At 46.6% G+C, this 143,010-nt stretch overlaps 3 protein-coding genes, 7 long non-coding RNA genes and 1 pseudogene across 10 annotated transcripts; 6 read left to right on the forward strand and 5 right to left on the reverse strand.

The window, feature by feature from the left end:
• Nucleotides 1-3,986: 3,986 nt before the first annotated feature.
• On the reverse strand, nucleotides 3,987-6,108 carry LOC115395849 (uncharacterized). Its single transcript, XR_003932331.1, has 3 exons — nucleotides 5,991-6,108; nucleotides 4,636-4,668; nucleotides 3,987-4,563 (listed from the first exon to the last, which is right to left on the reverse strand). It is a non-coding gene; the product is annotated as an uncharacterized LOC115395849 (long non-coding RNA).
• Nucleotides 6,109-18,065: 11,957 nt separating this feature from the next.
• LOC115395779 (polyadenylate-binding protein 1-like) lies at nucleotides 18,066-20,483 on the reverse strand. Its single transcript, XM_030101422.1, has 10 exons — nucleotides 20,261-20,483; nucleotides 19,920-20,113; nucleotides 19,710-19,828; nucleotides 19,463-19,602; nucleotides 19,280-19,374; nucleotides 19,045-19,182; nucleotides 18,789-18,884; nucleotides 18,445-18,578; nucleotides 18,275-18,389; nucleotides 18,066-18,227 (listed from the first exon to the last, which is right to left on the reverse strand). Exons 1-10 carry the CDS (start codon nucleotides 20,481-20,483, stop codon nucleotides 18,066-18,068), a joined length of 1,416 nt encoding a protein of 471 aa, XP_029957282.1.
• A 12,771-nt stretch (nucleotides 20,484-33,254) lies between these two features.
• On the reverse strand, nucleotides 33,255-46,501 carry LOC115395832 (complement C3-like; annotated as a pseudogene).
• A 994-nt stretch (nucleotides 46,502-47,495) lies between these two features.
• On the forward strand, nucleotides 47,496-51,620 carry LOC115395838 (uncharacterized). Its single transcript, XR_003932321.1, has 3 exons — nucleotides 47,496-48,026; nucleotides 48,219-48,349; nucleotides 51,298-51,620. It is a non-coding gene; the product is annotated as an uncharacterized LOC115395838 (long non-coding RNA).
• A 6,635-nt stretch (nucleotides 51,621-58,255) lies between these two features.
• On the reverse strand, nucleotides 58,256-62,415 carry LOC115395842 (uncharacterized). Its single transcript, XR_003932325.1, has 4 exons — nucleotides 62,285-62,415; nucleotides 61,780-61,977; nucleotides 58,754-58,916; nucleotides 58,256-58,668 (listed from the first exon to the last, which is right to left on the reverse strand). It is a non-coding gene; the product is annotated as an uncharacterized LOC115395842 (long non-coding RNA).
• On the forward strand, nucleotides 61,656-65,281 carry LOC115395846 (uncharacterized). Its single transcript, XR_003932328.1, has 4 exons — nucleotides 61,656-61,996; nucleotides 62,594-62,656; nucleotides 64,792-64,844; nucleotides 65,207-65,281. It is a non-coding gene; the product is annotated as an uncharacterized LOC115395846 (long non-coding RNA).
• A 220-nt stretch (nucleotides 65,282-65,501) lies between these two features.
• LOC115395780 (NLR family CARD domain-containing protein 3-like) lies at nucleotides 65,502-68,387 on the forward strand. Its single transcript, XM_030101423.1, has 4 exons — nucleotides 65,502-65,538; nucleotides 65,902-65,918; nucleotides 66,874-67,385; nucleotides 68,128-68,387. Exons 1-4 carry the CDS (start codon nucleotides 65,502-65,504, stop codon nucleotides 68,156-68,158), a joined length of 597 nt encoding a protein of 198 aa, XP_029957283.1. The 3' UTR covers nucleotides 68,159-68,387.
• A 9,276-nt stretch (nucleotides 68,388-77,663) lies between these two features.
• Nucleotides 77,664-98,878, forward strand: LOC115395847 (uncharacterized). The gene is made up of 4 exons (XR_003932329.1): nucleotides 77,664-77,730; nucleotides 79,873-79,925; nucleotides 80,288-80,362; nucleotides 98,759-98,878. It is a non-coding gene; the product is annotated as an uncharacterized LOC115395847 (long non-coding RNA).
• LOC115395843 (uncharacterized) lies at nucleotides 88,442-92,649 on the reverse strand. The gene is made up of 4 exons (XR_003932326.1): nucleotides 92,484-92,649; nucleotides 91,979-92,176; nucleotides 88,942-89,104; nucleotides 88,442-88,856 (listed from the first exon to the last, which is right to left on the reverse strand). It is a non-coding gene; the product is annotated as an uncharacterized LOC115395843 (long non-coding RNA).
• Nucleotides 91,855-98,562, forward strand: LOC115395848 (uncharacterized). The gene is made up of 3 exons (XR_003932330.1): nucleotides 91,855-92,195; nucleotides 98,105-98,157; nucleotides 98,521-98,562. It is a non-coding gene; the product is annotated as an uncharacterized LOC115395848 (long non-coding RNA).
• Nucleotides 98,879-98,920: 42 nt separating the features above from the next.
• Nucleotides 98,921-117,312, forward strand: LOC115395781 (NLR family CARD domain-containing protein 3-like; the record flags this gene model as incomplete). Its single annotated transcript, XM_030101424.1, has 6 exons — nucleotides 98,921-100,701; nucleotides 102,030-102,203; nucleotides 103,122-103,304; nucleotides 106,919-107,101; nucleotides 117,208-117,263; nucleotides 117,311-117,312. Coding segments are annotated over 6 exons (2,379 nt in total), but the record flags the coding sequence as incomplete, so codon positions are not given.
• Nucleotides 117,313-143,010: the final 25,698 nt, after the last annotated feature.

Below are 143,010 nucleotides of genomic sequence, written 5' to 3' on the forward strand. Positions count from 1 at the left end.
AACGCTTGGCCGCCACAGGCGAGTCGTCTTTCACCATTTGATGAAACTAAATTTCAACTTTTAAAAAGCTGTCAAGGTTTGTGTGGCTCAAGATGTAGGTGAATCATTTTGCTTCCAAATTGAAGCTAATGAAGTAAAACAATCCACCAAAAATCTTAATTTTTAAATTTCACACCGATTCTAACTAACTTTTCCATGAATGTGTCAAACAACTGTTTTTAGTACAATAATGATGAACTGCAGACATTTCACACATGTCAGGATCATTGTATTGAGATTTCTTTGTGAGGCAATATCGCCAATACAATTTATGAAGTTTACAGGGACTGGCAAAGAGAATTGAAATGAAAAACACCACATTTTAAGGACAACATACTTTAATCTCCCATGCAATGTTGCATAGAAAACACATTAGATGGATGAAAAATAAAGGTTACAGTTCCTTGGACTTTGTCATTGTCGACATGAAAAGACTTGAAACTGATCCACCATGTGTTTCAAGCCCAAACAGGACGGTCGGTGTTCATCTGTTTTACACTCCTCTGTTGTGGGCCAGTACTCAACCCAGGTCTTCTCATCAAGCATGTACCAAAACCTGAAGAGTGGAAAACAACGAGCCAGATACACAGGAGCTCATGATGAACTGATGTGAGAATAGATGATATGTAGCGGAAAAGTCTTACTGTACGTACGTCTGCTCTTGGTCGTCTCTTCGGATGTCTTGGGAGGAGCCCATGATGAGATATGTTTTACCCTTTTGAAGACCTACAGCCCCTCTGCAGTGCTGATGGCTGAGCGCAGTTTACCCATAGGACCAACATCAGTGTTTCCTACCATGATGACAGCACAGACCACTTCTTTTAATTCCATTTTAGAGACACGTAATGCCTTCCTGTTGGCATTACGGAGTGTGCCGAGTGAGGAACACACCACTGATGACTTTACCTGAGCAGGTGAGATTATTGCTATTTTTTTCTTCAATGAAAAATGAACACTTCATGAAATCTGATCCAGACTGAAAGCAGTCATCCTTAACTATCATTGTAAGTGTGGAGTTGGCTGAATATGTCTCATTTGCAGACACGGCAGAGCCGCAGTGAAGATGTGAACAAAAAAAAGCTGCTTTCTCCAAAGACCATTCTTCAATATATGTTGGTCTCCAAACTCCAGAGCTTCTGATTTGCAGAGAACCTGCACAGCGACTGTTTTCTCCCACCAACCTGGTTTCAGGAAACCCTGAACAAACCAAATCAGACCCTGACAGGTCTGGTCAGATGGGTTAGTCTTCACCTGCAGTCTGCCTGAACAACGACTGGACCCATTCAGCAGCCGCACCGAGTCTGAACACCAGGGTTGGGGAGGAACGGATTACATGTAACAGAGTATGTAAATAGGATACAAAAGAGATGTAACTGTAATCCTTTATAGTGCATTAAGGAAGTGTAATCTGGTTTCAGGTATATCTGATACAAACAGGACTACTGAGCAGGATTACACTTGAAAATCAGATTGAATATTCCAGACATATGAACTGTCCACAGACTTTATGACCCAAACCATGACACTACCATAGATATATAAAGTGAAGATGCAACAGATGTATGCAAGCAGTGATGGGAGTAACCGTGTTAGTTTGTCTCCACTGGTTTGCCTCATTTCTTTACACAGAAATGACCTTTTCAAAACTCCAAGATCATTTGGCAAAGCAGTCTTACCCCATGTTTCCACCGGACGCGACGCAAATTTTTCGCGCGATGAGATTACATACAAAGTGAATGTAATTCCATGATTGTCGCTCAATCTTGAGCGGCGAGCGGTGAAGCGGCGATTGATTTTAGCGAAAATTCGCTCGCCGCTTGCCACTCAAGTTGAAATAATTGAACTTTTCAAGCAAAATTGCTTGTTGATGCGCCAGGACAGTCTATGAGTGTCCTCTTGATACCCCCCTCCAGAGCTTGGAGTGTGGTGATGCCGCAGCGAGCTGTGAGGGTTTTTTGCATTTATACCAGTGACAAAACTCAAGCGGGGTTCGGCGGTTGCCACCATGGCAGGCACCGGAGACCTGACGACCACAGCTCCGAGCAGCTGCTTTGATAATGGAGGTGGAAAACATGGTTCACTCGGACTCAATGTCTCTAGCCTCCCTCGGTATATGACAGAAGCTCTCCTGGAGGTGGGAGTTGAAAACCATGCTGACAGAGGTTTCCACCAGATGTTCCCAGCAGACGCTCACAACACATTTGGGTCTGCCAAGTCTGTCTGGTTTCCTCCTCCGCCAGCGAATCCATCTCACCGCCAGGTGGTGATCGGTCGACAGCTCTGCCCCTCTCTTCACCCGAGTATCCAAGACACGCAACCAGAAGTCAGATGACACGACAACAAAGTCAATCATCGACCTCCGACCTCGGGTGTCCTGGTGCCAAGTGCACTTAGGGACACTCCTGTGCTCAAACATGGTGTTCGTTGTGGACACACTGTGTCTAGCACAGAAGTCCAATACCAGAACACCACTCGGGTTCAGATCAGAGTTATAGTTAAATCTGATCTGCTCTAACTATAACCAATTACTTTTTAAAAGTGTCTTGCCCAACACTGATTAGAGTGGACTCTTGGTGCGCACTGCATTTGAATTAACTGTTCTTCCTTGTGTCCACCAGGGGGCACAGGAAACCAAAGGAGCCCCAATAGTGAATCTATGAAGACCAGCCTGCTTCCAGCTGATCAAGCTCCTGTACAGTTCACCTCCATGGAGCACAGCTCCTCCTTCAGTGATTGCTTCCTGAACGCTTGTCCACATTGGCTACAGCAACAACCGTTGTTGGTATTAACTGAGGCTGAGCACAGAGTTCAGCAGGTATTCACAACGCTGAGAGCATTTTGTGTTTGTGGTGTGTGAGAATTGTCAGTACACTGACTGGATGAGGCATTACATTTGTCCTCGTCTTTTTTTCTGTTTACTGGTATAAAATTAAAACTGCTCTGGTACGTAACCTTTATATTTTATTTCAGCAGTTAGAGTAAGTCAGTGGTAAGAGGTCAACCAGAGGAAACATTGGAATCTCAGCAGAAACAATGAAAATCAGAGGAAAATTAGAATCTCAAGAGAGACAGTAAAAATAGAGGAAATACAAAATCTGAGGAAACAGCAGAAGCTCAGTGCAACTCCAGCAGTTGTCTATTTTTATCTATTTTATCCTCAGATTTTAGGTTTTTTTCTGACATCATTTTGTTGGAGACCAATCAGCTGATCTCTAGTTTGAATAGCAAACTGAAGGAGCAGAGAAGCAGCAAAAAATTAATCTGCTGTAAAACCAGGAAGAAAATATTGATTTTTTTTTTAAGTCTGCAAAACATACCTGAGCAGGTGAGTTTCAGGATGAGAGAGGAGAAGAATGATGTCACACAGTTCGACAGATCAGATCCAGATTGAAAACATTCTGAGTTGATTCTCCACATAGATTGTCCTGACACAACAGTTGGTTGTACAGAAACAGCAGAGCCTGCAGTTCAGATGTTCACAGATGAGAGGTGCTGTCTTCAGGTTGAATCGATTATTCATCACAGGTCTCTGTTCACCAAGATGTTTCAGCTCCAGACTTCCTGCACAGCGACTGGCTCCTCCCACCAACATGAACTCATCAACCCCTGAACCCAGAGCAGAGAGAGAAGAGTGAGAGGATGAAGTGAGTGTGAAGAGAAGAGGAGTGAAAGCTGCAGCTCCTCTTCTACCTGAGCAGGTGAGTCCAGCAGCTTTACCAGGTGAGCAGCTGCTTCTAGCTGAGCCTGAGCTTCTACAGTCCAGCAGAGCAGACTCATGGCCTCCACACTGGAACTCTGGGCTCCACCTGGGAGTCTGCATGTCTCCATAGAGCGCCCCCTGCAGGACTGAAGGAGCCCCACAGCCCAGCTCCCGACACACCACCTGTGCATCCTGCAGGTCCAGGTCTGCTTCACACACTGAGGACCAGGTCTGGTCAGACGGGTTAGTCTTCACCTGCAGTCTGCCTGAACAACGACTGGGTCCATTCAGCAGCCGCACCGAGTCTGAACACAGGACAGGAGGTCACTGCAACTACAACCCCATCACAAACACTACAGCTACAACCTCAAAAAACATTGTACCTACAACCAGAAATGGTTTATGTGAACAAATGGAAAATAAAAAACCTTGAATTTTTAATGCTTCATCAACTGTGATGTTATGTTGAAAGCTTTCTGTCTGAACTCACCATGTTGAGAACATGGAGTTAATTGAAACCACATTGGTCTTACCTGAGCATGTGAGATTAATGAAAGAGGAAGCATAAGAGGACCTGAAGCAATTCTTCAAATCTGATGGAGACTTGAAACATTCATATTCAAAACTCCACGCAGATCTGTATGATGACTCAGATGTTTTCACGGAAACAGCAGAGCCACAGTCCAGACGTTCACAGACTGCAGTTGATAACTTCAGGTTCGAGTAGAGGTCGTCCACTGGTCTCCATTCTCCGAGGTGTTTCAGCTCCACTCCACCTGAACAGCCAGAGCTTCCTCCCACCAACCTGAACTCAACATCAGCCTCTGAGCAAAGAGCACAAAGTCAGCAAGAACAAAGATTCTCTTTCTTTCTTCATCTTTGAGGACTTTCTTTACCGGCTGGACGGTTTCTGTCTTCCAGATGGACTCCTGTGGGGAAACAGAGAGTGTTCAGTGTTCATCAGGTTTTAGTGATTCTCACTTCTGATCATGCAGTTTGAGTTCAGTGTCAACATTCCAGTGAAATATGTTTGATCTGAAGATGAACTGAATGTACGAAGAGTCCAGCTCAGGTCAAGAGCATCCAGACTGGGATAAAAGAGTTCAAAGGTCAAGATTAACTGTAAAAGCAAATCTAACAGAGTGTGACGTGAAGTCTTAAAGTCTGGGACAGAAAATCCATTGTCAGTTTTTAATTGACACCAAGGCTCCGTTTCCACCACTTCTCAAGAGAAAACTCGTGTTTGTTGTCGTCCATCTACTGAGCATGAGCAGAAGAACTGTTGGCCCGGCCGTGCTGTGCATGTGCAGCGGCAGTGTTTCCCCAGTCGACCAGGAGACGCCCCGAGCGTTTCCAAAAAGTGTCCTTTTCTCTCCTCGGCAAGGAGACGGAGCGTGAGTGGTTTCAAAAACTTCCACCTTGGAAGCCATTTCCAAAAACGTGTTTTCAGTGACTCCAAGCATCGTTGTGTAAGCAGAAACCCCAAAACATAACAAAAGTTTTGTTCTATTGATAGATGCAAAACTTTTCCAAAACAAAAACTCAAGAACAATTTCTTTCCACTTGAAACATTGTTGTGTAATCTGGACCAGAGAAACAAAATCTGGGAATACGTCTGAAAACTATGATGTGGTTCAGGCAGATTTTGGAGTCACAGTAGGTTAGTTCTGTGCTGGTTTGGGGTTTTTCTCTGGACTGGGATGGTATCAATACGACGATCAGCTGTCTGTCACTGCAAACTGATAAATTCCCAAAAGAAATGAAAACAGTTTAAGTCATTCCACTGGACAAACCTGGAGAAAAACACCAGATCAATAAAAACAGGCCTGTTTCTTTACTCTCACAGTTTTCCAGGATCATATAAAACATTTTCATTTGATGAATTTATTGACAAACACAAACTGCTGCCTGAGAGTCAACATGGATTCAGACGGAGTTTTAACTCTGGTTGTTTGTCCAGGTTGAGAAACTTTTTTTTAACTATGTTGAGCAAGAAGTGATTTGATGAGAAGTGGATTTATATCATTAGATCTGATAGGAGGCTGCTGTTACATGTCAGGATGTGGTTGTGTTTCCATGAATTAAAGATATCCTCTCCGATTAAAGCAGTCTGATTTGACATAATGTATCTTCTGCAGGATGAAAAATAATATTCACAACACCTAAACATGTTTGTGTTTCTTCATTCTTCATGTTCTTAAACAGGATTTCAATCAGTAAATTCCAATCAGGCCAGATCAATAAGTAATACCTTTATGCAGCTAGAAGATCCAAAAGCTCACAGCTTAATGCCGAAACACACTGCAGGATGAATTTTGTCCTGATCTCTGATGATCAACGTCAGCAAAGGATTGATGGATGTGTGAAAACGCCATGGTGTCTGATGGTCCTGTGGAGGGAGGTGTGATCAGAGTGATTGATCCGGTGGTGAAAACGGAGTAAAAAAACCTGCAAAAATGTGTCACTGGCTCAAAATGGATAGTTCATTATTCAAAAGCAAATTTTCCTTTCAGCGTCATTAAAATGAAGCCCTGTCACCACAACTTGTTACAACTAATAAGATCAGTTCAGAAACTGCTTCACACACTCATCAGTGAAAGCTGAAGTTCACCTGAGAATAATCCTTCAATTTAGGACATATTTTCAGGAAAAACATTGAAAATGTCTCAAATCTGCTTGACGCATGTTGACAGCTAGTCAGTGGTTTCAGTGGTCCGGTACGTTCCGGTACGGAGTTCCAGGACTTCTAAAAATGTCCACTGAGCGTCCTGGAACTTCTCAAAGCTCCAACAACGTAGCGGTACGCTCACCAGCCCGTCTCTTTGAATCCTTAAAACAGGTGCTTATCAGAGCACATCAGCCTTCACAGAGCAGAGCGTACGTGTACTCCCCCATCCTGCACAGACTTCATTACCCATACTGCCCTGGGCTTCACCACAGAAGTGCGCATGCCTCGTTCAAGCTCCCTGCAGTAAACACGTCAGTCCAGCCAAAGGGTGTGTGGAACCAAAGCTCTTCAGTTAAGAAAATAAAAGGAAAACTCTGCCATGCTCCCCTGGCTCAAAGCTTCAACAAGAAGAGAATGACGATTCAGCATCACAAGGAGAGTTCATCTGGACTGACGGGACATGAGCAAACGATATTGTTATCAAATGAGAAACTGCTGCTATGATGAGAACAAATGACTGAATGTTGAGGAGGCTGAACTGACTGCTGAGCAAAAGGAAAAAGTCATGTGACAAATGCACCAAAGCCACTGAAAAAAACTGTCATGAAGGATGTAAAATCTGTAAAATACAACAATTTATCTTGTTTTCTGATGACACCAACATTTTCTGTCCAGGGTGAATTCAGAGCAGCTCTCAGAGGAAATCAACTCAGAACTGAACACATTCAAAAACTGCTTTGATTCAAATAAACTGTAGTGACTCTAGTGAAACATCAAACATGCTGAATCCAAAATATCCACAAATCTTTCAGTCCTCAGCAAAGCAGAATCCTTCCTAAACAGCAAAGCTCTCCAGATGAGACGTTGTTCACTGATGCTGTTGTACTGGAACGACTGCCTGGAAGTTTGGAGCAACAGCTCCAAATCCTCACTGTGACTGCTGTGCTCACTCCAGAAAAGAGCCATCAGGATGATCCATGAAGCAGCTTTCAGGACCACACTAATGTCTTCTTTCTGGTGTGTGGAGCACTGAAACTCCCAGATGGAGAATTCCCAGCAGAGAGAAGCAGCAGTGAGCAGCAGAGTCCTACCTGAGCTCCACAGCAGCAGCAGCAGCAGCAGCAGCAGCAGCTTCAGCTCCATGTTCCAGGTCGACCACGTCTCTCTGAGTGTCTCATCATCAACTGTCCCCAACATTTATCAGCCATCAGGTGGAGCTGGAGGTGGAGCTTCCACACACACCCACATCCTGTCTGCATGTTTTTCACCAAACGCTAAAGACTCTTGTTGTCACAGACTCACATGGGAAACTTTTTCTGTCTGGATTCAAATGAAGCAGTTTTCCTCCTGGTGTCCAGGCTAACATCATCTCTCATATTGGTGGATTTACACACCTGAGGATTGACTTTACATGTCTTTATTGCACCTTTACACCTGCTTTTTGGCTTCCATCACTTTCTGGAGGTTTTTCATGTATTTGTTGTCATTTGCATCAGTTTTTTTTTTTTTTTTGACTTTTAACTCTGGATATTTGTGCACGTTATGAAACTTTTGTAACCATGTTGAGCAAGAAGCGATTTCCTGAGAAACGGACTTGTATAATTAGATCTGATAGGAGGCTGCTGTCATATGTCAGGATGTGGTTGTGTTTTCATGACAGAATTACAGATATCCTCTCAGATTAAAGCAGTCCGACTTGTCTGAATGTGCCGGTGCTCTCTTATGCATAAGTCAATCTTTAAAGAAAAAAAAAATTTATGAAGTGCAGGCATGGCTCATCCCAAAACAAACTTGCCTCTTGATACGATCACTCGTTCAAAACACTGCTACAAACTAATTTTTCCCCCAGCAGTTAGCAGACACCGTACACAGCAAAAGATATTCTATGTGAGTTACAGAGCAGCTGGATGGAGTCAGACAGTCACTCTGTCAACAGCGCATGCTTACTTCTCTCATAAAGCTCAGTGCAGTATGGGTAATGACGTCTCTGCAGGATGAAATAGTGAACGTGCGCTAGGCACTGTGAAGGTTGATAAGTGGCAGGAAGAGCTATTTGAAGGATTCAAATTAAACTGGCCAGATCCTGACTCCCCAGATGAGAATAAGACTGTTTGTGTGGGACAAAGTGGGACACCAACGCATTCTTGATGCATCGAGTCCAAAATAACAGTAAAGAAAAAAAAAGCTGCCCCTAATCTTATAACGTTCCAAAGCTTTGCTGTGACGGGGAGTGTTGCCAGTGGCAGCTGGTGGTGAATTTATTTGGTTGGGCACCTCATCGTTCTTCAGTTTCAGTCTTCAGTGAGCGTTAACTTAAATACAGTACGTTTATACACCATATAGTGAAGGGGAATCTAAAAGGAGCCTCAAGCTGCAGCCATCAAACAGCTGGTTGGTTTAATTTCATGTCCTTCATTTAAATTATTCAGTAATTGGTGGAATCACTACTAAAATGTATTCATTTATTTTACCTTTATTTAACCAGGAAAGTCCCAATGAGATTAAAAACCCCTTTTTCAAGGGAGTCCTGGGGGTTACAAAGTTACACTTTCAAATAAAAAAGCGCCCCAAACTGTTTATCTGCTCTTTTGTGGCAGATTATTTCTAGAAAATGAAGCAAACGCATTGTTAGTTTATTATTTAGAATTTATTCCCCCTTTGCCCCCGGCCACCTCTCTTCTACAGCCACCACTGCGTGTTGCACAGTGTGGTAAACAATGCTTATTTCAGCTACTATTCCCTTGTCTGCATTTGAATTTTCTTTGGGTTCTTTCACTTGGCGAAGTGCCAGGATGCTCAATTGATGTTTTTAAAACTCTCGGAACTCTGTACCGGCAGCTCCCACCTCTCCCTGTTTCACCGTCTCCAGAACACACTGAGCGCTGAGGAGGAGTTTAACAGCAGCTCCAGCAACGCCTTGTTGAGTCGGAGCCGTCCAGCCAATCAGGGAGTGAATACCAGGCTGATGATGAGGGAGTGGACAGACTGGACTCACACTACAGGAGTTCGAGTCACAAAGACTGAACATGTTCATTACCGACCATCCCTCCTTCTTCCTCAGTTTTCCAAAACACTGGAGAAATTCTTTTTGAAACAATTAGATTCATTCCTCTGGAAGCTTAAAGGGGCTGTATCATGCTTCTTTAGCTAGTCCAAACCCTAGAAAAGGCATTAACATGGTATTTATTTTTGGCGCTAAGGAAAAGTAATTTTGTGTGAAATAAAAGATTTTCTGGGGCTAATTCTGAAACCCGGAAGAGAAAACGCTCTGTTTCACTGAAAATCCCGCCTCTCCCCCTGTGGACTTTGACTGACAGCGTACTTTAGCTTCAGCTTCTCCACATGCAAACACACGCAAAAACGTCTTTTCCTGTTAGAAACTCACCAAGCGCAGACCCTTCAGACTCTTGCTCTTGCTTGACTGTTGCTCTCAGACGATGGTCAAAGTTTATTTCCGTAATCGGAGATACAAAAAGCAACAAGGCTGATTGCCGAGGGCCTGCGGGAGGGGGGCTCAGGGGAGCCATCTTCACCCTGTGACGTAAACATGGGGAACAGAGCGTTTTCATGGGTGCGGGAGGGGCTGCCTCTCTGAGCAGCATAAACACGAAGAAAGCTCAAACGCACAGGCACGAAGAGGAAAAAAAACGCTTTGGGGGTGTTTTTGGTGAGTACATAACTATATAACAAGGTTAAAACCCTTTTAGCTCGGGGCCATTTTCGCCTTAAAGTTCAACTAAAGACGTACCCAAAGTAAACTGAATGCTGTTCTTGAACTGCTTGGAGTACATGCATGGTTGGGGTCTCATTTGAAAGCTGACAACCTGTATTTTCACCCAGTGCAGTCAGAATTACTCTAGGTGCTACTGGCACAGATTTATCTATGTTGCAGCACACTGAATTAGGATGAATTTCATTCTCGCCTGAATTTTTTCCCTCATAAAACACCTGGAAATAAGTCTGGAAGCACTGTGCGAGCTTGAAAACACAATTTTGCTAAAGCCTGGGGTCTTACATAGTTCAGGTCAAAATGTCAGTTTCACACATGTATTTGTACTGTCATGCCCCGGCAGGGTCAATTTTGGACATCCTCTGTATACCCCCTGCATGCCCTCTGTACAATGGTATATGTTGGTTTTTGGCCCGTTTTAACATTATTTTCACTCCAAAAACTCATAAAGTACTCAAAAAAATCACTTCAGAGAGGCTTCAGTGTGGGATAAGGCCCTCAGATTGAGAGGAGCAGGGATAGACAGCAGGTGCATCCCTCAGCAGATGTCTGAGAAGTCACAAAACCCCGCCAGCGGGCCAGCCAGCCATTCAGCAAGCTCATTGGCTACCAGCCCTGTCAGTCAAACGTTTCCACCGACGTGATTGGCTCAGAATACGTTGATTACGAGTGATGACGACCGATGACGTGGGCCCATCAGTTTCGGCAGCGGTTGGCTGGTTAGCCATCGGAGGGCGGGATGAGTCACTTGATTGGTTGAAATATGATGAATAAGCAGCGGAAACCGATCAGTCGCCATATTGGATATCCTCAGCGTGAGTGAGAGAGGTCTGGATGTTTTTATCTGATAAAAAAATGGATTATTATCGGACGCGCACGCGGAGAGACGTGCCACGTGCGTGCACGGTGGCGCGTCTAATTCTGGATTATTTGCTTATTTCAAGACATTTTTTGGACAAAAGGCTATACTTTCTAGCTTTGCCTGGATGCATACGTTTGTACTGTGGCAGTTTTTGCTGGATTATCTGGATTATGGATCATCTGAGATTAGTTATGAGCCTCCAAAGGTGAGTTGCGCTGTTTACTTAATTTGCTGTATGTTGGACAAATGTGTTTATATTACCCGCTGTGGTAATCACATCTGAAAGTGGTTTATACCAGCGGATTCATGAGAATATCAGCTTTCTAACGGTACATAGTGCGTCTGTGGAATTTGCAAAATGGGTCTGGATATTTGATTAATGCATCAGGAGAAGTTGACCGGCCCGCCAGCGGGCCGGTCTGAGCTGAAGGGGTTAAAACATACAAAAAGTGAATTTTGCATGATACAGCCCCTTTAAAATATTAACTGAAAATTAATTTGGATTCAGAGAAAACAGAACTACTCATGTCATAACGCAGATGGCAGAAGAAACTGCTAAGGCATCTGAAAATGACAGATATCCCATTGGTATTGATGCTGACCTGCGGAAAGCCTTTGACATTATAGACAATAAAATACTACAGAGGAAACTGGAGGAATCTGCTCTGAGGCACAGCGGACTCTTGGCTAGAAGGCTGTCTACAAACAGATTGTACATCACCACAGATGAGTCAGAACAGAAGAAACTTGAACACAGACTACTTTAACAATGTAAAACATTGAAACTCATTGACCTTTTGTAAACTACATCTATCAAGGACAGATTCTACATCATTTGTTTGATGCATTTAAATGTTTATTTTATTAACATGTTTGTAAGAGAGATATCAATCGATTCTTTCAGAGGATTTTTCCTTTTCAACGTTTCCTTTCCTTTTTCTCTTTCCCTCCTCCCTTCCTTTCCTCTGTGTTCGGAATGATATCAGTTTTTCAATGTTCTCAGAGGTTTGTTTTGCTTTTTCAATGCTTCCATCTTTCCTTCCATCCTTCCCTCTGTGATGGGTAATGATGATATCCCTTATTTCAGAATTATTCAGTATGTCGGCATTTAACTTCCACAAGAGGTTTCTAACCCTTTTTCTCTAAGTTGATTGACACTTAACTAGGGCTGTGGTCCGATAGTCCGAATTGTCTTTATTTTACATTCTCTTACTCTGAAACGTTCACTACTGAACATAAAAAATAGTCTATTCTTGAATAGATTCTGTGTGGGCATGAGTCGAATGTGTAATCTCTGCTTTTGGGATGTAGTTCTCTCCAGACATCGACGATTCCAACTTCTTTTATAAATGAATTAACTTTGTTCGATAATGAATTTTCTTGATTAATGGATTTTGATACATCTAATTGGTGGTTTACTCGAATATTAAAGTCTCCACAGATTACTACTCCTTGAGAGTTTACCATTACGTCAAATACCTGTCTATAAATGTTCCAATCGCGTACGGGTGGAATGTAAGTATCTAGAAGTGTTACATCTAGTCCTTCAATTCTTGCCGTAATTTTAATAAACCTTCCATCACCATCCTGAATTTTGGATTTTTTCAAACTTTTTTATTGAACTTTTCAGATAGATCAACATACGATATGTTGATCTTGATGTTACCCCTTTTAACAACAATAAAAACACACAACAATGAAATAATTACAACAAACACACAAACAGTCATGGACATTGAACAAGGTCCAGACTTGGACCTCGTTCAATGTCCATGACTTTACTTACATGTAAGATTTACTCCCATTTCCTGACCCGATGCTGACTTGAGGGATAGCCTCGATTCCACCGATGTGTTTGAGGGCCCTCCAATATGATGTCAGCCATATAGTCAGTGTAAATCCACTTTGTGCAAGAAAGAATGAGGCATTTCTTACATAAAGTAGAAAACCATTACTCATCTGCCTCTGCTGGTGTAAATCTGAATGCTTGTCGTTTTTTGTAGTCCCTTGAGGATTGTCTTATTCGATACTTCTTCAGGCTCATTTTGCTCATCTCCGGGTTAGCCGCGCGAGCATCTGCGGGGCTGTCATTAGCGTCTCCGGCGTGTAGCAGCAACACTTCTTTCGTAGTCAAGTTTGTTGGCTTGATTATCCGAGCTCCGCATTATCCCCCTTTCTTCAGAACTCGTAACAAATGAGTTTGTCTGTTTCACTTGACTTTCTGGGGTAGATTTCTCCTTTTTGGTTGGGAGACCTCTCTCTAAGCTGTCAACCCCTGAGACCCAGAAACCATCTTTCTTTGCTTCCATCCTTCCCTCTGTGGTCATAATGATATCATTCACTTTTTTCAGCGGTTTTCCTTCTTCAATGCTTTATTTTTTTTTTCTTTCTTTGCTTCCATCATTCCCTCTGTGGTCCGGGGCCAGGTCGCGGGGGCAGCAGTCTCAGCAGAGATGCCCAGACTTCCCTGTCCCCAGACACCTCCTCCAGCTCCTCTGGGAGGTTCCCAAGGCGTTCCCAGGCCAGCCGAGAGACATAGTCTCTCCAGCGTGTCCTGGGTCTTCCCCGGGGTCTCCTCCCAGTGGCAGATGGCTGGAACACCTCCCGAGGGAGGCATCCAGGAGGCGTCCTGAACAGATGCCCAGATCAGATGCACCTCAGCCGGTCTGTCTCGATGTGGAGGAGAAGCGGCTCTACTCCGAGCTCCTCTCTAGTGACTGAGCTCCTCACCCTATCTCTAATGAAGCGCCCAGCCACCATACAGACGATGCTCATTTTAGCCGCTTGTATCCAGGATCTTGTTCTTTCGATCATGACCCAAAGCTCATGACCATAGATGAGGGTGGGAACGTAGATTGACCAGTAAATCGAGAGCTTCACCTTTCGGCTCAGCTCCCTCTTCACCACAACGGACCGATGCAACGACTGCATCACGGCAGCCGCTGCACCGATCCGCCTGTCAATCTCACGCTCCATCCGTGCCCCACTCGTGAACAAGACCCCAGGATACTTAAACTCCTCCACTTGGGCCAGAGTCTCTCCACCGACCTGGAGAGGGCAAGCCACCTTCTTCCGGTTGAGAACCATTGCCTCAGATTTGGAGGTGCTGATCCTTATCCCTGTCGCTTCACACTTGGCTGCGAACCGCCCCAGTGCATGCTGTAGGTCCATGTTCGATGAAGCCAACAGGACAACATCATCTGCAAAAAGCAGAGATGAAATCCTGTGGTTCACGGACCGGACCCCCTCCAGCCCCTGGCTGCACCTAGAAATTCTGTCCATAAAGATTATGAACAGAACCGGTGACAAAGGGCAGCACTGCCGGAGTCCAACACGCACCGGGAACAGGTCCGACTTACTGCCGGCAATGCGGACCAGACTCCTACTCCGGTCATACAGAGACCGGACAGCCCTGAACAAGGGGCCCCGGACTCCGTATTCCCGGAGCACCCCCCATAAGACACCACGCGGTCAAACGCCTTCTCCAAGTCCACAAAACACATGTGGACTGGTTGGGCGAACTCCCACGAGCCTTCGAGCACCCTATGGAGGGTATAGAGCTGGTCCACTGTTCCACGACCAGGACGAAAACCGCATCAGTCCTCCTGAATCCGAGGTTTGACTATCGGTCAAATCTTCCTCTCCAGTACCCTGGAATAGACTTTCCCGGGGAGGCTGAGGAGTGTGATCCCCCTATAGTTGGGCACACCCTCCGGTCCCCCTGGACTGCCAATCCAGAGACACCATGGATTGGGTGGCAGCCAATGACAGGGTGCCCGGAGACCGGATCCTCAGACACAGAGATGTAATGATGATATCAATCATTTTTTTCCAGCGGTTTTCCTTCTTCAATGCTTAATTTCTTTTTCTTTCTTTGCTTCCATCATTCCCTCTTTTGTTGTGATGATGATATTACTTCTTTCAGTGGTTTTGCTTCCATAATGCTTAATTTTTTTTTTCTTTCTCTGCTTCCATCATTCCCTCTGTGGTCCGGGGCCAGGTCGCGGGGGCAGCAGTCTCAGCAGAGATGCCCAGACTTCCCTGTCCCCAGACACCTCCTCCAGCTCCTCTGGGAGGTTCCCAAGGCGTTCCCAGGCCAGCCGAGAGACATAGTCTCTCCAGCGTGTCCTGGGTCTTCCCCGGGGTCTCCTCCCAGTGGGAGATGGCCGGAACACCTCCCCAGGGAGGCGTCCAGGAGGCATCCTAAACAGAAGCCCGAGCAAACTCAGCTGGCCCCTCTCGATGTGGAGGAGAAGCGGCTCGACTCCGTGCTCCTCTCTGGTGACTGAGCTCCTCACCCTGTCTCTAATGAAGCGCCCAGCCACCATACAGAGGAAGCTTGTTTCAGCCGCTTGTATCCAGGATCTTGTCCTTTCGATCATGACCCAAAGCTCATGACCATAGATGAGGGTGGGAACGTAGACTGACCGGTAAATCAAGAGCTTCACCTTTCGGCTCAGCTCCCTCTTCACCACAACGGACCGATGCAACGACTGCATCACTGCAGCCGCTGCACCGATCCGCCTGTCAATCTCACCTCCATCCGTGCCCCACTCGTGAACAAGACCCCAGGATATTTAAACTCCTCCACTTGGGCCAGAGTCTCTCCACCGACCTGTAGAGGGCAAGCCACCTTCTTCCGGTTGAGAAATATTGCCTCAGATTTGGAGCTGCTGATCCTCATCCCTGTCGCTTCACACTTGGCTGCGAACCGCCCCAGTGCATGCTGTAGGTCCATGTTCGATGAAGCCAACAGGACAACATCATCTGCAAAAAGCAGAGATGAAATCCTGTGGTTCACGGACCGGACCCCCTCCAGCCCCTGGCTGCACCTAGAAATTCTGTCCATAAAGATTATGAACAGAACCGGTGACAAAGGGCAGCACTGCCGGAGTCCAACACGCACCGGGAACAGGTCCGACTTACTGCCGGCAATGCGGACCAGACTCCTACTCCGGTCATACAGAGACCGGACAGCCCTGAACAAGGGGCCCCGGACTCCGTATTCCCGGAGCACCCCCCATAAGACACCACGCGGTCAAACGCCTTCTCCAAGTCCACAAAACACATGTGGACTGGTTGGGCGAACTCCCACGAGCCTTCGAGCACCCTATGGAGGGTATAGAGCTGGTCCACTGTTCCACGACCAGGACGAAAACCGCATCAGTCCTCCTGAATCCGAGGTTCAACTATCGGTCAAATCTTCCTCTCCAGTACCCTGGAATAGACTTTCCCGGGGAGGCTGAGGAGTGTGATCCCCCTATAGTTGGGCACACCCTCCGGTCCCCCTGGACTGCCAATCCAGAGACACCATGGATTGGGTGGCAGCCAATGACAGGGTGCCCGGAGACCGGATCCTCAGACACAGAGATGTAATGATGATATCAATCATTTTTTTCCAGCGGTTTTCCTTCTTCAATGCTTAATTTCTTTTTTCTTTCTTTGCTTCCATCATTCCCTCTTTTGTTGTGATGATGATATTACTTCTTTCAGTGGTTTTGCTTCCATAATGCTTAATTTTTTTTTTCTTTCTCTGCTTCCATCATTCCCTCTGTGGTCCGGGGCCAGGTCGCGGGGGCAGCAGTCTCAGCAGAGATGCCCAGACTTCCCTGTCCCCAGACACCTCCTCCAGCTCCTCTGGGAGGATCCCAAGGCGTTCCCAGGCCAGCCGAGAGACATAGTCTCTCCAGCGTGTCCTGGGTCTTCCCCGGGGTCTCCTCCCAGTGGGAGATGGCCGGAACACCTCCCGAGGGAGGCATCCAGGAGGCGTCCTGAACAGATGCCCGAGTCACCTCAGCCGGTCTGTCTCGATGTGGAGGAGAAGCGGCTCGACTCCGTGCTCCTCTCTGGTGACTGAGCTCCTCACCCTATCTCTAATGAAGCGCCCAGCCACCATACAGACGATGCTCATTTCAGCCGCTTGTATCCAGGATCTTGTTCTTTCGATCATGACCCAAAGCTCATGACCATAGATGAGGGTGGGAACGTAGATTGACCAGTAAATCGAGAGCTTCACCTTTCGGCTCAGCTCCCTCTTCACCACAACGGACCGATGCAACGACTGCATCACGGCAGCCGCTGCACCGATCCGCCTGTCAATCTCACGCTCCATCCGTGCCCCACTCGTGAACAAGACCCCAGGATACTTAAACTCCTCCACTTGGGCCAGAGTCTCTCCACCGACCTGGAGAGGGCAAGCCACCTTCTTCCGGTTGAGAACCATTTCCTCAGATTTGGAGGTGCTGATCCTTATCCCTGTCGCTTCACACTTGGCTGCGAACCGCCCCAGTGCATGCTGTAGGTCCATGTTCGATGAAGCCAACAGGACAACATCATCTGCAAAAAGCAGAGATGAAATCCTGTGGTTCACGGACCGGACCCCCTCCAGCCCCTGGCTGCACCTAGAAATTCTGTCCATAAAGATTATGAACAGAACCGGTGACAAAGGGCAGCACTGCCGGAGTCCAACACGCACCGGGAACAGGTCCGACTTACTGCCGGCAATGCGGACCAGACTCCTACTCCGGTCATACAGAGACCGGACAGCCCTGAACAAGGGGCCCCGGACTCCGTATTCCCGGAGCACCCCCCATAAGACACCACGCGGTCAAACGCCTTCTCCAAGTCCACAAAACACATGTGGACTGGTTGGGCGAACTCCCACGAGCCTTCGAGCACCCTATGGAGGGTATAGAGCTGGTCCACTGTTCCACGACCAGGACGAAAACCGCAACCGAGGCTGAGGAGTGTGATCCCCCTATCGTTGGAGCACACCCTCCGGTCCCCCTGGTCTGCCAATCCAGACACACCGTGGATTGGGTGACAGCTGATGGCAGGGTGCCTGGAGACCCGATCCTCAGACACAGAGATGTAATGATGATATCACTTTTTTTCCTTCTTCAATGCTTAATTTGTCTTTTCTTTCCTTCCATCCTTCCCTCTGAGTTTGGAAAGTTGATATCAATCGTTTTTTTCCTGAGTTTTTGTTTCTTCAATGCTTCCTTCTACGCCCCCCCCCCCCCAATTCTTTCATTTAGTTATCTTTTTATAAATCTATTCCACCTTTTCACACATAGGGTCGATACTGGGGGTGCATGTGAAGATTTTGCTGGGACCACACATAGGGCTCATAATGGGGCAGTATGTTGGCCCCCCACTGAGGGTTTGAGGGGGTCCCCTCCTGAGGGAGCATGTGGGGCCCGTGATGGAAGTGTGCGTTCGGCTCCCACTGAGGGCACACGTAGGACTGAAATTGTGGAAGCAGGTAGGTCCCACACTGGGGGCATCTGAGGAGAAGCTGCTGCTGTTGGAGTGGGAGAGGCTGCTGTTGGAGTGGGAGAGGCTGCTGCTGGGGGTGTACCTGTGTCTCTCGCTGGGGTTGCATGTAGGCCTCATGTCGGGGTTGGACAAAGGGTTCGCGCTGAGGACGCGCGTCAGGACGAGACCGGGCCAGCACCACGTAGAGCGCCTGGGTGCCCAAGACGTGGCCGTTCATCCCAGTCATGGCCCGGCTGGCCTCCTCAGGGGACGAAAAGCAGACAAACCCAAATCCTTTGCAGCGTTCCCCCTCCGTCATCACCTGCGGAAGAGACACAAATTAAACTCATTCAGTACAGGTGTGAAAACATTGAATTAAACATGCTCTTTCTCAGAGTTCCTACTTATATCTTTAACTATACCTATACCTGTCACCTCAATTTACACAAGACTCATTGTGATATGACAGGAATTACCATAAGGAATAAGAAATCCATTAAAATTTGTAATTCACTGCTAGTTGACTGCTCACCTTGACACTTGTGATGGTTCCAAAGGGACTGAAAGCTCGGTGCAGACGCTCCTCATCCATGTCGGAGTCCAGGTTGTGGACGTACAGATTGACCCCCTAGTTTATTCAAGGACAAAGGAGAAGTTAGTGCCACCCCAAATAACAGTCTTTAAACAGTACAGCCTGGGCTCAAAGGTCCTTTGCCACTTTCATTTTGAGCATGACGGATCTGCTCCTCAAAAAGTGACTGGACGCTGGAGTTAAGTGACTTACTGACCTGATACCTGGATCCGCGATCCAAACTCTCAGGCTCAAACCTGCGCGTGAGCTCCGTCTGCCGCTCCGCCTTCCTTTGGGCACGAGACACGTACAACCGCCGGCCGTTCAACACTTTACCGTTCAAGTCGTCCACCGCCTGAGAGGAAATAAACATGGGTATTGTGATTTGAAGCAAGCAGAAATGCAGAGAATATGTGATCTACCCATCAGTCTTCCTCAGAAGTGGTTCTTACCTTCTTGGCGTTCTCGTGGTTCTCAAAGCGGGCGAATCCAAATCCTTTCGAATTTCCATTGTCGTCTGTCATCACACGAACGCTGGATGTGGGTCCTGTCCAAAAAAAAAAAAGCAGCTGGTCAACATCGGTTCACATCCTCAGCTGTGAATGCTGAGTGGACATTAAATCTGACTCTCTTACCATATTTGCTGAACAGCTCCGTCAGCCTGTTGTCATCCATGTCCTCGCCGAAGTTCTTTATATAAACGTTGGTGAACTCCTCTGCACTTTTGGCGAGCTCCGCCTCCCTGTCTTCAAACGATCGGAACGGCTCAATAGTTCTGTTGAAGAAAACATCATGAAACATTAAGTCAAATGTGTCAAAACCTGACTTCGGAACTTGCAGTAAGCAGGTTGGAAAAGTTTAAAGAACGGAAATCACACTTACACTATCTGGTCATTGAGCAGCATGCCATTCAGCCTCTCAGTGGCGCGCTCAGCCGCCTCCACGGTCTCAAAGTGCACGTATCCGTATCCCTTTGAGACGTTGTTGTCGTCACAAACCACCTGAAAAGAGGAAGAGTTATGAGTCAAACACATCCACAAGCATCATGAATTTTCCTAAAAAGTTTTAACACTGTTATGACCCCATACTCACTTTACAGGACAGCACAGTCCCGAAGACTGAAAACGTGTTCAGCAAGGACAGGCTGTCGATGGATTTGTCCAGGTTCTTAATCAGGATGTTCCCCGCTGCATTGGTTCTCTGGGAGGGGTCGCGTCGACACCACATGATCCGCACAGGCCGGCCGTTGACGACAGTGAAGGCCAGGTCATCCAGGGCTCGCTCAGCTACACGAAGACCACAAGAAAAGAAAAAAAACATAAGCGTATTCACAGGTTCGCCCCTCAAAATGCAGCATCAGACATGAATTGAAGAACATTAAGATAGACTGGAGGCACAGCGCCTCCTTCAGAGGTTGTTCAGACAAAACTCACCATCTTCACGTTTCGCGTAGTTGACGAAGCCATAGCCGAGGGAGCGGCGGGTGATCCGGTGTCTGCAAACCCTGACAGAGATGACCTGCCCCACCTGGCTGAACTTCTCATAAAGCATCACCTCTGTGGTGGTGGGAAGCAGGTCCCCCACATACAGAGAAGCTGATGGGTTGATGGGCGCAAACTGGTCCAGAATTGGCTTTGTCTTCCTGTAACCTGACATCTGTAAATGCAATGGTTCAGAAGGTCATTATTTTCATAAATGCCCAGTATCACATCAATGACAAATACTATTTCCAGTTTTAGTGGAGACTCTCACTTAAAAAACACATGTTCTTACATTTGTCGGTGAACAATGCTCTTGAGGTTTCCTCGTCTGGTCAAACATACTCAAATATCGTCTGTCAAAATGAAATCTGAAGAGATCTAGCAAACACAAGCTAACTCAGTGATGGATAACTTGGTGGGCGGGTGATTCTTCTCCAAAGCGCAAAGCTACGACTGATTCGGACGTCTGAATAGTTCAGAGTGGTGGACTGCAGGCTGAAGACACAGGCTGTCAACTCTGGTGATGACATCACAGCTTTGATTCAAAGTTGCCAGGCAACTCAGGCGACGATGTCATCAAATTCCCCCGGGGTAACTTGGACACACTGTTACTATGGAAACCAGGTTAGACATTACATGCAGTATTAATGCAGTACAGTTTTCTGGTCCCCACGCCACATTTCTGGCTCAATCTGAACATATTATACATCAAAATGTAGCTGGAGTCCTTGTGATAATGGCAGTGCTTTTATTTTTTCTGTATCTCAAATGTTTCTCTCGCCAGACGCGTTTGTTTGAGGAGACGGCAGAATTTCCTCCCATCCGCTCCAATGCATTCTGGAAAGAGATTTTCTAGCTGAAAACCAAAAGTTTACGCATTTTTACAAACTCATTCCTGCAACATGGATGATCCTACAGAAATAAAAATGTCAGTTTAATCCTATGAAATGCTTCTGATGCTCACAGTAAATAAAAATCGTTTTCATTTTCACCTCTCGGTTATCGACGCACGACATTTCTTCAACGATACAAACTGGATGAAAAAAAATGGATGTGTCACACTTCCTGCAGGTAGGTGGGGGCGTTTCTGCAAACGCACTGATGAGTGACGAGGCAGACCTTGTCATCAATCCGAGCAGAGATGGGGCGCCAGTCTTTGGAGGATCCATCCGTCCGTCCACCCGGTTCATATCCAGGACTAAACTATCGCTGTTGATTGGAAAATCGGTTCTCTTTCAGTCTGTGTGGTTTTTGAAGAAGTCGTCTGTGATAAAACTGAGATTTTCTTGAAGCCAGCTTGATTAAAACTGACAGAAAATATCGGGGACACGCCTTTTCTCTGTCGCGAATACGGACATACATCATCAAATTATCCCTACATATGTCACATCATCTTGTTCGGAAGGACCTTGTGACGCTCCACACGTGCTCGGTTTGTTGATGGGAGACAAAGTTTAGCCACACTCGCCACTTGCTTGGGGCGATTTTGACGCAGAGAACGTTTACGACAGTGAGCTTTCACAGGGGACCAGTAGGGGGAGCGCAAGAGCAAAAGTTGCATGGTTTTGCTTTCAAAATAACTGTAATAAACAGGTATACAAGGTGATGAGAATGTGTGTTTACCCGACTGTTAGATGAGGTAGTTGTGCTGTGAGGAAGAGGATCCTGGCTCCAGGGTGGGAGTGGGCAGCCTTCATCTCTCCTCCTCAGTTCAGGTTGGTCCTGGCATCGTGCAGGCCCTTCAGGAACGCCAAATAAAAAAAACACAAGCAGCCCATCAGCAGATGACATGCTGCAGTCTCATCTTGTTCAAGAAATATGTTGCCAATAAAAGGAACATTACTGTACTGACATGTTTTCATGTTCATAGTTCTTGAAACCAGCAGGCTTACCAGATCAGTGTGAGCTGTGGGCTTGCTTCTGACTGGAGAGGAGATCCACGTCAGGTTCCATTCCAGTTTCAGAAAGTCTCAGAGACTGACGCAGGTGTCGATCTGACTGATGACACATCCTGGGTTTGAAGGGTTGTTCGAAACAGAACATTCTCCTGCTCCTCAAAGCTGCATCCAAGCCATCAATGGGGTCTGGGCCTAACAGAACTGCAGCTGAAGAGAGGAGACAGAATGACAATGGAAGAGATTACTTTTTTTTAAGTCAGGAGTGAATTAAGCAATCACATTTGCACATACAGCAATTAAATTACCGCTACCTTCCTGAATGCAGGCTGTGTTACTCAACCATGCATTTCTTTCATGAACATTATCGCATGACAATTCGGTATTGGTGGTGGACAACCATAGACTTATATGAAATAGACATACTAGCCGCATTTCAGCTGTGCAGCTAGGGCCGGTGTAAACAATAGACATATGTACTGATGAACAGACAGGGCAGGATCATTTCGATGTTTAAAAATACCAACAACATTTTGATATGATTCAGTGAAAGGTTGGAATATGCAGAGCACACCAAAGAACATTTTCATCCACAGTGAAAAATTCCACGTGAGCAAAGGAAACTCAGTGAGGAGCCCACGGATAAAACCACTGACACGCCTGCTGTGGAGACCACACCCCCACTAGGAGAACCTCCGAGGATGCATTGTACATAAAGTTGAAAAATTGAAACTAATAAGTTTCAACACTTTATATTTTCAGGCAAGTCTTAGGTTGAATGCAATCCTCTTGTCTGCAGCTACAAACACTCAATATTAAACCTATCAAATATTTAATACTTGCGTCTTTGTTCTGTTCTTTCTTTCAAGACAACACTGATTGTAACATTTTTGTTAAGTTTAAACCAACAACTTTTGGCTGAGAATTTGTCAGACATTCATGATGCTCTCGTTTCAGTGTCTGTCTGCATTTTTATGGAATTTCTTTCCAACATAACTTGGGAACAGACGCAATTTGAACTACCCCCCCCCCCCCCCCCCCCCCCCCCCCAGTCATTTCTCTTCGTGTTTTCACTGAAGGAGACACGTCTCGCTCTGAAGAATCACTGTTACTCTCTTTTTCCACCACTGACTGTGTGAATGTGTCTCTTTTTTTTAACGGCAATCCATGTCTTTGCACGAGCCTGCAGATAAAGGATGGCCAGACCCGCCACGGCCAAAGCGTGGCCCATGAACATTTCCATTTTCCTTGTGCCTGCAGCTATTGGGCCTCTTCAGATGCTATTTCCATGGACACACTTATTTAAATTGCTTTCTTGAGAGTCAAGTCAGTTTCTGTCAGTCATTTCTTTTGAGCTGCTTCATTTTTCAGTCCACATACAAGCCTGTCCCTTTGTGCATCACTTCATGTATCCTCAAACCCACCATTGCTCTATACTTTCATCAAAGTGTAACAGAGTGGTGTGTGAGGTCAATTTGGATGATATCTCCTCAGCTTCCCCAGTCACACAGAAGGACACAGGTTCACTGGCTGACAAAAGGAGTACAGTGGTTCCTTTTTGAAAATAATTTATTCTTTTAAATTCGGTTAAATTATCTTTACACAACAAAAAAAGAACTTAATTTACAGACGAGCGCCTCATTCCAGTGAAAAGTCCCGTGCGCGGTTGGGCTGGCCCACACCAACACGCCACTGTACTGAGGACATGACGCAGGATCAACATTTAACATGACAGCAGCTCAGGATGAAACAAAAGACAAAAAGAAAGAAACACAAAGAACAAAGACAGCCGTGGTGTGTCTGCGCTGGAAACGGGGCTCGAACAGGGCAGAACCTGATAGGAAGAGGATTTGTTACAGCCTGCACACCTGTTGATTACCAGAAAGTTTAACAATAACATACCGTTTCCGACTTCCGTTAGCGGGGCAAATGCTCAGACCAGCACCGGACCATCGGGACCCACGCGCCCGATCTACAGCTGCTGCGGCATGCGCTTGACGCGCTCCCCCCGGAGCCATCGCGACACTGCAAGGCGTAACTTTCGTCAAAACCAATACCATATATTTCATGAGGGGAATTAGCCTTTACCTGTGCGCACGAACCACGGCTACCAGCCAGCACCAACCCGGAAGTGCAAGAACCAGAGGGCGGCTCAGACGTGGGAGGGGTTTTTATAGCGCCCCCAGCCAATAGGCTGAGACCAACCACAAACACACCCATCCTGCCACAAAAGGGATCAATCGAGCCAATAACTCGAGCCATTCTGTGTCACAGCTGTTGATTGTGGCACTACTTGGTTGCATATGATTCCCACAATTTACTCACAGTGTTCGTTGTTGCTGGTGCACCGTTGCCGGTGTTGCCGGTCCACTCCCCCTCTCCTCCTCCTCCTCTCCTCCTTTTTCTGGGAAGAATCCATCACCCGTGCCTCAGTCCATGGTAGCATCCGCGTTAGCTGAAGGGTAACAGTCACAAAGTCCTTCACACTTGGCCAATAATGCCTTGGGTGTAAAGGGTCTTTATTGAAATCTGTGCTGTTAGACGAGTTACATATTGATCTATTTTAACTTAGGGCCAATCCCAATTCTACCCCTTACCCCTACCCCTTACCCCTACCCCTATGATATGCGCGTTCACGAGGCTTAAGGGCTATCCCAATTCTCCTTTTTGAATAGGGGTAGGGGTAAGGGGAAGGGCTATTTCACCCCTTTCAGCGAAGTCTGCATCGATGCTCCCTATTCTCTATAGGGGTAGGCGGAGTTTCACATTGGCCAGAAAAAAACAACATGGCGCCCACCACGGAGTCGCACAAATGTAAGATTGCTTTCTGTACACTATTTAAAAAGCTATAAAAAAGTGTATTTGCTTCACTGAATTTATAGATAAACTAGCGTGACAGTGTCCCAGTCATGGATTAACGTTTAGCGCTGCGCAGCACCGTTTCCAATCGTGAATTTGTAACTTATGAAGAGCACTAATCACTGAATTAACGTCATCCTTTATCATGTTTTTAACGTAATATGTTAGACACAGGGACCCCCGATGAAACCCGACTGCTGATTCAGTTTAGAGCCGGGTTCCTCAATTAGCGGACCGCGGTCCACGACCGGACCGCGGCACACCTCGCTGCGGCCCCAGGGCAAATGTATGAAAAAAAAAAAAGAAAAAAAATCTTTCTTTAAACGCTCCATGTTCCGTGTGAGCACCGTTCTGCACCGCGCCGCTCTGTGCGTGTCCAGCGCACTCCGTCGCACCGCACTGCTCGGCAGTCCTCGGTATCGCCCCCCCCCCCCCCCCCCCCCCCCCCCCACAGGGCGCTGAAGTCCGGACCCATGCTTGTATATAAAAAGCAAATGTGGACCTTCAACATTTGTATTTCAGGACCCCTGGTTTAGGGGTTAAAAAGGAAGAAAAGTTTTTGAAATCAAAATACAGCGCCAAAACACATTGGGAGTAAATTATATTATTCGTCTAAGCTATAATATGTCAGTAATAAAACGTGTTTATATAAATATATCTGTATTACTTTAGGAAATTCATAAAAGAAAATGGCTTGGAAGGGGAAGTTACAGCCCAGCAAGCTTCAAAAAAGTGGGAGAACCTCAAAAAGAAATATAAGGTAAATAATAATACCATTTTTAAAAAAATAAAAGTAATTTCTAATGTAATTTCTATCATTTCTAATATCCATAATTTTTTGTTGTTATAGGAGTGCGGCGGGGCTTAAAGGGCCAAGGGGTATCCCAATTCATAGTGCTGCAAAGATAGCCCTCGCCCTCAGCCCTATTCTAAAAGGGGTAGGAGAGTGATAGGGGTAGGGCCAAGGGCTGAGGGGTAGGGGTAAGGGGTAGAATTGGGATTGGCCCTTAAGGTATGAGTAGCGAGTCACGAACCCTTTTTCATCTGTTGACTAACTTGTAACACCACTTCAAGTGTTTCCTCAGCTCACAGCAGCAGTGAAGCTAAACTTGTTTAAAACCTAATCTGAAAGTATTCAAAGAAAGTGGTTCGTTGTGTTTACTTGTTCTGACAAAAATTAATGTTACTTATGATTGTCTCACTGTTTATCTTCTTTCTAAACCACAAAACTCCACATTTGACCTTTTTAAAGCTTTTTTTTCCAGCATTAAACAGTGGACTGTCTCTGAATTATATCACTGCATGCAAACATATGATTGTTAACAATAAACTCATCGATTCAGATCATTTTAGTTTAACTAGTTTAGTTTGAAAATTATTTTTGCCACGGACAGTGATTATCCATTTTCTAAGCATGTCATTAATGAGACTCAAGTTGAATATCACGACTTTGACCTTTTAAATACAGTGCTGAATACATAAATTTTGTTCATACACACGTCGCTGATGTGCTTAAAATCTCACCCATGGCGTTGACGGCCTGAAACATCTGGTGCTGCTGTGCTCCCGGTCGACGGTCATGAAGTTCAGCTTCCAGTCATTCTGAGTGGTGAATAGCTGTAAGAGTGACAATTAAAGATTTTCATTTAATTGCGATCCATTAAATTTTCCCAATTCCCTGGTCAGAAGAAAGGATCTTGTTTGTGGTCCGGGGCACGATCATTTTCTGAGGGAACCAAACGATGGACAGCAGAGCACACACAAACACAATGTTATGATTAATTCAGCACGATGACCGATGTAAAGCATGGCTAGGGGTTTCGGTGTTGGGCGGGAGATTCCAGCCAGAGAATCCTTTCATCGGCATTAATGTCCTTATATGGGTATAGTGACATGTGTGTGTATGTGTGTTTGGTTGAAAGAGAGAAAAATAGACATAATACAGTCTTATAAACAATAATCAAGTAATAAACAGTTATAAACACAAAAAGTAACAATAAATAAAGTGATAAACTACCGTATTGACCTGAATATAGTACGACTCTGATTATGAGATGACCCCTATTTTTCAAATATCATTTTGTGAAAATAAAAATATGTTGACAACAATAAGGTTACTCATAAAATAACTTTTTTTTGGTACAATTATTCTAAACTCAAAAACTCACAACAGAGATAACATTTCACGTGATTTAAGATAAAATATATATTATTCTAGTATTAAATAAAAATTGTTTCTTTCTCAAAATAAGCAACAATTAAGTAGCCTCAAAGGTTGAATAACTGCAATAATGATGTAAATAACTTTATAACCATCAAATCCAAGTTCAATTCAACTTCATGAACATTAATAATTTTGGCCTCTGTGAATGTTGGATTCAGTTTATCATGTAGGTAACAGTTCTTCAGAAAGAAAGCATGAGATTTCAGCAGGTCTGAGTGTTTATTACTTTCTCCTGAAGGCACTGTGAAACTGAAACAAGATAGTATTTAAAATCAAAGCTGCTTGCTCAATGCTTACTATTAATGGAAACCCTATTATCATGCTAACGGAATTGGCATCTGCGTTGAAACTTCAAAAAAAAAAAAAACGGACAAACTCACAAGAATCAATTTCACCTCTATCCTGAATATCAACTAAGTATATTCGAGTACTTACAAGCAGATATTTTCGATGCGGTGTTTGAAATGAACCTTAAACAAACACCAGCCACCTCAGCCTTCTTCTCACACTGCTGTCGCTTACACTCTGTCCAGCTCACTAGCTCCCCCTAACGGGGCGGCTGAGCCACTGCATGCAAGCAGAGGTAGTACAGGTCACCGGGACTTTGGCTCGTCCTCTATTACAGCACGACCCCATTTTAGTATAAACCCGCCAATAATCGGCTCTTTTGGGCAGTGGCAAAGGATTTAAATGGCATTTCGATCCGGGACGACTGACCCTGCAAGTGACCCGGGTTTCAATCAGCTCGCTTCAGTGGGAAAGGCAGACCTGGGTCGACGCGGTAATTTACGTGATGACGTCGACATAGCGTGCCTTTGTTAGCACGCTTGTTGTTTTTGGACACAGCGTGAGATATCCTTCTTCAAGATGGACCCAGCATTGGCAAGATAGCGAGATCAGAGAGCTTCTCTTGATCTGAGGGGAAGAGGAGATTCGTCAACGGGACTGTGCGCTTCTCCATTGTTTACATCGCTGTGCACTGTCGCGCTGATGATGATGTCATCAACGTGGGACATCATATAAAGCTTTGTAGATATATGAAGGTGCGTTCACGATGGCAAAGCCAGAGGTAGACGGAGCGAGACAAAACAGACGGCGCAGCCGTGGGGCGGAGTTATAAGTCTTCCTCCAACTCTGACAACCCTATGTTCTCCATGTTGGTGTTTCTCATGACTCCCACAGTGGGGGGTGTTTACAGGCCCGGCGTCCGGGGTGTCAATTAGGGGGGCAATGCCCCCCCACCTGTGCCTCCTTGCCCCCCCTGGCTGTCAGAGGGGTATTTTTTTTCTTATTAAAAGCAAAAGAATTCATAATTTCTTTCGTGTGTCACATTATGTTAATTCATATTCAGTTAACTAAAATAAATAAAATTTAAAAAAACAAAATAATTTTAAGTTACGTTTCGGCTTCTTTCATGTGACGCGTGCTGCTGCTGCGGACCAGGCGTCAAGGGGGGGAAGATTGCCTCACCCCCTCAGTCAAAAAAAAAAAAAAAAAAAAACGGAAGTTTTCAGTCTATTATGTGCTTAAAAAACAACTGCAAACTCTGCTGGCTTGGTCAAATCAATATGAAGTGTTGTGCTATTCAAACTTCCAAAAGAAAAAGAGGAGACTGCAGCTCTACTAAAGGTGAGAGCTGGCTATTTTTTATCATTTGTTTTTTTTTTTTTTTACTATTTGTGCTTTTTAGCAATGTGATTAATGATCATATGTTGTTGGACATGGTAGAACAGCACCTCTGATCTGTGGATTCTGTTTTTGTGTTGCTCCTCACCACCGGGACTGGGTGTTTATTCATGCAAATAAAGCGTGTTGTCATCAAACTGATGACGAGTGGGCTCGGGTCCAATCCCCTGCCTGTATGAAACAGAGAGGTGGGCCAGGTAGCCGCGGTGAGTTGCTCTGGAGCAGCTCACAGCGGCTACCTCTGTGACCGATCACGCGAGTTTTCGATGCCCTACGTATCAGTGACGCCGGGCCAAATCTGGGCGGGGCGGCTCAACGTCTTAAAGGTCTGCCTCTGACTTACTCATGTCGAACGCACCTTGAATTTTACTTAAGATTTACACAGTTAAAAAAATGTGTACACGAGCAAAAATGTAACTGGGGATATTCGTTTTAATAATTCTTCCTAAGAATATTGCAATTTTGAATTTATTGTAGAGTTCCAACAACGGAGCAACAGATAGACGTGTTCTTTGAATACGTGTTCAAACGGCCCTACTGGTGGCGATGTTTCCACGACTCCCCTCCTGGAATATTGTCTGAACTTCCCGTGACACTCCAAAAACTCACCTCAGCCCCGTCCTTCTTCCTCCGGTCTGCTCCTTTAGAAAGGCGCGCGCCCACCGCTATTTCACCTGTCTGGCCTCAGACGGCGCAGTCCATAGACCTTTTTCACACTTCCTGGTTTTTTAGCCGGAAATACGCAATCCGTGGGTAACTTTGCTTCCGGTAGCACTGCCACAAGCTAAAAACAAACGATGCTGCAGCGTACCTGGTTGCTTTTCTAATGGGCTGAAGCAGCCTTATCTTAATTTTTACTCGTTTCCAAAGAACGGAGAGGTCAGACAAAAGTGGATTCAGGCGATTAGGCGGGGAGGGGCTCAGATTTGTTATTAAAGAGGGGAGCAGCAAGTCTGCAGCCGACATGTCACTCCGGCGGCTACGTCCAGGAGCTAAGTGTTGGCCGCCGTAAAACTGATGCTGTTCCAAGTCTCTTCAGCTGGAATGAGTTCACACTGCATCCTACCAGGAGTCCGTGTACGGCCGCTGCTCCACACAGCAGTTTGTGGAGCTGTCTGTCCAGGAACTGGAGAGCAAACAGAGAGAAACTGCAGCGATGGAGGCTAAACTGGACCATGACTCTGCGACCCGCCTCCTGCAGGTAAGAAACTCCATCTGTTGTAAACAGATTACATATACATTTTATTTTTCTTATATAAGTGTGTGTGTGTCTGTGTCTGTTCTGTCTGTCTCTGTGTGTGTCTGTCAACAGGGTCTATTATTTTCATTAAGTGTGTGTTTGTGTCTGTGTGTGTGTGTGTGTGTGTGTGTGTGTGTGTGTGTGTGTGTGTGTGTGTGTGTGTCTGTGTCAACAGGGTCTGTTATTTTAATAAATTGTATAAAGACCAGAATTAATCTTTCTTCTGAATCACCACAGGTGTTCTGGATGAGGTGGTAGATCACATCAGAGACCTGGAAGCCAAACTGCAGAGTGTTTCCCTGCCGTCCCCAGCCGTCTTCAGTCGAATTGATGTATAAATAAAGTTCGATTGATTTACATGTAACACATTCTTTTGTTACTGTTCCTTTGTGGGGAGAGGATTTGAATTTAGCCGTGCAACCACATTTGAAAAAGTGAAATCATACACACTGCAACAAGCACAATTAATTCAACTGAGGCTTAAGATATTTTATCAATAAGCAATCCATTCATTTGATTTAAACACATACAGTACAATACAGGCCAAGGCTATGTTCTGAACAATTCATTTAATGAATGAAATATCAAATGAGCTGTGTAACTAATCACCATGTGTGCATTTACAAGTATGTACAATGTTAGATCTCTATGCAAAACTGCAAAATAATCAATGTGATAAAATATCAAAATAATCATGTTACAGCAGTGCAGCAAATATTTACAACAGACAACAGAAGTATAAGTTAGAGAGGGAATCCTGAGACCAAGGAAGAGGAAGAACTGGGAATTCAGGAGCCAAGTGGTGCTGGATGAGATCACTGGATGTTTCAGGTGGACAAAGGTATGATTTGGGGCACCATGTGGGACAGGGCCATGGAAACTGCTCTATTTCAGACAAGCCATCCAACACAGGAGCACTGAGGGGCTGAGGTTGTTCCTCACTCAGCTTGGGTCCAGCTGCCATCAAGTCAGGGTCGGGAAATGGTCCTAAAAAAAGATACATAAAGCCTCTACTTATTTGTGCTTCTATTTTGGGAAAATGTAGTTACAGTAGTTACATCTGGCCATCATTACACAAAGGCATTAGCATTTAGCTGTCACAAAAGTGAAATGTTGAATATTATTACCTGCATATGCCTGGTACAGCGTGGACTGAAGACCGCTCCTGCCGGGTGTTCTTGGCTTTCGCACCACCACATCACTCACAGGTTCTGGATGAATTCCCTGAAACCAAGGGTGAAATATGTCAGTTTTTGCAGAGAATTGTAGTAATACACAGTCTGTGTCTGTGTGTGTTGTTTTTTTTAATAATTTCAGGACACAAACAAAAAAGACAACATACAGTAAACACAAGCACTTAATGAAAACAGAGTAAATAAACTACCTTATTAAACACCCACCTGAGTTCTTGCTCTATGCCATAGCTGTAGATTGCTCATGCAGGCCAGAGATGGAGGACAGTCTGCAGGCCAGACTGTGTATAATGCGCTGTCTGATGAAGCAGGGCCACAGTGTGGTTGAAAAACCCTCTTCCTGCTGCACAGCTACAGGAAAACGCCATCAGACATCCACTGTCAACAGCAAGCGTCATCTGTACAAAAATGGATAAGAATGATGAACATGACATCAAGGAGATACCTCACTGTCAGTGGTAAGAGATGGTAACAGCTGATGGCAAGGGGACTCTGTAGTGCACCCACCACGACCCTTTTTCCCCCCAAAAAAACAAATTTGGTAACACTTTACTTGAAGCCCCTCTTTATAACACATTATAAGTAGTTATAAACACTAATACATGATCAAAATGCTTTATAACTCACTATACAGCAGTATACAGCATAGGATTAAGGTTAGGGTTAGGGTTAGGTCCTGGCATTGTGATCATCTATGAATGTTTATAACTATAGCTACACATGTTATAATGGCATTATAATGCTTTATGAATGTACTTATAATGTGTTATGCAGGGGGGCTTCAAGTAAAGTGTTACCACAAATTTTTACAATATATTTTCACACACACACAGACACGACTTTATTCAGTACAATAGAAATACACCACACAAAGCTGGTTTGGTTGAGTGGGGATGCACTCTTCTGGCCACAGGTCTATTATAGAAGCAGATAACACAGCAGTAGAGACTTATAACCTATGGAATGAATTGAAATAAAATGACAAAGAAAAAGAGCGGAGTCGAGGCTCCTGTATAAGATAAGGCTCGGACGGACAGCATGTCAGCAGAGAGCTGCAGCAGCAGCTGCAACGGCAGGAACTTCTGCTCTCTGTGGTCAAACCTCTAGTTTATGAAGCTCCTGGCTTTTCCTCTGTGACCGGCAGCACCTTGCCCTCACTGTCACCCGGCTTTTTAATGCATTTGATACTATGATGATGATAAGACACGCACAAAAACACTTAGCTGAGAGCTAACGCTGTTAGCTGTTGGGCTAATCAATAATAGCATTCGTCTCATATCATATCTGAAAGACGTTCACTGAAACAGCCAGAAAGAGAACAAACGGTTGTCGTCATGCTGCAAATGAAACTTAAATGTTCGGATACGGTTATCAGGATCTACACATGAAAAAGTATGCCTAAATACAGTCGCTAGGGTTCAGTAGCACTTAGGCTAACATGCTAAATCTCTACTTACATTCGTGTTTTTCTAAGAAGTTTTCGTGGAAAAACTTGTATCCTTTCTTCATCTTTGACTTTTTTGTCACCGATTTCTCTTCCACCATCCTTTCCACATCAGCGAAGGAAATGCTGGGGAAATGTTGGAGACAAGTACTGAAAACGCGACCCATCTCGGAGAAAATGAATGGACTTGGTGCTGGACCGGAAGAAAAGTCACCCACTGATTGCGTATTTCTGGTTTTTGTGAAAAAGGTCTATACAAATTATGAAGTTTACAAGGACTGGCAAAGAGAATTGAAATGAAAAACACCACATTTTAAGGACAACATACTTTATTCTCCCATGCAATGTTGCATAGAAAACACATTAGATGGATGAAAAATAAAGGTTACAGTTCCTTGGACTTCGTCATTGTCGACATGAAAAGACTTGAAACTGATCCACCACGTGTTTCAAGCCCGAATAGGACGGTCGGTGTTCATCTGTTTGACACTCGTCTGTTGTGGGCCAGTACTCAACCCAGGTCTTCTCATCAAGCATGTACCAAAACCTGAAGAGTGGAAAACAACGAGCCAGATACACAGGAGCTCATGATGAACTGATGTGAGAATAGATTATATATATAGCAGAAAAGTCTGACTGCACGTACGTCTGCTCTTGGTCGTCTCTGCGGATGTCTTGGGACGAGCCCATGATGAGATACGTTTTACCCTTTTGAAGACCTACAGCCCCTCTGCAGTGCTGATGGCTGAGGAACGAGCGCAGTTTACCCATAGGACCAACATCAGTGTTTCCTGCCATGATGACAGCACAGATTACTTCTTTTAATTCCATTTTAGAGACACGTAATGCCTTCCTGTTGGCACTACAGTCAATCGTTTGAGGAACTGCAGTTATATCACCATAAGTCAACTGCTTTTAGCTTGACTAACTTAACAAAGGCTCGTGTGATGAGCTGCAAGCAGTGACTAGTGGAGAGATTTTAGGATTACAAACAGGAGATTTATTAAGATCCTCTCTCTTACACATGTAAAATAGATCCGTGGATAAAACTGGAGGTATAAAGACTGTTTGGCCTTTAACGGACTAAAAATGTAAATAAAAAGGTATTGAAAGTTAAAGATACTCACCTTATTTGATGACGTCCAGTATCCTCACAGTGTAAGTGTCTGTGGACAGATCAGCTACTGTCTCCTCCAGCTGTACTTTGTATGCTGTGTAAAAAGTGAGAGACTGATTTATTGTGATATGTCCTTTCCCACATAGAGAGACACTTTCATAATTGGAGAAACATTTTTTTTTTTTTTTGTTTTTTTTACCAAACTCTGTTTTGTTGGTCAGTGTGGCCTCACAAATCTTAGCATTGCGCTCATCATTGCTGATTTTGCCCTTCTTCTGCAGACTGCAGCTCCCTGGAAGCAAAAACATGAAGACGACGTGTGAATGTTCAGGTCTTCTGAGGTCAAGAAAGACAGCGAGACAATGTTTTACTCTTCAGCTCACATCATCCAAACTGCTGAATCTCATTCACCTTCGGCGACGCATGTGCATTCACTACCTCTGCAGAACCACCGAGGCTGTCCGGCTTTCCTCTCTGGATCGTACAACTTCACGCACTGTGTTTCTGCTTCAAGAAAGAAAGCTCATGAGGAACAGCTTTGCGCTACGGAACCATGGCGACTCGTGACCCGGAGACTCACCGTTGTAGTATTCATAGACAGACACAGCCGCCGGCTGTAAGACGCCCACTTTGAGTGTCTGTCTGACCCTAAAACTGATTTCCTCCGGCCGTGTGTGAGAAACCTGAGGAGCGACGGGGGAACCTGACGTGATTAAATCAATACCGTGGTGAGGAGGGGAGATGAGGACGGTGACAAAGATGGCCGCACCTTGTCAAGATAGATGATGAGCGAGCCTCTTTCTGACAGCACGGCGTTCATCTCATATTTTGCAATGGTGTAGGCTCGTCCTTGAGACAACTGTGTGCACACACACACACACACTCACATTGTAAACACGAGGTTGTTTTTCAAGAAAGACGATAAAAAGAGACAATATCTTTTGTTGGAGTTTTAAGACCACATGAAATGAAAACATTTCTGAAGTTTTTATCTTGAATCTATATGATTATACGTCCTACATCCAATAGCGCTCACAAACCTACACAAATCATGATTGCTCTGAATGTAAGCTACAGGAGTGAATCCACATCGTGTTAAAGCAGTGTGATGCAGCCCTGCAGAGGACCTCTTTGAGGACGTGATCACAAATGGGGGTCCAAGAGTTGGTCTGAGATTATAAAAACTTAGCAAGTACAGTCTGGAGTTTGATTTGAGAAACTGGCTGAGAGAGTGGAGGGTCTGCAGTGTTTGGCTTCACTATAAAATTTTGACCATTCCACAGGCAATCTGGGGGGGAAGCAGATACTGACAGATATCTCAACAGTGTTGCACAATACGCCAACTTTTAAACTTTACTCAATGTGGATGTTTTTGAAATTTCTCACCAGGTTCAAGTCATCTGTATCCACAGTGAAGCCAGGCAATAATCCAATGTCCAAGATTGTCGAAGTCGAATCGCGCTCTTTGTCATTGTGCCTGTATAAAATGAAAAATAAGAGAGGAACTACAAAAAGACGCAAACATGGTCAATTTTCCAAAGACTGATTTCAAACAAGCAGGACAAGAGGTGAGCTTCACTTACAAGACTTCTATTCTCAGCCGGAATACCTTCTCCTCAACATCCACTTTCTCTGAGAAAGGAAATTATCGGATTACCAAAAAAGATCATAAACACAGGTAGGTTGACATCAAAATGGTTTGATAAAGAAGAAAAGCAGAAACGGAAAGCAGCAGGTTACCTGGGATGAGCTCCACTGACATGTTGAACCTCTGACAGTCACTCTGTTTTTCTTGAGGCAGAGCGGAGTACACGGACACCATCTGAAACGTAGATGGAAGAATAATGTAAATATTAACAACGTTCACAAAAGCTTGAAATTATACTGAGGAAACACAAAGCTGATGCCTCACTGTTACTGTTGCTGCTCCTGATCCTGTGGCTCTCACTGTCATGTTGTGGTTTATACCATTACTCTGTTGAGAATTTTAGATGCACACACACACACACACACACACACACAAAGAAAGGTTATAAGGGATCACCGGTGTGTTTTCTGAATGTGAATGATGTGAATGGAGGACTGTGGTTCCACCTTCAATGTTCTTGTGAGGCGGTGGTTTTCTCTGTTCACGTTGAACTTGTAAGGCTTCGGCTTGCCCGGCATCAAAATGTCCACGTTCAGGTTGTACTCTGGTTTTTCAGCATTGATCCAGTACTCCGATAGAGCCTGGCACACCATGAGTGTCGCCTGGAGAGAAAACAAGGAGGAAGAAAATGTGAGGCGAAGGCGAGGAGCAAACAAAGAGTGGAGGAAGTTTTGTTGTACCTGTGTTGATCCTAAGCCTCCGCCCACAAGCTGCTGCTGGGTGAACCATCTCACTACAGGCCTGGAATCTTTAAAAGCCTTCATGAACAGAAGAGTAAAATTCAAGTTCCTCAGGTTTGGAACCACTGGTATCGAAGACAAATGAACGAGTGTAGCTTACATCTCTCCTCATCATCATCACCAAGACTGTTCCAGTTTTTCTAGTCCTGTCTGTGGTTGTGGTGTTTCTAATGTGTCCTGTCCCTGTGGTAACCCCCCCGCCCCCACCCCATCTGATTGCTGTTCCCTATCTTGATGTCTTGATTGCGTGATGCCAGATACCCGCTGCACTGAGTGAGCATTTAAGGGGCTGGCTGTCTGTGTCCTGTCGGTTCATGTCCCCGTGTCCTCCTTTGGAGGGAGCTTCAGGTCATGTGTTAGAGCTGTGGCGGGTGTCCCGGCTCTGCTTCTGGCCATGGGGAGAGCAGCAGCACGCGTCTCTGCTCCCCTTCAGTGCTCCAGTGTGCTGCTTCTCCGCCTCATCTCCCAAGTCCGTGGCAGGCTCCATCCTGAGACTGTTTTGGACTTTCTCCCTTTGTTGGATTTCTTTGACACTTTCCGTTGTGGATTTTTGGACTCTCCGTTTAGGACTCTTTGCAGTTTGTTTCCCTTATTGGATAATAAAATGACTTTCATTTTGAACTCCGGCTTTGCCTGGCTCTCTGGGACTTTCTCCCGGTACTCTTCACCCTTGAGCGTGACAAAAACTCCAATATTCCCAAAAGCCATTCACCATCAAACTCTGAGCTTCTCAGCCTATTGGTTTGCTTACCCGGGTCTTGACCAGAGCCAGGAGAGCGTACACTGTGGCCTCCAGTGTGTATTGATGTCCCTTAGGTACAGGCCAGTGAGACAACTCTGAAAGGCAAAAACACTGTAAACACTGTGCTCGACATGAAAGACGCCTCATCCAGCAGACAGATACACACTGTTCATGCATCAGTTTTTAAAAATGTTTTACCAAATTTAGCTATGACTTTAGGTCTAAAGTGGTGCTCTCATGTTTAATGTTTTTATATTTGCTTATTTTTAATACATCTGCAGCACTTACTGTGTTAACCCATTCACTAAATGATACTGTTGAACAATTTCCCTCTGGGATTAACAAAGTATTTCTATTCTATCTGCAATGAGGTAAAATCAGACATGACATGATTTTTCCAAAAAGGTTAAGATATCTGCACCAATTATTGAATCATTGAGAACACATAGAATACTATGACAATGAAATGTTTGCAGGTTGTGTGTGAATATCTGCTTGGTATATTCCACTGCGAACACACCTGGGGAAACAAATCTGTAGAGGACCTCCCGGTTGAGTTTGCCTTCGTTGGGAAGTCATGGCGACGGCGTAAAGATTAGTGAGGCTGTCCAGGCGCCTCTCCAGGTAACTCACTGATTTGTCTATACTGCCTGACAGACCCTGGAAAGATGGAGAAAGCAGTATAGACACGAGGTATTAAACACAAGCATAGGGAAACAGGCAACAGGGTTGCAGGTTTGACCTCTTTCTCTCGCTTTGTCCATCTGAGAAGCGTAGCTGAGATTTATCATGAAATATTTGGGGTGGGGGATTTTATGTGTCTGTTTTCATCATATCTAAAAATGCATAAATAACTACAATTTACACAGTTTAATGGAAATCGATGAAGTAAGTTAATAAAGTAAATATAAGAGAAAAGAGTGCATGCTGGTGGCGTCCTCACATTGACGGTGGCAGCACAAAGCGTCCGTGATTCCTGCATGGCGATCAGTTTGAAGGCTGTCATGGAGGCGTCTGTATCTCTTCCCTTTACGTCTCCCTACGCAGACAGAATCCCACTCACATTACCATGCTCACATCAAAGTGACTTTAAAAGATGAATCTGTTCTAGCTTTGTTATTCATCTCAGAGGGAAAATCTGAAGAATTCACAATAATTTCACTCACAGTCATTTCTGCAAGGATCACGATTCCAACTTCTCTAAACACGCCGTCGGGCTGCTGCGTGTTGAGGATTAAATACTTGATGGCGTCACAGATCACTTCTTCCTGCACCGCCACCAGACTATTGGCCATGGTGATCACCTTAGCAACATAGGCTGTCAGCCTTAAAGAGGAGAAAATGTCTTATTTATTTAATTTGGAATTGCATGTGTATTCAGTATATTTGTGGAATGAAGGTGCACAGGGGAAGGTCTGCACGCTGCAGGTAACAGCACAGCTGGGACCGGCCACTTTCCGCCTGAACGACGGTTCACGCTGGCATGCCAGTGGTCTCCGACGGGTGGCGTCAACATCACCGTCTGATCAGCCGACTGTCTCGGATCCCCTCAACACCGATGAGGTCTGGGACCCTCCACGTGCACAGGTGAAGACTTCAGCGAGGCAATCCTGTGAGTTGGCCGTGCCACCTGAGCCTGTACAGCCAGGACTTCAATAACTACATCACTGACTTTTAAACCTAAGCTCAGTTACATGGCCTGTGACGTTGCAGAATAATCCACAGGGCTATGAAGGTAAACCGGTAGTCCACCCGAATTGTTTTGTTTTCTTTTTTTTTCATGGACCAAATTGCTGTTATTGCACTTTATTGTCCATAGGAGTGTTCAGACATTTTAAAAGGGGTGGGTAAATGTGGTGTGTTTGAGCGTGATCATTATTCTGGATATAATACTCACCAGGAGCTGCTCGGGCGATTCATCCACACGGCAAAAGACCCGTCCCTTTTACGGAAAGCCAACTCCTGATAGTAGCCTGGACAAAAAGAAATGCAGCTTTTTCGATGTCTCCTATCAAATGTGTGTAGTTTCACTTCTATGGCAGCATAGTTGTAGTCGTTTGCATGCTATGTGATTTATAAAGTATGTATGCTCGACTGAGTTACCAGTTGGGATGTATTGGAGTGCTTCATCACGTTTCTGAAAGCCAACAGCCTCCCACTGGTTGGTTCTGTCCAGATATATTGTTGCAATGACAGGATGAGTCATGTGGATCATGTTTGGCTCTCCAGGGCCTGAGGGCTGGTAGATCAGTGCGCCCATTGACTTCCCACTGACGGCGTACTCCACGAGAGCTGAAACATCTTCTCTTCCTGCACAAACACATTGGACGTCTTTTATCAATGTTGTACAGACATGGGAGGAGATCAGACTGCCAATCTCACCGCATGACAGAACACAAGTGGGATTTATAAAACCTTCGTATCTGACCGATATCAGCATACGAATGAGCGGCTATGATAAATACTTCGGCTGAAATCGATCATCATTGACGTGTCAACCCTGATATATTCATGGTTCAGAGGCCCACTGAGGTCAAACAGAGGAGAAGCCTTGGCAAAAATAAAGTTTTTCTGAGCTGGAAATTGATCCCCTCATGTCTGAGGTGGAGATAAATAAGGATGAGCTCTTCAGAATCCTAAAAACTAGAATTAAAGTGGAGTTAATGTTTTCAAATTGGGTGCTTTATATCTTTATTTGCACTCTGAAAATCGACATTTTTGAAAGGATTCCAATGAGACCTAGGCTCTTTTTGAAACCAATTTCATCGCCCCCTGCTGGAATTTCCCCAGTATTACCAAGAGTGTCTAGCTGCAGACCTCCACTCTCAGCCGGCTAACAGCTGCTCCACTGTAACGGAAGCCACCTCCGATGTGTGACAGTCTATTCCTTTTTTTCAGTATTACACGTCTGACTGGCTCGTCCACCTCCAGCTCCTCCCCCTCCTCCTCTGTCATTTAAAGGGAAGGGATGTCGCTGTGCTTCATTCATCAGCTGGACTTCGATTATCACGGTAGGTTACTCATGTTTCTTTCTCGTGAATGTATCGATGGAATTATTAATCCTCGACACTTGCAGTGTACAGATGTTCTCGATCCATTCGGCAGATGACTCTCTCTACCATGAATTACATTAGATCAAAGCACTTTGATTTTTAGAATGCTGTGATAACGTCGGTTAGCTGTAGTAGTTTTTCTCTTAATTTGTTTTCAAATATCACTTTTCAAAAAAGATTTTGTTCTGATTATATTTTGCCCTTGTAACTGTAAGTGAACTGGGGACATATTAAACTACAATGTTCTGCACGTTCTTGCATTGTTCTTTTTTTTGTTGTTGTTGTTGTATTATTGTGCCTGTATTTATTGTTTCTTTCTTTTTTTTTTTTTTTTAATTGCAAACACGAATAAACAATACAGACAGACAGAGACATGCAACACGACAAGCCATACAACAGAAAACAGAGTGGAAGTAAAACAAAACAAAACAAAAAACAAAAAGACAAAAAAACAAAACAAAACAAAAAAAAAACAAAACAAAAAACAAAAAGAAACTAAACAACTAATGAGTAAGCTATTTAGTGTGTATGATATGTGTGTGTTTGTGTGTGTGTGTGTGTGTGTGTGTGTGTGTGTGTGTGTGTGTGCGTGCGTGCGTGCATAACCTGAAAAATATACAGTCCACCCCTTTTTTTTTCACATATAAATATACATAAAGATATACATACACATTCATACCTGCATACATACATACATTCACACATGTGCACAATATATACATACACAAACGATTGTAAGGAAAACAACAGCCAAATAATCAAAACAATAATAACAGCAACAGAACTCTACCACCAAGGAAACCAACAAACAAACAAACAAAAAATAATAAATAATAACAATACAAAAAGTAAATCAACAAGTACATTATACAAAGCAAAAACAAATGAATAGCAAACGCAAGGATATCAACAGTGGGTGGATGCAACAAACTCAAGCATCATGACCATCAGTGACAGCTGCAGCAAAAAATAAATAAATAAAAAATAAATAAATAAACCTCAATATAACAACAACAATCACAACAATAACAACAATGATAACAACAATAGGAACAACAATAACAGTAACAACAATAGGAACAACAATAACAGTAACAACAATAACAACAATAATGACAACAACAATCAATCACCATCACTGCTACCACAACACCGACACCACTGCACCCTCTGCCACCCCCAATAATAATGATGACAACAACAACAAAAACAACAATAACAAAAACAACAATACGTATGTTATGTGAGAGTGGTTTGCTGTGGGTCATGATTGCAGAAAGTTAATGAATGTTTGCCAGATGGTATCAGAGGAGTTTGTATTTTCTAGAGAAGTCAACGGTTTTGTGTATGATCAAGTTTTGATGTGGATAGGTCTCCTAATAAACAGAGGGTGGGGGAAAGTGGGATGTGGCAGCCCATGATTTGTGACAGGATGTCTGTAATGTTTTTCCAGAAGTGGTGGACAGGTGTGCAGTGCCAGGTTGCATGAATGTAAGTATCTGTGCAGTGTGAACAGTTATCGGATGATGAGAAGCCCATTTTTTGCATTTTTTGTCCAGTCAGTTGTGTTCTATGAATGATTTTGTATTGGATGAGTTGTAAGTTGGCATTTGTTGTCATGAAGAAAATGTTCTTGCAGATTTGGGGCCAGAAGTCGGCATCAGGAGCAATTGTGAGATCTGTTTGCCATTTTTCTGAAGGTATAGATGATATTGTATCGGTCTGTGAAATTAACTTGGATATTTTAGATAAGAGTTTTTTTGAAGAGGAGATATTAATGAGGGTAGAAGCTGAAGGGGGGAGTTATAGGTTTATGTTTCTGTTTTTCATTGCTGATTGGATGGATGATGAAACCTGTAAGTATTGTAGAAACTGTTGGCTCCTGATGCCGAACTTCTGGACCAGAAGCGGGAATGGGACCAGGGTGTTATTGTTGAAGATGTGTTTGAGGTGAGTGATCCCTTTATCTGCCCAGGTGCTTAAGTGTAACGGTTGTTTATTGCTGGTGAAGTCCGGGTTGTGCCAGATGGGGGTGAAGAGTGAGGGTGCCAAAGTGGAGTCAGTGATGCTATGAAATTTCCACCAGGCTGTCAGAGCCGATGATATTGTGGGGTTTTTGAAAGAGGGGTGTTTTTTGATAGACTGAGTGAGAAATGGTAAATCTGCTAAATTTATTTCATTACTAACTGTCTGTTCTATGTTTAACCAAGTGTTGTGTGACTGAGTGGGGTGGGTCCATTTGTAAATATACTGAAGTTGATTTGCTAGTGAATAGTGGTGAAAATTTGGTGCATTGAGTCCGCCTCATGTTTTTGTTTTCTGAAGTGTGGTCAGTTTTATTCTTGGGGGTTTATTTTTCCAATAGAATTTATTGATGGATGAATCAAGAGAGTTAAACCAGATGAGAGGTGGGTGAGAGGGAATCATTGAAAGGAGATAGTTAATTTTGGGGAGGATTGTCATCTTTATTGTTGCTATTCTGCCTAATAGTGATAGTGGTATGTTCATCCATCGTTGGAGATCATCGTTTATTGTTTTGAGTAATGAAGTGAAATTTAAAGTAATCAACTCTGACAGTCTGGGTGAAATATGGATTCCTAAGTAAGTGATGTGACTTGTGCAGAAGGGGATGGGTGTGGTGAGGGCTGCCACATCCAGACTGCTGGTGTTTAATGGTAATATGGATGATTTGTTCCAATTTATGCAGTAGTCAGAGAGAGAGGAAAAAGAGTTGATAACTTTTATTACTTCTGACAGTGACGATTGTGGGTTCTGAATGAAGAGTAAAATATCGTCTGCATAGAGGCTGATTTTATGGTGCATGTTGGGAGTTTGGATTCCAGTAATGAGGGGGCTCTGACGGATGGCTGCTGCTAGGGGTTCAATGAAAATGGTAAACAGAGAGGGGGAGAGTGGACATCCTTGCCTGGTCCCCCTGTGAAGAGTGAATTTTTGTGAAGTTTGTCCGTTAGTAATGACTGTGGCTGTAGGTGAAGTGTATAGTGTTCTGACCCAGTTAATAAATGATTCCCCAAAGCCAAATCTGTTGAGGGTATGGATGAGGAATGACCAGTTTACTCTATCGAAGGCTTTTTCAGCATCTAAAATGGTGATGATGGTTGGATGATTGTGTGTGGCCGAATGGTGCATGATATTGAACAGTCTGCGTGTGTTATTGGCTGAATGTCTTCCTTTAATGAATCCTGTTTGGTCTGGATGAATTATGGATGGGATTATTTTTTCTAATCTGTGGGAGAGTGCTTTAGTGATGATCTTTATGTCAACATTGAGGAGTGAAATGGAACTATAACTTGAAGGCAGGGTGGGATCCTTATTTGGTTTGAGGAGGAGTGAGATGGAGGCTGTGTTCATGTTTGGAGGAAATCTGGAGTTCTGTTGTATTTCAGATAACATGTTCTGGAAAAGTGGGGCCAAGACGGACCAGAAGTGTTTGTAGAACTCAGCAGGGAAGCCATCAAGTCCAGGAGCTTTATTGTGGGGCATTTTATTGAGAGCAGAGTGTATTTCTTCATTTGTTAGGGGGGAGTCCAGTGTATTTTTTTGTTCAGGGGAAAGGTGGGGTAAGTTAACGCTGGTGAGAAATGATGTTATGTCCTCATCCTTTGAGTTATTGTCTGAGGAGTAAAGGTTTGCATAAAATTCTTTGAATACTTGATTGATTTCATCTGGTGAGTTAGTTGGCCTCCCTGCTGAGTTCTTGATGGTGGGGATGGTGGATTTTTCCTTATTTCTTTTGATTTGATTTGCGAGGTATTTTCCTGATTTGTTATTGTAGTGGAAGTTTTCTTGCCGGAGTCTGTTGATTAAAAAGCTGATTTTCTTATTCAGTATTTGGTTAATTTCTAGTTTATACTGTCTTAATTTCTTTTCATTTTCTTCCGTTGGGTTAGTTGCATTGGTGATTTCAAGTTGTTTGATTTTTTCTTCTAACTCAGATTCTTTTTGTCTTTCTTTCTTTTTTTTAAAGGCAGAGTATGATATGATGATTCCTCTTAGGACAGCTTTACCTGTTTCCCATAAAAGTGTGGGTGATGGCTTTGAGGAATCATTTATTTCCAGGAAGGATGCCCACTCTTTTTTGATGAGGTTGTTAAATTCATCGTCTTTCAGGAGTGATGTGTTGAAGCGCCATCTGGGGGTTGGTTTGTGTGGTCTTGGGTGATTCCATTTGAATGATACTGGGGCATGGTCACTGATGATAATGGAGTGGATACAGTGTTCAGAAATGTTTGGAACCATTGAATTACTGGTGAGAAAGAAGTCAATACGTGAGTATGAATGATGTACTGGTGAGAAAAATGAGAATTCTTTTGCTGTTGGATGTTGAAGGCGCCAGCTGTCACCAAGACCAAAATCTCTCATGAACTGGATTATTGTTTCTGTAGATTGCCAGGTGCATTTATTTCCGGATGTGTTGGATCTGTCTATTGATGGGTCTAAAACTGTGTTGAAGTCCCTGGCTGTTACTGAAAGGTAAAATGATTCACCATGGCTCTCCTTGGGTGAAACTAAATGTCACTGTGAGTTTGATGGGAGGAAAACTTGGGGGGATTTCCTGAGTTCAGGCTGATTTCTGAGAAATGCCTCTGAATGCCCTGTGAGCAGAAGCACCTACTGGTTAGAGTAGAGAACTGCAGGGCAACGCCTTCCCAGAAGTCACGTGGTTTCATGGAAACAGGTCTCCAGCTCAAAGCAAGTCATTGTGATTCAAAGACCAAGAGAACTCATTAATTTTTTTTCCCATTGGAATTGGAATAGATGTTTCTCTTTTCTTTCAGTTTCGTCTCTGAAAATGTAATAGTTAGATCTGCGATGTGTGGATGCAGAGCCTGCAGCTCTGAACATGTCAGAGTGTCGGCTCTCACAGGAGACCGTTTCAGGTTCAAGCATCCCGTGACATCTGCACTTCTGCATGATGAGGGATACCGTCAAGTCTCTAATGAGGGGACAGCCTGAAATTCAAGCAGTAGTAGTGAGATGTGTGAGGAACCGCAAATACTTGGCTAGAATTTAATTTTTCTGATTATCTTAGCTCGCAGCTGCGGGCGCTCGAGGGAGTCTTCCTGTATCCAGTCTGTGGCTGGGTGCCGTCAAGAGGCCTCATTTGCAGATGTTGCTGCTCTGATAACGGGTCCTGAAAGTGGTGTAAACCACTCCCTACTACACCAATGATGAGATAAACAAAGTGACTTGAACCGAGAATGACAAGTCTAACCTGGAGTATGGTGATTTTGGAAACAGGAGAAGCCGACTGCAGACAGAGAGGTGGAGAATAGAAGTCACATTCATCTTATACATTTCATTTCATCACTTATCATACTTTCAAGCTTTAATACAGCTTTTATAATAATATGGCAGCATTTCTATGTTTAACAGCATCTTTAATTAAGCTGCATTTACAGACATCACACACTACTCATCATGACTTTACTGATCTGTTAGTCTGCAGCTCAGAGTTGGTCAGGATCCGGACACTTCAGGTTCTCCATGTTCTCCAGATACTCTGCTGCAAAGAGCCGTGGAGACAGGATGCAACGTGCCGCTGTTATGATGAAGAAGTTTCTCCGATTCAAAGTCTCTCCTGCTGTGTTTACATATCAGCTTTCTGCCCAAATAAAAGCTTTTGTTCTATCCTGTACATCCATGTTGCTCTAGTTGTATCAATAGAGCTGCCTGACAATGTCTTCTCCTCCTCTTTCTTTTATAAAATGTCAAGTTGCACGGCGATCAGCTGGCTACCCTTATGAAACAAAAATAAACTGCAGTATAATGGAAAATATCATTCAGTATATCAGGCATAATATTCCCCATATAGGAGGTTTAATACAGTATTTAATATTTTCCAATATATTACAGTATTACTGAATCAAAAAATGTTTTTTTTCAATACATTGCAATACACTTACAGAAATATATCAGGAAATGTGTTTTCCTTTCATTTGAACTTTGAACTTTCAACTTTTCTTCGAACATGTCAACACAGTTAAGTAATGAATAATGGTTTAAAGGGGCTGTATCATACTTTTTTAGCTAGTTCAAACCCTAGAAATGGCATTAACATGGTAATAGTTTATTTTTGGCGCTAAGGAAAAGTAATTTTGTGTGAAATAAAAGATTTTCTGGGGCTAATTCTGAAACCCGGAAGAGAAAACGCTCCGTTTCACTGAAAATCCCGCCTCTCCCCCTGTGGACTTTGACTGACAGCTACTTCAACCAATCAGCGCTTCAAAACAAATACGCTGGCTAGCTTTAGCTCTTTAGCTGTAGCATCTTTTCCTGTGAGAAACTCACCAAGCGCAGACCCTTCAGACCCTTCAGACTCTTGCTCTTGCTGGACTGTTGCTTTCAGACGATGGTCAAAGTTTATCCTCGAAATTGGAGTTACAAAAAGCAGCAACGCTGATTGCGGGAGGGGGGCTCAGGGGAGCCATCTTCACAGTGTGACGTGAACGTGGGAAAACAGAGCGTTTTCACTGGTGCGGGAGGGGCTGCCTCTCTGAGCAGCACAAACAGGAGGAAAGCTCAAACACGCAGGCACGGAGGAAAAAAACGCTTTGGGGGTGTTTTAGGTGAGTACATAACTATATCACAAGGTTAAAACATACAAAAAGTGAATTTTGCATGATACAGCCCCTTTAAAAAAGAAAAAGAGAACAAAAGAAATACATTAAAGAAAAGAACATACAAATACTTGATAAGTTTTCTTGTTATCCATGTCTGAAAGGGAGTAGGAAGAAGTCAAAAGCTTATTGAATCCTCCCCCCATTCCATCTTTCTCAATTTGATCATTTCAGTGAATCAATGAGACAAAACTCTCACCCATCACCACACCCATCACGCAGTGACACACCGTAAACAAAACAACCTTCTCATCACAGAATACTGTATCTTGCCAAGATCAGTTCTTTATATGTCAGTTTAAATTCAGTTGCATTTGAGACTTGTCTGGTCTCCACAGATAATTTGTTCCATAGTTTTACTCCCTGTCTGGAGACACAGAAACTCTTCAGGGTGGTTCAGACTTTATGAACTTTAAACTGGAACTCTCCCCTCAGATGATGACTTTTCTTTCTTTCACAGAACACTTTTTTACGGTGGCCCTGAGGTGCAAAACACAACGGCAAAAGAGAAAACACGAATGCAAATAAGAAAACACAACACAAAAAGACAAAACACAACAGCAAAAGAGAAAACACGAATGCAAATAAGAAAACACAACACAAAAAGACAAAACACAACAGCAAAAGAGAAAACACAACGGCAAAAGAGAAAACGGAAATCGGGTGACATCAGTCTTCTTCTTCTAATGATTTCCGGCAGGCTGTACGCTTGTTTAGCGCAATGCTGCCCCTTCAGGTTAAGTAGTGGGTGACATCAGTCGTCGCTGATTGGACGAAAGAACTGGTCCGTCCTTTGAACCGGAAAGAGTCACAATTCGCCACTAAAGCCCCTTTTCCACAGTTTCGGTGCGGTTCAGGTCTGCTCAGTTCGGATCGGATATGCGGCGTTCTGGCCTGCGAAGCAGCGAGCCATCTGTGACGATCTGTTCCACCGGTCTCACTGCGACAACAACGCAAACCTTTCCAAAAAATCTCCAAAAAATCTACAGAACACCGGTCTTCCCCGGAGGAGCAGCGGCTGCTTTCCATCACTGCAGAGGAGGTTCAACGGAACCGAACGGTGCCGTTGGAAATGGAAAAAAGGGGAAAAAATCACCGCAAATGGGAAAAAAGGGGAAAAAAACACCGTCGTCTCCGAGTGGCTGCTCTCTATCGGCTCCAGACCCGGTCAGCACCGCGCAAAATGCCAGAAACTGAGGAGAGGCTGTGTGGACTGTGGCTGAGATGGAGCTGATGGTAAGTTTTAATACTCTGAACTGTACAACCACCAGTGTTACCATGCCGTTATCCACCACTGAAATCTGAGGTTTTTGTCTTAAAAGTGTATCCACGCAGCGCGCTAGCTAGTTAGCATTAGCACGCGGCTAGGCTAGATAGCTTTGCACCCAGCCATGTAGCATTGTGGTGTTACATGTGGTTTGTGTAAAGTTTTCGCAGGAGGACAGGAATCGTCCTCCTCTGGGCCCAGGGGTGGAGGAGAGAGATGTAGCGTCGTCAGGATGGAGCATCCACCTCCAGCCGGACTCTCCTGTGTTATGAAGCTCCAGCAGCTGACTGCGGTAAAGCCATCCCTCTGTGAAAAAAAGTGCTGCGGTGCGCGCTTACACAAGGCATTACGGTAACAGCGCAGGCAGGCACATGTCACTGTACAGCTGGATTTACAAATATAAAAAATCCCTCTGATATCCACAAACCATTTCACCTCAGGATGACAGCAGACCTTCCCACGATGTCACTCACCAAACTTCAGAGCAATCTGATGTTGCATTTCAAAGTAAGAGCCCTCCAAAAACATCAATTCTGCGATTTTTTTCTCACTAACTTCAAAAAATCATATAAAAAGATCCCTCTGATATCCACAAACCATTTCACCGCAGGATCACAGTAGACCTTCCCATGATATCAGTTACCAAACTTTAGAGCAATCTGATGTGGTATTTCAAAATAAGAGCCCTCCAAAACATCAATTCTGCGATTTTTTCCCCCACTACTTTAAAAAAAATCACATAAAAAAATTCTTTTGATATCCACAAACAATTTTACCTCAGGCTGACAGTAGGCCATCCCAGGATGTCACTCAGCTAATTCCAGAGTAATCTGATGTGGCATTTCAAAATAAGAGCCCTCCAAAAACATCATACCTGGGATTAAATTTACCCTCATTTAAAAAAATCACATAAAAAACTCCCTCTGATATCCACAAACCATTTCACCTCAGGATGACAGTAGACCATCCCATGATTTCACTTACCAAACTTCAGAGCAATCTGATGTTGCATTTCAAAGTAAGAGCCCTCCAAAAACATCGATTCTGCGATTTTTTTCTCACTAACTTCAAAAAATCATATAAAAAAAATTCCTCTGATATCCACAAACCATTTCATATCACGCCGACAGTAGACCATCTCACGATGTCACTCAACAAATTTCAGAGCAATCTGATGTGGAATTTCAAAATAAGAGCCCTCCAAAAATAGAACATCTTGGATTAAATTTACCCTAAATTAAAAAATTCATATAAAAAAATCCTTTTGATATCCACAAACCATTTCACCTCAGGATGACAGTAGACCTTCCCAGCATGTCACCCACCTAATATCAGAGTAATCTGATGTGGCATTTCAAAATAAGAGGCCTTCTAAAATAGCTATTCCGGGATTATACTTACCCTCATTTGAAAAATTATGAAAAAAAATCCCTGTGATATCCACAAACCATTTCACTTTCAGTTGATGGCAGGCCAGCCCAGGATGTCACTCACAAATTTTCAGAACAGTCTGATGTGACATTTAAATTAAATAGGAGCCCCATAATAACACAACTTTTCATGTGTTGTCAACACAGCTTTTATTTTTAACATGTGTCAAACACAAAACTGATTTTACAGTACAGGACCACATCCTTTGGAGCTCCTTCAGGCACGTCAAGCAGCAATTACACATAAGATGGAGAGATAGGATGGATGGATGGAGTACCACCACAAAATCTTTTGTACTGCAGCTAATGCTGAGTGTAACTTTATCCGAAACACATAAGATTTCAAAAGTAATTATAAAAATTGTAGCGTTGCCAGGTGATTGTAACAATGCATCCTAATTCAAGAGCACAAGAGGCATTTCCATTGCTGTGTCCTGGCTTTTTGCAGTTGCCCTATGTGCACTGTTCACAGAACCATTTCCCTTTATACATTTTCTTTCTTTTGCCATACAGATCTAATGGGACACCTGTGACAGATGGTTCCGCTACAATTTTTATGATTACTTTTGTAATCGGTTTTGTGTTTGACACATGTTAGAAAAATTGAAGTTGTGTTGAAAACGCATGAAAAGTTGTCTTATTTATGGGGCTCTTATTTTGAAGTGCCACATCAGACTGTTCTGAAAATTTGTGAGTGACATCCTGGGCTGGCCTGCCATCAACTGAAAGTGAAATGGTTTGTGGATATCACAGGGATTTTTTTTCATAATTTTTCAAATGAGGGTAAGTATAATCCCGGAATAGCTATATTAGAAGGCCTCTTATTTTGAAATGCCACATCAGATTACTCTGATATTAGGTGGGTGACATGCTGGGAAGGTCTACTCTCAGCCTGAAGTGAAATGGTTTGTGGATATCAGAGGAATTTTTTGTATATTTTTTTTAATTTAGGGTAAATATAATTCAAGGAATTTTATTTTTGGAGGGCCCTTATTTTGTAATACTACATCGGTTTGCTCTGAGATTAGCTGAGTGACATCCTGGGATGGCCTGCTGTCAGCCTGAGGTGAAATGGTTTGTGAATATCAGAAGAATTTTTTTATATAATTTTTTAATTTAGGGTAAATTTAATCCCAGATATGACACTTTTGGAGGGCTCTTATTTTGAAATTCCACATCAGATTACTCTGAAATTAGGTGAGTGACCTCCTGGGATGGTCTACTGTCAGCATGATGTGAAATGGTTTGTGGATATCAGAGGAACTTTTTTATATGATTTTTTTAAATTGTAAATTTAATCCCAGAAATGACATTTTTGGAGGGCTCTTTTTTTTTAAATGCATTCAGCATCTATACTGGTATTCTATCAAGTAGAATTCTATCAAGTATCACATAGATACGTTCACCACTGCTGCTGCAGCTGGATCCAGGGCCCAGTGTGCAGTACTATTGATGCAGAGTAGTGAAATAAATATATGCTGCTGTTTCTGCAGCTCCAGTTTGCTCTGTGAACTGTGGATGTTTACGCTGAACAGCTGTCTCTCGTCCAGTGTTACAGTGAACACAAACTGGTGAAGTAGCAAAAACTGCTGGACAAACGACAATGGATAATATTTAATCCATTACAGAAGTGCAGAGCAGTCAGCTGATAGGCCACACTCTGCATTTACACCCTGGGAATTACATCCAGCAATGTTACTGTCCAAAATCGTCTCCACCAGCTGCACCACAGGGTCTGATGGGTGGATGCAGGGAGTGGGTGGTAGTGTCTTGCTGAACTGCTCGCTTTCCCCCTTTGCTTTTTACCCAGGAGGAGGCTGGAGCACCAACCAGACCTGACGGAGCCCCTGAGAGAAATTCAGGCTTTAGGTGAGCTGGGAGCTGCAGCGTGACAAACGGCAGGTCCATCAGGAGGAGCAGCAGGAGGAGCGGCGTCTGAACCTGCAGTTCCTTGAAGATGAAGCAGGGCAGTGAGGCTGAATCAGGCTGATTTGGCCTCTCAGCAGCAGCAGAGCCAGGCCTTCAGATGTCCCTGCAGCGGGTCTCTCTGCAGGTCCAGACCCCGAGAACCCAGCGCTACACAGGAGTAACTCAACAACTAGTGGTGTCGATGTCCTTTCCAATAAAAACCGTTTTCACACCCACATGTGTCTGAATTCACTGGTTCTTGCTCAACACAAGCACAGCAGTGTTTTTGCATTTGGCATTTCTTTCGAAGTAGTGGTGCTGAATGGAAATGAAATAACTCCATTTGTAAGGGATGTACATGGTGGCGTTTTGAATATTTTACATGGTGATTATCATGAACTTCAATCCAGACAATTCTGCACTGCGACACGTTACAGTAACGGTGCTTTATGGAAACACACTTCAGACTGCAGTTGAAGAGCGAAAGGTAAGTTGGAGCCAGTATCATCTACATGTAGGGAGAAGCCAGTACTGATTTAATATTACCCTGTTACAGCTTTAAACAACACTGTCACTAAATACAGCCTTTTAAAACAATTCTCCTGTCATCAACCAACTCTTCTGAGCTGGCCTCATGTTGACAAGCATGTAGTCTCTGCACAATTCCTAAGACTGGTTTGAAACTAAACCTTTAACAGCAAACTGTTTTGCCTGTCAGAAAAAAAATTACGAATTTTTCCCAGTTATGAGCAGATCTTTGCCTCATAAAGAACAGAATAGACTGTATTTATCTCACCATGAAGACATTTAGTTCTGGAGGCTCATAAAACAAACTGGTGCAAATAAATGAGGACATTTGCAAATAAAGAATAAGTAATCGAAATCAAAAAGAAGAAAACACTGAACTTGATATACAACAGATCTAAAATATAACACTACTACTACTAAAATATAACTGGAGATATATAGAAATATGTACAGATATGGACTTAATACATTTTGAAAATGTGATGATCAAGGGTTGGTTTGTTTTTTTTGTACTACCCACACGTTTTCAGCACAGCGTTTTCAGCCACGGTGATTATAATTCATGCAAATCGATATTTTAATCCTCTGAATTTCAGTCATTTATTCTAGCAGAGGAGCTGGCAATGTCTTGGATCCATTGTTTTGGCGTCGCTGTGCTCTCTGCCGATTGGCTTCAGAAAAATAAAACTTATTGGCTGTGTTTTTCAGAGGGCAGAGCTTATTAACATCTTATAAAACGCCGTAAAAATCGCGCGACTTGCTGGTTTAAAACGCACGTTTTTTACGGCATTTTATTAAAAAAAAACAGGCGTTTTTTACTGCATCTTAAGGATCCGAAGCATTGGATTAGTGGCGAATTGTGACTCTTTCCGGTTCAAAGGACGGACCAGTTCTTTCGTCCAATCAGCGACGACTGATTTCACCCGATTTCCGTTTTCTCTTTTGCCTTTGTGTTTTCTCTTTTTGTGTTGTGTTTTCTGTTTTTGTGTTGTGTTTTCTGATTTGCCGTTGTGTTTTCGCTTTTGCTGTTGTGTTTCTGATTTGGCGTTGTGTTTTGTCTTTTTATGTTGTGTTTTCTCATTTGCCGTTGTGTTTTGCACCTCAGGGCCACAGTACTTTTTGAATATTATCTGGTAATGAACAGCTGTTTGCTTTGTTTATCATTTGAATAGCTTTAAACTCCACAAGATCCATACGTTTCCCGGAGTTTGAATGTAGAATAGTGGATTAGTGTGTTCATAGAAGTCGACCTTGTGAACAATTCTAATTGCTTTATTGTGCAAGATAAAAATCTTTTTATTGAATTTACAGATGCGTTTCCCCAAATTTATACATAGTGAGTTAAATATGAAAAAAAAATCAGTGAATTGTATAGAATAAAGAGATATTTCTGGTCCAGTATATCTCAGGCTTTGGCCAGAACTGAGATGCTTCTTCATATTTTGTTCTGAATGTGTTTCATGTGAGGCTTCCAGCAAATTTTGTCATCAATTATTACTCCCAGGAATTTGTTTTGATTCCCTCTCTCTATGTTTAACCCCTCTATCTGTACATTCAAATGCCATCCATCCATCCATTTTCCACCGCTTATCCAGGACTGGGTTGCGGGGGCAGCAGTCCCAGAAGAGATGCCCAGACTTCCTGTCCCCAGACACTTCCTCCAGCTCTTACGGGAGGATCCCAAGGCGTTCCCAGGCCAGCCGAGAGACATGGTTTCTCCAGCGTGTCCTAAGTCTTCCCCGGGGTCTCCTCCCAGTGGGACATGCCTGGAACACCTCCCTAGGGAGGCGTCCAGGAGGCATGCTTCGACAACAGAGGTGGAGAACATGGTGCACTGGGACTCAATGCCCCCAGCCTCCCGCGGGACATGAGAGAAGCTCTCCTGGAGGTGGGAGTTGAAAACCCTGCTGACAGAGGGTTCCACCAGATGTTCCCAGCAGACCCTCACAACACGTTTGGGTCTGCCAAGTCTGTCCAGTTTCCTCGTCCGCCAGTGAGTCCAACTGACCACCAGGTGGTGATCAGTCGACAGCTCTGCTCCTCTCTTCACCTGAGTGTCCAAAACCTGCAGCCAGAGGTCAGATGACACGACAACAAAGTGGATCATTGACCTCCGACCTAGGGTGTCCTGGTGCCAAGTGCACTTATGGACACCCCTGTGCTCGAACATGGTGTTCGTTATGGACAAACTGTGACTAGCACAGAAGTTCAATAACAGAACACCACTCGGGTTCAGATCAGAGAGGCCATGCGTCCCAATCTCCCCCCTGACCTGTCACCTTAAAGTGGTGGGGGAGTTTGAGTGCCCGCGTGATCCCAGGAGCTATGTTGTCCTGGACTTTATGCCCCTGGTAGGGTCTCCCGTGACAAACAGGTCCTGGGTGATGGGCCAGACCAAGGGCAGGTCAACAGCCCTTATGAAAACATTAAAATCGAGGTCCGTTATGTCACCCGGGGCCCTACCCTGGAGCTAGGCCTAGGGTTGGGGCTCGCAAGCGAGCGCCTGGTGGCCAGGCCTTTGCCCACGGGGCCCGGCCGGGCTCAGCCCGAAGGGGCGACGTGGGCCGACCCTCCGGTGGACCCACCACCCGCCGAGGGAATCGTAGGGGCCGGGTGCAATGTGGATTGGGTGGCAGCCGACAGCAGGGTGCCCGGCGACCCGATCCTCAGACACGGTGACGAGCTCATTTAAATGATTATTTATATTATATTTTCCAGAAATGACAAACTCTGTTTTACATAGATTTAAAGATAACCTGTTTTTATCAAATCATTTTTTTTCAACTGTACAGTGATTATCTCTAAAAGTTGCTGCAAATTCTCCCCAGTTCTACTTGTGTCATCTGCAAATATTATAAATTTCACAATTTCAGACACTTTGCAAATGTCATTGATGTGTAGTATGAACAGTTTAGGTCCCAACACTGAACCCTGAGGGACTCCACACACAATATCCAGATGTTCAGAGAGACAGTCTCCCAACTTCACAAACTGTTTGCTGTCCTCCAGATAGCTTCTCACTCAGTTCAGTACAGCTCCTCTGATTCCATATTTCTCCAGTTTATTAATTAATATGTCACGATTTATAGTATCGAATGCTTTTTTCAGATGAATGAAAAATCTTTCTGCAAGTTTCCTATTGTCTGTAGAATTTGTAATTCTTCAATGAATTCAGTTAAAGCCAGTGACGTTGACCAGTTAGTCCTGATCTAGTAATTTTGACTGTTTAGTTCTGATCTACTGACATTGATCTGTTAGTTCTGATCTAGTTTTGTTGACTGGTCACCTCGAAATCCATACTGACTGACAGGAAGTTGAATTCTTCCATGAAATGATCTAATCTGGCATTAAGAATTTTTCGAGGATTTTAGAGAATTTTTGGAGAAGAGAAACAGGTCTGTAGTTTGTGAAGTGTTTGTACAGAGGAATAACTTTGGCTGGTTCCTTTTTATTTGGGAATTTCCCTGTTTGAAATGATAGATTGAAGATTTCAGTTAATGGCTTAGAAATACCCAGAATGATTGTTTTTTTGTTACCAACATGTCAATTCCATCACAGTCAGTGGAGGTTTTGTTTCTATATTTCTTAGCAGTTTATATTATTTCTTTTTGATCAGTGGCTTTGAGGAACATTGAATTCGGGCTTCTTTCTATTAATATTTCTTCACTGTCATTTGCTGGAACAGGAATTTTGTCTGCCAGGTTTGGACCGACGTTGAAACAAGAACTCATTAAATGTATTCACCACCAGGCTTGTACCCACATTTCTATTGCGTGTGAGTGGTGAGGAGATCCACACAGGGTGAGTCCTGCTGGTCTTTTTTAACTACTTTCATGAAGTCGGGAGTCGAAAAAAATGAAGTTAAGCATCTAAGAATCGGGACCAAAGAGCTGTAAAACACAGAGTGAGCTTCTATGTGTAATACTAATACAACTATTATGAGTTATTTGCAGAACTGACAGGACGCTGGAGCAGTGATCAGACAGCCACTCATCATTTTAAGATAGACCGTTACTCTGAAGAGGACGGTGCAAACATGAGCCAATCCGAAGCGAGAATGGCGTAAGCCCCGCCTTCTCGTTTTTTCATTTTTGCCCAAAAACAATAAAAGTCAGACTGATCAACATGAGTGGAGAAACTTCCTGCCACTGCTGCAGGAAAGTGTTCTCAGCCAGAAAGACTGAACTCCGAAGAACGATCATCCAGACAGAGAGTGATGAAAGCACATCCTTCCTCCGGGGAAGAGAAGCTCTTCCTGGAGCCTCCATGAGTCGCCTGCAGAGCGGCCGGGAGCAGCATGGCAGACAGCGTCCCTCATTCCTGCAGCCGCTGTTTCAGCCCATCGTACACCTCACGTTTCTTCATCCCCGTCGTGGAGAAATCACTGTGAACAGAGACCCTGGATCTGATGCAGATTGAGCCTCCGTCCTGGCTGGCCCGGCGCGCCGCCTCCATCACCTTCTGAAATGGTAGCGGCGGCAGCCTGGGGCTCCTGGTGTGTCTGGCCTCCGTGGCAGGGTGACTCTTTCTAGCTTCATGCGGCCGACCTTGGTCATCATCTTTAAGACAGCAGGCAGCCATGACTGAAAAAAAATCCAGCAGCTGCCCGGTCTTTGTGTCCTCCAGTAAGCCCACAGTCCGAATGTTGAGGCACCTGTTGTCGTTCTCAGCCATGTCCAAACTCTCAGTCAGGGCGCTGACCTGTTCTTCCAGCTCCACAATCCGTGGCTCTTGTGCTGCGGCGGAGTTTTCCACCAACATCATCCTGGTTTCTGCTTCATCAAGCCGCTGCCTGAAGCTCCGCAGCCTGCTTGTGGATAGTCTGGGTCAGAGAGCTGAGCTTTTCATCAATAACTTTAACAATATCAGGAGTCATTCTGCTCAGGGCTTCAGCAAGGGCTGCTCCAGCCCCGCTGCGGATCCAGACTCGGCCTGGTCGTCACCTTGTGCATGGTTGCTGGGCTCGGACTCCATGTCTCTCTAACATTAATGTCCTGTAGTTCACCCCATGTTATCAAAAGACTGCGGCCAAAACTTTTCCAAGGACACAGCCCATAATATTCGAAAGAAAATGATGCGATGCGCTCAGTTGTTGTCAGGATGAAAAGAAAATTAGCACCGAGTGACACGGAGCTCTGGTAAACGTGTCAGCTCAGCTCACCGCCATCACGCGACCCCGAGAGGGTGTTTTAATATTCCTACAAAGTATTCATCACAAATTCTACTGAGATCATTTCACTGAAAACCACTGTATCAAACAGAACCAAGTCTTAAAGCTCGTGTCCGGAGTTTTGAAAGAGAGAAGTTTTTTTTAATCCAATGTCTCGAGGTTCCGCCCTCCCTCTGCTTTCATGAGCGACCAAGCCACGCCCCTTTAATTGTGCACGCTATTACCTGTAGGGTGAAAATGAGAGCCTCCGAGTCCTACAGCATCCTAAATGTTTAGCTGTTTACCGTGGATGTTCAGCAGACAGTGGATATATCCGAGGTAAGCGCAGCGGCTGCTGTGTTGCTAACTCTCCTCTGCCTGGGCGAGCGGCCGTGCTCTCTGGCTGCTCCACACTTTGATTGATTGACAACAAGAGAATGCGGAAGCTCGAAATCTATTGGCTGACGCTGACCGGCGCTTTTTCAGATAACATGGGGGTCTATGAGACGAAGGCGGGGCTCATAAATAAGTTTTTATATTGCTTTATGCTAATATTATATTGTAGTATCGAACCAGACTGACACATTTAAGCTCTGTTGAAAAATGATACATACATTGGAAACCAACGGAAACTCCAGACACGAGCTTTAAAGGAAACTTCACTTGAATTTTAACATACTTGGAGGACTGCAGCCAGATTGTCATGACTTGGAGTAAAATTCATTTCCTATGTAACTCTGTGCTCTATCTTTGAGATAAATGGTTTAAATCATTTAATATTCCAACTGTTCATATACCTTGTTTTTGATTACAACAAAACACTATCTTTTTAAAAACCGTGTGTGTGTGTGTGTGTGTGTGTGTGTGTGTGTGTGTGTGTGCAGGGCTGAGGCTGCAGCATGATGAGAAATTCCACCAAAATACATGTACTGACAGTTATTTGTGATGTTACTCCTACAGTCATACAAAAATACAAGATAAAAATGAAGACCTTTGTCAGTAAAATTAAAAATTTGTAAATGAATTAAATGATACTTCTATGATTTGACCACTAGGGGGAGCAGGATTGGTGGACAGACAGGGAGCATGCAGGTGATGAGCTGCAGGTGTGTGAGAGAGGGAGTGTCACGTTCAAACTCAGACTCAAGCGCGGACTGAGACTCAGCAGATAAATAGTTCTTCGAACAATTATTTTATTTACTGAGGAATCAATACCAAACCCAAACTAATCCCGCTACTCTTGAAAATCATGGCGGCGCTTCATAAGAACAGAACAGGACTCCAAGCCTTCTGACAAGCCGTGAACAAAACAAGGACTGAGCCGTAACCTAATCAGTCATAACCAAACCGGGACTGAGGAACCAAGGAGCTAACAACTAAACCCAAAGACCCACCCCGGCAATCCAGCGAGGGAAAGAGCTACTGCGGATGAAGCGTGAAGAAGAGGGTTCGTGGATGCTCAGCCAGAGGGGAGATTGTGTGGAAGTCCTGGCGCAGCAGCCCAGAGGGGTGAGGTCCGGGGAACCTTTCCAGCGGAGTCGGAGCGAAGCAGAGGAGGCTCAGAGATGTCATCCAAGGCGGGGCAGCGAGTGGTTCCTGCAGGTTGCAGAAGACAAGCTGATTTAAGAGGAGTGAAGCCGAGCACAGCAGAATGCAGCAGAGCAACCCAGTAAGAACTGACTGTGGTGATATTACGATCCAACGCTGCACTGTGGTCTGAGGGAGCTTTATAGGGTGATGAATTGTTTGGTGAAGACCAGGCCCAATTTCAGGTGGAAGCACTCAAGTAATCAGCAGCTTCCCTGCACCAGTCCACACCCCACTCACCAGAAACATACGCCCACCTACAGAAAAGGAAAGAAGGGAGGGGAGAAACAAAAGCAAGGCCTGCCACTAGCTGGATCCCGAGGTAGGGGGTGTGACAGGGAGTTTGGACCATGTTAGTGTGTGTTGGGGTGTGTTGAGGAACGTGTGGGGAGACTTGAATCTATGTTGAAAGGAAACTGGATCAGTGAGTTCATCTGTTATAACTGTGCTCAACTGGACTCTGTACCTGGAAACAGAGAGTTTAAACACCTGTGGGAAATAAAGGAGTCACTGCACCCAGAGACTCAACATGTGTGGAATATTGGATTATTGTCTCACCGTGAACACGAGTCTGAATAGTTCTCCCTCTCCCCCTCAGGAGAAAAGACAACATGTATTAGTTCCAAGAAGGAAACATCTCAAACATGCTGGACAGGGGCCCTGAGGACCAGAATTATAAAATGCCAAGGCTATCAATCATGTCTTGATTAACTATTTCACCAAATAACAACATCAGTTCTGGGTTTATTTTATACCAAAGCAGAAGCAGTAATATAACCACAATAAAATAAGTTATATTACAAAAAGACACAAAGTCTTATTGTTGTCGATCCTCTGCAGTGAAATAACTCTGATGTGAATATTTGTGGGTCAAGACCTTTATAAACGAACAGCTGAATGAAGAACATGTTGTCATGCTCCATGTTTTCATGGAGAAAGATGAGCACATCGACATGCGCTGGATGAAGGCTTGAGCGCTGTCGGGTGTTCAGGTGAGGGAAAGAATGACCTCTGACTTGTCGACTCCTCCAAATTTACGTCGACTTGTGCGATGGAATTCGACAAGTCGACGAGTCGACGTTTCTGTTAATGCCCTAATTTATATATTCATATCTCAACCACTTCTATTCTCCTTTCACCTGTGCAGACCCTGCATGGTGGTTTTGCTTGTCCATTATGGGAATGGCTAGTGTGACGTCACAAGTCACTTCCGGGTCCAAGGCTTCCAGCGCGCAATGTAAACACAATGGCTGTTGCCAAAGAACCGGTCACTTTTTTTCCACGGTAACAGTGTATTTTGCTGACTTTCTAAAGTCAGTGAAGAGAGGTTTAAATCCTTACAACTCAAACCGAGTTGTAAATATTTCTGTGGTGACAGGTGGAAGTCTGAAATGGAAAGTACAGGCTTCAATGAAAAACAACATTTACGAGGTTGAGGTGAGTGAGTGGCTAGCTAGCATTAACGCTAGGGTGTCAGTCGTCACATCATGCTGTGTAACTTAACTATTAATTAATTAGCTATGTTAGAATTGGGTACTGTCTGTCTGTCTGTGGTTTTTGGACAACTTACAGTTTATTCTGGAAGTGTCATCCAGGGAAATAATTTTAAACCAAACCTCAAACACGCCATAAAGCAGAAGCAGCACACATTCAGTACAGGTTAAAAAGTAAAAGAATAATAATAATAATAAAAAAAAGCCCTTACAGAATATCTAATAATACCACACTCCCCCTCCCCCTCGTGGGATTAATAAAGGATTATTAACTTTGATAACTCCGCTGGTCCATCCTGCCACGGAGAGGAGGCAGTTTTAACAGTGTGCAAAGACGCCCAGCTGCTGAAGAGCAGCTTCAGATCCAGCGGGGGAAACGCTGCTGTTCAGCCCTGAAAAGATGTGGGACTTTATTTTCTCCTGTGCTGTTTTACACAATATTGCATTGGCCGATAGAGTTACTTTTGAAGCGCCGGCACCGTGAGAGGAGCTGATGTGGGAACCGGTATGGACCTGAAGAACCGCGACTGACTGAAACTCTAAAGTTTAGCAAATGATTTATTTAATCAGTGATGTGATGCCAGCAGCCTAGAAAATAATATTAGCTAAAGGGAGATTAAATACAGACAGAGGACGTTTAGCCAAAATTTTTATTTAGACTTCTATAAATTGTCTTTAATTTAAGCAGCGCCGGGAGCGGGGGCCACTCGTCGCCCTCGTGGACTGAGTCCCGGGTCCGCTCCGTCCTGTGTCCCGCTCAGTCCGGGGTCCTATTCAGGACCGGGTTCGGTGCTGGGTGTGCGTGTCTCGGTGGGACCGTCCACGCTGTGAGGAGGAGACCAGGCTGCGGTGCCGCTGCTGTCTGGCTCTGAGACATAATTAAATGAAACAATAAAAATCTGATCTATATAACGTGAGTCCGCCTCATTATTTGTAATATCAGTAAAAATAATATAATGATGTAATATCGGAGGAAAGCAGTAGTAGGAAATGGTTTTGTTGACATCGTTCCTGTTGTTACAACATGGGACACAGCACTGCACCATCGCGCCTTTGGACACGGAAGTGACGTATTCAGCTTCGATGACGTAGCTACTAGCCATCCCCATAATTTTTTAACACTCCACATACTTTTTGTTGGTAATTTAATGAAAAATACAGTATTTTAATGACTCGAAATCACCCTTGAATCATATTACTACAGTGTCCGGTTCAGACACTCCTCTTTTTTTCTCAGTTATTGTTCCTATTGATCATTTTATTAATATTTTTATGAAAAGTGCAGTATTTTAGCTCAATAGCTCCCAGGTTTTGACTCCAAATCAGTTGTTGATCCATTACTACACAGCGTGGTTCAGACACACCTTGTTGGTTAAGCTGTTAATGTTATCAACAGATTATATTTCATATTTAGATGGAAAATGCAGTGTTTTAGCTCAGTTACTGCCAGATTCTTTGAAATATTGACTCAAAATCAGCATTATTAAAGCTTTCCATGATTTATATCGTTGTTCAGTTGTGTTTTTTAGCAACAGTTTTAATATGTCTTGTATTTTTTATAAATTCGGTGAGTTGTTATCTTTGGCACTGGACGGTTGTTTGTTTATACTTTCTGTTTCGCTGTTACCGTAATGAGTAGAATATGTGCGCCCCGCTCAACAACGTGTCGTCTGGCTTGACTGCAGTCAGCAGTCCTCCGGAGCAGCGAGCTGCGTCTCCTTTAAAAAACATTCTGCTCCTCTGGTGGAGAGAAGTTCGCTCCTCCAGCTTGTGGCGCACTTCACTTCACAAGTCTCTGTGTCTCCAGGATCTCTGCTCCATCTGACTGGTCCACCGGAAGAAATGTGAGTTTTAATGAGTCTCACCGTCTCCCTGAGTTTAGCTGCTTTTAGTGTCATTTCAAGCTGAAAACTGGACCCATGGATTGATTTCATTCTTTATCTTCCACATTTGTAAAATAATAGCTCTCTTAGACTCTTTTCAAAGGAGTAAATGCATATTAAATAATGCTCTAAATATGAACTCTTCAGTTGTAAAATCCGCCTTCAACGATATCTTTTATTAACTGTAATAAGATAAATAATAAAAGAGTCTCACAAAATACTAACTTAACAAACAAAAAGGATATATACTTTTCATCTTTAATTGTCTTCTTCATCCTGCTTTTCTTCTACATTCTATTTTTCCTCTCAGCATGTGGGATTTTTTATTAATTTTTTTTGCAGTTCATCTGTGAAGCTGCACTTAACCTTCGACATTTTCCTGCTCCGCTGTCTGAACAGCCCCTCTCTCTCTCTCTCTCTCTCTCTCTCTCTCTCTCTCTCTCTCTCTCTCTCTCTCTCTCTCTCTCTCTCTCTCCTCTCTCCTCTCTCTCTCTCTCTCTCTCTCTCTCTCTCTCTGTGTGTGTGTGTGTGTCTGTGTCTGTGTGTGCACGCGCAAAGGCAGCCTCTGGGTAATTACGTCATGCAACAAAGTATCACCATGGTGTTGTGAGCAAAGCACTGGTCAGTTTACGTTGATGTGTAATTGTGCTATGAGAAACAGTGAACACCAGACATTTTCTTGAATGTATAAAACCTGCCGGACGGCCCGGACAGGACGGATAAAGTGGACATGTCTGGGTAAAAGAGGATGCTTTGGTCACCCTTGGTGAAAGTGACAGTAAAAAACTTCTTCAAGCGCTTCAGTTCTTTCTTTAGTCACTTTGCTCTCAGTAGTTTCCAGTCTCTGGTTTGTTCTTGTCCAGCACCTGAACACATCAGTGGCAGAGCCTGAAACAGAGAATCTTCATTTTCTGATCAAGTAGAGTCAATAATTTGTTTCTGCAGCGCTGGAGACAGCACTGTCAGGACCGCGCTCTGAGGATCATGCTTTAGTGCCCATCCCTCCTGCATGGTGTTCAGTCAGGACGGGGGACTGGTGCATCTCTGGCCTAACCCGGCCTTCCATCCCAAGGTGATCACTTCGGACTCTCGGCCGAGAGTGATCCGGATCAGGGCACTTGGCTCCCTGCCTGGCTCGTCGAGGCACGACCCTCGGCTACGGTTGCTGTGTCCGGTCAGGGCTCTGCGTTGCTACGTTGAGCACACAGCTGGATTTCACACTTCGAATCAGCTGTTTGTGCGGTTCGGGGCCAGGGGGCGTGGAGCCCCGCTGTCCTCCCAGTGTCTCGCCCACTGGGTTGGGGGCGCTATTGTGCCTGCCTACAAGGTAGAATCCCCCGCCGCTGCCGGTGATTCGTGCTCATTCCACGTGGAACATGGCCGCTCCTGCGGCTCTGTGCAGACGTGTCATGGTGGGTGACATCTGCCAGGCTGCCTCATGGGCCTCTGCGTCCGCCTTTGTGCGCTCCTATCTGATGGATATGTGCACAGACTCTGTGGCCATGTCAGTTTTCAGCGAGAACAGGAGTTCTGTGTTGGTTCTGTCCAGACCGGCTACTGCTTCCCTGGGGGGATCCAGGCCATGTGTGGTTCTGCTGCCCGCCGTTGTGACTTGGTGTCTCGGCCGGCGTATGTGTGCTGTTGTTACGGTGCTTGGGCACGTCGGCGGGCGGCGCCTCAGTGTGAGGCTGCCTGCCGCCGGTATCTTGGAGGTTTGGTGTGGCGGTACTGGACGTATGGCCTGCTTACTTCCTTTCCACGCCAATCCTGTCAGCACGCCAGCTGGGAGTACATTTATCCCTACGGCCTCCGCCTTGGTGAGTACCAATAGCGCAGCCCATAGGTGGGTTAAGCATCACACAAAGTAGAATTAGTAGTTACGAAACGGAACTCCAGTTCTACGAGTGTGTGCGTGCCCACCTACCTGCAAGCCCGGCTGACCTGCTTCCATTTCTCCTGGCTGTTCAGAAGAAGGAAGTGGTCCTCTCGCACGCTGATTATATCCCCTTGGTGAGGGGCGTGGCAGTGTGCCAGCGCGCATACAGGATTGCCGCGTCGTTTTCTTTTTTTTTTTTTTTAACTTTTTTTGTCTGCATTCATCTCAAAGTCAAACAACACCTGCTGTCAACTTCCAAGATCTCTTTGCAATTTGGATTCACTCTGTGGACTCATTTCAGCTCTGATCCATGACAGACTCTGCTCTTTTCATCTGACTCTGATTCTTGATCATTTACTGTCTGAACTTGTGTTTGATCAGAAATCTCTTTTTCACTGACGGCTTTGGGGTCCTGTCACACTGGTTGAAGCTCCGCCTCCCTGACGGCGGGTGAGACGGGTCAGTGGTGCTCCCGGGGCCCCGGGGTCCCACCACAGCCCGGCCCTCACTGTCATGGCAGCGCGGGCTTTCACCCTCGCCCTCTGACTCGTGTGTGTTCGACTCCTCGGTCCATGTTTCCAGACGGGTGTGGTGCGCCGCCCACATTGCCGCAGAGCTCTTGGGCTTTCTGGGACGGGGGCTGGTCCCTATGCTGGTGGGGCCGTGTGGCTGGAGGCCACTGAGGACAGTCACACCGGGAGCGAGGGGGCCCCGGGGGCAGTGGGAGGGCCAGGCAAGGGGGGCTGATTGATGTGGTTTTCTGTTCCTCTGAATGGTGATTTTTGATCTGAATATTGATTTGAAGAAATATTGTGTGTGTGTGTGTGTGTGTGTGTGTGTGTGTGTGTGTGTGTGTGTGTGTTGCTGCTCTCTCTCTCAGTGACTGAAGATGTCTGGTGTGGATGAAGAGGAGGACAGACCAGGTGTGGACAGGTAAGAGACGTCAGCTGCTCCAGCAGAGCCTCTCTTCTCTTCAGTCTGTCTCTCAGTGTTTGTTCCTGCCACCACAGAGTGAACTGAACCGTCCAGTGTGTGTGTGTGTAAGGTGTGTGAACCTTCCTCTCCAGGTTTAACATGTACGTCTCACATGTTTAATGAATGTGTGTAAATATCAGAACCTCCCTGATCTGTCGATGAGCCAACAGAACATTTAGACCTGCTGTCAAACTCCTGATTGGGCTGTGTGGGTGTGACCTTTGACCTCGGGCATGGTTCATGTCTTTACAACTGCTGTGTTTCCAGTGAACTGATTGAACCATGAAAGCTGTTTCTGAATCCTCTTATTTCACTCTCAGGTTGTCTCAGAAGAGTAACCAGTCCAATGAACCTCCACTAAACTTCAGTGATGAACCTGGACCTTCAGACTCAAAGTAAGAAAGTGTTTTTCTTTCATTTCCTCCGAAGCAGAGTGAGAGATGTTGAGCTCACTTTCAGATTCAGCTCCAGTAGTTTGAAGCAGTGTGAGAGTTGAAGATCTTTGTCTCTGCTGTGTGTTGTGTTGCTCAGAGTAAATGTTGCTTGTTGTCAACAGAGAGAAGAGGACTGATGTCTGTGAGGAGCAGCCAGAAAGATCCAGAAGTAAGAGTGGACATGTGTCTGCTGAGGAACTGGGACTTGTTGTTGTGTTGTAGAGACATGAAAGCTTGTTGTTTGTGTGCAGTGTGATTGTTGTTGTTGTCTCTGAGCAGGTGTGGGTCTGCAGCAGCTTCTAGAAGAACATCAGAAGAGTGTGAGGAGGAGATGTGAATGTGTGACTGAAGGAAGTGATGAAGCAGGAGGAGGAAGCCTCCTCAACAGGATCTACACTGAGCTCCACATCACAGAGGGACTCAGTGAGGAGCTTCAGAGGGAACCTGAGCTGCAGCAGCTGGAGACAGCTTCCAGGAAGGAGAGCCTCCATCACACTGCCATCAGGGTTCAGGACATCTTCAAAGCCTCGGCCCAGCAGCACACACATCCGAGTGGTTGTGACCAGCGGCGTGGCCGGCAGTGGAAAAAAACTTCTCGGTGCTCAAGTTCAGTCTGGACTGGGCCGAGGGCCTGGAGAACCAGGATGTCAGTGTGCTGGTGGTGCTCTCCTTCAGGGAGCTGAACCTGCTGGGAGAGCGGCCGTACAGCCTCCTCTCGCTGCTGGCTGTTTCCATCCCACGCTCCAGAAGCTGACGGCAGAGCAGCTGGCTGTCTGCAAGCTGCTGTTCATCTTGGACGGCCTGGATGAAAGCAGACTTTCTCTGGACTTCAGCAGCAGCCGGCGGCTGCTTGACGTCTCCCAGCAGTCTTCAGTCGGCGAGCTGCTCACTAACCTCATCCGGGGGGATCTGCTGCCCTCGGCTCGGGTCTGGATCACTTCCCGACCGGCGGCGGCCCATCAGATCCCTCCAACATGTGTGGACAGACTGACAGAAGTGCGAGGCTTCACTGACGCCCAGAAGGAGGAGTACTTCAGGAGGAGGCTGAGTGATGAGGAGCTGAGCAGCAGAATCATCTCCCACATCCAGACCTCCAGGAGCCTCCACATCATGTGTGGAATCCCAGTCTTCTGCTGGATCACTGCTACAGTTCTGGAGCACATGTTGAGCAGCGAGCAGAGAGGAGAGCTGCCCCAGACCCTGACTGACATGTACTCCCACTTTGTGCTGGTTCAGACACACAGGAAGAAGCTCAAGTACCATGAAGGACCTGAGACGGGTCCACGGGAGCTGACGGAGGCTGACAGGGAGCTTCTTCTGAAGCTGGGCAGGATGGCCTTGGAACATCTGGACAAAGGAAACATCCTGTTCTACCAAGAAGACCTGGAGCAGTGTGGTCTGGATGTGACTGAGACCTCGCTGTACTCTGGAATCTGTCCTCAGATCTTCAAGAGAGAGTCTGTGATCTTCCAGAAAGCTGTCTACAGCTTCGTCCATCTGAGTGTTCAGGAGTTTCTGGCTGCAGTCTTCATGTTCCACTGTTTCACCAACAGGAGACAGATGAGCTGAAGACCTTCTTTGGGGAGGAACATGATTTCACATCTCTCGATGTTTTCCTGAAGGTCGTCCTTCATAAATCTCTCAGAAGTCAGAACGGCCACCTGGACCTGTTTGTCCGCTTCCTTCATGGCCTCTCTCTGGAATCCAACCAGACACTCTTACAAGGTCTGCTGGGTCAGACAGAGATCAGTCCAGAAACCATCCAGAAAGTCATCAAGAACCTGAAGAAGATCAATAGTGGAGAAATATCTCCTGACAGAAGCATCAACATCTTCCACTGTCTGATGGAGATGAAGGACCTCTCAGTACATCAGGACATCCAAGAGTTCCTGAAGTCAGAGAACAGATCAGAGAAAGAACTCTCTGAGGTCCACTGCTCAGCTCTGGCCTACATGCTGCAGATGTCAGACCAGGTCCTGGAGGAGTTTTACCTGAGGACGTACAGGGCATCAGATGAGGGACGACGGAGACTGATCCCAGCTGTGAGGAACTGCAGGAAGGCTGAGTGAGTCCACAAGTCTTCATGATCATGTCTCAGTGATGATTGTAGAAAGTAGTTCCTGTCGTTCCTCTGTGGAGATGATCCTCAATGATCTGTCATGAAGAACCCATCAGTCCACTCGTCCCATTATTCTCTACATTTACTGCTGTTACTAAATGTAAACAATCCCCTCCAGAGGTTGGTTCAGTTCTCAGGATCTGTTCAGACTGAGGCTGTCAGTCTTCCTCTGAATTTCAGTCATTTATTCTAGCAGAGGAACTGGCAATGTCTTGGATCCATTGTTTTGGCGTCGCTGTGCTCTCTGCTGATTGGCTTCAGAAAAATAAAACTTATTGGCTGTGTTTTTCAGAGGGCAGAGCTTATTAACATCTTATAAAACGCCGTAAAAATCGCGCGTCTTGCTGGTTTAAAACGCACGTTTTTTACGGCATTTTATTAAAAAAAACAGGCGTTTTTTACTGCATCTTAAGGATCCGAAGCATTGGATTAGCGGCGAATTGTGACTCTTTCCGGTTCAAAGGACGGACCAGTTCTTTCGTCCAATCAGCGACGACTGATTTCACCCGATTTCCGTTTTCTCTTTTGCCTTTGTGTTTTCTCTTTTTGTGTTGTGTTTTCTGTTTTTGTGTTGTGTTTTCTGATTTGCCGTTGTGTTTTCGCTTTTGCTGTTGTGTTTCTGATTTGGCGTTGTGTTTTGTCTTTTTATGTTGTGTTTTCTCATTTGCCGTTGTGTTTTGCACCTCAGGGCCACAGTACTTTTGAATATTATCTGGTAATGAACAGCTGTTTGCTTTGTTTATCATTTGAATAGCTTTAAACTCCACAAGATCCATACGTTTCCCGGAGTTTGAATGTAGAATAGTGGATTAGTGTGTTCATAGAAGTCGACCTTGTGAACAATTCTAATTGCTTTATTGTGCAAGATAAAAATCTTTTTATTGAATTTACAGATGTGTTTCCCCAAATTTATACATAGTGAGTTAAATATGAAAAAAAATCAGTGAATTGTATAGAATAAAGAGATATTTCTGGTCCAGTATATCTCAGGCTTGGCCAGAACTGAGATGCTTCTTCATATTTTGTTCTGAATGTGTTTCATGTGAGGCTTCCAGCAAATTTTGTCATCAATTATTACTCCCAGGAATTTGTTTTGATTCCCTCTCTCTATGTTTAACCCCTCTATCTGTACATTCAAATGCCATCCATCCATCCATTTTCCACCGCTTATCCAGGACTGGGTTGCGGGGGCAGCAGTCCCAGAAGAGATGCCCAGACTTCCTGTCCCCAGACACTTCCTCCAGCTCTTACGGGAGGATCCCAAGGCGTTCCCAGGCCAGCCGAGAGACATGGTTTCTCCTAAGTCTTCCCCGGGGTCTCCTCCCAGTGGGACATGTCTGGAACACCTCCCTAGGGAGGCGTCCAGGAGGCATGCTTCGACAACAGAGGTGGAGAACATGGTGCACTGGGACTCAATGCCCCCAGCCTCCCGCGGGACATGAGAGAAGCTCTCCTGGAGGTGGGAGTTGAAAACCCTGCTGACAGAGGGTTCCACCAGATGTTCCCAGCAGACCCTCACAACACGTTTGGGTCTGCCAAGTCTGTCCAGGTTCCTCGTCCGCCAGTGAGTCCAACTGACCACCAGGTGGTGATCAGTCGACAGCTCTGCTCCTCTCTTCACCTGAGTGTCCAAAACCTGCAGCCAGAGGTCAGATGACACGACAACAAAGTGGATCATTGACCTCCGACCTAGGGTGTCCTGGTGCCAAGTGCACTTATGGACACCCCTGTGCTCGAACATGGTGTTCGTTATGGACAAACTGTGACTAGCACAGAAGTTCAATAACAGAACACCACTCGGGTTCAGATCAGAGAGGCCATGCGTCCCAATCTCCCCCCTGACCTGTCACCTTAAAGTGGTGGGGGAGTTTGAGTGCCCGCGTGATCCCAGGAGCTATGTTGTCCTGGACTTTATGCCCCTGGTAGGGTCTCCCGTGACAAACAGGTCCTGGGTGATGGGCCAGACCAAGGGCAGGTCAACAGCCCTTATGAAAACATTAAAATCGAGGTCCGTTACGACACCCGGGGCCCCACCCTGGAGCTAGGCCTAGGGTTGGGGCTCGCAAGCGAGCGCCTGGTGGCCGGACCTTTGCCCACGGGGCCCGGCCGGGCTCAGCCCGAAGGGGCGACGTGGGCCGACCCTCCGGTGGACCCACCACCCGCCGAGGGAATAGTAGGGGCCGGGTGCAATGTGGATTGGGTGGCAGCCGACGGCAAGGGTGCCCGGCGACCCGATCCTCAGACACGGTGACGAGCTCATTTAAATGATTATTTATATTATATTTTCCAGAAATGACAAACTCTGTTTACATAGATTTAAAGATAACCTGTTTTTATCAAATCATTTTTTTTCAACTGTACAGTGATTATCTCTAAAAGTTGCTGCAAATTCTCCCCAGTTCTACTTGTGTCATCTGCAAATATTATAAATTTCACAATTTCAGACACTTTGCAAATGTCATTGATGTGTAGTATGAACAGTTTAGGTCCCAACACTGAACCCTGAGGGACTCCACACACAATATCCAGATGTTCAGAGAGACAGTCTCCCAACTTCACAAACTGTTTGCTGTCCTCCAGATAGCTTCTCACTCAGTTCAGTACAGCTCCTCTGATTCCATATTTCTCCAGTTTATTAATTAATATGTCACGATTTATAGTATCGAATGCTTTTTTTCAGATGAATGAAAAATCTTTCTGCAAGTTTCCTATTGTCTGTAGAATTTGTAATTCTTCAATGAATTCAGTTAAAGCCAGTGACGTTGACCAGTTAGTCCTGATCTAGTAATTTTGACTGTTTAGTTCTGATCTACTGACATTGATCTGTTAGTTCTGATCTAGTTTTGTTGACTGGTCACCTCGAAATCCATACTGACTGACAGGAAGTTGAATTCTTCCATGAAATGATCTAATCTGGCATTAAGAATTTTTCGAGGATTTTAGAGAATTTTGGAGAAGAGAAACAGGTCTGTAGTTTGTGAAGTGTTTGTACAGAGGAATAACTTTGGCTGGTTCCTTTTTATTTGGGAATTTCCCTGTTTGAAATGATAGATTGAAGATTTCAGTTAATGGCTTAGAAATACCCAGAATGATTGTTTTTTGTTACCAACATGTCAATTCCATCACAGTCAGTGGAGGTTTTGTTTCTATATTTCTTAGCAGTTTATATTATTTCTTTTTGATCAGTGGCTTTGAGGAACATTGAATTCGGGCTTCTTTCTATTAATATTTCTTCACTGTCATTTGCTGGAACAGGAATTTTGTCTGCCAGGTTTGGACCGACGTTGAAACAAGAACTCATTAAATGTATTCACCACCAGGCTTGTACCCACATTTCTATTGCGTGTGAGTGGTGAGGAGATCCACACAGGGTGAGTCCTGCTGGTCTTTTTTAACTACTTTCATGAAGTCGGGAGTCGAAAAAAATGAAGTTAAGCGTCTAAGAATCGGGACCAAAGAGCTGTAAAACACAGAGTGAGCTTCTATGTGTAATACTAATACAACTATTATGAGTTATTTGCAGAAACTGACAGGACGCTGGAGCAGTGATCAGACAGCCACTCATCCTTTTAAGATAGACCGTTACTCTGAAGAGGACGGTGCAAACATGAGCCAATCCGAAGTGAGAACGGCGTAAGCCCCGCCTTCTCGTTTTTTCATTTTTGCCCAAAAACAATAAAAGTCGGACTGATCAACATGAGTGGAGAAACTTCCTGCCACTGCTGCAGGAAAGTGTTCTCAGCCAGAAAGACTGAACTCCGAAGAACGATCATCCAGACAGAGAGTGATGAAAGCACATCCTTCCTCCGGGGAAGAGAAGCTCTTCCTGGAGCCTCCATGAGTCGCCTGCAGAGCGGCCGGGAGCAGCATGGCAGACAGCGTCCCTCATTCCTGCAGCCGCTGTTTCAGCCCATCGTACACCTCACGTTTCTTCATCCCCGTCGTGGAGAAATCGCTGTGAACAGAGACCCTGGATCTGATGCAGATTGAGCCTCCGTCCTGGCTGGCCCGGCGCGCCGCCTCCATCACCTTCTGAAATGGTAGCGGCGGCAGCCTGGGGCTCCTGGTGTGTCTGGCCTCCGTGGCAGGGTGACTCTTCTAGCTTCATGCGGCCGACCTTGGTCATCATCTTTAAGACAGCAGGCAGCCATGACTGAAAAAAAATCCAGCAGCTGCCCGGTCTTTGTGTCCTCCGGTAAGCCCACACCCGAATGTTGAGGCACCTGTTGTCGTTCTCAGCCATGTCCAAACTCTCAGTCAGGGCGCTGACCTGTTCTTCCAGCTCCACAATCCGTGGCTCTTGTGCTGCGGCGGAGTTTTCCACCAACATCATCCTGGTTTCTGCTTCATCAAGCCGCTGCCTGAAGCTCCGCAGCCTGCTTGTGGATAGTCTGGGTCAGAGAGCTGAGCTTTTCATCAATAACTTTAACAATATCAGGAGTCATTCTGCTCAGGGCTTCAGCAAGGGCTGCTCCAGCCCCGCTGCGGATCCAGACTCGGCCTGGTCGTCACCTTGTGCATGGTTGCTGGGCTCGGACTCCATGTCTCTCTAACATTAATGTCCTGTAGTTCACCCCATGTTATCAAAAGACTGCGGCCAAAACTTTTCCAAGGACACAGCCCATAATATTCGAAAGAAAATGATGCGATGCGCTCAGTTGTTGTCAGGATGAAAAGAAAATTAGCACCGAGTGACACGGAGCTCTGGTAAACGTGTCAGCTCAGCTCACCGCCATCACGCGACCCCGAGAGGGTGTTTTAATATTCCTACAAAGTATTCATCACAAATTCTACTGAGATCATTTCACTGAAAACCACCGTGTTAAACAGAACCAAGTCTTAAAGCTCGTGTCCGGAGTTTTGAAAGAGAGAAGTTTTTTTTAATCCAATGTCTCGAGGTTCCCGCCCTCCCTCTGCTTTCATGAGCGACCAAGCCACGCCCCTTTAATTGTGCACGCTATTATCCGTAGGGTGAAAATGAGAGCCTCCAAGTCCTACAGCATCCTAAATGTTTAGCTGTTTACCGTGGATGTTCAGCAGACAGTGGATATATCCGAGGTAAGCGCAGCGGCTGCTGTGTTGCTAACTCTCCTCTGCCTGGGCGAGCGGCCGTGCTCTCTGGCTGCTCCACACTTTGACAACAAGAGATGCGGAAGCTCGAAATCTATTGGCTGACGCTGACCGGCGCTTTATCAGATAACATGGGGGTCTATGAGACGAAGGCGGGGCTCATAAATAAGTTTTTATATTGCTTTATGCTAATATTATATTGTAGTATCGAACCAGACTGACACATTTAAGCTCTGTTGAAAAATGATACATACATTGGAAACCAACGGAAACTCCAGACACGAGCTTTAAAGGAACTTCACTTGAATTTTAACATACTTGGAGGACTGCAGCCAGATTGTCATGACTTGGAGTAAAATTCATTCCTATGTAACTCTGTGCTCTATCTTTGAGATAAATGGTTTAAATCATTTAATATTCCAACTGTTCATATACCTTGTTTTTGATTACAACAAAACACTATCTTTTTAAAAACCGTGTGTGTGTGTGTGTGTGTGTGTGTGTGTGTGTGTGTGTGTGTGTGGGTGTGTGTGTGTGTGTGCAGGGGCTGAGGCTGCAGCATGATGAGAAATTCCACCAAAATACATGTACTGACAGTTATTTGTGATGTTACTCCTACAGTCATACAAAAATACAAGATAAAAATGAAGACCTTTGTCAGTAAAATTAAAAATTTGTAAATGAATTAAATGATACTTCTATGATTTGACCACTAGGGGGGAGCAGGATTGGTGGACAGACAGGGAGCATGCAGGTGATGAGCTGCAGGTGTGTGAGAGAGGGAGTGTCCACGTTCAAACTCAGACTCAAGCGCGGACCTGAGACTCAGCAGATAAATAGTTCTTCGAACAATTATTTTATTTACATGAGGAATCAATACCAAACCCAAACTAATCCCGCTACTCTTGAAAATCACGGCGGCGCTTCATAAGAACAGAACAGGACTCCAAGCCTTCTGACAAGCCGTGAACAAAACAAGGACTGAGCCGTAACCTAATCAGTCATAACCAAACCGGGACTGAGGAACCAAGGAGCTAACAACTAAACCCAAAGACCCACCTCGGCAATCCAGCGAGGGAAAGAGCTACTGCGGATGAAGCGTGAAGGAAGAGGGTTCGTGGATGCTCAGCCAGAGGGGAGATTGTGTGGAAGTCCTGGCGCAGCAGCCCAGAGGGGTGAGGTCCGGGGAACCTTTCCAGCGGAGTCGGAGCGAAGCAGAGGAGGCTCAGAGATGTCATCCAAGGCGGGGCAGCGAGTGGTTCCTGCAGGTTGCAGAAGACAAGCTGATTTAAGAGGAGTGAAGCCGAGCACAGCAGAATGCAGCAGAGCAACCCAGTAAGAACTGACTGTGGTGATATTACGATCCAAAGCTGCACTGTGGTCTGAGGGAGCTTTATAGGGTGATGAATTGTTTGGTGAAGACCAGGCCCAATTTCAGGTGGAAGCACTCAAGTAATCAGCAGCTTCCCTGCACCAGTCCACACCCACTCACCAGAAACATACGCCCACCTACAGAAAAGGAAAGAAGGGAGGGGAGAAACAAAAAGCAAGGCCTGCCACTAGCTGGATCCCGAGGTAGGGGTGTGACAGGAGGCGAGCCAGAGTTTGGACCATGTTAGTGTGTGTTGGGGTGTGTTGAGGAACGTGTGGGGAGACTTGAATCTATGTTGAAAGGAAACTGGATCAGTGAGTTCATCTGTTATAACTGTGCTCAACTGGACTCTGTACCTGGAAACAGAGAGTTTAAACACCTGTGGGAAATAAAGGAGTCACTGCACCCAGAGACTCAACATGTGTGGAATATTGGATTATTGTCTCACCGTGAACACGAGTCTGAATAGTTCTCCCTCTCCCCCTCAGGAGAAAAGACAACATGTATTAGTTCCAAGAAGGAAACATCTCAAACATGCTGGACAGGGGCCCTGAGGACCAGAATTATAAAATGCCAAGGCTATCAATCATGTCTTGATTAACTATTTCACCAAATAACAACATCAGTTCTGGGTTTATTTTATACCAAAGCAGAAGCAGTAATATAACCACAATAAAATAAGTTATATTACAAAAAGACACAAAGTCTTATTGTTGTCGATCCTCTGCAGTGAAATAACTCTGATGTGAATATTTGTGGGTCAAGACCTTTATAAACGAACAGCTGAATGAAGAACATGTTGTCATGCTCCATGTTTTCATGGAGAAAGATGAGCACATCGACATGCGCTGGATGAAGGCTTGAGCGCTGTCGGGTGTTCAGGTGAGGGAAAGAATGACCTCTGACTTGTCGACTCCTCCAAATTTACGTCGACTTGTGCGATGGAATTCGACAAGTCGACGAGTCGACGTTTCTGTTAATGCCCTAATTTATATATTCATATCTCAACCACTTCTATTCTCCTTTCACCTGTGCAGACCCTGCATGGTGGTTTTGCTTGTCCATTATGGGAATGGCTAGTGTGACGTCACAAGTCACTTCCGGGTCCAAGGCTTCCAGCGCGCAATGTAAACACAATGGCTGTTGCCAAAGAACCGGTCACTTTTTTTCCACGGTAACAGTGTATTTTGCTGACTTTCTAAAGTCAGTGAAGAGAGGTTTAAATCCTTACAACTCAAACCGAGTTGTAAATATTTCTGTGGGGACAGGTGGAAGTCTGAAATGGAAAGTACAGGCTTCAATGAAAAACAACATTTACGAGGTTGAGGTGAGTGAGTGGCTAGCTAGCATTAACGCTAGGGTGTCAGTCGTCACATCATGCTGTGTAACTTAACTATTAATTAATTAGCTATGTTAGAATTGGGTACTGTCTGTCTGTCTGTGGTTTTAGTACAACTTACAGTTTATTCTGGAAGTGTCATCCAGGGAAATAATTTTAAACCAAACCTCAAACACGCCATAAAGCAGAAGCTGCACACATTCAGTACAGGTTAAAAAGTAAAAGAATAATAATAATAATAAAAAAAAGCCCTTACAGAATATCTAATAATACCACACTCCCCCTCCCCCTCGTGGGATTAATAAAGGATTATTAACTTTGATAACTCCGCTGGTCCATCCTGCCACGGAGAGGAGGCAGTTTTAACAGTGTGCAAAGACGCCCAGCTGCTGAAGAGCAGCTTCAGATCCAGCGGGGGAAACGCTGCTGTTCAGCCCTGAAAAGATGTGGGACTTTATTTCTCCTGTGCTGTTTTACACAATATTGCATTGGCCGATAGAGTTACTTTTGAAGCGCCGGCACCGTGAGAGGAGCTTGATGTGGGAACCGGTATGGACCTGAAGAACCGCGACTGACTGAAACTCTAAAGTTTAGCAAATGATTTATTTAATCAGTGATGTGATAGCCAGCAGCCTAGAAATAATATTAGCTAAAGGGAGATTAAATACAGACAGAGGACGTTTAGCCAAAATTTTTATTTAGACTTCTATAAATTGTCTTTAATTTAAGCAGCGCCGGGAGCGGGGGCCACTCGTCGCCCTCGTGGACTGAGTCCCGGGTCCGCTCCGTCCTGTGTCCTGCTCAGTCCGGGGTCCTATTCAGGACCGGGTTCAGGTGCTGGGTGTGCGTGTCTCGGTGGGACCGTCCACGCTGTGGAGGAGGAGACCAGGCTGCGGTGCCGCTGCTGTCTGGCTCTGAGACATAATTAAATGAAACAATAAAAATCTGATCTATATAACGTGAGTCCGCCTCATTATTTGTAATATCAGTAAAATAATATAATGATGTAATATCGGAGGAAAGCAGTAGTAGGAAATGGTTTTGTTGACATCGTTCCTGTTGTTACAACATGGGACACAGCACTGCACCATCGCGCCTTTGGACACGGAAGTGACTTATTCAGCTTCGATGACGTAGCTACTAGCCATCCCCATAATTTTTTAACACTCCACATACTTTTTGTTGGTAATTTAATGAAAAATACAGTATTTTAATGACTCGAAATCACCCTTGAATCATATTACTACAGTGTCCGGTTCAGACACTCCTCTTTTTTCTCAGTTATTGTTCCTATTGATCATTTTATTAATATTTTTATGAAAAGTGCAGTATTTTAGCTCAATAGCTCCCAGGTTTTGACTCCAAATCAGTTGTTGATCCATTACTACACAGCGTGGTTCAGACACACCTTGTTGGTTAAGCTGTTAATGTTATCAACAGATTATATTCATATTAGATGGAAAATGCAGTGTTTTTAGCTCAGTTACTGCCAGATTCTTGAAATATTGACTCAAAATCAGCATTATTAAAGCTTTCCATGATTTATATCGTTGTTCAGTTGTGTTTTTTAGCAACAGTTTTAATATGTCTTGTATTTTTATAAATTCGGTGAGTTGTTATCTTTGGCACTGGACGGTTGTTTGTTTATACTTTCTGTTTCCGCTGTTACCGTAATGAGTAGAATATGTGCGCCCCGCTCAACAACGTGTCGTCTGGCTTGACTGCAGTCAGCAGTCCTCCGGAGCAGCGAGCTGCGTCTCCTTTAAAAACATTCTGCTCCTCTGGTGGAGAGAAGTTCGCTCCTCCAGCTTGTGGCGCACTTCACTCACAAGTCTCTGTGTCTCCAGGATCTCTGCTCCATCTGACTGGTCCACCGGAAGAAATGTGAGTTTTAATGAGTCTCACCGTCTCCCTGAGTTTAGCTGCTTTTAGTGTCATTTCAAGCTGAAACTGGACCCATGGATTGATTTCATTCTTTATCTTCCACATTTGTAAAATAATAGCTCTCTTAGACTCTTTTCAAATGGAGTAAATGCATATTAAATAATGCTCTAAATATGAACTCTTCAGTTGTAAAATCCGCCCTTCAACGATATCTTTTATTAACTGTAATAAGATAAATAATAAAGAGTCTCACAAAATACTAACTTAACAAACAAAAAGGATATATACTTTTCATCTTTAATTGTCTTCTTCATCCTGCTTTTCTTCTACATTCTATTTTTCCTCTCAGCATGTGGATTTTTTATTAATTTTTTTGCAGTTCATCTGTGAAGCTGCACTTAACCTTCGACATTTCCTGCTCCGCTGTCTGAACAGCCCTCTCTCTCTCTCTCTCTCTCTCTCTCTCTCTATCTATCTCTCTCCTCTCTCTCTCTCTCTACTCTCTCTCTCTCTCTCTATCTATGTGTGTGTGTGTGTCTGTGTCTGTGTGTGCACGCGCAAAGGCAGCCTCTGGGTAATTACGTCATGCAACAAAGTATCACCATGGTGTTGTGAGCAAAGCACTGGTCAGTTTACGTTGATGTGTAATTGTGCTATGAGAAACAGTGAACACCAGACATTTTTCTTGAATGTATAAAACCTGCCGGACGGCCCGGACAGGACGGATAAAGTGGACATGTCTGGGTAAAAGAGGATGCTTTGGTCACCCTTGGTGAAAGTGACAGTAAAAAACTTCTTCAAGCGCTTCAGTTCTTTCTTTAGTCACTTTGCTCTCAGTAGTTTCCAGTCTCTGGTTTGTTCTTGTCCAGCACCTGAACACATCAGTGGCAGAGCCTGAAACAGAGAATCTTCATTTTCTGATCAAGTAGAGTCAATAATTTGTTTCTGCAGCGCTGGAGACAGCACTGTCAGGACCCGCGCTCTGAGGATCATGCTTTAGTGCCATCCCTCCTGCATGGTGTTCAGTCAGGACGGGGGACTGGTGCATCTCTGGCCTAACCCGGCCTTCCATCCCAAGGTGATCACTTCGGACTCTCGGCCGAGAGTGATCCGGATCAGGGCACTTGGCTCCCTGCCTGGCTCGTCGAGGCACGACCCTCGGCTACGGTTGCTGTGTCCGGTCAGGGCTCTGCGTTGCTACGTTGAGCACACAGCTGGATTTCACACTTCGAATCAGCTGTTTGTGCGGTTCGGGGCCAGGGGGCGTGGAGCCCCGCTGTCCTCCCAGTGTCTCGCCCACTGGGTTGGGGGCGCTATTGTGCCTGCCTACAAGGTAGAATCCCCCGCCGCTGCCGGTGATTCGTGCTCATTCCACGTGGAACATGGCCGCTCCTGCGGCTCTGTGCAGACGTGTCATGGTGGGTGACATCTGCCAGGCTGCCTCATGGGCCTCTGCGTCCGCCTTTGTGCGCTCCTATCTGATGGATATGTGCACAGACTCTGTGGCCATGTCAGTTTTTCAGCGAGAACAGGAGTTCTGTGTTGGTTCTGTCCAGACCGGCTACTGCTTCCCTGGGGGGATCCAGGCCATGTGTGGTTCTGCTGCCCGCCGTTGTGACTTGGTGTCTCGGCCGGCGTATGTGTGCTGTTGTTACGGTGCTTGGGCACGTCGGCGGGCGGCGCCTCAGTGTGAGGCTGCCTGCCGCCGGTATCTTGGAGGTTTGGTGTGGCGGTACTGGACGTATGGCCTGCTTACTTCCTTTCCACGCCAATCCTGTCAGCACGCCAGCTGGGAGTACATTTATCCCTACGGCCTCCGCCTTGGTGAGTACCAATAGCGCAGCCCATAGGTGGGTTAAGCATCACACAAAGTAGAATTAGTAGTTACGAAACGGAACTCCAGTTCTACGAGTGTGTGCGTGCCCACCTACCTGCAAGCCCGGCTGACCTGCTTCCATTTCTCCTGGCTGTTCAGAAGAAGGAAGTGGTCCTCTCGCACGCTGATTATATCCCCTTGGTGAGGGGCGTGGCAGTGTGCCAGCGCGCATACAGGATTGCCGCGTCGTTTTCTTTTTTTTTTTTTTTTAACTTTTTTTTGTCTGCATTCATCTCAAAGTCAAACAACACCTGCTGTCAACTTCCAAGATCTCTTTGCAATTTGGATTCACTCTGTGGACTCATTTCAGCTCTGATCCATGACAGACTCTGCTCTTTTCATCTGACTCTGATTCTTGATCATTTACTGTCTGAACTTGTGTTTGATCAGAAATCTCTTTTTCACTGACGGCTTTGGGGTCCTGTCACACTGGTTGAAGCTCCGCCTCCCTGACGGCGGGTGAGACGGGTCAGTGGTGCTCCCGGGGCCCCGGGGTCCCACCACAGCCCGGCCCTCACTGTCATGGCAGCGCGGGCTTTCACCCTCGCCCTCTGACTCGTGTGTGTTCGACCTCCTCGGTCCATGTTTCCAGACGGGTGTGGTGCGCCGCCCACATTGCCGCAGAGCTCTTGGGCTTTCTGGGACGGGGGCTGGTCCCTATGCTGGTGGGGCCGTGTGGCTGGAGGCCACTGAGGACAGTCACACCGGGAGCGAGGGGGCCCCGGGGGCAGTGGGAGGGCCAGGCAAGGGGGGCTGATTGATGTGGTTTTCTGTTCCTCTGAATGGTGATTTTTGATCTGAATATTGATTTGAAGAAATATTGTGTGTGTGTGTGTGTGTGTGTGTGTGTGTGTGTGTGTGTGTGTGTGTGTGTTGCTGCTCTCTCTCTCAGTGACTGAAGATGTCTGGTGTGGATGAAGAGGAGGACAGACCAGGTGTGGACAGGTAAGAGACGTCAGCTGCTCCAGCAGAGCCTCTCTTCTCTTCAGTCTGTCTCTCAGTGTTTGTTCCTGCCACCACAGAGTGAACTGAACCGTCCAGTGTGTGTGTGTGTAAGGTGTGTGAACCTTCCTCTCCAGGTTTAACATGTACGTCTCACATGTTTAATGAATGTGTGTAAATATCAGAACCTCCCTGATCTGTCGATGAGCCAACAGAACATTTAGACCTGCTGTCAAACTCCTGATTGGGCTGTGTGGGTGTGACCTTTGACCTCGGGCATGGTTCATGTCTTTACAACTGCTGTGTTTCCAGTGAACTGATTGAACCATGAAAGCTGTTTCTGAATCCTCTTATTTCACTCTCAGGTTGTCTCAGAAGAGTAACCAGTCCAATGAACCTCCACTAAACTTCAGTGATGAACCTGGACCTTCAGACTCAAAGTAAGAAAGTGTTTTTTCTTTCATTTCCTCCGAAGCAGAGTGAGAGATGTTGAGCTCACTTTCAGATTCAGCTCCAGTAGTTTGAAGCAGTGTGAGAGTTGAAGATCTTTGTCTCTGCTGTGTGTTGTGTTGCTCAGAGTAAATGTTGCTTGTTGTCAACAGAGAGAAGAGGACTGATGTCTGTGAGGAGCAGCCAGAAAGATCCAGAAGTAAGAGTGGACATGTGTCTGCTGAGGAACTGGGACTTGTTGTTGTGTTGTAGAGACATGAAAGCTTGTTGTTTGTGTGCAGTGTGATTGTTGTTGTTGTCTCTGAGCAGGTGTGGGTCTGCAGCAGCTTCTAGAAGAACATCAGAAGAGTGTGAGGAGGAGATGTGAATGTGTGACTGAAGGAAGTGATGAAGCAGGAGGAGGAAGCCTCCTCAACAGGATCTACACTGAGCTCCACATCACAGAGGGACTCAGTGAGGAGCTTCAGAGGGAACCTGAGCTGCAGCAGCTGGAGACAGCTTCCAGGAAGGAGAGCCTCCATCACACTGCCATCAGGGTTCAGGACATCTTCAAAGCCTCGGCCCAGCAGCACACACACATCCGAGTGGTTGTGACCAGCGGCGTGGCCGGCAGTGGAAAAAACTTCTCGGTGCTCAAGTTCAGTCTGGACTGGGCCGAGGGCCTGGAGAACCAGGATGTCAGTGTGCTGGTGGTGCTCTCCTTCAGGGAGCTGAACCTGCTGGGAGAGCGGCCGTACAGCCTCCTCTCGCTGCTGGCTGTTTTCCATCCCACGCTCCAGAAGCTGACGGCAGAGCAGCTGGCTGTCTGCAAGCTGCTGTTCATCTTGGACGGCCTGGATGAAAGCAGACTTTCTCTGGACTTCAGCAGCAGCCGGCGGCTGCTTGACGTCTCCCAGCAGTCTTCAGTCGGCGAGCTGCTCACTAACCTCATCCGGGGGGATCTGCTGCCCTCGGCTCGGGTCTGGATCACTTCCCGACCGGCGGCGGCCCATCAGATCCCTCCAACATGTGTGGACAGACTGACAGAAGTGCGAGGCTTCACTGACGCCCAGAAGGAGGAGTACTTCAGGAGGAGGCTGAGTGATGAGGAGCTGAGCAGCAGAATCATCTCCCACATCCAGACCTCCAGGAGCCTCCACATCATGTGTGGAATCCCAGTCTTCTGCTGGATCACTGCTACAGTTCTGGAGCACATGTTGAGCAGCGAGCAGAGAGGAGAGCTGCCCCAGACCCTGACTGACATGTACTCCCACTTTGTGCTGGTTCAGACACACAGGAAGAAGCTCAAGTACCATGAAGGACCTGAGACGGGTCCACGGGAGCTGACGGAGGCTGACAGGGAGCTTCTTCTGAAGCTGGGCAGGATGGCCTTGGAACATCTGGACAAAGGAAACATCCTGTTCTACCAAGAAGACCTGGAGCAGTGTGGTCTGGATGTGACTGAGACCTCGCTGTACTCTGGAATCTGTCCTCAGATCTTCAAGAGAGAGTCTGTGATCTTCCAGAAAGCTGTCTACAGCTTCGTCCATCTGAGTGTTCAGGAGTTTCTGGCTGCAGTCTTCATGTTCCACTGTTTCACCAACAGGAGGACAGATGAGCTGAAGACCTTCTTTGGGGAGGAACATGATTTCACATCTCTCGATGTTTTCCTGAAGGTCGTCCTTCATAAATCTCTCAGAAGTCAGAACGGCCACCTGGACCTGTTTGTCCGCTTCCTTCATGGCCTCTCTCTGGAATCCAACCAGACACTCTTACAAGGTCTGCTGGGTCAGACAGAGATCAGTCCAGAAACCATCCAGAAAGTCATCAAGAACCTGAAGAAGATCAATAGTGGAGAATATCTCCTGACAGAAGCATCAACATCTTCCACTGTCTGATGGAGATGAAGGACCTCTCAGTACATCAGGACATCCAAGAGTTCCTGAAGTCAGAGAACAGATCAGAGAAAGAACTCTCTGAGGTCCACTGCTCAGCTCTGGCCTACATGCTGCAGATGTCAGACCAGGTCCTGGAGGAGTTTTACCTGAGGACGTACAGGGCATCAGATGAGGGACGACGGAGACTGATCCCAGCTGTGAGGAACTGCAGGAAGGCTGAGTGAGTCCACAAGTCTTCATGATCAATGTCTCAGTGATGATTGTAGAAAGTAGTTCCTGTCGTTCCTCTGTGGAGATGATCCTCAATGATCTGTCATGAAGAACCCATCAGTCCACTCGTCCCATTATTCTCTACATTTACTGCTGTTACTAAATGTAAACAATCCCCTCCAGAGGTTGGTTCAGTTCTCAGGATCTGTTCAGACTGAGGCTGTCAGTCTTCCTCTGAATTTCAGTCATTTATTCTAGCAGAGGAACTGGCAATGTCTTGGATCCATTGTTTTGGCGTCGCTGTGCTCTCTGCTGATTGGCTTCAGAAAAATAAAACTTATTGGCTGTGTTTTTCAGAGGGCAGAGCTTATTAACATCTTATAAAACGCCGTAAAAATCGCGCGTCTTGCTGGTTTAAAACGCACGTTTTTTACGGCATTTTATTAAAAAAACAGGCGTTTTTTTACTGCATCTTAAGGATCCGAAGCATTGGATTAGCGGCGAATTGTGACTCTTTCCGGTTCAAAGGACGGACCAGTTCTTTCGTCCAATCAGCGACGACTGATTTCACCCGATTTCCGTTTTCTCTTTTGCCTTTGTGTTTTCTCTTTTTGTGTTGTGTTTTCTGTTTTTGTGTTGTGTTTTCTGATTTGCCGTTGTGTTTTTCGCTTTTGCTGTTGTGTTTCTGATTTGGCGTTGTGTTTTGTCTTTTTATGTTGTGTTTTCTCATTTGCCGTTGTGTTTTGCACCTCAGGGCCACAGTACTTTTTGAATATTATCTGGTAATGAACAGCTGTTTGCTTTGTTATCATTTGAATAGCTTTAAACTCCACAAGATCCATACGTTTCCCGGAGTTTGAATGTAGAATAGTGGATTAGTGTGTTCATAGAAGTCGACCTTGTGAACAATTCTAATTGCTTTATTGTGCAAGATAAAAATCTTTTTATTGAATTTACAGATGTGTTTCCCCAAATTATACATAGTGAGTTAAATATGAAAAAAAATCAGTGAATTGTATAGAATAAAGAGATATTTCTGGTCCAGTATATCTCAGGCTTTGGCCAGAACTGAGATGCTTCTTCATATTTTGTTCTGAATGTGTTTCATGTGAGGCTTCCAGCAAATTTTGTCATCAATTATTACTCCCAGGAATTTGTTTTGATTCCCTCTCTCTATGTTTAACCCCTCTATCTGTACATTCAAATGCCATCCATCCATCCATTTTCCACCGCTTATCCAGGACTGGGTTGCGGGGGCAGCAGTCCCAGAAGAGATGCCCAGACTTCCTGTCCCCAGACACTTCCTCCAGCTCTTACGGGAGGATCCCAAGGCGTTCCCAGGCCAGCCGAGAGACATGGTTTCTCCTAAGTCTTCCCCGGGGTCTCCTCCCAGTGGGACATGTCTGGAACACCTCCCTAGGGAGGCGTCCAGGAGCATGCTTCGACAACAGAGGTGGAGAACATGGTGCACTGGGACTCAATGCCCCCAGCCTCCCGCGGGACATGAGAGAAGCTCTCCTGGAGGTGGGAGTTGAAAACCCTGCTGACAGAGGGTTCCACCAGATGTTCCCAGCAGACCCTCACAACACGTTTGGGTCTGCCAAGTCTGTCCAGGTTCCTCGTCCGCCAGTGAGTCCAACTGACCACCAGGTGGTGATCAGTCGACAGCTCTGCTCCTCTCTTCACCTGAGTGTCCAAAACCTGCAGCCAGAGGTCAGATGACACGACAACAAAGTGGATCATTGACCTCCGACCTAGGGTGTCCTGGTGCCAAGTGCACTTATGGACACCCCTGTGCTCGAACATGGTGTTCGTTATGGACAAACTGTGACTAGCACAGAAGTTCAATAACAGAACACCACTCGGGTTCAGATCAGAGAGGCCATGCGTCCCAATCTCCCCCCTGACCTGTCACCTTAAAGTGGTGGGGGAGTTTGAGTGCCCGCGTGATCCCAGGAGCTATGTTGTCCTGGACTTTATGCCCCTGGTAGGGTCTCCCGTGACAAACAGGTCCTGGGTGATGGGCCAGACCAAGGGCAGGTCAACAGCCCTTATGAAAACATTAAAATCGAGGTCCGTTACGACACCCGGGGCCCCACCCTGGAGCTAGGCCTAGGGTTGGGGCTCGCAAGCGAGCGCCTGGTGGCCGGACCTTTGCCCACGGGGCCCGGCCGGGCTCAGCCCGAAGGGGCGACGTGGGCCGACCCTCCGGTGGACCCACCACCCGCCGAGGGAATCGTAGGGGCCGGGTGCAATGTGGATTGGGTGGCAGCCGACGGCAGGGTGCCCGGCGACCCGATCCTCAGACACGGTGACGAGCTCATTTAAATGATTATTTATATTATATTTTCCAGAAATGACAAACTCTGTTTTACATAGATTTAAAGATAACCTGTTTTTATCAAATCATTTTTTTTCAACTGTACAGTGATTATCTCTAAAAGTTGCTGCAAATTCTCCCCAGTTCTACTTGTGTCATCTGCAAATATTATAAATTTCACAATTTCAGACACTTTGCAAATGTCATTGATGTGTAGTATGAACAGTTTAGGTCCCAACACTGAACCCTGAGGGACTCCACACACAATATCCAGATGTTCAGAGAGACAGTCTCCCAACTTCACAAACTGTTTGCTGTCCTCCAGATAGCTTCTCACTCAGTTCAGTACAGCTCCTCTGATTCCATATTTCTCCAGTTTATTAATTAATATGTCACGATTTATAGTATCGAATGCTTTTTTCAGATGAATGAAAAATCTTTCTGCAAGTTTCCTATTGTCTGTAGAATTTGTAATTCTTCAATGAATTCAGTTAAAGCCAGTGACGTTGACCAGTTAGTCCTGATCTAGTAATTTTGACTGTTTAGTTCTGATCTACTGACATTGATCTGTTAGTTCTGATCTAGTTTTGTTGACTGGTCACCTCGAAATCCATACTGACTGACAGGAAGTTGAATTCTTCCATGAAATGATCTAATCTGGCATTAAGAATTTTTCGAGGATTTTAGAGAATTTTTGGAGAAGAGAAACAGGTCTGTAGTTTGTGAAGTGTTTGTACAGAGGAATAACTTTGGCTGGTTCCTTTTTATTTGGGAATTTCCCTGTTTGAAATGATAGATTGAAGATTTCAGTTAATGGCTTAGAAATACCCAGAATGATTGTTTTTTGTTACCAACATGTCAATTCCATCACAGTCAGTGGAGGTTTTGTTTCTATATTTCTTAGCAGTTTATATTATTTCTTTTTGATCAGTGGCTTTGAGGAACATTGAATTCGGGCTTCTTTCTATTAATATTTCTTCACTGTCATTTGCTGGAACAGGAATTTTGTCTGCCAGGTTTGGACCGACGTTGAAACAAGAACTCATTAAATGTATTCACCACCAGGCTTGTACCCACATTTCTATTGCGTGTGAGTGGTGAGGAGATCCACACAGGGTGAGTCCTGCTGGTCTTTTTTAACTACTTTCATGAAGTCGGGAGTCGAAAAAAATGAAGTTAAGCGTCTAAGAATCGGGACCAAAGAGCTGTAAAACACAGAGTGAGCTTCTATGTGTAATACTAATACAACTATTATGAGTTATTTGCAGAACTGACAGGACGCTGGAGCAGTGATCAGACAGCCACTCATCCTTTTAAGATAGACCGTTACTCTGAAGAGGACGGTGCAAACATGAGCCAATCCGAAGTGAGAACGGCGTAAGCCCCGCCTTCTCGTTTTTTCATTTTTGCCCAAAAACAATAAAAGTCGGACTGATCAACATGAGTGGAGAAACTTCCTGCCACTGCTGCAGGAAAGTGTTCTCAGCCAGAAAGACTGAACTCCGAAGAACGATCATCCAGACAGAGAGTGATGAAAGCACATCCTTCCTCCGGGGAAGAGAAGCTCTTCCTGGAGCCTCCATGAGTCGCCTGCAGAGCGGCCGGGAGCAGCATGGCAGACAGCGTCCCTCATTCCTGCAGCCGCTGTTTCAGCCCATCGTACACCTCACGTTTCTTCATCCCCGTCGTGGAGAAATCGCTGTGAACAGAGACCCTGGATCTGATGCAGATTGAGCCTCCGTCCTGGCTGGCCCGGCGCGCCGCCTCCATCACCTTCTGAAATGGTAGCGGCGGCAGCCTGGGGCTCCTGGTGTGTCTGGCCTCCGTGGCAGGGTGACTCTTTCTAGCTTCATGCGGCCGACCTTGGTCATCATCTTTAAGACAGCAGGCAGCCATGACTGAAAAAAAATCCAGCAGCTGCCCGGTCTTTGTGTCCTCCGGTAAGCCCACAACCCGAATGTTGAGGCACCTGTTGTCGTTCTCAGCCATGTCCAAACTCTCCGTCAGGGCGCTGACCTGTTCTTCCAGCTCCACAATCCGTGGCTCTTGTGCTGCGGCGGAGTTTTCCACCAACATCATCCTGGTTTCTGCTTCATCAAGCCGCTGCCTGAAGCTCCGCAGCCTGCTTGTGGATAGTCTGGGTCAGAGAGCTGAGCTTTTCATCAATAACTTTAACAATATCAGGAGTCATTCTGCTCAGGGCTTCAGCAAGGGCTGCTCCAGCCCCGCTGCGGATCCAGACTCGGCCTGGTCGTCACCTTGTGCATGGTTGCTGGGCTCGGACTCCATGTCTCTCTAACATTAATGTCCTGTAGTTCACCCCATGTTATCAAAAGACTGCGGCCAAAACTTTTCCAAGGACACAGCCCATAATATTCGAAAGAAAATGATGCGATGCGCTCAGTTGTTGTCAGGATGAAAAGAAAATTAGCACCGAGTGACACGGAGCTCTGGTAAACGTGTCAGCTCAGCTCACCGCCATCACGCGACCCCGAGAGGGTGTTTTAATATTCCTACAAAGTATTCATCACAAATTCTACTGAGATCATTTCACTGAAAACCACCGTGTTAAACAGAACCAAGTCTTAAAGCTCGTGTCCGGAGTTTTGAAAGAGAGAAGTTTTTTTTAATCCAATGTCTCGAGGTTCCGCCCTCCCTCTGCTTTCATGAGCGACCAAGCCACGCCCCTTTAATTGTGCACGCTATTATCCGTAGGGTGAAAATGAGAGCCTCCAAGTCCTACAGCATCCTAAATGTTTAGCTGTTTACCGTGGATGTTCAGCAGACAGTGGATATATCCGAGGTAAGCGCAGCGGCTGCTGTGTTGCTAACTCTCCTCTGCCTGGGCGAGCGGCCGTGCTCTCTGGCTGCTCCACACTTTGACAACACGAGAATGCGGAAGCTCGAAATCTATTGGCTGACGCTGACCGGCGCTTTATCAGATAACATGGGGGTCTATGAGACGAAGGCGGGGCTCATAAATAAGTTTTTATATTGCTTTATGCTAATATTATATTGTAGTATCGAACCAGACTGACACATTTAAGCTCTGTTGAAAAATGATACATACATTGGAAACCAACGGAAACTCCAGACACGAGCTTTAAAGGAAACTTCACTTGAATTTTAACATACTTGGAGGACTGCAGCCAGATTGTCATGACTTGGAGTAAAATTCATTTCCTATGTAACTCTGTGCTCTATCTTTGAGATAAATGGTTTAAATCATTTAATATTCCAACTGTTCATATACCTTGTTTTTGATTACAACAAAACACTATCTTTTTAAAAACCGTGTGTGTGTGTGTGTGTGTGTGTGTGTGTGTGTGTGTGTGTGTGTGTGTGTGTGTGTGTGTGTGTGCAGGGCTGAGGCTGCAGCATGATGAGAAATTCCACCAAAATACATGTACTGACAGTTATTTGTGATGTTACTCCTACAGTCATACAAAAATACAAGATAAAAATGAAGACCTTTGTCAGTAAAATTAAAAATTTGTAAATGAATTAAATGATACTTCTATGATTTGACCACTAGGGGGAGCAGGATTGGTGGACAGACAGGGAGCATGCAGGTGATGAGCTGCAGGTGTGTGAGAGAGGGAGTGTCACGTTCAAACTCAGACTCAAGCGCGGACTGAGACTCAGCAGATAAATAGTTCTTCGAACAATTATTTTATTTACAGAGGAATCAATACCAAACCCAAACTAATCCCGCTACTCTTGAAAATCACGGCGGCGCTTCATAAGAACAGAACAGGACTCCAAGCCTTCTGACAAGCCGTGAACAAAACAAGGACTGAGCCGTAACCTAATCAGTCATAACCAAACCGGGACTGAGGAACCAAGGAGCTAACAACTAAACCCAAAGACCCACCTCGGCAATCCAGCGAGGGAAAGAGCTACTGCGGATGAAGCGTGAAGGAAGAGGGTTCGTGGATGCTCAGCCAGAGGGGAGATTGTGTGGAAGTCCTGGCGCAGCAGCCCAGAGGGGTGAGGTCCGGGGAACCTTTCCAGCGGAGTCGGAGCGAAGCAGAGGAGGCTCAGAGATGTCATCCAAGGCGGGGCAGCGAGTGGTTCCTGCAGGTTGCAGAAGACAAGCTGATTTAAGAGGAGTGAAGCCGAGCACAGCAGAATGCAGCAGAGCAACCCAGTAAGAACTGACTGTGGTGATATTACGATCCAACGCTGCACTGTGGTCTGAGGGAGCTTTATAGGGTGATGAATTGTTTGGTGAAGACCAGGCCCAATTTCAGGTGGAAGCACTCAAGTAATCAGCAGCTTCCCTGCACCAGTCCACACCCCACTCACCAGAAACATACGCCCACCTACAGAAAAGGAAAGAAGGGAGGGGAGAAACAAAAGCAAGGCCTGCCACTAGCTGGATCCCGAGGTAGGGGGTGTGACAGGGAGGCGAGCCAGAGTTTGGACCATGTTAGTGTGTGTTGGGGTGTGTTGAGGAACGTGTGGGGAGACTTGAATCTATGTTGAAAGGAAACTGGATCAGTGAGTTCATCTGTTATAACTGTGCTCAACTGGACTCTGTACCTGGAAACAGAGAGTTTAAACACCTGTGGGAAATAAAGGAGTCACTGCACCCAGAGACTCAACATGTGTGGAATATTGGATTATTGTCTCACCGTGAACACGAGTCTGAATAGTTCTCCCTCTCCCCCTCAGGAGAAAAGACAACATGTATTAGTTCCAAGAAGGAAACATCTCAAACATGCTGGACAGGGGCCCTGAGGACCAGAATTATAAAATGCCAAGGCTATCAATCATGTCTTGATTAACTATTTCACCAAATAACAACATCAGTTCTGGGTTTATTTTATACCAAAGCAGAAGCAGTAATATAACCACAATAAAATAAGTTATATTACAAAAAGACACAAAGTCTTATTGTTGTCGATCCTCTGCAGTGAAATAACTCTGATGTGAATATTTGTGGGTCAAGACCTTTATAAATGAACAGCTGAATGAAGAACATGTTGTCATGCTCCATGTTTTCATGGAGAAAGATGAGCACATCGACATGCGCTGGATGAAGGCTTGAGCGCTGTCGGGTGTTCAGGTGAGGGAAAGAATGACCTCTGACTTGTCGACTCCTCCAAATTTACGTCGACTTGTGCGATGGAATTCGACAAGTCGACGAGTCGACGTTTCTGTTAATGCCCTAATTTATATATTCATATCTCAACCACTTCTATTCTCCTTTCACCTGTGCAGACCCTGCATGGTGGTTTTGCTTGTCCATTATGGGAATGGCTAGTGTGACGTCACAAGTCACTTCCGGGTCCAAGGCTTCCAGCGCGCAATGTAAACACAATGGCTGTTGCCAAAGAACCGGTCACTTTTTTTCCACGGTAACAGTGTATTTTGCTGACTTTCTAAAGTCAGTGAAGAGAGGTTTAAATCCTTACAACTCAAACCGAGTTGTAAATATTTCTGTGGGGACAGGTGGAAGTCTGAAATGGAAAGTACAGGCTTCAATGAAAAACAACATTTACGAGGTTGAGGTGAGTGAGTGGCTAGCTAGCATTAACGCTAGGGTGTCAGTCGTCACATCATGCTGTGTAACTTAACTATTAATTAATTAGCTATGTTAGAATTGGGTACTGTCTGTCTGTCTGTGGTTTTAGTACAACTTACAGTTTATTCTGGAAGTGTCATCCAGGGAAATAATTTTAAACCAAACCTCAAACACGCCATAAAGCAGAAGCTGCACACATTCAGTACAGGTTAAAAAGTAAAAGAATAATAATAATAATAAAAAAAAGCCCTTACAGAATATCTAATAATACCACACTCCCCCTCCCCCTCGTGGGATTAATAAAGGATTATTAACTTTGATAACTCCGCTGGTCCATCCTGCCACGGAGAGGAGGCAGTTTTAACAGTGTGCAAAGACGCCCAGCTGCTGAAGAGCAGCTTCAGATCCAGCGGGGGAAACGCTGCTGTTCAGCCCTGAAAAGATGTGGGACTTTATTTTCTCCTGTGCTGTTTTACACAATATTGCATTGGCCGATAGAGTTACTTTTGAAGCGCCGGCACCGTGAGAGGAGCTGATGTGGGAACCGGTATGGACCTGAAGAACCGCGACTGACTGAAACTCTAAAGTTTAGCAAATGATTTATTTAATCAGTGATGTGAAGCCAGCAGCCTAGAAAATAATATTAGCTAAAGGGAGATTAAATACAGACAGAGGACGTTTAGCCAAAATTTTTATTTAGACTTCTATAAATTGTCTTTAATTTAAGCAGCGCCGGGAGCGGGGGCCACTCGTCGCCCTCGTGGACTGAGTCCCGGGTCCGCTCCGTCCTGTGTCCTGCTCAGTCCGGGGTCCTATTCAGGACCGGGTTCAGTGCTGGGTGTGCGTGTCTCGGTGGGACCGTCCACGCTGTGAGGAGGAGACCAGGCTGCGGTGCCGCTGCTGTCTGGCTCTGAGACATAATTAAATGAAACAATAAAAATCTGATCTATATAACGTGAGTCCGCCTCATTATTTGTAATATCAGTAAAAATAATATAATGATGTAATATCGGAGGAAAGCAGTAGTAGGAAATGGTTTTGTTGACATCGTTCCTGTTGTTACAACATGGGACACAGCACTGCACCATCGCGCCTTTGGACACGGAAGTGACGTATTCAGCTTCGATGACGTAGCTACTAGCCATCCCCATAATTTTTTAACACTCCACATACTTTTTGTTGGTAATTTAATGAAAAATACAGTATTTTAATGACTCGAAATCACCCTTGAATCATATTACTACAGTGTCCGGTTCAGACACTCCTCTTTTTTTCTCAGTTATTGTTCCTATTGATCATTTTATTAATATTTTTATGAAAAGTGCAGTATTTTAGCTCAATAGCTCCCAGGTTTTGACTCCAAATCAGTTGTTGATCCATTACTACACAGCGTGGTTCAGACACACCTTGTTGGTTAAGCTGTTAATGTTATCAACAGATTATATTTCATATTTAGATGGAAAATGCAGTGTTTTAGCTCAGTTACTGCCAGATTCTTTGAAATATTGACTCAAAATCAGCATTATTAAAGCTTTCCATGATTTATATCGTTGTTCAGTTGTGTTTTTTAGCAACAGTTTTAATATGTCTTGTATTTTTTATAAATTCGGTGAGTTGTTATCTTTGGCACTGGACGGTTGTTTGTTTATACTTTCTGTTTCGCTGTTACCGTAATGAGTAGAATATGTGCGCCCCGCTCAACAACGTGTCGTCTGGCTTGACTGCAGTCAGCAGTCCTCCGGAGCAGCGAGCTGCGTCTCCTTTAAAAAACATTCTGCTCCTCTGGTGGAGAGAAGTTCGCTCCTCCAGCTTGTGGCGCACTTCACTTCACAAGTCTCTGTGTCTCCAGGATCTCTGCTCCATCTGACTGGTCCAGAGGAAGAAATGTGAGTTTTAATGAGTCTCACTGTCTCCCTGAGTTTAGCTGCTTTTAGTGTCATTTCAAGCTGAAAACTGGACCCATGGATTGATTTCATTCTTTATCTTCCACATTTGTAAAATAATAGCTCTCTTAGACTCTTTTCAAATGAGTAAATGCATATTAAATAATGCTCTAAATATGAACTCTTCAGTTGTAAAATCCGCCTTCAACGATATCTTTTATTAACTGTAATAAGATAAATAATAAAAGAGTCTCACAAAATACTAACTTAACAAACAAAAAGGATATATACTTTTCATCTTTAATTGTCTTCTTCATCCTGCTTTTCTTCTACATTCTATTTTTCCTCTCAGCATGTGGGATTTTTTATTAATTTTTTTTGCAGTTCATCTGTGAAGCTGCACTTAACCTTCGGCATTTTCCTGCTCCGCTGTCTGAACAGCCCCTCTCTCTCTCTCTCTCTCTCTCTCTCTCTCTCTCTCTCTCTCTCTCTCTCTCTGTGTGTGTGTGTGTGTCTGTGTCTGTGTGTGCGCGCGCAAAGGCAGCCTCTGGGTAATTACGTCATGCAACAAAGTATCACCATGGTGTTGTGAGCAAAGCACTGGTCAGTTTACGTTGATGTGTAATTGTGCTATGAGAAACAGTGAACACCAGACATTTTCTTGAATGTATAAAACCTGCCGGACGGCCCGGACAGGACGGATAAAGTGGACATGTCTGGGTAAAAGAGGATGCTTTGGTCACCCTTGGTGAAAGTGACAGTAAAAAACTTCTTCAAGCGCTTCAGTTCTTTCTTTAGTCTCTTTGCTCTCAGTAGTTTCCAGTCTCTGGTTTGTTCTTGTCCAGCACCTGAACACATCAGTGGCAGAGCCTGAAACAGAGAATCTTCATTTTCTGATCAAGTAGAGTCAATAATTTGTTTCTGCAGCGCTGGAGACAGCACTGTCAGGACCGCGCTCTGAGGATCATGCTTTAGTGCCCATCCCTCCTGCATGGTGTTCAGTCAGGACGGGGGACTGGTGCATCTCTGGCCTAACCCGGCCTTCCATCCCAATGTGATCACTTCGGACTCTCGGCCGAGAGTGATCCGGATCAGGGCACTTGGCTCCCTGCCTGGCTCGTCGAGGCACGACCCTCGGCTACGGTTGCTGTGTCCGGTCAGGGCTCTGCGTTGCTACGTTGAGCACACAGCTGGATTTCACACTTCGAATCAGCTGTTTGTGCGGTTCGGGGCCAGGGGGCGTGGAGCCCCGCTGTCCTCCCAGTGTCTCGCCCACTGGGTTGGGGGCGCTATTGTGCCTGCCTACAAGGCAGAATCCCCCGCCGCTGCCGGTGATTCGTGCTCATTCCACGCGGAACATGGCCGCTCCTGCGGCTCTGTGCAGAGGTGTCATGGTGGGTGACATCTGCCAGGCTGCCTCATGGGCTTCTGCGTCCACCTTTGTGCGCTCCTATCTGATGGATATGTGCACAGACTCTGTGGCCATGTCAGTTTTCAGCGAGAACAGGAGTTCTGTGTTGGTTCTGTCCAGACCGGCTACTGCTTCCCTGGGGGGATCCAGGCCATGTGTGGTTCTGCTGCCCGCCGTTGTGACTTGGTGTCTCGGCCGGCGTATGTGTGCTGTTGTTACGGTGCTTGGGCACGTCGGCGGGCGGCGCCTCAGTGTGAGGCTGCCTGCCGCCGGTATCTTGGAGGTTTGGTGTGGCGGTACTGGACGTACGGCCTGCTTACTTCCTTTCCGCGCCAATCCTGTCAGCACGCCAGCTGGGAGTACATTTATCCCTACGGCCTCCGCCTTGGTGAGTACCAATAGCGCAGCCCATAGGTGGGCTAAGCATCACACAAAGTAGAATTAGTAGTTACTAAACGGAACTCCAGTTCTACGAGTGTGTGCATGCCCACCTACCTGCAAGCCCGGCTGACCTGCTTCCATTTCTCCTGGCTGTTCAGAAGAAGGAAGTCGTCCTCTCGCACGCTGATTATATCCCCTTGGTGAGGGGCGTGGCAGTGTGCCAGCGTGCATACGGGATTGCCGCGTCGTTTTCTCTTTTTTTTTTTAAACTTTTTTTTGTCTGCATTCATCTCGAAGTCAAACAACACCTGCTGTCAACTTCCAAGATCTCTTTGCAATTTTATTCTTTTGCAATTTAGTGACCATCACCAGCCCTTACAGAGGTAAAAGGTCTAGTTCCTCATACCTATGATAGAGGGCAGTGTAACACCATGTGGGGGTTGTGAAAAGTTGTGAGGGTGGGGGGAGTTGGGTGAGGGGGGACTGACTAGATGGAGATGATAGAGCTGAAGGTACCGATGATAGAAGACACCAACTAGTGTCTGGGCGGTGAAGGGGAACAACCAGCGTGTTCTGGTAGGTTCTACACTGCACAGTGAGTCTGAGCAGAGGCTGGAGTGATCATATAGACGTGCATGTGATGTTGCCCAAACAGTCCAGAGTCCTGCACCAGGCACAGCGGGGTGGCACCAGCTGACACCAATCCACGCCACAGAAACCCCCGTAATGCCACGCCCCGCGACCCGGGGGGAAACTGAGAAAGGTCGCCACCCCGGAGACCCGGAGGCAAGCGGGCACCCGCCCCCAACCCACCAGGGCCGCCCCCGAGGGAGGCAAGGAAACAGGGCGCGTTGTTTTCAGATCTGTCTCAGTGACTGGCTGGTGGCAGAGGGGAGTACAGTGAAGCCCGTAGGTGGGCACGCACACACTCGTAGAACTGGAGTTACGTTTAGTAACTACTATGTCCATGAAGTCAGCAATAGACAGTTTGCCAGTTACAAACTTTTCTTGAAGACACTATTTTAAGGTAATTTATATATCATGAACACATTAATAATATCTGAAATAAATACCGTATTGGCCCGAATATAAGACGACTCCGATTATAACACGACCCCTATTTTTCAGAGATCATTTTGAAAAAAAAAAATGCTGAAGACAATAAGGTCACTCATAAAACATCTTTTTATTATACAATGATTGTAAACTCAAAAACTCAGAACTGAGATAACATTTCACGAGATATAAAATGAAAAAATATTACTACAGTATTGATAAAAAATATATTCTCTTTCTCAAAATAAGAAACAATAAGCAACAAATAAGAAGCCTCAAGGGGTCAAAACTGCATAAATGATGTAAATAACTTTCCAGTGCCTTCAGCTGAATCAGGCTCTGGTGGTGGACATTCTGTCTTTCCGTTTTTCAGAGACGTATTCACTCACTCTTCTATCAGTCTCTCTGAAGCGTACGTTCTTGATACCACGGAAAGCTTTTCTCATAGTGTTAGCACCTGCAGGCGTTTTTTCTGTGCTCTCCAATAAGAACGAGGCTCTGCTCCACCAGATCTCTTGGCGGCTTGGCAGTTGTTTGATGACTCTGCTGCGTTGATCACCATCAGTTTAAAGTTGGTATCATAAATTCGCCTCTGTTGTTTGCTCAGTTGTCCAGCGTTCAGCCCCTTTGTTCCACATGATCCGTCATTTTTCATCAGATCATTTGATCTCATTTCATCGCTCCACTCGCTCTCTGGTCAGTGATACTTTGGCTCCATCTAGCGGCGCGGATGCGTATTGACCATCTACCGTAAGTCCACGATTATAACACGACCCCACTTTTTAGGATGGAATTTCTGGAAAAAAACATTGTCTTATATTCGGGCCAATACGGTAGCTGTTTTAGCAGTTTCTGTAATAAATATCCTGTTTCTTAAATAACTTTAATAATTAATGTTATTTTGGTGGTCTAATGTTGAAGTAGACAAAAGTAGACGAAATGGGAATGTTTGCCAAAAAGGTTGTAGACGAACTGGGACGAGACGAAATGGGAATTTCAGAGTAGACGAAATGGCCATAAACCGTTCATGCGTGTGAGATAAGGGGGCAGCAGCTTATCTTTCAATCTCTTCTCCATACTAACAGCTTTAGTAGGATTTCAACCCGGTGCGTGGAGCCTCGGTGGAATCCATGCACGCGCTGTGTCACTCGTCCTTCTCTCGCTCACCCCCCTTTCTCCGTCTCGCGCGATCTCGCCTCACTCCCCCCTCGTCTCCACCCTCTCCAGGGGGGAAGCAGATCTACAACCCGACCTCCGCCCGTCGGGCTACACCAGACCTCTCTCCCGCTCTGTCTTTCTCTCCCTCTCTCTCTCGCCCGTCTCTCAGTCCACCGTGCCTCTCGTTTTCCCCGTCCTCTCTGGGGAGATCCGTGATGTGGGGATCGAGTCCGCCTCCCACTCACACACCACACACACACCGACACACCCTGTGCAGCTGGGACCATGCAGCCCTCCCACAGGGTCGCTCACTCACTCACACAAACACACACACGCACACACTCATGCATGCACGCACACACACAGATGTTTGCATGCTTTGGATATGTTTAGATTTGTCATTAGAGGTGTTGAATAGACATTGTTAATAAATGGTCATTAACTGAACTGGAGGATTCATTGTTGTGTTTTTGGTGGGCTTGTGGCTAAGTTCCTAGTTGTGACAGTCTTGAGCTTGATCTCACGCTTCTCTGATCATTTAACAGTTGTTTATCCGAAGATTAACAACCAGCTTAAATTAACTTCCCATCTTTGAAACGGAAAACTGGTAATTGATGTCCTCCCTCTTGTGTCATTGTTTGCATGCTATCCTTATTAAAATATGAAAACCTATAAATGTTTGGGTGGTTTTAGTTAAAGCAGACACTGTTTTTTCATCTGTGTGATTTTGACAAAGATCAGATCACATTTGACGGTGATTTTATGCAGAAACGTGAGAAATTCCAAAAGGTTCAGATAAAAAGTACGTTCCTTGCGGTGCTGAGGTCTGGAGTTGGGGTCTTCAACTTGGTCTCGATACTTGGTCCCCCCCCCCTTTAAAAAAATGTCCTGGCCCTAAATCAAACATTTAGAAGCTGAGAAATCAATACAGATGAGCCACAACCTGAATAAAAACGAGATTTACTGAGCTGAGAAATCCCCAGAAAAGGCTGAAATGAGATGATTGTTTTCATCTCTGCTTCCCTCTTTCCCTCCGTGCGCACTGCGCATGCTCACACAGCAGAACCCCCTCAGTGAACTGGTCTAAGGCCAGTTCTCCAGCTGGACTCCTGAGGGTCAGAGGTCAGTGTGTCTAGTCAGGAAGCAGTGTGAACCCTCTGAGGAGCTTCAGCAGAAAGGAGGTTTTCTAAAAAGCTGAGTTTGTCACCTGGAGCCAGACTGCTGCTGTTCCTGGACCTGGAAGACCTCGGCTGTGAGAGCGGCTCACCCTTCACACCCTGGATTCACTCTGTGGACTCATTTCAGCTCTGATACATGACAGACTCTGCTCTTTTCATCTGACTCTGATTCTTGATCATTTACTGTCTGAACTTGTGTTTGATCAGAAATCTCTTTTTCACTGATGACTTTGGGGTCCTGTCACACTGGCTGAAGCTCCGCCTCCCTGACGGCGGGTGAGACGGGTCAGTGGTGCTCCCGGGGCCCCGGGGTCCCACCACAGCCCGGCCCTCACTGTCATGGCAGCGCGGGGTTTCACCCTCGCCCTCTGACTCGTGTGTGTTCGACTCCTCGGTCCATGTTTCCAGACGGGTGTGGTGCGCCGCCCACATTGCCGCAGAGCTCTTGGGCCTTCTGGGACGGGGGCTGGTCCCCGTGCTGGTGGGGCCGTGTGGCGGGGGGCCACTGAGGACAGTCACACCGGGAGCGAGGGGGCCCCGGGGGCAGTGGGAGGGCCAGGCAAGGGGGGCTGATTGATGTGGTTTTCTGTTCCTCTGGATGGTGATTATTGATTTGAATATTGATTTGAAGAAATATTGCGTGTGTGTGTGTGTGTGTGTGTGTGTGTGTGTGTGTGTGTGTGTGTGTGTGTGTGTGTGTGTGTGTGTGTTGCTGCTTCCTCTCTCAGTGACTGAAGATGTCTGGTGTGGATGAAGAGGAGGACAGATCAGGTGTGGACAGGTAAGAGACGTCAGCTGCTCCAGCAGAGCCTCTCTTCTCTTCAGTCTGTCTCTCAGTGTTTGTTCCTGCCACCACAGAGTGAACTGAACCGTCCAGTGTGTGTGTGTGTAAGGTGTGTGAACCTTCCTCTCCAGGTTGGACATGTACGTCTCACATGTTGAATGAATGTGTGTAAACTGTCAGAACCTCCCTGATCTGTCGATGAGCCAACAGAACATTTAGACCTGCTGTCAAACTCCTGATTGGGCTGTGTGGGTGTGACCTTTGACCTCGGGCATCGTTCATGTCTTTACAACTGCTGTGTTTCCAGTGATCTGATTGAACCATGAAAGCTGTTTCTGAATCCTCTTATTTCACTCTCAGGTTGTCTCAGAAGAGTAACCAGTCCAATGAACCTCCACTAAACTTCAGTGTTGAATCTGGACCTTCAGACGCAAAGTAAGAAAGTGTTTTTCTTTCATTTCCTCCGAAGCAGAGTGAGAGATGTTGAGCTCACTTTCAGATTCAGCTCCAGTATTGTGAAGCAGTGTGAGAGTTGAAGATCTTTGTGTCTCTGCTGTGTGTTGTGTTGCTCAGTGTAAATGTTGCTTGGTGTCCACAGAAAGAGGAGGACTGATGTCTGTGAGGAGCAGCCAGAAAGATCCAGAAGTAAGAGTGGACATGTGTCTGCTGAGGAACTGGGTCTTCTTGTGTTGTAGAGACATGAAAGCTTGTTGTTTGTGTGCAGTGTGATTGTTGTTGTTGTCTCTGAGCAGGTGTGGGTCTGCAGCAGCTTCTCGAAGAACATAAGAAGAGTGTGAGGAGGAGATGTGAACGTATGACTGAAGGAAGTGATGAAGCAGGAGGAGGAAGCCTCCTCAACAGGATCTACACTGAGCTCCACATCACAGAGGGACTCAGTGAGGAGCTTCAGAGGGAACCTGAGCTGCAGCAGCTGGAGACAGCTTCCAGGAAGGAGAGCCTCCATCACACTGCCATCAGGGTTCAGGACATCTTCAAAGCCTCGGCCCAGCAGCACACACACATCCGAGTGGTTGTGACCAGCGGCGTGGCCGGCAGTGGAAAAACCTTCTCAGTGCACAAGTTCAGTCTGGACTGGGCCGAGGGCCTGGAGAACCAGGATGTCAGTGTGCTGGTGGTGCTCTCCTTCGGGGAGCTGAACCTGCTGGGAGAGCAGCCGTACAGCCTCCTCTCGCTGCTGGCTGTTTTCCATTCCACGCTCCAGAAGCTGACGGCAGAGGAGCTGGCCGTCTGCAAGCTGCTCTTCATCTTTGACGGCCTGGATGAAAGCAGACTTTCTCTGGACTTCAGCAGCAGCCGGCGGCTGGTTGACGTCTCCCAGCAGTCTTCAGTCGGCGAGCTGCTCACTAACCTCATCCGGGGGGATCTGCTGCCCTCGGCTCGGGTCTGGATCACTTCCCGACCGGCGGCGGCCCATCAGATCCCTCCAACATGTGTGGACAGACTGACAGAAGTGCGAGGCTTCACTGACGCCCAGAAGGAGGAGTACTTCAGGAGGAGGCTGAGTGATGAGGAGCTGAGCAGCAGAATCATCTCCCACATCCAGACCTCCAGGAGCCTCCACATCATGTGTGGAATCCCAGTCTTCTGCTGGATCACTGCTACAGTTCTGGAGCACATGTTGAGCACCGAGCAGAGAGGAGAGCTGCCCCAGACCCTGACTGACATGTACTCCCACTTTGTGCTGGTTCAGACTCACAGGAAGAAGCTCAAGTACCATGAAGGACCTGAGACGGGTCCACAGGGGCTGACGGAGGCTGACAGGGAGCTTCTTCTGAAGCTGGGCAGGATGGCCTTGGAACATCTGGACAAAGGAAACGTGGTGTTCTACCAAGAAGACCTGGAGCAGTGTGGTCTGGATGTGACTGAGGCCTCGCTGTACTCTGGAATCTGTACTCAGATCTTCAAGAGAGAGTCTGTGATCTTCCAGAAAATTGTCTACAGCTTCGTCCATCTGAGTGTTCAGGAGTTTCTGGCTGCAGTCTTCATGTTCCACTGTTTCACCAATAGGAGGACAGATGAGCTGAAGACCTTCTTTGGGGAGGAACATGCTTTCACATCTCTCGATGTTTTCCTGAAGGTCGTCCTTCATAAATCTCTCAGAAGTCCAAACGGCCACCTGGACCTGTTCGTCCGCTTCCTTCATGGACTCTCTCTGGAATCCAACCAGAGACTCTTACAAGGTCTGCTGGGTCAGACAGAGATCAGTCCAGAAACCATCCAGAAAGTCATCAAGAACCTGAAGAAGATCAATAGTGGAGAAATATCTCCTGACAGAAGCATCAACATCTTCCACTGTCTGATGGAGATGAAGGACCTCTCAGTACATCAGGACATCCAAGAGTTCCTGAAGTCAGAGAACAGATCAGAGAAAGAACACTCTAAGGTCCACTGCTCAGCTCTGGCCTACATGCTGCAGATGTCAGACCAGGTCCTGGAGGAGTTGGACCTGGAGAAGTACAACACATCAAAGGAGGGACGACGGAGACTGATCCCAGCTGTGAGGAACTGCAGGAAGGCTGAGTGAGTCCACAAGTCTTCATGATCAATGTCTCAGTGATGATTGTAGAAAGTAGTTCCTGTAGTTCCTCTGTGGAGATGTTCCTCAATGATCTGTCATGAAGAACCCATCAGTCCACTCGTCCCATTATTCTCTACATTTACTGCTGTTACTAAATGTAAACAATCCCCTCCAGAGGTTGGCTCAGTTCTCAGGATCTGTTCAGACTGAGACTGTCAGTCTTCCTTCATGTTCTAATTCACATTCAGTCTGTTCTTGTTTGGAATATTCAAATATATTCCAGTTTTTGAATTCCTCCCATCAGCCCTCAGACAAAGTGAAAATAAAGCAGCAGATTTTCTCTTGATCTTCTTGAGACTGTTTCCATCTGATGAAATACCGTATTGGCCCGAATATAAGACGACTCCGATTATAACACGACTCCTATTTTTCAAAGATCATTTTGTGAAAAAAAAAAAAAAGAAATGCTGAAGACAATAAGGTCACTCATAAAACAACTTTTTATTGTACAATTATTATAAACTCAAAATCTCACAACTGAGATAACATTTCACGAGATATAAAATGAAAAAATATATTCTCTTTCTCAAAATAAGAAACAATAAGCAACAAATAAGAACCTCAAGGGGTCAAAACTGCATAAATGATGTAAATAACTTCCCAGTGCCTTCAGCTGAATCAGGTTCTGGTGGTGGACATTCCGTCTTTCCGTCTTTCAGAGACGTTTTCACTCACTCTTCTATCAGTCTCTCTGAAGCGTCGCTCTTGGGACCACGGAAAGCTTTTCTCGTGGCGTTAGCATCTGTAGGCGTTTTTTTTTTTCTGTGCTCTCCACTCTGCTACACCAGATCTCTTGGCGGCTTGGCAGTTGTTTGATGACTCTGCTGCGTTGATCACAATCAGTTTAAAGTTGGTATCATAACTTCTCCTCTGTTGTTTGCTCAGTTGTCCAGCGTTCAGCCCCTTTGTTCCACATGATCCGCCATTTTTCATCAGATCAGTTGATCTCATTTCATCGCTCCACTCGCTCTCTGGTCAGTGATACTTTGGCTCCATCTAGCGGCGCGGATGCGTATTGACCATCTACCGTAAGTTCACGGTTATAACACGACCCCACTTTTGAGGATGCAATTTCTGGAAAAAAACATCGTTTTATATTCGAGCCAATACGGTAATTCCTGTCAGACTCAGCAGGAACAGGACGAAAGCCCTGCAGCTCAGTGCAGCGGGGCAGGTTGTGGAGTTTCTACAGGAGAGCAGGTCTGATGTCCAATAGTCCAACAAAGTGTCCTCTCTCATAATGTCCTGTCCTCTCTGGGTCTCTTTACAGTCTTTCTCGATGTGGACTCTCTGATCCTCACTGTGAAGTGATCTCCTCAGCTCTGAGCTCTGACCCCTCCCATCTGAAACATCTGGACCTGAGTCACAACAACCTGAAAGATTCATCAGTGAAGATTCTGAGTGCTGGACTGGAGAGTCCAAACTGTAACCTGGAGACTCTGAGGTCAGTTCACTGTCTGAAGGTAGAATCTGTTGGAGTCAAAGGACTGAGAGGAGTTTAGGAGGATTCCAGATGTTGTTTGGACAGAGAGTGGACTGAGCTCTGCAGCATGTTGATGAGAGCTCTTCTCCTCCTGGTGGCTTCAGCTGTTTGGACTTTCCATTTCTAAACTCTTCCAGTCTGAACCTTCTTCAGCTCTCAGTGAAAATATGCTGAACACAGGTCTGATATTCATACACAAAATGTAAAAGGCTTTGATCTGCCACTCCCGCAATAAAAAAAGCAAAAGATTGATTGACGTCTTCGGCAGTCAAAGAGCTACACAAGTCTGAGCCAAAAATAATAAACATCACATGAGTACAGAATGTTTCCTCAGTTCATATTAAACACTTAAATAACAGAAAATATAGATGATTGGTCCATAAATTCACCGCAGCTGGTCGGGTGGTCATTTTCCCTCCCCTGCCCCTATAAGACCTACGCCGTGTTTCCACTGGACGTGATGAAAACGACAGCATTCGCAGGACAAATGAGATTGTGCTGTGCTCGTGTGACTGTCAGCACTGGTAAAATATGCAAAAAACCATCGCCACTCCAAGGCCGCCAATCATTTCTCTGTCGAACAAGGGAGTGTGTGTGTGTGTGTGTGTGTGTGTGTGTGTGTGTGTTGTAGAAGGAGAAATGTTTGTCAGCAGCTGATCTGAGACTCTGATCCTGCAGTGAGAGAGTGGACTGAGCTCAGCAGCAGCTGACTAGTGTGTGTGGACATGAGGAGGTGTGTGAATGTTGTGTGTGATGAAGATCCACGACAACAGAACAGCTGATTGATCAGGACTCAGTAATGTGGAGCTGCTCATTTCTCCATCAATACATCTGATTGGTTCCTCCTCATTGATTCTGCTGCTTTCTCTCTTTATTCAGGTTGAGGAGCTGCAGGTTGTCAGAGATCAGCTGTTCTTCTCTGGTCTCAGCTCTGAAGTCCAACCCCTCCCTCCTGAAACATCTGGAGCATCTGGACCTGAGTGAGAACCCTCTGCAGGATTCAGGAGTTGAGCAGCTGTGTGGTTTTCTGCAGAGTCCAGACTGTGGCCTGAAGACTCTGAGGTCAGACTCCATGTTTGAGTGTGTTTCAGTCAAAGTTGTGTTGACACTGAAGTGCAGACATTACACCGTGTTTCTACCGGACGCGGTGAACGCGACTGCATTCGCGCGACAAATGAAATCGCGCCGCGCTAGACGCTCGAGCTTTATCGCTGGTGCAAATATACAGAACAAAACATCCTGCAGAAACATCACAGCCCTCCTCATCACTGTCTCCTGCACAGCAGCAGTTGGCAGGATTCTTCTGTTTGTCCCACAGTCCTGTGTGCACCAGGCTGTCTGTGTGTGTGCGTGTGTGTGCGTGCGTGCGTGCGTGCTGATCGATTTTTTCGATTTTCTGCGGTTTTTATTCTTTTTTGTTTTAATGACTGTTTTTACTGTTCAGCACAATATGAAAAGTGCTTTTACAAGTAGACTGAGATTGAGATGGCTCCGACTGTGCCCCCCTGCGTTCTCCCTCTCTTTCTCTTTCTGTCTTTCTGTCTCTTGCTCTCTGAGCATTTCTGTCCCGGTCCTGTCCGGCAGCCATGCTGGACGGCAGCTTTAAATGAAGGCAGCAGCAGGACAATATTCAATCTCTTCCTACTGCTAACATTAAAATCTGTTCGGACAGTAAAAGGCTTTAATCATACAATATTGTACGCCCCAGCTGCCAAACAGGACAAGGGAAAAAAAATATACTGCTCAGTTGTTGCTCGCGAAGCTTCTGGAGGAGTAATGGTGGACAAGACGAAGCCTAAGCAAATGAGGCCAGCAGGAGCGCTCATTATGTCACATCCTCTCAAATTCTCCCCAAGAAATATTGGTGCCGGACCAGCACTGCAACTTTCAAGTGATAATTTAGACCTGTTAGTGGTACTTACAATTAATATGTCAGGGCAGAATCCACACATCATTGAATATTTTTAACATATTTATGGTGGAAAATAAGTATTTTTAAAGTTGAAAAACTCGTTAATGCACCTTTAAGAACAAGGAATTGACACCAAGGATCAGTCTGATCAGTGTCATCTAAAGAGGATTCACTCATTTCTAACTCATTTCAGCTGACATTTCCAAACACAGTTAGAAAATATCCAGAAACAAATGTTGAAGGATTTGAGTTCTGTATAGAGGGTTAAAACTAAATCTTCAGACTTGGACAACATTAATACAAAAACAGGTTTTTCAGTTTAAAAAAGTTCTAAACTAATAAAAAGCCACAATATGTGAGCTACTGTGTAGAACTGAGTAAATATCAATCATTCATCTCCTCTTCAGTAACTGTTTTAAACAGCACTAAACCGGCCGCCCTGTTCTCCCCTGTTGTAGCGTCCCCTGGCCCAACAGACCAGCTGGACGGGGCCAGACTTCCTTCATGCAGCGTGAAGCTGGATGAACAAAGCACATTTCCATTTCAGCAGTGGGTTCTATTTTTACAGGAGTGACCCCCCAAACCTGCTCCAAACATTTCAAATAGCAAAGACAGAAGTAAACAAGCGCTCCTCATTCTGCCGACCAAGGGGCTGAAACTCTGATCACGGCTGAGATCTGAGGTTCATTTCTGATGCTGCTGCTGGAAACACAGAGCAGCGTCATATGAAACATCTGCCAAGCTTCCAAAGCAGAGACAAGCAGAAGCAGGCCGGAGCTGTTCGTAGCGTTTGCGCTGATCCAGGGAGCAGCTCCAAGCTGACAGCAGGTGGCGCCATTTTTAAACGCCCCGAGCAGCATGACTTCTGGTGGAAGTCAAAACAAAAGCCGGAACAAGGAAAAAAACTCAGCTGACGTGCACCAGCTCCATCTGTTGTTGTGATTGAATGAGTGTTTTTTAATCTGTCATGAAGCCATGTCCAAGACAAACTTCTGTTTTTAGTGAAGAAGGGAAATAAAGTTTCTATCTCTCTATATCAGTGATGAGAGGGAGTGGACTGAGCTCTACAGCATGTTGATGAGAGCTCTTCTCCTCCTGCTGGCTTCAGCTGTTTGGACTTACATTTCTAAACTCTTCCAGTCTGAACCTTCTTCAGCTCTCAGTCACTACGTTTATATGCCGTCAGTATTCAGGTTAAGGTCCAAATTCTGCTTTCTGAAACATTGGGAGTAAGCTGTTTACATTTGTGAACAGAGTTTCTCCTGTATACATGGTGATTGTGATCAACTGGAATATCCCCATCTAAACCGCTATGCACGGAGAATGTGATTAAAATCCAAACACAGCAGCAGCAGCAGCACGGTGAATCATGAACAGTCCAGGCCGATAGCAGTGGCCTTTGTTAGCGCTTTGGTGCTGGTTCTGACCCAGCATCAGTACTGAACACTACTCTTCCTCATGGTCTTCATTAAAGGGAACATATTATGCTTTTGTTCACTTTGTGAAGAGTTTCTTATAGTAGTATGTGTTGCCATAGCCTCATTATGATTTCAAATTTGAAAATTGTCTGTTTCCTCCATGTCTTGCTACACCACATGTTGTGAAAATGCCTGCTGAAATGGTCCAGTTTGAGTTGGGTCCACTTATCCTGAAATAAGTGGATTTAACTCCTCCCCCTGACTGTGCCCCCACCGTGTGTGTGTGTGTGTGTGTGTGTGTGTGTATGTGTGTGTGTGTGTGTGTGTGTGTGTGTGTGTGTTCTTGTACATACCCAAAAGTAAGGACCAAAATTCGTATTTCACCAAGAGAGTGAGGACATTTTTGCCGGTCCTCACTTTTCAAAAGGCCTTTTTTGGCCTTTTTGAGGGTTAAGACTTGGTTTTTGATTCAGGGTTACAATTGGGTTTAGGTTAGGTTTAGGGCATAGGTTAGGGTTAGGCATTTATTTGTGATGGTTAGGGTTAGGGTAAGGGGCTAGGAAATGTATTATGTCAATGAGTGTCCTCACAACGATATAAGTACAAACATGAGTGTGTGTGTGTGTGTGTGTGTGTGTGTGTGTGTGTGTGTGTGTGTGTGTGTGTCTGTGAGTGGACGTGGACAGACGCGTTCAAGTGCATACTGGAAAGCAGGCTCAGAAACAGCCTGTTCTGAGGAGGCTCATCAGAGCGACTTTTTAGACCGCTGAAACTCTGAACAAAGGATGAATTTGGGGCGAACAAATTTAAATATTATGTTTTGGGGCTTCTGAGACCGATATGACGTGACTGAAAAATAGCATAATATGTCCCCTTTGATACAAGGAGAGAATGTGAAGAAGAAAGTGGAAATGGAGCCGGAGCTGTGCCGTACACACCCACACCACTGTATAATGAAGTCGTTTGTTTTCTCCTGGCTCCAGTGGTGTGGTGCTGCGTCTGTGTCTGACTTTCACCGTGTTTGTTTACCTCTACGTTTGTGTTTCTGGTGGATTTGGCACCAGCTGCCGCATAGAAAATGAGCAGAACACAAATGAATGTTCCTTTCAAAGGGGAGATTCTGATACGTGTTGATGTGACCAAATATTCAGGTTAGAAAAGGAGGAACCCGGGAGTCTAATTGAGGTTTTTAGAACCAGAATATGAACATATTCAGGATTTTGGTGATGTTTACATGACTGAGTGTAACCATGTTATTGATAATTTTCCAGTTTTGAAAGAGTTATTGGCTTCACTTCAACATCAGACTTTGTCCTCTAATCTCACTTCTTTCTCTCTTTATTCAGCTTGGAGAGCTGCAGTTTGTCAGAGATCAGCTGTTCTTCTCTGGCCTCAGCTCTGAAGTCCAACCCCTCCCTCCTGGAACATCTGGAACTTCTGAACCTGGGCAGGAACCATCTTAAGGATTCAGGAATTGAGCAGCTGTGTGGTTTTCTGCAGAGTCCACTCTGTGGTCTGCAGACTCTGGGGTCAGTTGACTGTGTGTTCCTGTTGTAGAAGGAGAATGTTTGTCAGCAGCTGTGATCTGAGACTCTGATCCTGCATTGATAAGAGTGGACTGATCTCAGCAGCAGCTGACTGATGTGTGTGTCCACAACAACACAACAGCTCATTGATCAGGACTCAGTAATGTGGTTCTATTTCATCCCTACTGACCACCAGAGGCGGTGCTTAAATGTTCCCTTCGCACATGCGTAGTTCGAGTATGTATATCAACAACGTCACTCGTGATCCCTGGGTGACCTAGGAACTGCTATAAGTTCTTGTTCCTGACCCAGGCTCGGTCACTTTTTTCTTCTCGTGTTTGGTTCGAGGCTTGAAACATTGGGATGTGCCTATTCTGCATTATACGAGGGGGGACCCACAAGTCCCTGGACTGTGGTTTAAAAAAAGAAAAAAAACAAGAATGATTTCAGACTTTTGGCCATTATATGTTGCTATAGCATAGCCTTAAGCATAACTGTGAAAAATTTCACCTCCCAAAGACACACAGGCAGCTCACACGCAGTGTTCATGTTATTGCAGTCCCGCTCCCTTCTTCGAAAAATGCGAAAATGGTCCCGTGCCTCTTAGCCACGGAGCAGAAACAGGCTCGCATGGACATGTGCCAGGAGCTGAAAAGGCAGCTGGAGAACGATGGAGGCTGTTTGGGAAGCTCATCACTGCTGCGGCGCTCCGGGAGGCGGTCAGGCTGAAGCGGCCGGTGCTGTGGGAGACTGGGGACTGTTTTACACACAGGGCTCTGCACATAAAACAGTTCCTGATGAAAAACAGCATGGCCCTGCTGCTCCATCCACCGTATCCCCTCGATTTAGCCCCTAGTGATTTTTGTCTCTTCCCAAGAATGAACAAGGAACTGAAGGGGCGGAGATTTGATGACGTAGAAGAGGTGGAGAAAAAAAATTGAAGAAAGCTCTTAAAGGGACGCAGGAGCATGCTGACTGTATTGAGCGATGGAAATCCCGGCTGCAACGCTGTATTCAAGCCAAAGGAGAGTACTTTGAAGGTGACAATTTTGATTAAATGTGAAAATAAAAAAATAAAAAGTTATACCCACAGTCCAGGGACTTTTGGGTCCACCCACGTACAGCCTCCACCTGGCTGGCTAAGTAGCTGGGCTGTCTGATATGTGGCCGGTGTGGTCTGCCGCGTCGGGGTTTTGCCCGTTGTTGGCCCCGCTGAGGCGCCGGGCCTTGGTGAGTGCTTGCTGTAGCTTGCTTGTGCTCGTAGCTACGCTGTTGTGGTACTTACGCTGTTGCGGTACCTACAGTACACTGTTTGCGGAACCTACGCTGTTTGTGGTACTTCGCTATTTGCAGTATCTATGCTGTTGCAGTATCCCCTGCGTTGTGTGCGCTCTTTGCACAGCAGTGTCGCTTTGTGTTCTACCCAGGCTGTGGCATAGCCTCCCGTTCCTTGCTGTTGATTAGCAGGTGTTGCTGTGTGGCCGACGTTTCCGGCCTGCCGCCCTGTCGTTTTTCTCCACAACCGTTGCTCGGCGTTGCCGCGATCATTTCCTCCTGCTCCCACTTGGTTTGCTGTGCAGGCAGCGCACGCCCCCTACTCTCGGCTTACTGCACCACCGTCCCGGGCATCTGATACTCCGACTGGTGGCGCCAATGCAGGTCAGTGGGGAGCAGGTGTCTCCGGTCGACTGTTTTTTTTCTTCTGTGGTGCTGCTCGGTTGCTGGCTTCCCTCTGTGTTTGCGCTAGTGTGTGCTACCCCGGGTGCCCGTGGCTCAAATGGGCTCAGCTGCGGTTGCTGTGCAGGTGGCGTGCGCCCCTTCCCTCAGCTTCCACGCTGTCATTGCCCTGACCTGCTACGTGTGTGTGGCGTTACAGTCAGGCAGGAGGAGGGAGTGCCGGCTGGTGGCCGCTCTCTCTGCTGGTCATGGCGTCAGCATGTTGTGCCTGGTGTTGTTGGTTGTGCAGCAGCGTGTGCCCCCTTCCCTCGACCCCTGAGAATAGGGTGTGGCATACGGTGGAAGAGCCGGTGTTCAGAGATGGACGGCTCTCACAATTGTGTTACCTGTGGAGCCCCCCTACAGGCGGATGATGGCCATGACCTCTGCCCCAGTTGCCTTGGCCCTATTCACCTCAGGGACATGCTGTCAGACAATCCGTGCATGGATTGTATCGATATGCACAGCAGGCCGCAAGACTGGCGCAGGTCTCACCTGCTGCTGAGGGTGGCCTGGGGGCCTCCTCTTTAGGGCAGCTGCCTGGCTCTCAGCTGAGACGTTTGAAGCGGCGCAGGGGATCCGCTGCTGGGGCTCCGCTGCTGGGGCTCTGCGCTATACAAGTGTAGTCCATTTACCATTTACCATTTTCACCTTGACCCAGGGATACCAGCTGTAGTTCCAACGCCGGCACCCCAATTCCGACCGGGCCACCGTGACCATCATCAGGGAGCCGGTGAAGGCTCTAGCCTTGGACCAGGAGCTGGCCACCCTCCTGACCCCAGGGGGCGATTGAGGCGGTAGACCCCCTGGTGGATCCAGGGGGGTTCTATTCTGTGCACTTTCTCGTGCCCAACAAAACGATGGTTTACGTATGTAAACTCGGTTCTACGAATGAAAGTGAACCTGTCACCATGTGACTTAAATCCTCTCGTCTCAGGAAGTGTTATGCCAAATTAACAACACTTGTGGGTGCGCGCTACACAGTATATGAATGACGCGGGTGTACACACTCACCCTCTTTCAAATGACTGGACGTAACCAGGCAACGCCGAACGAGTGACTACAAAGGTTACAGGTTCACATGGTTCTATTTCATTTCAGTGAACCTGTAACCATATGACAACAGTATGCCAAAGAAGTCACGAGAAAGGTGTGCATAAACCCCACAGGGACACCAGTGACAAAAACAGATCACAAAAGCACAGTTGACAACGGTTAAACAGTCTTTATTGCTTAACGGTAACATAAAGTGGGCACCAATCAATGATAAGCAACGTAACACAAAAGCCACAGTAATCTCAAACACAAAGTGTCATCCATCCATCGCAGCTCCCAACACAGAGGAGGGGATGGTGGAAGCAGACACATCCAACCTGTAGAATTTAGCAAATGTTGAGGAAGATGCCCATCCAGCAGTACTACACACGTCAGCCTATGGAGCACACCTAAACAGTGCCCAGGAGGCAGCCATGCCCCATGTGGATTGAGCAACAACCCCACGTGGGAGGGCATGTCCCGAATGCTCATACGCCAGCGCAATAAGGTTAACAATCCAATGCGCCAGGCGCTGTTTCGAAACAGGCCTGCCCTGAGCAGCCACATCATAACACTAAAAAAGGCTGTCCAGAAAGTGAAACGCATTAGTTCGGGTCATTTAAGCCCTCAGAGCCCTCACAAGACTCAAACAGTGAAGCCTCATTGCCTCCTCCGAAAAATGAGGTGGGGGGGAAGAAGGTCTCAATCACCAATGGCCTGGCCACAAAGCGTCTAGGCCAGGGGTCGGCAATTAGCGGGGCACATGTGGCCCGCCGAACCGTTCAATCCGGCCCGCGAGAGGATTCCAACACGCGCGCGCACAAACCCACGCATTACCCCGGGCCCTCCAGCGGACGCACGCACCCCTGTTGGAGTGCGATATCTGTCATTGTGTTGCAATAGACAATCTTTGAAGATGTGTTGTTTAGTTGTGGTTTCCGGTTTGTCACTGAAATATAAAAAGGAGTGGCGCCTCGTCTGGTGAACAGAGAGCGCAACTGAGTGCGCGGCGAGCGGCCGGCGGCGAGCGGCCGGCAGCGAGCGTTTCCAGGGAAAAATCTGCGCTCCCGTCGCCTTGCACTGCCACTCGCTGCCGCCCGCCGCTCCATTGCTCGTCGCTCGAGTTGGTTGAAATAGCGAATCTGCGCCAGGACAGACTGTCAGCGTGGAGGTCTTCACGGACGTGCTGACGCAGGGCAGCAGGGCTCCGACCACGCAGAACAGTTGGCATGATGCCAAGGCGAGCGGCGTGCACGATCTCACTTGTTCACCGCTTCTGGTGGAAACTGGGTCAGCCTGAAGCAGCACTGGAACCGGCCGTCCGGGCGCAGCTCCTGCAGAAGACGATGGAACTCACGGAGCTCAGACCGCCTCCGGAGGGCAGCATGCAGCCAGAAGCGATGCCGGCCTCACTGCAGCCAGAGCTGACCAGACTTCCTCATGCCGATTAGATAGCAGCGACGGTGGCAGGCGGAGCATCTCAATCTCAATCTTTATTTGTAAAAGCACTTATCATATTCATAAAAGTGCTGAACAGTAAAAACAGTCATAAAAACAAAAAAGAACAAAACCCGCACCATCGATCAGTATGTGCGCTCGCGCGCGCGCGTGCACGCACACACACACACACACACACACACAGAAAGCCGTGTGCACACAGGACTATGGGACAGACATCAGAAGAGTCCTGTCCTCTGCTGTGCAGGAGGCGGTGAGGAGCTGTGATGTTTCAGCAGGATGTTCTGTGTTGCATATTTGTACCAGCGTGACGCGTCCCGTGAATGAATTCACACACCAGCGATAAAAGTCGGGCGTCTAAGCGCGGCATGGTGTCATTTGTTGCGCAAATGCAGTCGCGTGAAACACGACCGCTGAACCCCCCCCCCCCCGCTCTCCAGTCCACTGGCCCGGAGCCCCATTGGCCCCCGATTGAAGTGCCCCCAAAAAAAGTGGCCCGCCGCAAAATCTAATTGCCGACCCCTGGTCTAGGTAATACCTTCGGCAGAAAAGCAGTGTTCGGCAAAAGATGAACCACCCTGTCCTCATTACAAGGCAACCCGCTCCAACAGAGAAAGCTGCAAGCTCACCCACTCATTTGGCAGACGAGATGGCAAGCCAAAAAACTGTCTTCATTGAGAGGAGCCACAGGTCTAAAACAGACAGAGGCTCAAGCGGGGGAAGACACAGAGCATGAAGTACCACTTGCAGATCCCATGATGGAAGCAAGCGACTCTTGGGGGGACACCGCCGCCTATCTCCCTTCAAAAACCGAGCTGCGAGAGGATGAGCCCCGGGCGACAGCCCCTCATGATGCACATGAGTGGCAGAATTAGCGAGATAACCTCTCAGCGTAGATTCAGACTGACCTTTGTCCAGGAGGTGATGAAGAGAGGAGAGCACCACTGTCATGTCACAGGTCACAGGGTCCACAGCAGAACCGCGACACCACTCACGAAACACCGTCCACCGGCAAGCATATAGGCATCTGGTGGAGGGAGCCCGCAAGGCCTCCAAAGTGTCATTTACAGGCCCACTCAGTCCAAGATTGCTCCAGTGTCGCCTTTCAAAGGCCACACATGAAGGCTTAGCACCTCGGGTCTCGGATGCCAAATTCTGCCCTGCCCCTGAGACAGCAGATCCGGTCTGGTCGGAATCTGCCATGGGTGCCCCTCCAACATCTCGTAAACCTCGGACATCCACCGCCTCTGAGGCCAGTTCGGTGCCACCAAGAGCACCTGGGCCTGCAAGAACCTCACTCTGCTGAGCAGAGCAGGGAGATGCATAAAGAAGCACCTGCGGCCAAAGACTGCTCAGTGCATCCGTCCCCAACATCCCTGGTGGGCCGTTCATTGAAAACCAGAGGGGGCAATGAGCATTGTCCGCTGTGGCAAAGAGATCCACTTCGGCCTGACTAAAGCGGCGCCAGATCTGGTCGATCTGGTCCCGGAAGGTAGAAAGCCCTCAAGGACATCCCCTCTGACTGGACCCACAAAAGGAGATGACGTGCCCTGGCATGCAGATCTCAGACCGCCCTGGCGATTGATGTAGGACACCACTGCTGCATTGTCTGTTCTCACCATCACCTCCCTGCCTCTTACAAATGGCAGGAAATGCTGCAAGGCCAAATGGACTGCTTCCATTTCCAGCAGATTTATATACCAAGTCGAACACACAGGATCCCAGGTTCCCCTGGCATACCGTCCTTCCCACACGGCACCCCATCCTGTCATGGAGGCGTCTGTGGTCACAGTCACCCTGAGTGGCCCAAGGCCCAAGGGGACCCCTGCCATGATGGCGGGAGAGGTCATCCACCAGGCAAGAACCTGCCGACCTTTTAACGGCAAAATAAGCATTTTGAATCGGTCTCTCGGCATGGACAGGTTCCGGCTCACAAACCAACGCTGAAGTGGCCGTGTGTGCAACAGCCCTAAAGGCACCGCCTGCGCACCAGCTGCCATGAAGCCCAGCAGCCTCTGAAACAACAAAGCAGGAACAGTGCACCGACCCAGGCAGCTCATTGCGCATTCCCTGATGGCAGACACCCGCTTGGTGGGCGACAAGCAGGTCAGCCCCCCAGAGACGCTGTCATAGAGACAGAGTCCAGAACCAGCCCCAGATACACCACGGACCTGCCGAGCACCAGGTTGCTCTTGTCCACATTGAGATGTAGACCAAGGGAGGGCATATGGGCCAGAACGACAGAAGTGTGTTTGTGGGCGAGCTTTAGGGAAGGAGCGCACACCAACCAATCGTCCAGATAGTTGAGGATGCCTTGTGTCCTGAGAGGCGAAAGTGCAGCGTCGATGCACTTTGTGAAAGTCCGAGGCAACAGGGACAGGCCAAACGGCAGCACATTGTACTTGTAGGCCACCTTGGAACGCGAACCGCAGGTAACGCCGATGATCGGGATGAAAGGACACGTGGAAATAAGCATCTTGAAGAACCATGGTTGTGAACCAGTCTCTCTGCCGAGCGACCTGAAACAGGGTCCGCAGTTTGAGCATTTTGAAGGGAAGCACCTTCAGATATCTGTTCAATTGCCTCAAATCCAGAATGGGCCAGATGCCCCCTGTGCGCTTCGGGACAAGGAAGTAGGGGGAGTAAAACCCACCCTGCACCTCCTTCGGAACCAGAGGATGTATCGCCCCTGTAGCAGCCACACACCTTCCGTTGGTCAGGTGGGTGAAAAGCAGGTCAGCCACCCCGAGAATCCTGAGACGAACCTTGACCTTGTGAGAGGGATCTCTGAAAACCCACACCTCTCTCCGGGGCAAGCCGAGAGCCAGGTCTGGATAGCTGCTGGCGACGGGTTGGCTGTCTCACTTTGTGGGATTCATCCAATGCAGCCTCGGCAGCAGGGCCAAACACCTGACCAGGCGAAACACTCGACCCCATAACAGCTGCACGCTCAGCATCCGACAGACTGGTCTGACTCAGCTCTGGACTCAGATGTGCTGTCGAGCGAGGGTCATCTGAGCCATGGAGGCACCAAGAGCCCTAGCCTGTGCACCCACTCCCTGAATAACTGTATCCACGACAGTGGACAGCTCAGGGAACAATTCAGACGCGCTCTTGGAATCCAGATCCCGGATGAGGCCCTCCAAATACACAAGCAAAAGAGCATTAGTATTTGCCAGCCTTGCAGTCACAGCAGTTGATTGGTAAGCCTTAGCCACCAAGCCATCAGTAACCCTGCACTTCTTATTAGGGTGGAGAACAGCTCTGCCATCAGGAGATGCCCCAGCGAGGAGTGCAAACGACGAACCCACATGTAGGGCCCCATCTAAGCCATGCTCAGCGGCACCATAGCGTGGGGTCAAAGCATCCTGTGGCTGTGCCCAAAACTCCCGAAGACGGGACAAAAAATCTGAATAAACAGGCGAAAGGGCATGACCCTGACGACCAGGGCCTCTATCCAAAGCCGAAGCCCTGGGTGGAGAGGGCGGAGCAGGGAGACCCGCAGCACCAGCAGCACGTGTCAGCAGGGCTTTCACAGAGAAATCCAAAGTCACTGACGAATGACCGTCATCAGGAAAGTCGTCCAGTAAAACAGCCTGCTCGTTGTCATCGTCATAATCGTCTATCAGTGCTGAGGAGCCACAGCCTGAGCTGTTGGTCTTACCCATCCTGCCGGAAGCAGCCAGAGAGATTGCGTCAGGATGAGGACCAGCCTGCAAGGGGCCTGGGCATCCAGCAAATGCTGTTGTGCAGCAGCCATGGTGTCCATGGTCTTACGCATAGCGTCCAACTGAGCTTGGAGAGAGTCCACCCTGGGGTCACAGACCTGGTCCACCTTCCTCTTAGTCCCAGACTTCAGCGCCGCCTTATGAGGAGGAGGGTCCTGAGCAGGTGGAAAGGAGTCCTCACGAGCACAATCCATGTGGTCCCCCTCAGAAGCCATGATGCAACAGGAGAACTGTCAGGGACAGCACAAAGAAAATACACACTGAATACAGCAGTCGCCAGGACTGATAGAAGCCAGAATAATCAAAGAAACATGGAGAGCAGACCTTAATAAGAGCCGCGATACCTCTCCAAGCCACGAGGTGGCCAAAGCGCACCCACGAGACACAACACTACACCTGCTACAATCAGAGTAACATTAGCACAACAAGGCTAAGTGCCGCGTAACATATGGAGTTGGCAAAAGCCGCGGACAGCGGATAGTAACCACTCACCAAACAGTAACACACGACTCGTAGAACGCTTGATGGGTGCGAGGGAAACAGTAGCCAAAACAGCGATGAGTCGCCTGGGAACACAGAGAAATACCGGCACAAGCTCAATGACCAGGAGGAAGAAACAGGGTGAGTGTGTGCACACGCGTCATTCATATACTGTGTAACATGCACCCACAGGTGTTGTTAATTTGGCATAATGCTCCTGACCCGAGGGGATGTAAGTCACATGGTTACAGGTTCACTCAAATGAAATAGGACTGGGGGATTTCACCCCATACTGGATCTGAGGGGCCTCAACCGCTGCTTGAGGGTACTGCCATTCCGGATGCTGACGCTGAAGGAAGTATTGCGGACCGTCTTGCCAGGGGACTGGTTCACGTAGGTCGATCTGAGGGACGCTTACTTCCACGTACTGATTGCACCTCAGCAGAGTCGGTTCCTGAGATTCGCCTACAAGGGCAGCCATTGGCAGTTTCGGGTGCTCCCTTTCAGGCTCTCCCTCTTGCCAGGGGTTTTTACCCGAGTTGGGAAGGCGGCCCTGTCCCCCCTAAAGGCACAGGGTATGATGGTGATCCTATACCTGGACGACCTGGACGTCGCCTCCCGAGAGCCCCACGGGCGCCGCACGGGCGCCTGCCCGGGACCTACATCTGGTGCTGGAGAGCTTGTGTCAGCCTCCCTGTGAACCCCTGGCAGCGGCAGAGCTGCAGTGGGTGTCCCGCAAGACGGCGTTCCTGCTGGCCCTTTCCATGGCGAAACGTGTAGGGGAGCTGCACACTCTGTCTGTTCACCCGGCGTGCCTCAGGTGGCATCCAGATGGGGCAGGCATCATGCTGTCGCCGAATGCCGCTTTCCTGCCTAAAGTGTGGTTGAAGCCAGGGGCCAGCCAGCCTTTTCGACTCACCCAATATGACCCCCGCTGAGCGGCTCAGGGGACCAGCCGGCACACTTGTGCCCAGTCAGGGCTCTGAGGAGCTACGTGGTTGCGGCGGCGGTGTGCGGACGTCTGACACCATTCGCCATTCCTATTGGGCCACGGGCCAGCCTCCGCCCCAAGGTGTGCATTGCAATTCCACCAGAGAGGTGTCTACATCATGGGCCACCCTGAAGGGGGCACCCCTGCCGCCTCCTGGACGACGCCTGGCACCTTCTCCAGGTTCTACAGGCTGGATGTTGTGCCTCCGCATCCACTGCGGGTGGTCCTGAGCCCTGCAGAGGCATCTCAGTGAGGTGGTTTCCTGGGATTCCTCATGACTGAGTTGGCATATGTTATTCCAGTGCTTGAAGCGCCGGCTCTGGCGTCAGTAGGGATGAAATAGAGAGAGAGTTACAAATGTAACTACGGTTCTATGAATCCCAGAGGACTGCCAGAGCGGCCGTCACTCGGAATCCTCGTCGTCACGCAAGAACATTCCGTAGGAACCGATCCTGGGTCAAGAACCGAAACTTATAGCAGTTCCTGGGTCACCCAGGGGTCACGAGTGACGTTGTTGGTATACATACTCGAACTATGCATGTGCGAAGGGAACATTCCAGTGCTTTAAGCACGGTCTCTGGTGGTCTTCCGGGATTCATCGAACCGTAGTTACATTCATAACTCTCAAACTGCTCATTTGTCCATCAATACATCTGATTGGTTCCTCATCATTAATTCTGCTGCTTTGTCTCTTTATTCAGGTTGTGGGGCTGCAGTTTGTCAAAGATCAGCTGTACTTCTCTGGCCTCAGCTCTGGAGTCCAACCCCTCCCACCTGAAGGAGCTCTACTTGAATTCCAACCAGCTGCAGGATCCAGATGTGCAGCAGCTGGTTGATCTTCAGCAGAGTCCAGACTGCAGCCTGCAGACTCTGAGGTCAGTAGATAGTTGGAGTGAGTCCATGCTGCTTTCAGCAGGTTTGGATTAAACACAGTCAGTCAGTCTCTGTCACTGAGAACAAAGATCCAGTGTTTGACTCTCAGTGAGGCTGTGAGAGGAGAACGCTGAGCAGCTTCAGGATTGGACAGCAGAGGACACACAGTCAGCCAATCAGAGGAGCCACAGGCTTGTTGTGTTGGTCTGACAGTGATGGTCCTTTCATGAGCTCTGAGCTGCTGACTGCTGCTGTGAACAGGACTGAAGTCCTCACTGCTTCACACACTCTGATCATCACCTCTCATCTCTCTGCAGGTGGAGATGAGAGCAGAGAGGAGGCTGTTTGTCCTGAAGATCCTCTCCTCCTCCTCCTCCTCCTCTTCCTCCTCCTCCTCCTCCTCCTCTCCCTCCTTCTCTCCTCGGATTGTATCATCAATAGATGTCCATAGCGTTATCAGAATTTGAAATGCTGCCGTTCTGGAAAATGTTCTTCACTCAGAACTTTTCACCTCACTGAATGTGACTCTATGGAACAATACATACATCTGACATGAGAACAAATCCTAGTTTTTCAAAGACTGCTCTGAGAAGAATATTTGACTGGCAACCTGTAGCGAAGCCAGAGTGGGGGCAAGGGGGTGGTCGCCCCAGGGCCCACAGGGTCATAGGGCCCTGTTTCATGTGATGTGTTCAAATTTAATCTTAAATAAATTATTATAATAAAATGTGCAGTGTGTGCAAGAAGGTATGCACGAGTGTGGGCTCCAATTCGCCAATTCTTACATTATGCCTGTCCATGAATGCATCAGAGCTGTAAGCCAGCACTGATTGGCTGTGCTGTATTAACAAGCTTTTTCTTTGCACTTGATCTGAACTCTTTGGAGGGAAGTTAAAAAGCAAAAATGGAGAAGAAAAAACACCAATCTGGTGCATTCAAGAGAAAAGCAAAAGAGAGAAAAGAGAAGTTAGTTGGTTCTTGTCATCAACTAACGTCTTAAGGCCCGTCCATGCTTCACATGTACGCGTTTCCGCGTCCGCTTTGGAAGGTCCGCGCACCACCGATGCGGACGCGCTTTCTCCCATGCTACATTTTGAGCTCAGCTGTACGCGTCTCATGCAGGCGTGGTGATCCATGCAGCCTCGACAAGCTTTTCCGGCACTACAGGCTGTTTATCTGCTCCTTTATTACGGATTATTTAGAGAAAATTAAGCACATACATTGTCAGTACATTATCTTTAAGTATTAAAGTTTATTTAGCCTTTTTTTTCTGTTTCTGAATCGCGGGGGCGGCGCCGGAGCGATTAGTCACTTTTTCACTTCTGTCTGCAGACCTTCTCCTCCCTCCAGACAGTCTTTCTCACTTTCCACGAGGTTTTCACTCTTTCCGTGTCTTTAAGTGGAGCCATCAGGCTGGAACTCCGTCTACTTTCACTTTTACCGTCATGTTTTGTTTGCTATGGCACTCTGGCGCATGCGTACACTTCCGCGACCTGCGCGCAATGCGCAACGCGGTCTCAAAATCTGGCTGCTGCGCGGACGTCTGCGGATCGGTCCGCGCGGACCCTAGCGGACAGGAATTCATGACGATTTTTACGTCACGCAGACCAACGCGCAACGGGCACCCACGCGGACATGTGAAGCATGGACGGGCCTTTACTTTTCATCAACACCGCACCATGGCCGCAAAAGCCCAACAACGCCGGTTGCGGTGACTGGACACGAGGCTATGCTAGCCGCTAGCAGTAGTACCCAAAACCTAATATTGGAGGCCAGACTGTCAAACCTCACCTTGCTGAGTGTTGAGCGGGACATTAACATTGACAAGGAGAAAGTGGTCGGCAGGTTTGCCGCCATGAAGGAGAGGAGGGCAAAACTTTAAAGGACGACCACAGCATGTACAAAGTTCTGAATTGTTCTGGATAGTTTTGTTCGAGGATGTTCAAGGATTATGGAGGAATCAACTGAACTGCGGGCACCAGCACACAGAGAGCCATTGGTGAGTCAGTGAAACCTTCAAAAATATTATCTTTATCAGAATGCTGTGGTCTTGAACACCTGTCTATTTTCAATGTGCCTTGTGTTGCTCTCAACTATGAGACCGCAAGTCTATTTTTTTTAATTATACGTGAATTCCAAAAGATATAGATAGCAGAGTCTATATCTATCTGAATAGATTGTGTAATTTTAGACCAGCTGTGTTCATTTTATATGTAAGCTGTATCAAAGATGGTACAGATATAGCCCGTGACTTTTTATCTGAGCTTTCAGCACCATGGACAGCCGACGCTCTGAGATTGACACCTGTAAGGCTGCATTTGTGTGTGTGTGTGTGTGTGTGTGTGTGTGTGTGTGTGTGTGTGTGTGTGTGTGTGTGTGTGTGTGTGCGTTGGTAGCCTATGTCTATTTGTTCTTCAGAACAAGTTTGTGAACTGGTTTGTGACTTTATTCTGCTTTCTGAGGCATATAGGTTTGCTTGGCTCAATAAAAGTGAACATTAGTGTGTTGTTTGATGATAGGATGAGGTATTGTTTGAAAAAATACTATCATAAGAGCCCATTGAGAATGCTCCGCCCCCTCTATACTGAGACCCACGCTCCGCCTCTGCTGGCAACTGATCCTCGTCCAACTGTACAACTGTTCCTAAAGTTTTTCATTTGCACCAGCGATAGCCACGCTCCAACTGATGCTCTGGTTTGTAATTATTCTGTAACAGTAATTGGAGAAATCTTCTCAAATCACTGGACATGACCAACAACCACCACCATGAAAAACTAAAGAAATGACAAATACACATTTTTATCAGTAAAGAAACTCACATGAAACCAAAATATACACTGAAATACGAGACTGTCCTCCCCTAGAAAATGACCACAGTGGTCTTTAATTCATGCCTCAAATTACAACCATGGGGCCATTTTAAAATCAAGCGCCCCCTAGTGGCCATGTAAGTAATGTTACGGGCATCAAACACTGATGGAGATTGTTGTTTTTTTGTTTGTTTTTTTAGCGGAGTGAGTTGCACTTCATAATTATTTAACCAGAAATACCATTCTCTGCATTGAATGACTTCAGTTTGATTTTCAAAACAGAAGACATGCTCTGAAATAGTTTCTGGGACAGATCAGAAGCCACAATATGAACCATAAAAACAAAGCTACAAGCATAAATCAATAGAATTGAAGAAATCTCTGCATTATAGTTTAAGCAATGCTTCTCTCCAGACAAATATACTCTTTATCTTTATAGTTTCAACTCGGTTTATGGGTGTGATCTGCAGTTTTTTCATTTCTGTGTGCCTTCTGAAGGCTTCCTCTGCAGAGCTGTGGCTCCGCTGTGTCCTTAGCCTGGAAAGAAGTTGATGTGTGTCACGGACTGATTTTTTTTTTTTTCTTTAAGAATGGGGTTTTGCTCTTTAACTAATAATACCGTATTGGCCCGAATATAAGACAATGTTATTTCCAGAAATTGCATCCTAAAAAGTGGGGTCGTCTTATAATCGTGGACTTACGGTAGATGGTCAATACGCATCCGCGCCGCTAGGTGGAGCCAAAGTATCACTAACCAGAGAGCGAGTGGAGTGATGAAATGAGATCAAATGATCTGATGAAAAATGGCGGATCATCTGGAACAAAGGGGCTCAAACGCTGGGCAACTGAGCAAACAACAGAGGCGAAGTTGTGATACCAACTTTAAACTGATGGTGATCAACACAGCAGTGTCATCAAACAACTGCCAAGCCGCCAAGAGACATGGTGTAGCAGAGCCTCGTTCTTATTGGAGAGCACAGAAAAAAAAAATGCTGAGCTATGGGAAAAACTTTCCGTGGTCCCAAGAGCAACGCTTCAGAGAGACTGATAGAAGGGTGAGTGAATACGTCTCTGAGAAACGGAAAGACGGAATGCCCACCACCAGAGCCGTGATTCAGCTAAAGGCACTGGAAAGTTATTTACATAATTTATGTAGTTTTGACCCCTTGAGGCTTCTTATTTGTTGCTTATTGTTTCTTATTTTGAGAAAGAGAATATATTTTTTCATTTTATATCTCGTGAAATGTTATCTCAGTTGTGACTTTTTGAGTTTATAATAATTGTATAATAAAAAGTTATTTTATGAGCGACATTACTGTCTTCAGCATTTTTTTTTTCACAAGATGATCTTTGAAAAATAGGGGTCGTGTTATAATCGGAGTCGTCTTACATTCGGGCCAATACGGTAATTGTCCACGAATACTCTTCTGTGCATTAAATAACAAATTCATTTGTCATTTTGCAAATAATATTTATTGATTATTTATTTTGATTCAGAAGTGTATTCATACTGCTGGAACAAGTTGATTCCTCTTCTGTTGTAAATCTATCAATAAATCAATCCAACATGTCTTGTCTGTCTGTCTGTATTGATATATCAGATATATCTTATATCCTCTTCTTGTTTAGCTCTCGGAGGAGGCAGACCCTTTTTACTAATGCTCCCTCTTTGATTCTTCCTCCCTGTTGTCTCTGTTTGCTGCACTCTTGTCTCGTCTGTTTGACTGGAGAAATCACTTGACTTGGTTTTTTCGAACAGACCAAATATCAACCATGGAACTGATCAGCTGGTCTCTCAACGCAATTGATAGGATTTTTTTCATCGAAGAGCACAGGAGCGAGGGAACCTTCCTGCCTGGACGGGGCCTGGCATGCTCGGTATGTGATCGACGCCCGGGGCAAGTACAGGGGGGTCACATGCCTGGCATTCCTGTCCGTGGAGGACATAAGAAATGTTTGCATTTTTGGATTCATGATGACAGGCCTGCAGCTGATTGGCTTGTGCTGCAGCCTGATCTTCTGGAGGATTAAGAAGATCGCCACTACAAAAGACGTCCAAGGGATGATGGTCTTTTCAAATCAACGGGCAAAGCTGACGCTGACCGTTTGTGCAAACTCTTTCGATAACTGGACATTTGGGTTATGGGCGATTGAGACGCAAGTTGGTTGTCACCATCACCGAGAGGGTTAAACTTAAGCTTTTGTCTGAAAAAAGTTGAGAATCAAGCAAAGGAAGGTCAACCTGCTCCTTTCGCACCAAAACAAGCTACTAACTGATTGCATCTGGCGCCCCTTGGAAGTCAAAACACCTCCTGGAAGGATCAAGGCCTGGGATTGTTTATCTATCTATGACCTTCTCTCTCTCCCAGTGCCACCTGCCTGACGAAGAGTGAGGTTGACCTGGCGCGCTGAGAAAGCTGCGATGGCTGATCTGCTGAACTGATGCAACTGTCTTATGTGTTTGCTGCTTGTGTGCGTGGATTTGGTTTTCTTTTGGTTGCTCGTCCTTTGTTTCCTCTACGAAGCACAGTCTGTAATGATGTACCTTTTGTTGATTCCCCTATGCTTCCCCCCCAATCAGTTTACTCTATTTTTCACCCATGTCAGGTCACCTGTAAAGGGCTGCTGGGGCAGAAACGAAATTTCCTCTTGTGGGACTAATAAAGGCATAATTCATTCAATTCAATTCGTAAATTCAAGCCCCATAGATCAGATCTGGCCCCACACCTGTCCAGAAGTAACAGTATACTGCATCCATAATCAGGACTGACGCTGTTGCTCTGAATCACCCAGGTTCTTGTGGTGCCGGAGCAGAGTTTCAGGTCTGTCCACTGGGAGACAATCCTCCAACAGCTGCAGTCTGTGGAAAACAGGAACAACAGGAACAGAAACCACAATCAATACAATCAGCCAGTCAAACCTTTGCATAGTTAGAAAAATGTAGATCCTTCGGAGGATCAAACAGTGACTGTAGCATCACCTGCATGGTGAGACTCATTCGCCAGCAGAGACACGGCAGACCAGCAGTTTCCAAAGAATTATATTTATTTACAGAGAAGGAATCCAACACAGCACAATCAGGGACAAAACTCAAACTGGCTCAGAGCAGACACTGGATTCAAGCTACAAAAACTCATAGCTAACCAAGGACACTGGCAGAAAACACTGGGAAACACTGCAAGAAACAAACTGACAAGCCAAGTATTCAACTAACAGAAGACTGAGCAGCAATCTAACAAGCACAACACAACCTGGACGTAAACCGACCGGGAGCTGCTGTGAACCAAACACCAGGACATCTACAGCTAAACCCAGGAGGGAGCCAGCTCACTGAGAGGAAGGATGGAGGAGGTGGGATGTGGAGGCTCAGAGGTCAGAGGTCAGGAGAGATTCTCCACCGTAGAGATTAAACAGCAAGGGGACAGAATCCCTCCATGTCTGACTCCGTTTGTCACAGAAAAGGAGCCAGAAGTTACATTTCCCATCTACCTCTCACAGTTTGGTTTCTGCAGTGTCTGTATCAGAGAAGGAGGAACTCCTCTCTGCTAGTTTCCCAGGGCTGATTTCTTCATGGGCTGGGTTTGTTACAGACACACGGTCCTGCTGTAACTGTCCTGTCAGGTACATGAATACACAGGACTGTGTGTTGACACTGTTGTTTGATCATTCTCTATCCTGTGATTCACACTTTCTGCTACAGTCGGAGCACCATGCAGTGTTATCAATCATCCTTCCTCCACTTCATAGTTGTGTTATAAACTCATGCATACAACAAAGTGCAGTGTTTGATGTTCAAATTGTGTTTTTCATTGTTTTTCTTGTCTCAAGGTTTCCAGTGCTATCCAGTGTCATGCTGATCAAGCCGTGGTGTGTGTTTCCTGTCACAACACGGGCCAGGTGAATTCACTGCCAGAGATTCTTGTAGACAGTGTTGTTCTCTCCTACCAGCTGGTTGATAAACTGAGGTTTAAAAGTGTCACCTGGATGGGGAATAAGTCATCTAACACTGTTTCTGTCGCGGGCTACATCCAGGACAGACTGCATTTCTTTGAAATGAGTCGTGTGAAACAGAGTGGCCCAAACACACAGCTGTGAACGGTGAGAAGACTGTCTGAATGTGGGGAACTTCTGATGAGTCGGTGGACTCAGCAGTGTTAATTTACCTCTTTTTCTTTGTGAAAGGCTCAGTACATTCACATAGAAAGTACTGGAAAAGTAATTCACATCACTGAAAAAAGTTAACACTGATTTATTCCTCCAGTGGTCGTTATCTGATAATTTATGATTTCTGTTACACTTTACAGGTTCGTCCCTCTCATCATAATAATAATTTTCATCAGCAATTAAAGATTTTCCTCCTTCAGGCTCCAGAAATTCCTCAAACTTCATTATTGGAATCTGTCTCTCTCTAGTGGTCAAACCTAAGAACTGCACTTCCCTCGCAAACATTACCAGCCACAGTAGAAAAATAATTTCTACTTTTTCAGGGATTCAAGTTTGAAAAAAACAGGCACCCACACTTTTTTGTTACTTTTAATATATGTACATTTGCTTCCGCTGATGTCTCTTTCTGATTAGAAGTAAATGTTTTATGAATAAATTTCCCTCATTTTTATCTCTAATATTTTGATACTTTTAAAAAGTTTTGTTATTAATTCGTCTTGATGTGAAATAATTAATTTCTATACAGAAGATATTCACCATTTTTATTATCAACAGTTTTTACAATACACAGTTTTGAAATATTTCTAATCACACATTTGTTTCTAGAAACTACTTTCTTTGAAAGACGGTGTTTTTATTCTCATATTTCTTGACATAATCTTTTTGGACTTAATCCATATTACGCTCTAAAAGTTTGATGAGCTGTTTAAAGTCAGTATTACTGCAGACCTGCAGGGTTTTACTGCTACAAACAGAATTGCTCTGACGTTTTGATAGTTTTTCTCAGAGATTTTCAGTCATGCTGAGTTTCAAATATTCCAGTGAAATCACTCTTCTGAAAACACTCAGTTGCTTTTTAACCATAGAATGTTTTGTTTTCATCCTCCGGCTTCATCATGGGCTGCACAGTGGGGTAGTGGTTGGCTCTCGTCCCCAGGTCACTGGTTCGAGTTCAGGCTGAACAGTTGGAAAGAGAAGCTCCTGAGAACGTGGTGCTGAGATTCCTCCGACTTTCATTCTTTGGCTCCACACTGGTGACCCCGGCGTTTCTAGTCTCGAAGAAGTCTCTGAAGATGCAGCGAACATGGCGAAGAGTAACGATGTTTTTGTCAGATTGCCGGAGTTCTGGAGGTGCAACACCATAGGATGGATGGTTTGCTCACACCGAAGCACACTTCGCCTGCCGTGGCATCATCCAGGATGACAAAAGATACTATCATGTTGTGGCAGCGCTGGGAAGCTCTACGATCTCCAGGTTGGTGGGTTTCATCGCCCGTCCACGCCAAATCCACGCTCAAAGCTCATGCCACACATCCACTGGCCGTCGATCCCGTCGGCTGGAGGCGTTCTGTTTTCAAGACGGTCCACAACCTCTCACACCCGGGGAGAAAGCCGTCGAGACGTTTAGTGGCATCTCAGCTTGTTCGGGAGGGGCTTAAAAAAGATGTGAGATCCAGGGCAGACGTGTGTGTACACAGCAAATTTTCCGGTGTTGAATTAACTCTGAAAGTGTTAAAGAGTGGTCTCATATATACACTTTTGTAGTGTTAAAATCTCAACACTGACCAGTGTTCATTTTCTAATGCTGGCACTCTGTAGAGTTATATTAATATTCCTCTCTGTTGACCAGTGTTCCTATTTAACTCTATAAATTGTTAATTCTTAGAATGAACACCATCCATCCATCCATCTTCAACCGCTATCCGGGGCCGGGTCGCGGAGGCAGCAGTCTCAGCAGGGATGCTCCAGCTCTTCCGGGAGGATCCCAAGGTGTTCCCAGGCCAACCGAGAGACATAGTCTCTCCAGCGTGTCCTGGGTCTTCCCCGGGGTCTCCTCCCGGTGGGACATGCCCGGAAAACCTCCCCAGGGAGGCGTCCAGGAGGCATCCTGAACAGATGCCCGAGCCACCTCAGCTGGTTCCTCTCGATGTGGAGGAGTAGCGGCTCTATTCCGAGCTCCTTCCTGGTGACTGAGCTCCTCCCCCTGTCTCTAAGGGAGCGCCCAGCCACCCTACGGAGGAAGCTCATTTCGGCCGCTTGTATCCAGGATCTTGTCCTTTCGGTCATGACCCAAAGCTCATGACCATAGATGAGGGTGGGAACATAGATTGACTGGTAAATCGAGAGCTTCGCCTTTTGGCTCAGCTCCCTCTTCACCACAACGGACCGATACAACGACTGCATCACTGCAGACGCTGCACCGATCCGCCTGTCAATCTCACGCTCCATCCGTCCCCCACTCGTGAACAAGACCCCAAGATACTTAAACTCCTCCACCTGGGCCAGAGTCTCTCCATCGACCTGGAGAGGGCAAGCCACCTTCTTCCAGTCGAGGACCATGGCCTCGGATTTGGAGGTGCTGATCCTCATTCCTGTCGCTTCACACTCGGCTGCGAACCGCCCCAGTGCATGCTGTAGGTCCTGGTTCGATGAAGCCAACAGGACAACATCATCTGCAAAAAGCAGAGATGAAATCCTGTGGTCCCCGAACCGGACCCCCTCCGGCCCCTGGCTGCACCTAGAAATTCTGTCCATAAAAATGATGAACAGAACCGGTGACAAAGGGCAGCCCTGCCGGAGTCCAACATGCACCGGGACCACTGGAGCACTGGAACCCAACCTCTGGAATGAACACTTTAAAGTGTATATTTTAGCACTTACATTTAACACTACAACAGTGTGTATGTGAGACCACTCTTAACACTTTCAGAGTTAATTCAACACTGGAAAATTTGCTGTGCAGATCCTAAAACTTTCACTGAAATAAAAGTATATAAAGAGAAGCTAATTACTTTTTAAACCAAAAGTATCAGATGAAAACATGCTAAAGTAAAAGTATGTCACAGATTTACCAAACAAATAAAAAGAGTCTATTATATATAATGAAGAAATGTGTTGATACCAAATCAGGAATAAGAACACAGACTGTATGTCATCAAAGCTTTCTGATTTCATTATTTTGATATTTCTAATCAGAATTGTGCTTTCAGTACCTTAACTTTGTACTTTTACTTCTATTTGACTGGGATTGTTGTTGTTTTTATTCATAAAGTCAGGCCTCCTCACTCGCCAGTGTTTATCAGTGTGATGGAGACACCTGTGTTGTAATCTGAAGTAACTTTACCTGATTTATTTGTATATTCAATTACAACACACACTTCAACAGATAAAAATGTGCCTCAATTTTGGTGTCGTGTCTTTTTTCTGTTCTCTTTTGAAGTTAAAGCTGCACTGGGATAATGAAGGCCTACACCAGGCGTGTCAAACATAAGGCCCATGGGCCATGACAGGCCTTCAGAAGGCTCCAGTCGGGCCTGCCAAACCACAAAGCAAATTGTAAAAATGTCAAAGTCAGGATTAATGTGAACAAAAGCTGCAGGTGATGCTGCAGTGAAAGCGAGCTCCCTGCTCAGCATCTTGTTGTCAGAGTGAGCTTCTAAAAGCAGGCATCATGCATGCAACACTTTCCTTTTTCAACATTTCACTGCATTTTGCTGCAGAAGGAAGAGTCATGGCTTTATTTTACCCACTGAAGATGAAGTTGGGCTGCATGTGGCCCCTGATGTGTTTGATATCCCTGCCTGAAACATTGAGGAAAAACGGCACCATTCCCAGCTTGCTGAATATCACTGAGATCAACATGAAGTCTGTCTGTCCTGTGTGTCTTTCTCCATCCACAGCCCCTCATGGAGCGAGGAGGCATCACAGGACACCTGATGGATCCAGTTGCAGACGTGTCCTGCCACACTCATGCTGCAGCTCACGATGCTGGAGAGGAGAGCATTGCTCAGGAGAGATACGTGACACGAAAACCCAGCTGCAGTTTTTAACCCGAGGAGCTCAGGCTTTGTGCAAAAGAGAGATAAACACACGTCCTCAGTTCACCTGTAAAGGATCAAATCATCTCTGATTGAATGACGGCACACACATCACAGCTGAGGACTCAGTTCAGAGGAAGATTCAGGAATTGATCAACTCGCTGACACACTTTGGCCCCTCTAATGCATTTTAATCCAAAAGAGGCATTTTAAAAGCTAAAAGTGTCGCACACAGAGTGGCCGTTGTGCCGAGAGACGTCCACGTCAGTCAGGACGGGTTCACTGAGGACGGTGTGAGGCTCACGCCTCGTCCCTGAGCGTGAGGCTGAGGCAGCCCGAGGTGCGACGTCAGGAAGAGGGTGACGACCAGCAGGAGCAGGAAGGCTGAGAGGCTGACCCAGAATGCCTTGAGTGGGAAGTAGTGGGACCAGCGGGGGACATCAGGACCCCCATCCTGAAAAGATGTCCACACAAACCTGTACCATCAGCCTGAACAGAGGCTGAAGCCATTGACCTTTAACCCAGCCAGGTGACACAACTGGCCGTAGAAAGAACCACAGCAGCCGTCTCACCTCACCGTGCTTCCTCCCATCGCCTCCAGCTCCTCACCATCCTGTGTCCCTTCACGGCTCCTCACTCGGTCTGCTCCCCTCTCCGAGCCACCGGCATGACCAGCATGGACTGAGACTCGGCGGAACCAAAGCAGCTTCTCTTTGTCCCAGGAGTCCTTGGACACCCCCCCAACCCTCACCCTCCTCCTCCTCCTCTTCTGCTCTCACCGCCTCCCCTCCCTACAAAGGTCTCACACTTCACATAGAACTCTAAATCTTGCCAAACTCCAGTTTTCAAATGCCATCTTCCCGCAGTTTCTTCTCTTTTTCTCTGTCTCCTCTGACTAATGTGACTTAATACGACTCCTCAACATGATCCATCTATCCCACCTTCAGTCAGACGTGCGCTCAGACCAGAGGAGCCGGCTGCCGTCCACACATCCAAACAAAGGACAGACAGGTGAGGCAGGTGCAGCTTAGAGTCTCTCTCATCAGGTGAGAGGTGATCCGCAGTTCTGACTGCTGCTGCACTGAGACCACGGTGACTTCAAGAGAAGGACTCACCTTGGTAGTGAAGAAACAGAGAAAATGTCAATTTTAACATTTGTTTAATCATATTCTCTGTGAACATTTAGTTAAAGAAAGGGACATGCTGGCCTGGGAATGCAGCCCTGTTATCAGGAGCCTGAAATAGAAATTTCAGCTTTTCCTTGTTCTGGGGTTGAAAGTGTTTTATCCTGGCTGCTTGACCTGAAAGTCGTAGGAAAACGCTTGTTTTACCCTTTAAAAGTGGCTTAAAAAAGCTTTAATTTTCCCATTTTCTACAGTATTCCCTGTGTCGTAAGGCATACAAACCTCTTCAGCAGGCAGAGGGAAGCATTTTTTCACAAGCCTATTTTGTGATTTCTCTTTAATAGTCATAATAATTGGGGTGATTGGTTTGTGCTCAGGCATGACTGAGCAGCGCTGATGTCCTTCTTTGGCTATATGTGTGTATTGAAATACTTTAATTTTTTGCATCATAACGACCACATCTTCACAGAGGTGAGAAAACCAAAGGCTACTGTATCTACAAAAAAAAGGACGAAGTTCCTTCTGATACTGTCCTCAAATTCAGACTGAAAAGTTGAAAAAAGTAACCCATTAGACACCCGTTTCATTCAAGATGCTTTCTTTTTATTATTTCCTGTGCAAACTGGAAGTTAGCAGCTAACCAATTCAAGTATTAAGGAGTCTGTTACTTACAAACACAATTAATTCAAAATACTTTACAGTCACAAAACACCAAGTTGATTTTCTTCAGAGTATATCCCAGTTAAGAGATGAAATAACCAATGGACTCAGAACTTGGATTTTCTTTGAGCTGTCAACTTCAATACTGTTAAATTTATTAGTTAAAAATAAATGTATAGGTTAAAAAAAGGGGCATCAATACTTAAAATTCTATAGGGTTTGGTCATGATTGGACTTTCTTTACAGCTGCCAACATTGATGAGGCTTTGCTCCACACCCTCAGCCGTGATGATTTGAAAGACTTGTTTCCTGGGACAGAGAACTTTCTCAGGAGGAAACAACTGTGGGGTCTTATAAGTCAAGAGATAACTTTTAGCCTGCTTTGCTCTGAAAACACCTATATATATCCTACCGGTCAAAAGTTTTAGAACCCCCCAATTTTTCCAGTGTTTTTACTGAAAATTGTGCCGTTTAATGTCTCATTGCACTCAGCCGTCAAAGCATAGCACAAACAAGCAATTTGAGTCAAAAAAGAAATTATGGAATCAATTTATAGACCAAAATGTATTCTAAGCTGTTGACTCATCAAAGTAGCCACCTTTGGCAGATATAATGGCTAAACACACACGTGGCATTCTTTCTACAATAGAAATCAAATATTCTTCAGAAAGTTCTTCCCATGTCTGTTGCAGAAGTTCCCATAAATGTGTGGCACTTGTGGGCTGCTTTGCTCTTCTGTCCATTTCATCCCAAACCAGCTCAATGGGGTTTAATTCTGGAGACTGTGCTGGCCACTGCATGTTTTCAAGTTTACCAGCTTCTTCTTTTTCGCAAGATAGTTCTGGCACAGCTTGGACTTCTGTTTTGGGTCATTATCTTGCTGTAAGATGAACCCCTGACCAACTAGATGCATACCAGAGGGTATTGCATGACGCTGCAGGATGCTGTGCTAGCCGTTTTGCCTCTCACTCTGAACAAATCACCAACCCTGGATCCAGCAAAACAACCCCAGACCATCAACTTCCTCCTCCATGTTTGACAGTTGAAGCCACACACTGTGGAAGCATCCTTCACCTGCTCATCGCCGTACAAAGAACCTGTGTGATGAACCCAAGATTTCAAATTTTGATTCATCAGTCCATAATACTTTTTTCCAGTCTTCAGTAGTCCAATGGCAGTGTTTCTTGGCCCAGGCAAGCCTCTTTGTCGTATTCTGATGTCTTAGCAATGGTTTTCTTGCTGCAACTCGTCCAGTCAAACCTGCAGCTCCAAGTCTTCTCTTCACAGTTGAAACAGAGACTTGCTTACTACGACCACTATTAAGCTGTGCTTGAAGCTGTTGTCCTGTGAGCTGCCTATCACACAAGCTGTTGACTCTCAGAAACTTGCCCTCTGATTCAGTTGTGGCTTTGGGTCTGCCAGACCTCTTCCTGTCAAAGTTTGCCCCAGTTTCTGACTTCCTTTTGATGGTGAAGGAAACTGTTCTCACTGACACCTTGACTTTCTTTGCAATTTCTCTGTAGGAAAGACCTACATTTTTCAGTGTTATGATGGTCTGCCTCTCTTCCACTGTTAATTGCCTTTTTCTTGCCATTTCTGTAGCAACACACTACTTTCTGCAGTACAATACTGTTAAACTGATGCTCACGAGGGTATGGAACACCAGTAGGAATTAGTAGCACCATCTTTTTAAGGCTTGGTCACCCTCAGTTGCTGCAGGACGGCTTTCAATTGTTAACCCATTTTGTGTTATTGTTCTGAAATGTACTCTGTTTTTCAGTTTTGGGTAACCTTACTTTTTATTTTACCCTCTGGTAGTTCACCACTTACCGTTGTATCATTTCAAGCTACTGATTGGACTTGAGTGACTTGAATTGCTATAAATAACTGGAAAAATTGGGGTGCTCTAAATCTTTTGACTGGTAGTGTACATGCTGACTGTAATTCAGTCTGTTAACTCTTGTTATAACTTTGTTTTGATTTTGTCTTTTAGGATGAGAATTCCACCTTACCAGACAAAGCAGACCCCGGTGAAACAGGAATTGTTTCCCCACCTCGAGGAACACCTCCAGTCTCCCCCCAGGTGTCTACTCCTTTGGTGAAGAGAAATCCACAGAAGACCCTGCAGCTCCCCAGTCTACAATATATGATCTGTACAGACAGTGAGTTGGAACTAGTTCGCAAGCACTATTTTGAGATGGCCCGCATTGGTAGAGAGGAGGAATCTACCATGTCCAAAGAGCTGAGATGCAGGCCAGTGAGGAACACCATCACCAGCATGATTTCTATCTCGAGAGCAAGTCAGCAAGGAGAAGAGCTCCGCTACCCTTCCAAGCATGAAGTCACTGCCACTGCCATGGCTAAGAGACTAGCTTCTACTCAGAATCCATTTTCATCTTCATAATTACTTTAACTTGAGCACATTTTTAGATGGCTACTTTGAATTTCAGCAAAATAAAGTGAAAAGGTCCCAGTGTTGATCACTGAGTGGTGTTTCCAGCAAAACCTTCACCTGTTGTGAGTGGAGCCTCGACGGTGAACCGGCTGAAGGGTTCCATCAGAAAGCATCAGGTTCTCCTGGTTCCTCCAGACAGATTCAACAATCACGTCTGTTTCACTGACTTGTTTCATAATGAAACAGTTCCATCAAAAAGTGTGAAGTCAAAGATTTAACATGAATGAAAAAAACTGTTCTGGAAGCATGAACAGGATATACTGATCACTGATCAGACAGCCTGAAAGATTCATTGAGATGAATGAATTTATTTACAAGTTTGTGATGGGACACAAGGATGGAATGAGGAAGGGAAGGTTTTTTTTTTTTTTTTTTTTTTTTTTTTTTTTTTAATCTGCGCTTCCTCCTCTAGTTCATCCTGATTGGCTGCTGCCTCTCTTCAATCTCTTCCTTTCTCCTCCTGCAGCATCCTCCTGACGTCTCTTCTCCCCTGGAGGACGTTGTCCACCAGAGCCCCGAGGTTCCCCCTGGTCTCCTCTGCCTCTCGGGCTTCTTGCAGCAGCTCCTCTTTGTTTGAAGCTCTCCTGCATGAACATCACCTCCTCCTCCAGACCAGCTTCCACTGCTTTATATTTGCGCCTCCATTCTGCATTTTTATTTCTCAGCTGGAAGAAAAATAGTGAAAATGGTCACTGAGGGACTTTGTAAACCTGTCACTGTCTCCTGGAGCTGGTGGGTCCAAAGCGGATCATCTCCAGACAAAATGAGAAGAGCTGAGGGTGTGTGAAATGCTGTAAATCAGAGCAGTGACTGAATGTCTGTTTTTACCTTGATGAGTCTGGACAGATTGTTGTGCTTCTCCTCAGTCAGAGCCTCCTTTTCCAGACCGTGCTCTTCTTTCAGAGAAGCCCTCTCTGCTGCCACCTCCTGTTGACGGAGCAGCCAGCGCTGCTCCCACTCTGACACACTCCCTCCTGGTGTCCTGGGTCAACTGCAGCTTGCTGAGCAGAGCCTTCTTCTCAGCAGTCAGCTGGGCCACTTGCTGCTGCTGCTGCTGCTCTTCCTTCAGAGACGCCTCCTTCTCAGCTGCCCTTGCCTTCATCTGGTGACGGCGAGCCCTACACTGTTTATTGCTGTCCGCCCTCATGATTTCACACCGGGCTTTCAGCTGCTGGCGTCTCTCTTCCAGGAGCTCTTTAGCTGTGAGGGCTTCTTTCAGCTGGAGGTCTTGGTCCTGCTGGGTCTGAACAGCCTCTTTCAGAGCGGTGACTTCTGCTCTCAGCTGGCTGATTTTCTCCTGCTGTTGTTTTTTCAGCTTCTCTTCTTCAGCAGCCAGCCTCTCCTCCCTCATGTGCCAGCGAACCTCCCAGTGCTTGTTGCTGTCGGCCCTCGTCTTATCACTGAGGACCTCCAGCTGGCTGCACCTCCTCTCCATCAGCTCTTTCTCAGCCACAGCTTCTTTCAGCTGGCCATCTTTTTCCTCCAGCTGGGAGGATTACACTCAGGTCGGCACCAATCCAAGTCGGCCCTGGCCAACTCGGCACCGCCTCCGGGATACAGTCAAGTCGGCATCAAAGCCAAGCCGGCCTCGCGGGGGGGGGGGGGCTCTCAAGTGGCCGAGTTGGTCGGTGCCGACTTGACTGTAAGCTGCTTACCAACTCGGCCAAAACCCTCTTTTTTTTTTAATCACGATGCGGCTGCGGCGCAACGATTTGCACAGTTTTTTTTTTCGTGCCGGCTGCGCCACTTCGCCTCACGGCTGGAGGACAAACTGTGTGATTATGGTGAATGACAGGTTAGAGGTGGAGAATGGACCTGGAGCTTCATGTTTGACGTCTTGTTTGAACGAGTAGCTTAGCTACGAGCACGCAGCGCGAGCGGCTGTCTGGTGACGTGACCAGATGGGAGCGTACCTGTTCCCCGGGTCCTATGTTCCCCGCTTTGTATGGACCAGGGAACTTAGAACCCTTTTTCTAAATAAGGGTCCTATGCTCCCCGCCGTGCACTGAAAGTGTCTGCTTGTACAGCGCAGAACCTGCAGTGGCGCATGGAAGCGCTCACGCGTCACCTCCAGGTATAGAGAATTACTGTAGGCTACTGTCAGTTTACAACTAAATTATAATAACATAAATGGTGTGAAAAATAAATAAACTAATGTAATAAATCTCAACACAACAGCAAACACGGTAGTTGACAGCAGGAGCACTGCAGCGTCTCCAGAGGAGCCAATTACAGATTCAGGTAAAATATTATATCCTCCATCAAAGTACAGCAAACTATGTATTTTTCGTTTCCAAAAATTAATTTTTGAACAAATATATTTTCTGAATAAATACCTTTGTCCTGTGGAGCCTGTAGTCCCAGAATCAAATGAGCAGGGTGAGGACGGACCGTGTGGGAAGGTGTCTGTCCTGGTGCGCAGCCGGGGAGACTTATTTTACTAATTTTAATATGTTCCTGATTATTATTGACAGTTAATAATACAACTATTTTGTGTGTGTTGGCGTGTGTTTGCGTGTTTATCAGGGTAACGAGTGCGTAGAGTGTGAGTGAGAGGTGACGCTGCTGAAATGCGCACCGTAAAAATTAAATAAGTTTTAAAACCTGATTTGAGGCATTAATAAAGCAGGCATGAGGCATTAAAAGGTTTGCTGATACTCTTGGCTTAATATTTTGTTTATTTATCTTAATTTCTAATACATTAGATTACAGATAAACAACCTGTTGTGCTCCTGCGCAAAAACACAGCAAAATGTATGTCGGTCTGGCTGACCGTTGCGGCCTCTGGAGGGGGTGTAAGAATGCTGGCAGTTCTAGTGTTAATCATTTTAGTTCTAGTGTTAATCATTATTTCCCTCCATTCCGATATTGACGTTCATCTCCACTATTAGGAATAAGCGGAGAGCTCATTCCCTCAGGTCATTCATTCATTTCGGCATCTCCGTCAGCGTAAACCCCAACCCCTCTCTCGTGCACGCAGCAGACTGTGAGGACTGTGATGAGCCTGTCAGAAAAATTAAGTTACAGTACTGAGGAGGGAAACATAAATGTCTTAGAGTTTGACCTCCACATTTGATAATCAGACAGCTTATTCATGTGTGTGTGTTTTCTGTTTTGTGTTTGTTTTTCTTTTGAGCGGATAGTGTGACAAACACAAGCTGCTTATTTAAATCACTAAATATCTTAAATCATTATTTTTGTCCACAGATTGGATAGATAGTTTACAGCAGAATAAAAATATGTTTAGCTGTGATTAGGAAAAGTTTCATTATACGTCCGCTCTGTCCGCTCTGAAGGCACAGACTCCTCGAATTTTTTTTATTGGAATTTTTATCAAATTTTTATCAAATATTTTATTATATTTCACTGTTGTTTACATCAACTAGGTTGGTGCAAATGCAAATCTGCGCTCTCGCTGCGGCAAAAAACAAACAACAAAAAAAACCTACATCCGAGTGCATCGTCAACAAACTGTGCAAATCGTTGCGCCGCAGCCGCAATCGTGATTAAAAAAAAAAAGAAAAAAAAAGAGGCTTTTGGCCGAGTTGCTAAGCAGCTTACAGTCAAGTCGGCAGCGACCAACTCGGCCACTCGAGAGCTGACAATAATGTTGGGATTCATGGTATGTGGAGAAAAGTTCATTTGCCATGATTTAAAATCCCATCTGTGAGCGTCCCCCGGCTCCAACAGGAGGTTCAGCCTAATGACCTGAAGATTAGTTAAACAGTCTGTAAGCTCATGATTGCTTTGTATCACCGGGTTTGCTGGTTAATCTTTAACCCTCCTGTCATGTTCCAGGTCAAACTGACCTGTTTCTAAGTTTGAAGATCTAGGAAAAGTATCTAAAATTATTTTTTTCAGGATGAAACTTCTTCTGCTTGCCTTAATTAGTGTGATCAACATATAAAATGAAAACGGGTCATTTCACATATTTGCAACCACCCTCTACATGTTTATATGACAGAGATATTGTTCGGGTCAATTTGACTTTAAAACTATTATTAAAACTATTGTTGTATTTGTTGGTCTTTCAAAAGCAGTGAAGTGGTGAAACAATTAAAAAAATGTTTGAACATTTATTTTTTCAGAAAAAAACGAGGGAATTATCCTAGTTGAACCATGACCGGTGAGAGGTAAAGAACATCATTGCACTAAATATTGAGAGAATAGTTAGTAATGGATTCATGGTTTGGATTCATATACACAGGCCAGTGGTTATTTTTCCTACCTTGGCATGTTTCGGCTGCCAAGCTGCAGCCTTCCTCAGAAGTGTCCGAATATGAATCCAAACCATGAATCCAAACCATGAATACAAAAAAAGGCCTAATGAACCTGATCGGACTAGTTAGTAATGGAGTTAGTAATGACAGACTAACAATGATTGTTCGGATTTTTTTGGTTTTGGACATCTTTTGCATATTTAAACATGCACCGGGTCAAATTGACCCTGGAACATTACTGCTGTTCCTAAAAAATGAATATAATAGGAGGGTTAATAGTGAACTGTAATGCTTAATCCTACACCATCACATGACTTGAGGTGAAGTACAACACTGATCACACATAGACTCTTTTTGAATTGGCTTTGCACTGAAGGAGAAATGGACCACTATTCTCTTCAGTTTTGTGTCACAAACTGCAAGTGACACCATGCTTCCCTGAGCTAGCATCTCACAAGCTCCCCACCGCTCTCTCTCTCTCTCACACACAAGCACACACACCTTCTATATGTAACTACGGTGGATTGATTTTTTTTACTTAAATGTTAATAAATATAATTTTTTTAATCATTTGTGTCATTAATATTTCACAACTATTGATGAAATGTCGACCTCAACAACTCCAGAATCCTGCTGTTAAAATTTGGTAATTGTTAATAATAACTATCAGTCCTGTGTTTATACAGCTGATGCCCTTGAGTTTTTCTGACGTACATCAGATCCCAAGCTCAAACACAACGTGTGCCTGTGCATGGTTTTGTCCTTCTGTGGTGCATGTGCTGTGGAACACCTTTCTAACCATGGTGGATTATTTCATAAGGAAAACCTCCTCACCGCGATGGACCGAGTGAAGCCAATCACGGCGTACTTGGTCGCTACGTAGACGGGACAAAAGAATATAGGGCCGAGACCTGCAAGACAAGGGTTCAATAGCAAATACAATCCGTTTTCAACATCAGCAAAGATAATGTGTAGATTTTTTTCTCTTCCTTATGAGGTCAACTACACATTTAAAGACTTTTTCATGCATGATCACTTGTGCGTTAATTAATACAAAGCTATCTTAAGAGAAAATTAAGTTTTTCTCAACATATGCAATGAAAAATTGGGAACTTGCACCATGAAAAACTAAAAATATGCAAACCTATGTGGCCAAACGATTGCATTTGTGTATCCATTTTGGGTATTTTGGGATTCACCTGACATGGATGCTGCGTTGGCAGCTTTCTGGATGTCACGCCCTGTTCCCCCACGTCCTTGTGGAGGCGCTGGGGTCCTGTTCTGTTTGTCTGCCCTCATGTTCTCCTGCCTCGTTACTCCCTAATGTGCCTCACCTGCCCTGCCATGTATTAAGTTCCGTGCTCCAGGTGTGTCTTGTCGGCTCCTTGTGGGTCTGTCTGTGTGCGTCTGTCTGTGTGACTCCATGTCCCTGCCTGCACCTCCGCTCCGTTTGCCGTTTTGTTCCTGTGTTCCTGAGTTCCCGGTTTTTCCTTGAGTTCTGGATTCCCTTATTTTGGACAATAAACACTTTTGTACCCCGCCTGGCTGCCTGCGCCTGGGTCCTTCCACCCTGCACCTGTGACACTGGAAGGCAGCTTGACAGAAGAAAACACAGCTTTTGAAGTTAACTGTACAAGGATGAGTCAATCATCCAACTTTCTGTCTCACCTTTGAGCTGCTGCTCAGACTCCATGTCACACTCCAGAAACAAGGTCTTATCTGGTCCATATTCTTTATTCAGGGATTCCTTGAGACTCTGTAATGCGGTTTTTTTCACATCCAGGATAGTCCTGCCCTCAGGCCTGAGGGGCTGAGGGGGGCTGCTGCTGGGGGCCTGAGGGGCCTGAGGAGGGCTGCTACTATGGGCCTGAGGAGGGCCTAAGGATGGGTTCTGCTGGATGCCTGATGGGGGCCTGAGGGGTCTGCTGTTGGGAGCCTGAGGAGCCTCAGGGGGGCCTGAGGGGGGCCTGAGGGGTCGGAGGAGGGCTGCTGCTGGCGGAGTGAGGGGGGCTCGAGGGGCCAGAGGAGGGCTGTTGCTGGGGGCCTGAGGAGGGCTGCTACTGAGGGCCTGAGGGGGGCCTGAGGGGCCTGGGGAGGGCTGTTGCTGGGGGCCTGAGGGGGGCCTGAGGACGACTGCTGCTGGGGGCCTGAGTCAGGCCTGAGGAGGGCTGCTACTGGGGTCCTGAGGGGTCTGACGAGGGCTGCTGCTGAGGGCCTGAGGAGCCTGAGGGGGGCCTGAGGAGCCTGTGGGGGGCTGTTGCTGGGGGCCTTGGGGAGCCTGTGGAGGGGTGCTGTTGGGGGCCTGGGGAGCCTTTGGAAGGCTGCTGCTGGGGGCCTGGGGCGCCTGTGGATGGCTGCTGCTGATGGCCTGAGGAGCCTGTGGAGGGCTGCTGCTGGGGGCCTGAGGAGCCTGTGGAGGGCTGCTGCTGGCGGCCTTAGCAGCCTGAGGTGCTCTTGAGGGGGGCTGCTGCTGGAGACCTCAGGGGGGCCTGAGGGGTCTGAGGATGGCTGCTGCTGGGGGCCTGAGGAACCTGTGGAGGGCTGCTGCTGGGGGCCTAAGGGGCCTGAGGAGGGCTGCTACTGAGGTCCTGAGAGGTCAGAGGAGGGCTGCTGCTGGGGGCCTGAGGAGCCTGTGGGGGGCTGCTGCTGAGGGCTTTGGGAAGCCTGTGGAGGGGTGCTGCTGGGGGCCTGAGGAGCCTGTGGAGGGCTGCTGCTTGGGGCCTGAGGAGGGCTGTTGCTGGGGGCCTGAGGAGGTCTGCTGCTGTGGGCCTAAGGGGCCTGAGTAGCCTGACGGGGTCCTGAAAGGCCCTGAGGAGGGCTGCTACTGGGGGCCTGAGAAGCCTGAGGTGGGCCTGAGGGGGGCTGCTACTGGAGACCTCAGGGGGGCCTGAGGGGTCTGAGGATGGCTGCTGCTGGGGGCCTAAGTGGCCTGAGGAGGGCTGCTACTGAGGTCCTGAGGGGTCTCAGGAGGGCTGCTGCTGATGGCCTGAGTAGCCTGTGGAGGGCTGCTGCTTGGGGCCTGAGGAGGGCTGCTGCTGGAGGCCTCAGCGGGGCCTGACGGGTCTGAAGAGGGCTGCTGCTGAGGGCCTGAGGAACCTGTGGAGGGCTGCTGCTGGGGGCCTGTGGAGCCTGTGGAGGGCTGCTGCTGGCAGCCTGAGGAGCCTGGGGAGGGCTGCGGCTGGGGCCTGAGGAGGGCTGCTGCTGGAGGCCTCAGGGCGGCCTGAGGGGTATGAGGAGGGCTGCTGCTGAGGGCCTGAGGAGGGGTGCTGCTGGAGGCCTGAGGTGGGCCTGAGGGCTCGAAGGAGGGCTACTGATTGGGGCCTGAGGGGGGCCTGAGGAGTTCTGCTACTGGGGGCCTTGGGGGGCCTGAAGAGGGCTGCTGCTTGGGGCCTGAGGATGGCTGCTACTGGGGGCCTGGGGAGCTTGTGGAGGGCTGCTGCTGGGGCCTGAGGAGCCTGAGGAGGGCTGCTGCTGTGGGCCTGAGGGGTCTGAGGAGGGCTGCTGCTGGGGTCCTGAGGAGGTCTGCTGCTGGGGGCCTAAGGGGCCTGAGGCGGGCTGCTACTGGGGTCCTGAGTTGTCTGAGAAGGGCTACTGCTGGGGGCCTGAGGAGCCTGTGGAGGGCTGCTGTGTGGGGCCTGAGGAGCCTGTGGCGGGCTGCTGCTGGGGGCCTGAGGAGCCTGTGGAGGGCTGCTGCTGAAGGGCCTGAGGGGCCTGAAGATTCCTGCTACTGGGGGCCTGAGGAGCCTGACGGGGCCCTGAATGGGACCTGAGGAGAGCTGCTACTGGGGGTCTGAGGAGCCTCAGGTGGGCCTGAGGGGGGCCTGAGTGGTCTGAGGAGGGCTGCTGTTGGGGGAGTGAGGAGGGCTGCTACTGGGGGCCTGAGGGGCCTGAGGAGGCCTGCTGCTGGGGGCCTGAGGAGCCTGAGGAGGCCTGCTGCTGGGGGCCTGAGGAGGGCCCCAGGATGGTTTCTGCTGGCGGCCTGATAGGGGCCTGAGGGGTCTACGGAGGGCTGCTGTTGGGGGAGTGAGGAGGGCTGCTACTGGGGGCCTGAGGAGGGCTGCTGCTGGGGGCCTGTGGAGGGCTGCTGCTGAAGGGCCTGAGGGGCCTGAAGATTCCTGCTACTGGGGGCCTGAGGAGCCTGAGGAGGCCTGCTGCTGGGGGCCTGAGGAGGGCCCCAGGATGGTTTCTGCTGGCGGCCTGATGGGTGCCTGAGGGGTCTGCAGAGGGCTGCTGTTGGGGGAGTGAGGAGGGCTGCTACTGGGGGCCTGAGGGGCCTGAGGAGGCCTGCTGCTGGTAGCCTGAGGAGCCTCAGGGGGGCCTGAGGGGGGCCTGAGGGGCCTGAGGAGGGCTTCTGCTGGGGGCCTGAGGAGCCTGAGGAGGCCTGCTGCTGGGGGCCTGAGGAGGGCCCCAGGATGGTTTCTGCTGGCGGCCTGATGGGGGCCTGAGGGGTCTGCGGAGGGCTGCTGCTGGGGGCCTGAGTTGCCTGAGGAGGGCTGCTGCTGGGGGCCTGAAGGGCCTGAGGAGGGCTGCTAGTGGGGGCCTGAGGGGGGCCTGAGGAGCCTGGGGAGGGTTGTTGCTGCGGGCCTGAGCGGGGCCTGAGGACGACTGCTGCTGGGGGCCTGAGGGGGGCCTGAGGAGGGCTGCTACTGGTGTCCTGAGGGGTCTGAGTAGGGCTGCTAATGGAGACCTGAGGAGGGCCTAAGGATGGGTTCTGCTGGAGGCCTGATGGGGGCCTGAGGGGTCTGCGGAGGGCTGCTGCTCGATGCCTGAGGGGCCTGAGGAGGGCTGCTACTGGGGGACTGAGAGGGGCTCGAGGGGCCTGAGGAGGGCTGCTACTGGGGGCCTGAGGTGGGACTGAGCAGGGCTGCTGCTTGGGGCCTGAGGATCCTGAGGAGGGCTGCTGCTGGGGGGCCTGTGGGGACTGAAGAGGGCTGCTACTGGGGCCTGAGGAGCCTCAGTTGGGCCTGAGGGGGGCCTGAGGGGTCTGAGGAGGTCTGCTACTGGGGGCCTGAGGAGGGCTGCTGCTGGGGGCCTGAGAAGCCTGAGGAGGGCTGCTGCTGGTGGCCTGAGGAGGGCCCAAGGATGGTTTCTGCTGGAGGCCTGATGGGGGCCTGAGGGGTCTGCGGAGGGCTGCTGCTGGGGGCCTGAGTTGCCTGAGGAGGGCTGCTGCTGGGGGCCTGAGGGGCCTGAGGAGGGCTGCTACTTGGGGAGCGCAGGGGGCCCGAGGGGCCTGAGGAGGGCAGCTGCTGGGCGCATGAGGAAGCCTGATACTTGGGGCCTGAGGGGGGCCTGAGTAGGGCTGCTACTGGGGCCCTTAGGGCGGCCTGACTGGGGCCTGATGAGGGCTGCTACTGCGGATCTGAGGGGGTCCTGAGGAGGACTGCTGCTGGGGGCCTGAGGGGGGCCTGTGTAGGGCTGCTGCTGGGGGCCTGAGGGCGGCATGAGGAGGGCTGCTGATTGGATCCTGAGGTGGGGTCCTGCTGGAGGCCTTACGGGGGCCTGAGGGGCCTGAGTGGGGCTGCTGCTGGGGCCCTTAGGGCCCCTAGTCGGTCTATCAGACCGCCGCACTGGTTCTTCATGGGTGCCCGCAGGCAAAGCGGGAACACAGTAAACAATAGGCAGTTCAGCCAGTCCTTCCCTGGTGGGCTGTGGGGTTGTGGAACCAGGGTGTGGCGTGGGACTTGTACACAGTTTAAGGGCATTCCTATGCAAAACCTTATCCGTCCCTCCTTTCTCTGGCCCCACCCAATACACTGGGCCTGAATCTCCCACTATTGCCAGTATAACGTGGGGTTTTGGGTCCCACCCACCATGCAGCTTCCCTTGGCCCCGTCTGTTCCGGTGCCTAACCCACACCCGCTCACCTACCAACAAGGGGGTAGCATTAACCTTCCCGTCATAACGACGTTTTGCCTGTTCGGAAGCTTTGGTCATCTTTCGGCGTGCCAAGTCATAAGCATACGTCAGTTTTTTATGGTAATCCCAAACCCAGCCTACCACCCCATGGTTTGGCTTCTCTTGCACCATGCTCAACCCTATATCTACCGGCAACCTGAGGTGCCGGCCGAGAATCAGATATCATCTGTCATCACTTTCTTCAGGTTGTCAAAGGCAACTTGGGCCTCGGTAGACCAACTTAAGGGGCGGGAACTGAGGCGTTTATCATTCGGAATGCCAATCAAGAGAGAGTTCAGAGACCATGCAAGTTTGGCAAACCCAGGGACAAAACGTCTATAATACCCGGCCAACTCTAAAAAGGCCTTCAGTTCTTTGGCTGTGGTGGGGACTGGCCAGTCAACCACAGCGGACACTTTCTCCGGATCTGGCATCACTCCCCTCTGGTCTACCACATGCCCCAAAAACTTCACTTGACGGTGGAG

Source organism: Salarias fasciatus, chromosome 10, assembly GCF_902148845.1.
Source record: "Salarias fasciatus chromosome 10, fSalaFa1.1, whole genome shotgun sequence".
Taxonomy (NCBI): domain Eukaryota; kingdom Metazoa; phylum Chordata; class Actinopteri; order Blenniiformes; family Blenniidae; genus Salarias; species Salarias fasciatus.

What these genes read in the sequence shown, in the direction of transcription:
- LOC115395779 (XM_030101422.1), bottom strand. Translation starts at nt 20,483, where the DNA reads ATGTCAGGTTACAGGAAGACAAAGCCAATTCTGGACCAGTTTGCGCCC. An exon ending in GGAGCTGTTCAGCAAATATG is followed by an intron (nt 19,375 to 19,462) that starts GTAAGAGAGTCA and finishes TTTTTTGGACAG; the next exon opens with GACCCACATCCAGCGTTCGT. An exon ending in ACCACGAGAACGCCAAGAAG is followed by an intron (nt 19,183 to 19,279) that starts GTAAGAACCACT and finishes ATTTCCTCTCAG; the next exon opens with GCGGTGGACGACTTGAACGG.
- LOC115395780 (XM_030101423.1), top strand. Translation starts at nt 65,502, where the DNA reads ATGTGTCTGCTGAGGAACTGGGACTTGTTGTTGTGTT. An exon ending in AGGAACTGCAGGAAGGCTGA is followed by an intron (nt 67,386 to 68,127) that starts GTGAGTCCACAA and finishes TTTGCACCTCAG; the next exon opens with GGCCACAGTACTTTTGAATA.